We start from the raw sequence: 131,781 nt of genomic DNA on the forward strand, positions 1-131,781 counted from the left end.
TTATTACAGGTTCCCGGCCCATCACTGTTATTACAGGTTCCCGGCCCATCACTGTTATTACAGGTTCCCGGCCCATCACTGTTATTACAGGTTCCCGGCCCATCACTGTTACAAATGTATACATGTTCCCGGCCGATCACTGTTATTACAGGTTACCAGCCCATCACTGTACTAAAGGTTACCGGTCCAGTGATCACACTGATTATACATAACCTCCTCATTTGTTACGTTTCTTTTCGGTAAAGTAACGCGTCCGTTAATCTATGTCGGGACGCGTATTATTCACAGGGACCTGAGAATTTGTTCAGAGTAATTTTACATGTTTTAGGGGTTTAGATCGACTTTCGGTAAAATTGACACCCCCAATGATAAGTCGATCTAAACCCCTAAAACATGTAAAAAATACTCTGAACACCTTAGTTTAGGTCCATATATAGATATAACAAATTGTCATGTCCCGATGGTTCTATTGTGAATCGGTCAATACGTACGCGTCTTGTAGGCTATTTGCCGGGTTGTTCTGTAATGGCCGATTACCTGGGTCAATTTTACGTCAATATCAAGGTAGTTACAGTAATTAAGAAATTTTAATATATATATCTACAAAAAGCTCTCAAATCAGCTATAGTTAATGCATGTTATGATACATATATCCCTGTACAGCTCGCGAAGGTATCCAAAGTTAATACACGTAAGTGCATATCTTCATAATAAGAAAAGGCAAAGCCTTAAAAGAGCGTAGCTTTTATTGATCTCTGATATTTACTGATTCAGAATACTGCTTTCAGAATGAGATAAGATAAACTTTATTTAAAGTCGGCTGGTCAAGGAATAGCAATAAAATATAAGTTTTTATGAGATTAAGACCGACATTAACAATAGGGAGATCGGGGCAAGTTCGGTCAATTTTTATTTAAGTCCGTTCTGGGAAATATGGCAGCACGTCCGTTTTTCAACATTAATTAATTTTCCCTGTCGGAAGATCGGATGGCCGAACGAGCCCCGCCATGGGATAAGTTCGGACAGGCATTCGGTTAAGTTCAGCCTCCATTGGAATCAGCTTAATTATGACGTGATAAAGCATGCAACATCAGATTTTACCGCCAATAGACCATATTCTTAGTAGTTCAGGTCAGTCGGCTTTCTTCGGAAAACTTCGGCTATATCACGTGATAGTTTTGACCAATGACAAATACAGCTGCTGCAGCTTCTTAGCAGACGGTAAGTGAAGTGTTTTTCTGCCATTACTAGTAACTACACATTTTATGATAATAATGCCCAAAAAGCTGAATTGTGCATATGTACATATGTATTTACGTATTCTGCAAATATTCTCATTGATCAATGCATTTACATATCTTTATTATCTGCACATATCGATGCTCTACATAAACTCCCAGCTATTCTCTGTATACACGTGTTGATGAAGCAGTTATACTTTTAACAGCTAAACCAGTGTTCATTTTATCAACTGACATCATAAATGTATATTTATTAAATCAACCCATATTTGGCTAATAGACAATGTGATTTTTATGCTTTGTTTTGATGATGCTTCTGTTTGTTTGTAACCTGTGCAGTGACCTTCCCATATGTTCTGCCGAATGGGGTTGGCCGGCTGGTTTAACTTCGGCAATGCAAAAATAACATAATGAAATCCTGGGAAAATTTACCAAGCCTTCAAACAAGGGGCCATCTCAAAAATATCAGAGTAACAAACAATATAATGTGTATGTAGTCTATATACTCCGGCAACGTTAGAGGTTTTACACGACGAGAAATTTTTGACAGGCGACGTGTAACCTCTAATTGCCCATAGCTGATTTTTCCGATGCTGACGATCTAATTTTTAAAGTTCTGATTTAGAAAAAGTGTATCGTGTTTACATACATTTAAATGTTCAACAGGGTCCAATGAATATTCCTTTCCATAAATCAATGATTAAATGAGAAGAATTTCGTATCAAAGACATAAATAATTAGTTTTTCCTCTTTCGAAGTGAAGCAGACAACATCTAGCCGCGATTTTGCGGTTAATACAAAAATAGATTACATGTAATGTTCTACAAGTGGAATAAAAACAAACTCCGTATCATTTCGTTCCGTTTGAAATTCTCTCTGCTATTTTTAAAAGTAGGTCAGAGAAGTGCTACAACGACATGGACATGTATTTTGAGTGTTCTATTCCATAATATACTATATTGTCATGAACTGTTAACTACCTAAGTGAGTTTTTCAAGCCGATTTTGTTCGCCCGAATTTCGGGCGGAATCTGCATCAACGAATTAGGGCTTCTGAAATAAGAGGTCGCAGTCGGCAAAATCATATCCGATAGAAAAAAGGCCGACCAGCGGCCTCTTATTTTATAGGAGGAGTAGTAGTCTATATTGACAAACCTTCTATACTATATCCATACCAGTCCTCTGAGAATAAATTGGAGCAATGATATGTGGTTTATATATTTAATGTAATTAATGTTTACAGAAACATGGACTGGAAAACACTAAACGATCAATATCAGCTTGGATTGTTGGGAAAGGGTACATTGTATTTTTGACTTTGACATAGCAAGCATAATTATGTACCTCAAAGAAAATCTACAAGACTACAGGAGCATCAATGAATCATCATTTCAAATGTTTTGCAGGGGTTACGTTCAAGTAAATGAATTTCATATTAAAAACCTTGATAAAAAAGCGGCAACCATTGTGTTGAATTTGTATAAAAAATCGTAGCGGTTGAAAAATGAATGCATTAATTACAGAGGACCAGACTTCTTATCATCATCTTCCTGGACAGGAATTAACTCCATGTGGCCGTGTGGAAAGTGTTATTCCAGTGACATGCTGCAAGCATGCCAAAGCCACCAGTTAAAAACATTAATATTTTTGTAATTTTATATATAAGATGAAAAACCAGCAGCCCAGGACCTCGGGGCTTTTTTCAAGCAGATCCAGGTTGGTAATAAGGGACCTGGAGATCGAGTCCTTGATGTTGATAGGTAGACTATTCCATAAGGTAATAGATCTTGGTAGGAACTCTGTTGGTATAGATCAAGCTTTGCTGGACTCTGCCTATAGTTGGTGCTGGTACCTCTTGTTCTGGAGTTGGTAGGCTTGAGGTGTTGTCCGAGGTTCATGTCAACCTTTTTGTTGATGCTATTGTGGAACATGACTAGTCTCGCTCTCCTCTGCTCCAGTGTATCCCAGCCCAGTTTCTGTAGGATGGCGGACATGCTCCAAGGATCCCTTGATCTGTAGTCGCCGCTGACGAACCTCGCCGCGCGTCTTTGGACTCCCTCAATACTTTCGATGTTGTTCCTCTGGTGAGGGTCCCATACTAGTACTGTGGAGGCATATTCCAGAGTGTTGATAACGTTTCAAGTTCTTACAGATAGGTACGGGTTCTCGTGATCACAGACAACAACAACAAGCATGGACTACCATCTTAGCTGTTTATATCTCATAACGAGGTTCACAGTCGGTACATGTAATGTTAGGAATGATATAAACTAACGGAACGCAATCATCAACACAGAGTGGTATGTACAAGCGTTCGGGGCAAGAGCGGAGATTCCGTCGCAGGAAACCAACTAGACTGGCTACCAGCCCCAAAGTGTTTATGAAGGTTTTCCCAACTGCATTTTACTACTAGCTTATTTCCCCCTAGTTTAGAACCTAGGTAGAATCAGAATCAGACATCCAAGTGATCAAAAATGTTATTTATATTTTTCTTAATGGTTCAATAATCTAGGGACGGGGGAGGGGGGCAAGTCTAGAAACCAACTGACCTCGACGCTTTGGCGACACAGGTGTTGACGTGCTCACAAGCACGTCACACTCCATCGGCCTTCATCGGTTATTTCCGGAAGGAAGAAAAATAACCGGAAAATCTTGGAACTTTCGGTGCTTCATGACCTTTTTATATTTCAGTTTTTGACACAGGCACAAAAAGCAAAATATGATGATATTTTCTGAAGATCCTTTTTGTTATCAACCAGGTTCTGTTAATATTTCTACCGGGAGACCAATAGGTCAGCGTGTACATTCATTTTTCATCGTCTAAAATTTCATCAGCTTTTGACTTCCATTTGTTTTGAATACGAACGAAATAATCAACATTTTTGAAAGTCTGGTTATAGTCTTTACATAATTTATGTATGCATCACCACTCATAAAAGAAACAATGGATGATTTATTTATGTCGAAATCAACAATAATTGTCCAGACAACGAACCCGAGTTCAACGCCCTTTTTAAGCAACGTATTACTTTTTTTCACAACGCGTGCCGATTTATAACTAGTTACAGACATAAGCTGTTTAATTTTATTTGGCGTCATTACCTGTCAAACCTCGGTATCAGTACCACAACTTGAAATGCATGCATTCCGGTGTAAGCGTAGCTGAATCGAGTCATTTCGGTACATATATAACAACTATTTGTACATACACTTTCGGGCGTAGCCGAAATCGACATCGATTTTGGGGACAACTCGTACACATCACTGGTCATTTGTCTGATGAATGTGAGTGTACATATCATACAAGTCATCGACGCGTCACATAAAAAATCTTATTGGTTGTGTAAAAAGAAGTTTTCCTAATCCATACTTACCAACACGAAGAAATTGTTTGGAAACAAAATGTACATGTTACCATGTACATATCTCTATAGCTCGCGAAGTTACATATCGTTAACACAAAATATACATGTCACTATGTACATATCTCTATAGCTCGCAAAGTTACATATCGTTAACACAAAATGTACATGTCACTATGTACATATCTGTATAGCTCCCAAAGTTACATATCGTTAACACAAAATGTACATGTTACCATGTACATATCACTATAGCTCGCGAAGTTACATATCGTTAACACAAAATATACATGTCACTATGTACATATCTCTATAGCTCGCAAAGTTACATATCGTTAACACAAAATATACATGTTACCATGTACATATCTCTATAGCTCGCGAAGTTACATATCGTTAACACAAAATATACATGTCACTATGTACATATCTCTATAGCTCGCAAAGTTACATATCGTTAACACAAAATATACATGTTACCATGTACATATCTCTATAGCTCGCGAAGTTACATATCGTTAACACAAAATATACATGTCACTATGTACATATCTCTATAGCTCGCAAAGTTACATATCGTTAACACAAAATATACATGTTACCATGTACATATCTCTATAGCTCGCGAAGTTACATATCGTTAACACAAAATATACATGTCACTATGTACATATCTCTTTAGCTCGCAAAGTTACATATCGTTAACACAAAATATACATGTTACCATGTACATATCTCTATAGCTCGCGAAGTTATGTATCGTTAACACAAAATATACATGTTACAATGTACATATCTCTATAGCTCGCAAAGTTACATATCGTTAACACAAAATATACATGTTACCATGTACATATCTCTATAGCTCGCGAAGTTATGTATCGTTAACACAAAATATACATGTTACCATGTACATATCTCTATAGCTTGCAAAGTTATGTATCGTTAACACAAAATATACATGTTACCATGTACATATCTCTATAGCTTGCAAAGTTATGTATCGTTAACACAAAATATACATGTTACCATGTACATATCTCTATAGCTCGCGAAGTTATGTATCGTAAACACAAAATATGCATGTTACAATGTACATATATCTATAGCTCGCGAAGTTATGTATCTTTAACACAAAATATAAATGTTACAATGTACATATCTCTATAGCTCGCGAAGTTATGTATTGTTAGCACAAAATTTACATGTCACTATGTACATATCTGTATAGCTCGCGAAGTAATATATCGTTAACACAAAATATACATGTTATCATGTACATATCTCTATAGCACGCAAATTAAACCTATCCATCGTTTACACATCTCCATAGCTCGATAAGGTAATATATCGTAACACAAAACATACATGTAACAATGTACATATATCTATAGCTCGCGAAGTTATGTATCGTTAACACAAAATATACATGTTAAAATGTAAATTTCTGTATAGCTCGCAAAGTTATATATCGTTAACACAAAATATACATGTAACAATGTACATATCTCTATAGATCGCGAAGTTATCCATCGTTTACACATATTATACATGTTACAATGTACATATCTCCATAGCTCGCAAAGTTACATATCGTTAACACAAAATGTACATGTTACCATGTACATATCTCTATAGCTCGCGAAGCTATCCATCGTTAACAAAAAATATACATGTTGCAATGAACGTATCTCTTTGGCGCCCGAAGCTATTCCATCGTTTACACAAAATATACATGTTGCCATGTACGTATCTCTATAGCACGCAAACCTATCCATCGTTATCACAAAATATACATGTAACAATGTACATATCTCTATGGCGCCCGAAGTTATCCATCGTTAACACAAACTTTACATGTAACAATGTACATACATGGTGTGTGACCGCACAACGCACCAAAAATAGCGTGCGCACACCGTTCTTGGTGCGCACAACTGTGCGATTTAACAATCGCTCGCCTCATTGTGCGCTTCTCTCCGCACAACTGTGCGATTTGGTACAATTTGTAGATCAATATTACGGAATGACAAAAATACAGAAGTTTCGTATGCAATAATGTACACTGTGTATATATCTGTAATTTCTCATCACAATAATCAATATTATGTACAATTTTACAATGCGTGTTACATAGTAAAACAGCGGCCGTTAGGCCGTCAAGAATGGATTTGGCTCCAAGGTAACAGCACAGGTAAATAACAATTTGATGAGTGACCAGAGTTTTACCTGGCCTGTACCTGACACATAGAGCTGATATGCGATACCGTATGTATGAATAGTATTTGTTATTTGATTGATTGATTGATTGATTGATTGATAGGTTTTACGTCCGCTTCACTACCGAGTTCGGTTATCCAGCAGACGAAGAACAGAAAGGAAAATGAGTAGAAGGGATAAAGTATGGAGTAAAAGAGTATAGGAGGGGGATAGGTTAGAGAAGGGGCTGTCTATCCTATATATATTTAACTGTATAAGTCTAGTTTTTGTAAGACGGCTCTTATGCCTAATAATGCCTTACCCTAACACTCATCGTACAGCACCACCAAGTCAGGACCGGAAGTGAGGTACTGTGCCGCCTCCAGCCACACCAGCCCCTGCCTATTCTTTGAATTTGGCTTGTGTATAAAATTTGGAAGTCCATCTAAATGTCTTAATAAAGAGACCCTAGTTCTAACGGCCTAAAATTTTGGATACAATTTTCACTATCCTCTGTGTCGGCGTTTACGGGCCTACTCTTTTTCGAAAAACCAAGAGGGATTTTTTCCGTGCGTGATTGGACAGTTCTCACACGGGTCACCATTTATAGTCCCATCCGACGGACTGTAGTATTTGTTATTTGCATTTGTTTGCCTATATAGCTCCCCTTCGCCTGGGTTTTCACACCCCCGGCCTTACCGATGAGTTACATAAGTGTCTCAGGCGGGGATAAACTACGGTCCAGGTGGTTATGTTTACCTGTATACGGGATTGTTTGGTTATTTTACATGTGTCGATTAAGGTTGTTTGAAAACACCGAAAACACAATTTCTAAATATAAGAATGTATTGACCGAAACATAAGCTTATAGATGTAGCTAGAATATAGAAACATACGTAACAATCAAGTTTATATGTTTAAACACGAAACCTTATATATTGTTAAGGCATTCCTCAATTTACACCAACCACGATTATTATCGCACAACGTTCGTCCATCGTGCGCACACCGCACATCGTGTAACGTTGTGCGATCCCACGACTGTATCTCTATGGCTCGCGAAGGTATATAACGTTAACACAAAATATAAATGTAACAATGTACATATCTCTAAGGCTCGCGAATTTATTCATCGTTAACAAAAAACATACATGTTGCAATGAATGTATATATATAGCTCGCGAAGTCATGTATCGTTAACAAAAAATATACATGTTACAATGTACATATCTCTATAGCTCGCGAAGTTATTCATCGTTTACAAATATAATACATGTTACAATGTACATATCTCTATAGCTCGCGAAGTTATGTATCATTAACACAAAATATACATGTTACAATGTACATATCTCTATAGCTAGCGAAGTTATGTATCGTTAACACAAAATATAAAAGTTACAATGTACATATCTCTATGGCGCGCGAAGTTATCCATCGTTACACAAAATATACACGTTGCAATGAACGTATATCTATAGCTCGCAAAGTTATGTTTCGTTAACATAAAATATACATGTTACCATGTAAATATATCGTTATCACAAAATATACATGTTACCATGTACATGTATATATATCTAAAGTTCGCGAAATTATATATCGTTAACACAATACATACATGTAACAATGTACATATCTCTAAGGAGCGCAAAGTTATATATTGTTGAACAAAACTAACATGTTACAATGGACATCGCTCTATAGCTTGTGAGATTATCCATCGTTACACAAAATGAACATGTTACAATGTACATCGCGCTAAAGCTCGCGAAGTTATGTATCGTTAACACAAAACAAACATGTAACAATGTACACATCTCTATAGCTCGCGGAGTTATGTATCGTTAACACAAAATATACATGTTACAATGTACATATCTCTATGGCGCGCGAAGTTATCCATCGTTACACAAAATATACACGTTGCAATGAACGTATATCTATAGCTAGCAAAGTTATGTTTCGTTAACATAAAATATACATGTTACCATGTACATGTATATATATCTAAAGTTCGCGAAATTATATATCGTTAACACAATACATACATGTAACAATGTACATATCTCTAAGGAGCGCAAAGTTATATATTGTTGAACAAAACTAACATGTTACAATGTACATCGCTCTATAGCTTGTGAGATGATCCATCGTTTACACAAAATGAACATGTTACAATGTACATCGCTCTATAGCTTGTGAGATGATCCATCGTTTACACAAAATGAACATGTTACAATGTACATCGCTCTATAGCTTGTTAGATTATCCATCGTTTACACAAAATGAACATGTTACAATGTACATCGCTCTAAAGCTCGCGAAGTTATGTATCGTTAACACAAAACAAACATGTAACAATGTACACATCTCTATAGCTCGCGAAGTTATGTATCGTTAACACAAAATATACATGTTACAATGTACATATCTCTATGGCGCGCGAAGTTATCCATCGTTACACAAAATATACACGTTGCAATGAACGTATATCTATAGCTCGCGAAGTTATGTATCGTTAACATAAAATATACATGTTACCATGTAAATATATCGTTATCAAAAAATTTACATGTTACCATGTACATGTATATATATCTAAAGTTCGCGAAATTATATATCGTTAACACAATACATACATGTAACAATGTACATATCTCTAAGGCGCGCAAAGTTATATATTGTTGAACAAAACTAACATGTTACAATGTACATCGCTCTATAGCTTGTGAGATTATCCATCGTTTACACAAAATGAACATGTTACAATGTACATCGCTCTATAGCTTGTGAGATTATCCATCGTTTACACAAAATGAACATGTTACAATGTACATCGCTCTATAGCTTGTGAGATTATCCATCGTTTACACAAAATGAACATGTTACAATGTACATCGCTCTATAGCTTGTGAGATTATCCATCGTTTACACAAAATGAACATGTTACAATGTACATCGCTCTATAGCTTGTGAGATTATCCATCGTTTACACAAAATGAACATGTTACAATGTACATCGCTCTATAGCTTGTGAGATTATCCATCGTTTACACAAAATGAACATGTTACAATGTACATCGCTCTATAGCTTGTGAGATTATCCATCGTTTACACAAAATGAACATGTTACAATGTACATCGCTCTATAGCTTGTGAGATTATCCATCGTTTACACAAAATGAACATGTTACAATGTACATCGCTCTATAGCTTGTGAGATTATCCATCGTTTACACAAAATGAACATGTTACAATGTACATCGCTCTATAGCTTGTGAGATTATCCATCGTTTACACAAAATGAACATGTTACAATGTACATCGCTCTATAGCTTGTGAGATTATCCATCGTTTACACAAAATGAACATGTTACAATGTACATCGCTCTATAGCTTGTGAGATTATCCATCGTTTACACAAAATGAACATGTTACAATGTACATCGCTCTATAGCTTGTGAGATTATCCATCGTTTACACAAAATGAACATGTTACAATGTACATCGCTCTATAGCTTGTGAGATTATCCATCGTTTACACAAAATGAACATGTTACAATGTACATCGCTCTATAGCTTGTGAGATTATCCATCGTTTACACAAAATGAACATGTTACAATGTACATCGCTCTATAGCTTGTGAGATTATCCATCGTTTACACAAAATGAACATGTTACAATGTACATCGCTCTATAGCTTGTGAGATTATCCATCGTTTACACAAAATGAACATGTTACAATGTACATCGCTCTATAGCTTGTGAGATTATCCATCGTTTACACAAAATGAACATGTTACAATGTACATCGCTCTATAGCTTGTGAGATTATCCATCGTTTACACAAAATGAACATGTTACAATGTACATCGCTCTATAGCTTGTGAGATTATCCATCGTTTACACAAAATGAACATGTTACAATGTACATCGCTCTATAGCTTGTGAGATTATCCATCGTTTACACAAAATGAACATGTTACAATGTACATCGCTCTATAGCTTGTGAGATTATCCATCGTTTACACAAAATGAACATGTTACAATGTACATCGCTCTATAGCTTGTGAGATTATCCATCGTTTACACAAAATGAACATGTTACAATGTACATCGCTCTATAGCTTGTGAGATTATCCATCGTTTACACAAAATGAACATGTTACAATGTACATCGCTCTATAGCTTGTGAGATTATCCATCGTTTACACAAAATGAACATGTTACAATGTACATCGCTCTATAGCTTGTGAGATTATCCATCGTTTACACAAAATGAACATGTTACAATGTACATCGCTCTATAGCTTGTGAGATTATCCATCGTTTACACAAAATGAACATGTTACAATGTACATCGCTCTATAGCTTGTGAGATTATCCATCGTTTACACAAACTGAATATGTTACAATGTACATCGCTCTATAGCTTGTGAGATTATCCATCGTTTACACATAATTAACATGTTACAATGTTCACTGTTCATATCTCTATAGCTCGCGAAGTTTTCATCCTCAATCCAAAATGTACATGCTACAATATCCAGTTCATACATGTTTCTTTATATCTTGCGATGTGATCTATCGTAAATTATCTGTCTGTGTAATGTATATGAAGTATATAGTATAACAACTGATAAATATTACATACGACACCTTCAGTGGGGAAAACATTAATGAGTTGTCCTCATGAAGGTCTTCGTGGCGTTTTTTGACAGCACCGCTTGGGCTAGCTGTTATTGTTTGTAGAAGTGGCAGCCATGCGTGTGTGGTGGCAGCTTATGGGTTATTCAATTTTTCATATAATTTTCCATATATTATTGATGTTATACTAAAAGCCCTAGTGTGGCTCTATTGATATTAATAAATTCAAAGTCACCAATCTGCTGGCCATTTTCATTCATATTGTTGTCCCGAGTTTTTCTTGTTATGAGTGCAGAGGCATACAGATTCTTACTCATTAATACTACTTTACGAAATATAAAATACAGTTGTACAAATGTATAATTACAGAATAACTGATAAATATGACTTATTTTCATTCATGTTTGGTTTGTTTGAAGTTTCACATCATCACATTAGATAAGGTTTTACCAGAAGTCATGTGTGCTGAACTATTAATGACATCGAACCGAAATAAATGTTTCACATTTACAACAAAAAAACTTTGGTCGTATGCAGTGATTTTGTCAACACTAGAGATTTCCCATATCATGTAAAACCAACATGCATTTTCGATAACTTTATAAAATTTATCATGGTTCAAACATTTACAAGATATAAGGATCCAATCTATTTGATACAGTTGGCATGTTCCCACCCGTAACGAAACTCGGTCAATACTATTGTGGTTAACCCTTTCTCGCCCCTATACCTCCACGCACACACACATATAGTTTATACTGGACTCTTGGTTATTCATTTAACAGTCTCTAGAACTGAGGAGAGTGGGCTTGCTGACAGTATAAGGTATGGACTTTGCAGCTTAAATGTTTAAATCAAATTTTTTATTTGAAGATATGTTAATTTTGTTCATGTTAATGTATACTAGAAATATAAGCACTTTGCGACTTTTCTATGTTTGTATTTCACTGTGTTTTACTATTTTGCCTTCAAACTACTTTGTAGTTACAAATGTGCAAATAATTTTTTGAATTTGAATTTGAATTTATATTATACAGTTATATATGTAGAATGGGTTTTAGGGAAATAGTAAATTTATGGACTCCGGCATCCTCGATATCCAGGGTTTCGCTCACTTTCGTTCTCTGCACGAAAGTGAGCGTAACCCTGGATATCGAGGATGGGTCCCCCGAGGTGAAAAACTATTTCCAGAGGCGGCAAAGCCGTAAAGGGAAATAGTTTTTCACCAAGGGTGACTGTAAATTTGCTGTTTCCCGAATTACCCCATTAGTTTAAACATATTTTATTGTACAAATATACAAATGGATCGGACAACAAGTTATTACAAATAGTAAAAATAGTGTATATGTTTTTGGGGAAAGGGAAAAAGATAGGTTGAGGAAGGAAATGTGGGGTGGGAGGGGGTGGGGGTGATGGATGGGAGGGGTGTTACCTAGAAAAGTAAACGTGTAAACTGAGAAATCGATCCGCATTTGAATAAATTCTAAATTATACAGATTTCATGACATGCTTCCTTGTAGAGTAATTTCAAAATGAACAGAATCAATGTAACAAATAAATCAGGCAAAATAATGAAAAACAATTTCATAAACACATATAACATCTTACACATAAATAAAAATAGAACAGTAATCATAACTTTCAAAACCTATTGCTGGATTTGATGTAATGATGCACATGTCTAAAGATACTTATGTTTTTTTCAACCGAAAGTTGACTATTTCCAAACAAAAGTAGTTCTAAATTAAAATCAACATGCAAGGCATTCAAATTTTGGAGCAGGATTTGTCTTTCGTTGTTAAAAAGTAAGCACTCACAAAAAAAGTGAAAGGCATTTTCACAGGGATGGCCACAATAACAAACTGGACTATCAGCCAGATTTACTCTAAACAGATCATATTTAAGTGGCAACACTGATGTCTAAGTTTAGTATGCAAAATGTACAATGTTTCAGTTACCCCATCTTCGCTAGCCAAATGTTCGCTTCGTTTACAGTCCACTTACCCTAGTGGAGGGAATTATGAAAACACGGCTATATTCGCCAAGGGTACATGTAAGTGGAGTGTATCCGAAGCGAACACATGGCTAGGGAAGATGGAATTACACATTCTATAACTGTTTTATTATAACGAAACAAATTAAAGGGACGACATCACGTGAAAAGTCATATATTTTTTTAATGAACGTATGTGTTGTATGCACTTCCAATTATGCTACCTTGCTATCCCAATAGTCATAGTTCGTTCCAAATGTCCAGTTTGACCACTTGAATTATTCGATATAGCACCTGGCGGTTTTGAAACGAGGCGGTCTGAACGAGATCCAAAGGGCCGCCCAGAGAGGGGCCGTCGGGCAACTGCAACTTCTTACCGCACTATGAACAAGTAATATGATTTCTAAGTCCGTGTTGAAAATTATTGAATCAGTAATTATTCATCATCAGAAGTTAATTGCACACATGTCAATATTCAGAATATCAACGAAGAAATATTTGTTCGCAACTCAGCATTATTTATAGAAACCAGGAAATATATATTGCCGGAATGTGACCGGTACAAATGGATCGGGGCGAAACACCTTCTGTAAAAAGGAATATTCACGAGACGAATATCCCTATGCATTGACAAGTATAAAAAAGAAAAACGTTTGTGATTTTTTTTACATTGTACAATTCAGTGTTTTTGGCCACTTTTTTCCGTATCATGTATTTTATATATTCATGCATAATATCTTTTCAACTTTCACTGTCTTCATACTCTAACACTTAGTAAGTCATATTAGCCATCACAAACAATAAACATTTCTGGCAAAACCACTACGTGTACATCTAGAAAATGTGTCAGATATGGAACGTGTTGAGATACTTGATAATTATATGTATTCAATACTTTACATGGATTAAAGCATACAATGTAAATGGACCTTTTTATCATTTTTACAACGTAAACAAATGACTTTTTTTCCAGTTTTTCAATTCGTATTCCGATTCTATCTGAAGTCGAAAATAAATTATTAATAGAGAAAAAGTTGTTGCATGATTACATACATTGTAAGTCAACATCATGTGTAAACATGAACTGTTGAAACATAACGATGTAAACACTATTTTTGTTATGAGATCCTATTTACTATAAAAGTAGGTTCTTCTTCCTCAGTTATTCATCCTGAACCGATATTTTGACATATTTCAATCTTGCATGTAAATAAACATTTTTTTTTTTTACTTCAGCAATATAATTAAATCATATCATTTTACTGAACCTGGGAATATTATAAATTATGTAAATCCAATTGCGCACGTATCTCATTTGACCCCGAGTACCGACAGAGGACAGAACAGAATACGCCGTGGCTATCACAACAGTTATCCCTTGGAGGGCCTCACAGCAAAATCAAACTAACCAGTCACTTATCCCTTCCTTTCGCATAAACTACTGTACATAGAAACTCTCTCCGATACATGCCCATTAACATAACAAAATAAGTCCATCTGTGTTCCAACTCAGACAAAGATATGTTTAGTTATGTGTGTGTTATGCTTCTTCTTCGGATTTATTTTATTATTAAATGCGTTTTATATATAGTGCTGACAGTGGAAAATTGTAGTTCATAACGTGTGTTTTTATGTGTATGTGGTTTGCTTCAAAGTTTTATGCTAATATGTATTTTATGGTAAAAAATACTGTCCTGCTATATGTATGCATGTATATATATATAGCTTATAACTTTGCATGGAGACTTATGTTTTAACACTTTCTGTTAATGTTTCATAATGTTTTATATATGTAATTTCTTGAATTGATGCTTTTTACTTATGTTTGTCGGAATAATAGCTTTTAATAGCTGATGTTAAATGTTCTTAAATATCCGACGTTAAATAAAGTTTATTGTATTGTATTATTGTATTGTATTGTATACTAGCGAGGTTAATAGTTTTAGATATTTATTCATAAGATTAACAGCATTTCTGTTGATTCCAGAAATACCGATGAATATCTTAGATTTAATCTTTTTTATGAATCTATTTCAGTCAAACCCGATCGTTATTTTCCATAAGGAGACTTTCTTGATATGTTTATGTAGTATTTGAAAAAAAACAACAAACAAATAAGGCAATTTAAGAAATGAATTTATTAATTCATTATGATTTCTATAAACAAACTCTAAGAGAAAATAAAGTATTACAATTGGAAGTGCTCTATGCATCGTCGTTGATGGTATCATCATTATCTAGCATTCAAGAATAACATATTCCCGCGGTTCGGAGAATAGCGGTAATTATTTGTCTTATCGGTTCGATACGGATATTGCCGTGTGTGCTTAGCCAATCGGATTGGCTCTGTATGTAGCACGTGCGATACGTGTCAGCGTATCGGGTACGTGGGTCATTTTCTAGCCGCCTTTCCAGCGCGACGGTCATATTAAATTTTAATAATATAGCTTTTGGCAGAGTCAGCGGATTAGCGTAACGTGGATATGGTAGAGTAATCCCAGCAACTTGAAGTTTCGAGCCTTGAAGGGCTGGTGCACCTCCTGACTTTTCTGGTTTACCAGTTATTCAGGTTGGGTGGCTCGCTCGGCTTCCTATTCTCTACTATATCGCACTAGTGGGGAAAGATACACGTGAGAAAGATTAAAGTACGGATTGATATATATGTATAATAATAGCATTAGAATTGAACGTTTGTCAATGTGTGTTATTTTTGAAGCACATCGATTAAATGCTTGACCATAGCGCACGGCGGGCTAGGCGGGCAAACTGATATGTTTGTGTCGTGTTGTTGATCACGTAGTAGAGATTGGACGTGTTTTTGTAGAAGAAGATGTTTTCATTGGCTGAAATTTCATAAGCTCCGCCTTCAAATATTCACGAGGGAGTAGTACTAGCTCTTTCTGTCAGGGAGTAGTACTTCCTTGCATGGAGTAGTCCTATTTTGGGGAGGGAGTAGCCCTGAGATGGAGAGATTAAAGTGGTTTTAGGGAAATAGGACATTTTATCGTATTGTTTTTTATATAGGGAAAACTCAGTAGAGGTATAATACATATAGTTCCCTCCACACTCTGCACCTTGCTCGCCCCTAGCATTACACTACTACGCGATCCCCTCAGGTGGTGAAATATTATCCGCGATAACGGACTACTGTGTGAAACCTCTCGTATACCAAAACACTCACGGGACTTTCTTTTACAACAGTAGCGACTCTTCCGCAGTGAGCTGTAGAAACAGAATGGCTACAACAGGGAACAGCGTCCCGAAATCTATCTCCATTCTCGACCTCATCGTGAAGAAAAGGCAAGGGATGGCTCTTACTAAGGAGGAGATAGAGTATTTTGTACAGGGAGTGGTAGACGATGCCGTCGCTAAGGAACAGCTGGGTATGTGATCATTGTGTCCGTCCACATCCGTTTAGCTAGGTCAGGGAGAGGGAGGTAGGGATGTTGCACATGTGAACCATGTTTTCCACATTGATCAAGATAAGGAGTCTGTTTCAATTAAGCTCAAATTACGACGGTGTTGGTTTGTTTAAGACGGCAACTATAACTATATTTCCAAAGTTAAATTGATATGTACGCGGTATAATTATTAACTAGTGTTTTGTATCCTTATTGATATATGTATAAGGGGTCAAATACTGAGAAATTCTATGTTGGTTCTGATGCCTGGTCATAGTTAGATAGTTATAGAGTGGAACCACCTGGAAGATGACGTAGTATGTGCCTTTAATTTGGAGGCCTTTAAGAGTGCTATAACGCACCAAAAAATAATCTGAACTGCTCTCTCTCCCGTTGTATAAAAACCGGAACCGGGTACTACAACGTACAGATACAGATACGCCGGTGAAAAAGCGGTGGTGTACGCTAGTCTAGATCTGACATTGCATCCTATTATCATGAACATACTAAAAAATAGTACATATTTTAAGTCTGTTTAACAGAATTCATCTCATGTCATTATAATTCATGAACCACAGGTACTAGCCTCGTCTGTCGATACACCTATAATATAATTGCTAACTCTGTCCCCCTAGTATAATGACCCCGTTACAGAAAACATTCGATTTAGCACAAGTCAAGACCTATAGTTGCTGCATTCCTCTTTCATAAAGATTTGGAAATGGTGCGTGACAGTTGGCAAGGTACTAATTATTGTATCAATGAGCAGTTTCCGAAGTCGGTGGAAGACAGACGTAAAAATCTGTATCCAATCTACAAAGATTTCAAAAGGGCAGGCCACAAAGTTAAAATGGTGAGGGACAAGTTAATGTAGACGGAGAGCTTTATGAAGTACAAGTAAAAGTCACGAAGTCATCTGTGAGGAAATCATATAGTGATGTGGCTAATACACGGGTCCCCAATAACCCAGTACACAGTGGAAGAGGGTCTAAAAGAACACGTGCCCCATCCACACCCTAAGGCCAGGAAAAAAATGAAACCACACGTGCCCCTGCGCCGTCTAGACCCCGTTACGATATACCAAGAAAGGACCATGTGAATAGCGATCTCAATTTTCTGTCCCCCGTCAGATGACTAATGACTCTATGCATGTGAGCGATAAGCCAGACAGCTATCACAGAACCACAAAATGTCTCCCGCAGCTCACCACAAGTGGTACCGGATATGATCGGGGTATTGTCAGTTTCCGGTATTCACTGATTGTGGGCCCATTTCGAAATGGTTGAGCGTCCCTCCTAGTACTCCTGGCTGTGGTGGTGCGCCCACACCAGTTGAGGAACAGAGGCCCGCCGGGTTTAGCCCAGGACAGTTCGCTTCGAGCGTCCCTCCTAGTGCTCCTGGTTGTGGTGGTGCGTCCACGCCAGTTGAGGGACAGAGGACCGCCGGGTTTAGCCCAGGACAGTTTGCTTCAAGCGTCCCTCCTAGTACTCCTGGTTGTGGTGGTGCGTCCACGCCAGTTGAGGAACAGAGGAACGCCGAGTTTAGCCCAGAACAGTCTGTGTCAACTCACTTGACCAATGTTAGGGAGATGCTGGACATGGACGAGGTGGTGACCGAGGTCCCTACACCCGTTAACAAAATACCGGTAGAGTCACACAAATCCACCTAGGACAGGCAGGAGTGTGAGTCATACAAAATCTTATCATGGAATGTTTGTAGAAGCCTGAGTGACAAATTGAAGGATATTGATTTTGTGAAAATTTTAACGGCACATGATATACAAATGTAGTTTTCTTGTATGAATGTTGGGTTAATCATAATGATGAAATTTCATTGGATGAGTACTATACATATAGATTCCCTAGAGTAAATGGAAAGGGAGGCGGAATTGTAATATATTATTCTCTTTATTGCCTCCAAAGATGAAGATTACAAAGTAATGTGGAACATATATACAAAGTATTTGGTACATATATACACGAATACATAATATGCATTACATAAATATACACTTTATATATAGGGATGTGTATATAAGGTGTAAAATAATGAAATATTTTAGAGTAAACCTAAAAAGTTTCAATATACAGATTGCAAATTGATTTGCACAAGCCAAGTAAATTATAATAAATTGTATTGATACGTGGTACGTAATACTTATACATGACTATGTATAGACATCAATGTATCGTTGTATTTGTAAATACATGCAATAAAGGCATTTATTGTAACATACAAACTATAAACGCGGAGGATAATTTGTGGGTCTGGATCACACAAGGCTGGGGGATATCCCCACCTGCGAGGTGTTACGGACCCACACATGTATACTCCCATGCATCTTAATCTGTAGTATAGTTCATATAGTATCTCATGTGATATCTTTTGCTAAGTGCACATAACTTATAGAAAGTTCTACATTAGATATGTATGTATTTAACTTTTAATCATAACTATTATATACATTAAGTATAATATAGTTTACACATCTTGTACACATAAATGATGGATTTTATCCTGAAATCAATCAACTCTTCCTCACTAATTTTGTAGGTTATATTTCCTCCAATCATTATGTGTAATATCTCAAGATCTGGGAGAGAGTGTAAATAGACACTAAACAGTATATCCTTGATATTAATTATACAGCACCATAGTTGGTCCCTCAACTCGGAAGTATAAGTACACTGTAGGACTAGAGGTGTCATTGGGTCTTGTTATAAAAACCCACATTTATGACATTATTCCATGGTATTCAAGCTGCGGATGGTTACACCTATTGTCATTATATATAGTATATATTCTCTGTATTGAGGAAATCGAAGCGCTAGCTTCCATAAAGTATTAGGTTTGAGTTGGTTATGTATTTCTCGAAATCTTGTAAAATCATTATCAACTTTCATGCGTTCCTTTAGATTGTGTCCCTCATATTTCATTACAGAATTATATTCTGTGGTTTTCCAATCACTTTTCTTTCGAAAGATTCCAGTTTCAACAGAATTATCTAGATTTTGATGCAACGAATACATTTTTAATATTTTGACTATGTCGGGGATGAATCCGTTCTGGTACGGTCTACCTAGTCGAAACAAAAAGAGTCTTGTTATAAAAACTTTATAAACAAGAGACATTGGGTTCATTCTACACAATCTTCCCAAGAATAATAATTTTCTAATGTCTATATATGCCTCAATAGAGGTCCAACCAAGTAAGGATGTACACATGTCTGTTCTGGTTCTTTTTTCAAAACCTTCAATATACGTTTAACAGTAAAATGTTGTGCTCTTTCTAACATTATTATTTCGATTTATGTCAATTGCCAAAGCTCGCACCCGTATAAGGCGGATGGATAAACTTTAATTTTGATAAGCTTCGCTACTGATAAAGTGTTGAGAGCACAAGGATGTGCACCGGAACGAACAAGGGTAATCGTACCCGATCTTAACTTATTACATGCAAGTGTTGTTCTCTCAAAAGAGTTCTGTTTAGAGTTTAATAAAATACCAACATGTGTAATGCCGTCAGTCTGTGACATAATACAATTGTAGAGATAAAGATCTTTATACATAGTACAAGTTCTACTACATGTACTTTGGTTTGTGAAAGTTACAATTTTGCTTTTTACAGCAGATAATGAAAAACGCCATTTTTTACTATAATTCTCACATATTGATATCATTTTCTGAAGACTTTTGAGACTCGTACTCACCAGACAAATGTCATCTGCCTGTGTAGGAACATTAACATTTAAATCAACAATTACTGCACCAAAACCAGAATTCTCTATTTCATTTAATAAATCGTTAATAAAACCAAATACATTTTGGCAGACAACGCCCCTCCTTGTAATATTCCACGTTCCATTTTGAGCATGGATGACTTTAATCCATGAAATAAAACACAACTTTCAACATTTGTATACATGCATTTTAGTAAAATCCACGTCTTGGCGTTTAGACCCAATTAATAAATTTTGTACAATAATCCAGCGTGCCACACAATGTCAAGCGCTTTGTTACTATCTAAGAAAGCAACGTGGACGTTGGAACCGTATTCAATATTATGACTAATGCATTCTTGAAGACTGAATGATGTGCATAAACTACACAAATGCTTTTGATAAGCAGACTGTTGTATATTTGGAAATAAACGGGAATTTAAAACTCGTTGAATTCTTTGTGATAAAACCATTTCAGACATTTTAAATAATATAGGTAATAATGTAATTCCCCTGTAGCTATTGGGGTCTTCTTTCTTTTTACCTTGACCTTTATACAAAGTAATAATAATACCTTTTTTCCAGCCGTTTGGAATATATTCATTTTTTATAACATTATTAAATAAGGTGGCGATATATTCAGAAAGTTTTGTTCCACCGTGTTTAATATGTTCATATACTATACCGTCCCATCCTCCTGCTTTTTTAGATTTGAGACCTCTAGACACCAAGGCAATTTCCGAGGTGGTAATGCATTCATTCAGGTTTATGTCTTCCTCATTATGAACTTGTTTTTCAATTTCATTAACAAGGTTTATGATTTCTCTTTGGAACGTATTGTCAAATTCTTCATTCGGTTTATCTTGGAACAGATTTTCAAAATGTGACGCCCACGCTTCGACAATGTTTTTGGGGTCTCGTAAAATTTCATTGTTGTATTTCATTTCGGTTTGAGGTGTTTTACTTTTACATGCTTTTCCTTTGTATAACTGCCAGGATAAATTCTGATCAAGTTCACTGCATTTTTCTATTTCATTAAATTGTTCTGACATATACTTATTGAATGCATCACGTAGGTTTCTTCTGAAAGAAGTTTTGCTTTCTTTTTACTCTAGAAAACTATTAGATACATTTCTAGGTTTCCCTTCACTTATCCATATTTGTCTTTTAATTTGCACTTTATTGTGCATTTCTGACAACTCGTTAAACCAATAAGGTTTTAAATAACTTTTGTACTTTCTTATAGGTAAGGTAGTATTAGAGGATTGTAATATAGCAGAAACAATATCTGTGTTAAATTGATCTATACCTTCGTTAGACATTTGTCCGTGAGGTAATTCTATTGATTTTAGGTTATTTTCCAACTCCAGCTTATAATTATTAATATTACCGTGAAACATGGCTCTTTTCCAGTTGTATTTTACAAAGTAAGATGTATTACACTGGGATGACAGCGGTGAGACTTTTATAGAACATACAATAGGTCTGTGCTCAGACACATTTATAGCTTCGTCATCTAATACTTCACATGAATCCACAAGGTCAATCTTATTTGATTCGACAAGAACATGGTCAATACAAGTACAGTTACCGGTCTGGGCCAAAATGTTTAAACAGGTCCCTTGCAGTCTGATTGTACATTGGTAGGCAGTAGGTTCATTCTGTCTAAAAATAACTTGAAAATTGTGGATCTCTCGTCATCTTTAAATTGGTACCGAGGACCCTTCATCAAAAGTTTTTGACGGCTGTCAGTTTCCGGTATTCACTGATTGTGGGCCCATTTCGAAATGGTTGAGCGTCCCTTCTTAGTACTCCTGGCTGTGGTGGTGCGCCCACACCAGTTGAGGAACAGAGGACCGCCGGGTTTAGCCCAGGACAGTTNCTTAGTTTGAATCTCACTTCCAATAACTCTCGGGCTATCCACAGGGATTTCCTGAACAATTAGCGATTTGTCTTTGTACAAAATACCAACACCACCTCTAATACTACATCTATAACGGAGTGGGTCAATTTCATAGACTGGTTTTGCTATGCATGAATAACCACCACCTTTGAAAGTATCAAAANAATGTTAGGGGGATGCTGGACATGGACGAGGTGGTGACCGAGGTCCCTACACCCGTTAACAAAATACCGGTAGAGTCACACAAATCCACCTAGGACAGGCAGAAGTGTGAGTCATACAAAATCTTATCATGGAATGTTTGTGGAAGCCTGAGTGACAAATTGAAGGATATTGATTTTGTGAAACTTTTAACGGCACATGATATAGTTTTCTTGTATGAATGTTTGGTAAAACCTGATGATGAAATTTCATTGTATGAGTACTATACATACAGATTCCCTAGAGTAAATGGAAAGGAGGCGGAATTGTAATATATGTAAAACTTACTCAGTGATACTTGTACAGTTGTCGAAAATATATTAGATTGTATTGTTATATTAAAATTGAAGGGTTAAATTAATCCATCGGGGTATAATCATGATACATTTATATTTGCATGCTATTTTCAACCTGTAAACAGTACATTTTATGAAAAAAATGACATAGACCCATTTGTAAGTAAGAAGAATGTGTTTCCAAATACAAAACACATGGTAAAATTATAGTTACAGGTGATTTTAACAGCAGAACAGGTGAGGCAGAGGACTATATAACATGTGATGAATTAAGCGAAATTTCTGTACATGTGTTATCAAATATTTTTAATTATATACCAGACTCTGAAATGCCAAAAAGATACAATACAGATAAATATATAAATCAATTCGGGAGACGATTGCTAGAAGTGTGTAAGTCAACTGGCCTACGAATTGTTAATGGTAGACATCCTGGTGACGCTAAGGGAGAAATTTCATTTTATAATAGAATTGGAACTAGTTTAATTGATTATGTTTTGGTGAATGACACCGATGGTGATATTATCCGATCACTTAAGACGGGTGAATTTAACCCTTTTTCTGACCATGCACCTGTGTGTTTTTCATAATGTCGCGACTATAAGAGGGTTGTAGAGGATCACACACAGGGTAACACTAGTCATGATAGTAGCCATATACACAGAAAATGGAATGAGGAAAATAAAAATAAAGTTTGTGAGTTATTACAGGAAAATATTGATAGGTTATTGCAAACTTGTAATGTCACTCAGTATGATCAAGAAGGAATTAACATGTGTGTTAGGAATTTTACTTTTATGTTAAATGAGCTAATAGCACCATATTGTAGCGAAACAAAAAGTAATACGCATACATGTAAGAGGAAAAATTCCACAAAGGGAGACAAGCCTTGGTTCAACGATATTTGTAAACAGCGATATAGGGAATACAAGAGTGCATTAAATATTTTCAATATATGTAAATCAAATCATAACAGAGAATGTCTTGTCACTAAAAAGTCCGTTTATAAGAAGCTTGAATGCAAGTTGAAAAGAAGATATACATGTCAACAAGGAGAAATGATGAATTATGTAAGGAAGCACATCCTAGACTGTTTTATAAACATTTAGAAAGCGAAAACAAAATATGCATACTGAACTACATGCAGCTGATTTTTATCACCACTTTTCCTCATTATGTTCTGAGGAGCGTATTGTAGACAATGATATTTCATTTTTTATTTATATAATTATGATATCAATTTTGATTGTCCTTTATTTGAAGAACTTGATGTTGAAATAACTCAGAATGAAATAGATAAGGCCATTGGAAAACTTAATAACAATAAAGCTTGTGGACAAGATGGTATACATAATGAATATTTTATGAATTGTAGAGAATTTTTAATGCCATGTCTATTATTATTATTTAATAATATATTTAAGACAGGTTGTTTCCCATCTTCATGGTTGATAGGAAATATTGTACCTGTTTTTAAGAAAGGTGACATTAATAACACAGACAATTGTCGCGGTATTACATTATTGAGTTGTGTAGGTAAGCTTTTCACAGCCGTGATAAATAATAGGCTGGTAGCATTTGAAATGAAATATAATAAAGTAACCGATGCCCAATTTGGGTTTAGAAAAATCATTCCACTGTTGACGCTATTTTCGCTCTACAGACATTAATTAATCGTATGTTAAAAAATAAAAAACGCCTTTATTGTTGTTTTGTGGATTATACAAAGGCATTTGAATTTGTAAACAGACAAAACTTGTGGTACAAATTGATTAGAGAAGGAATTGGGGGTAAAATGCTTAAAGTTATAAGATCACTTTATTAGGATGTGAAATGTTGTGTAAAATATGGAGGTACATTGTCCAATTATTTCGATTGTGATAATGGATTATTTCAAGGTGAAATTTTATCACCTCTTTTATTTTCCCTATATGTAAATGACTGTGAGATGCATTTTTTAACTGATAATTGTCCATCGGTTGAAATACAAGAGATCAATATGTTTTTGTTGATGTACGCTGATGATATGGTGGTCATAGCAGAAACGCCGGAAAGTTTGCAAAAAATGCTAGATTCCTTGTCAAATTATACCTATAAATGGGATTTGACAGTTAAAACCCAAAAAAACAAAATTGTTGTATTCCGAAATGGGGGTAAGTTGAAAGAGAACGAAATTTGGTGGTATAAAGGCAAGAAATTAGAAGTAGTTGACACTTTTAACTATTTAGGAGTGCTACTTAATTTTAACGGGAAATTCAGAGTAACTCAAAAACAAATTGCTGACCAAGGGAGAAAAGCAATGTTTGCAATTGTCAACGTTTGTAAAAATAAATATTCTAATATAGAAACGCAGTTAGCTGTGTTTGACACATATGTAAATAGAGTATTTAGTTACGGGGCGGAAGTGTGGGGCTTCCATGTTGCACCAGATATAGAAAATTTACATGTACATTTTTGCAAACGTATATTGGGATTACATAGTAAGGCAAGTAATTATATGGTATATTATGAACTAGGACGGTATCCTGTGAATATAGTGCGTAAATTTCGTATTTTCAAATATTGGATAAAATTAAGAAAATCTGAAAACTGTATTTTAAAATCATGCTACTCTGAGATGCGATCTAACAACGATATATGGTTAAGTAAGGTGAGGCAAGAATTATACAGAATTGGTCTTGGTTATGTGTGGGAAGCCCCGAGTCTAAATAATGATATATTTTTTTATAATTAAGGAACGCATTTCTGATATATTCAAACAAGAATGTTTTGAAAAAATAACATCTTCGGCAAAAGGTGCACTTTACCAATATATTTGTAATCTTGGACTACAGTTTTATTTGTCCAACTCTATCAATATCAATTATGTAAAACATCTTTGTAAAACAAGACTATCAGCACACAAATTAAATATTGAATGTGGCAGGTATAACAATATCGAACGAGGAAACAGATTGTGTACATTATGTAATATGAATGAGGTAGAAGATGAATTTCATTTCATTTTGAAATGTCCTTGTTATGCTGACATACGAGCTAACTTCATCAAAAAAAATATTTAAACCGTACTAGCATGTTTAAATTTATCCAACTGCTAAACAGTAATAGTTTATCAGAAATTAGAAATTGGCATGCGAACAAGAAAAGGTCTCAACTTCTGTAATTAGTGGTTACTGTTCACTCTCCACTATATAATGTACAAATATAATACCTAGACATATTATGTTTGCATGGATGTAATTAAGCATTGAACTGTTTTTGTATGGTATTTATGATCTATTTGAATGACACAGCTTTGCAAGCAAACAACATAATGCGCGCTACATACAAAAACAGTTCAATACTATATCTACGTTTTCTCTGCCTCTAAGGTTCTTTTTTAACCTATAATTTATATTCAAAATTAAAAATGCCCGCCTTATCGACAGTCCACACATTTTCGTTCAATAGTTTGAACAGCGTATTGTCGCGTGCTGATTGGCAAACAAAGTAGTACTTTGAAATTTTAACAAACACTTCAATTTTATTCCACAATTCAGTATCAATACAATTGCGTATGATATGTCTATAGGGTGATTAAAGTTTATCAATAGAACTCTGAGCTGAAAGTTAGATTTTAAATTGTTTCGATTTTTCCCCGGAACAAATTTCGCGCATGGACAAATACAGTGAACACCGTAAATCCGACCTTGCCCTCCACGAGGGAGTTATTTTTGGAAGTTNCGTTATTTGACATGTCGTCAGAAACTGAAGAATAGTGGATGCGAGACGCGTGAAACTGATAGCGTTTGAAGTGAGTGATCTTGCGACGGAGCACAGGCTCGTTACAAATGTCTGAAATGTTTATGTGTGCTGTGACTCATAACAGTAGGTCTGTAACGTATGTGTCAGTAGGTCTATAGAATATGTGTATTTCAGACATTTGTAACGAACCCCTGTTGATCAGTGCAGTGTAACAGACGATATTTCTGATAAATTGCTTGAGCGTTAAAATTGTTTCCATTGCCGGCATTGGTGATTTCAACCGATGTGCATTTTGTACGATATTGCAGACATTGATATTGTTTTCGTTGTAATAAAAGTGTTTTTTATTTTATTTTTTATTTTGCACATAAATTTACAATGACATTGTCAAATGTCACAATGCCCAGCGATATATTGGATATTGACTAATTATTGTGGTTCCGGTCAGTGTTGTATTAATACGCTAAGAGTTGTGTCTCGTGATGCATGGTAATTAAAGTCCCATCAACGACACAGCTTACAAAGAGGCTATATAGTGACAATGCCATGCAAATGTAAATATATTGTATTGCACTGTATATATGTTGTAACTGATAAGTCGGATGACTTAAAGTAATAATAAACTAATCTTAATCAGTCAAAGCCGTTCATAATATGACGACGGGAGTAGTCTAGATCGGCAGGGAAATATTTGTTTCTTTAATTTGATGCATGATTTGCCATACATCATGTGGTTTAATTTTCGGTAAACTTCATGAAAAATCTAAAAATGGTCGAATTTCAGTTGGTCGGACACTGCTTTCCTCGGGATGACACGCTAAATCCCCAGTGGGTATAGCGCCTAACACACGGCATGTACGCTATTCAATGTCAGTAGTGTTTCTACGATAGGAAACAAACTTACTTGTATTATAGTTCATGCCCTTATATTATCATGACCGACACCCGAGTCCAGTTTTTAAGCTGGTCAGGCTGACGATCGGAAATCTGAATAGAGCCTGTCATTTTTTCTAACTTTTGTGACCTCGGCGCTGATTTGTCCGTTAAATTTGAAGCCAATCAGCACCAAGTTCACAAAAATGAGAGAAAACGGCTAGTAGTACCTGGAACAGAATGCTATAACATTCCCCCAAATAAATGACCTTGACCAACTTTCACGGGCACATGGGTCAAATATGTCAAATACCTTTAAACAACTTCTTCCGCAATACCAGAAGGCCCTGGGTGATGATAGTTGACCAGTATCATGCTAGGATGGAGAAGTTCAAAGTTATAGTTAGTCTGGAACATTCTTAAACCAAGGAGACTTAATATATGGAAATATTTGCAAAAATAATTTTATTAAGACTATTTTCCCATGATTGCTCAAATACCCAGGTGAGCGATAAGGCCCTCTGGGCCTCTTGTTACTTCAAAGTTGGTATGTGAAGTTTTACATACGGCGTCGAATCAAGTTTATGATTTTGAATTTGATCCGAATATATCTATGTCAACTTTACGAGATCTGTGTGCAAAAAGTAAAAGTAAATTTTGGCAGAGTTTGAACCAAAAGTAGAAATAAAGGTAGGCAGGATTACGCAGGGGAATAAATGTCACAGTAAAGATGGATACCACCTTACTGCCTTACAGCAAGTGTTGGCCATCTGGAACTGTTGTTAAACCTAAACTAGAAGTTGTTAAAGATCTCGAATGGAATGTATTTTAAAAAGTGTGCAACTTCATTTAGCTGATTTATACAAAAAGCGATTCCTGTTGTTTATTTACGCTAACATATTTGTGGATTTCTGGAATATATACAACATTTGGTATAACTTCCTATCTAGCTTCACGTAGAATAAGCCACTCTTAAGCACTTTGCAGTACATAGATATAAAATGTATACAGTCAATAAAATTACCATATACATTATATATAGGGGTTACACAACGAGTGGTTGTTGAATATGGTATTTATTTCACTCGAGATAGTTAATTTTCAAAAGTTACAAAAGACACGAGCTTTAGCGAGTGTCTTTCTGTAACTTTTGAAAATTAACTAACCAGAGTGAAATACATGCCATATTCAATACCATATATTTCCATATATTGAGTCTCTTAGTTTGAGAACTATAAATACAATAGTCAACAACCACGAGTCGTGTGATCTGTTTCTACCACAATCTCAGTCGGAAACAGCTGGAGTATTTCCTGATTTGAATAGCATACACCCATTTTGTTGACAAGGCTGGCGTAGTGATATGACCCATATGTAAAAAGTCACTCATTATTCATTAATATTCAAAAATGACTTTTTTTTACAAATAAAATAAAACAGATGAACTACTTTAAATATTGAGAGTATGCAATATTGCATTATTTAGTACAAATTAACCACGGACTATATGCGCGTAAGCATTTCGTACGAAGTCTGCCTCCCGCCAAGTGATGAAGACGAACTAATCACTGTCAATGTCCAAAACCCTAGGCCACGTTTCTTCGTGAGGTTCTATGATTGACGTTTATTGTGAGAGGTCCGCCATAGTCAGGCCCTCCAGATATTGATAACTGGACATGGGGAGAACGAAATATGTTCCGACACTGTTACAGATCTTGTTTGGGTTCCACAGAGACATATATATTACATCTCTGGGTTTCACAACATGGACACGCGACGGTATGGCGTCGAAACGATATCGAGCGTCTGTAGCAATTTTGCCTGAAACTAGCGATCAAATCTTTTAAGCATCATCTTCTTTTGGTATTGCCTTAATAACCTCCTTTTCCCATCGCATAACCTCACGAAAGTCAACAGCATTTGCCGGATGTTGACAGCAGACGACGTAAACAAAACAGCACGCGGCAAAAGCGCGTGAAAAAAATCGTCCGATCAAGGTTCATCTTCTCGACCAATCAAAACTACGGAAGGTCATATAACACGTGTTGTGTATAACTCATATTTATTCAACAGTCTGAATGATAAGCGTATTGGTAGAAAATACATTAATCAATACAATGTTGAGAAATGTGCAGGGGCTACCTTAACAGATGTTAACTACCAATCCTTTTCTACCTGGCGAATATCTCCCTATATGTGTACGCCTGTGTGTGTGCTGGAGATTAGACTGGCTACCAGCCCCTATTTTTTATAAAGGATTTCCTGGCTGCATTTCATTACTAGCTTATCTCCCCTAGTTTAGAACTAGGTTTACATATCTGATTGAAATAAATGTATACATAAGATTTCATACCACTTCTTACATATTTAGATAGACCCTTCCTTTTTCAGGTTCCATGTTAATGGCGACTGTTCTGAAAGGCCTAGATGACTTTGAGACCACGTGCCTGACACGCGCAATGATGAACTCTGGTGAGATTATGCGCTGGCCAGAGAGTTGGCGCGGTAAGATTGTGGACAAACACAGCACAGGAGGTGTTGGCGACAAAATCAGTCTCGTTCTGGCACCAATATTAGCGTCTTGTGGCATGAAGGTAACATCAATTCGGCAATTAAACCCATTTAATGAAGTTGTTTTAAAATTAAAATAAAACACTACCATAATGTACAATATAATGTCGAGTATATCATCGTGAATCCAGTGGCCGCTAATCTGGTTGTCCCACTTTTCAACCACCAGTACCACGTTTTGGGTTGTTCCACTTACAATCCTAAAACTCATCTAAATGTCCGACTACCAAGCCACAACTAATCTGGTTCATCCCGTTATCCAGCCACCACTGATCCTGTTGTCCCGCGGTGAACGTTTTAAAGCAGACATTCTCTATTATTATTCTCTCCTGGTACAGCTGCATCAGGCCTATTCGCGATTATAGCCGCTGTTTTAATAACTTTGAGTAATCTCCCTCATAAAAAGATGATGAACCAACGTAACGATTATTTTCCTTTCTTGGCGTAACTTCGACTATCATGTCATGTATCTTTGAACGTTTGTTTTTGATACAGGTACCCATGGTGTCCGGCCGGGGACTGGGGCACACTGGGGGAACCCTGGATAAGTTAGAGTCGATTCCAGGATTCAGTGTTGCAATCAACACGGCCGCTATGACCCGTATCCTAGAGGACGTCGGATGCTGTATTGTCGGTCAGACTGAAACATTGGTACCAGCCGATAAAAAGATCTACGCAATGCGTGACGTCACAGGCACAGTAGAAAGCGTAGGACTAATAGCGGGTAAGTTTGTGAAGAATCCGTACCTTAAAAATTAAAAACAAAAACAAATTTAAAATATTATCATAACGGTGACTGTATTAGACATCTGGCCCAGATTGCTCAAAGATTGGATTAACTTTAGTGGCGAGTGAAAAAGTAGGATGGTTGCCAATAATATACAAGTGCCTTTAACGCAAAAACAATCATAAACACACTCTACAAGATATTCATGGTTTTGCTGTATCATAAATTATTCCCGAACCACTAGTTAAATCTAAACCATTGAGCAACCGGGCCTGTCCAACAGAAAATAGGAACCATATCATTTGATGCATTCATCAAAAATGAATTTCAATCGAATTCAATTGGTAACATTGTTTGGTCTGACGTTTTATTGTTCTTACATTGTAGCGTCCATTATAAGCAAGAAAGCTGCAGAAAATTTAGATTTTCTCATTTTGGATGTGAAATGTGGAAAAGGATCAACCACGGGTTCGAAGGAAGATGCGTTAGTTTTAGGAACACGCATGGTAACTCAGTTATAACATTATTTTCTACAAACATAGTTATACTGTAGGCACTTTACTATCAATGCAATACGTAGATTAGAAGTAAAGCATCTGTTAATACCTGAGTTGTAAAAGCAGTAACCACATCATTTTTTATATGCATGTAAACAATGTACATGTACCAGTGATATATCGAAAATGATTTCAACAGGTTAAGCATGAATCAATTTCAATCAGTCGATCGCAGATGATTAATTCTAATAAAAACAAATGAGAAAAAAATGCGCAATGTATAACCAGCTCTATCGCTCCTTCCCCGAAAATAAAAATAAAACGATCGTCCTTTTTCGCTTGATATTGCTATGATATAAATAATATTTCCATCTTCATGAATATCCAGGTCAACATTGCGAATGGTCTTGGTATCAATACCATCGCCTTACTGACTGAAATGAACAACCCGATCGGTCAAGCGATTGGTAACGCTCTCGAGGTGGCGGAGTCCCTCAACTGTCTGCATAACAAAGGACCAAGTGACGTTATGAAACTCGTTTGCCAATTAGGTATATATAACATCAAGAGCGGAACTTATTTAATGTTATTGTTAAGGCACATATTTTCAAAGACGTTGTCTATCTTGATGCAGTGCAATACCCCGCCTGTAGTATAAGATTATTCACTATTCTTAGGGAGAAAAGTGGTGGATCTAATGAGCAATATAATTTTTAGTTTTCATCGAGTCAGTTGTTTTTATACAACTCATCAGTGTGTTTTGACTTTAGGTGGTCAATTATTGTATCGAGCTGGTCTGACTCAGACGATTGAGGAATCATATGATATGATGGAAGCTCGTGTTCGTGACGGAGCGGCAATTGACTGCTTCAGAAGGATGTTAGTCGCGCAGGGAGCTACAGAGGATACTGCTAAGCGTCTGTGTGATCCTGAAAATGACATTTGGACTATTTTACCACGTGCGAAACATATGACAGAATTGAAAAGCGAGAAAAAAGGTAATTTCTTTGTAAAGTTTTTCCACTCAGCATACATACTCGATTGCTCGAAATGAAATTCATCAGTTTGGTATGAGTAATAAATGCCATTTTTACATCCAATAAGGGGCAGAATGGGGAAAAAATATTACCTATCTCTCTAAAAGACGTAGTATAAAGTGCTTTTTGGCGAAATGGCTAGATATTTTCGTAATCTCGCAAAAATGAGTTTTCAATTACTGTTTGTGTTTAAACCAAACTAAGCATTTATATAGGGATTGAATGGCGTTTTTTAATTATCATGCCGTTATAAACGCAAATTGGTAACATTCATATTGCATGAAGCCCGCTTCATGTTCAATATGGATTTAACCGATTTGCGTTCATACCGGCATGAAATTTAAAAAAAAACCTGTTCAATCCATATATTTAAATTTTTGACACAAAACGAGAGTTTCAGTCCTTGTCATCACCTTTACTATGTAGCTGACAAATATACGATGCCACCTGGCGAGCAATAGCGGCGCTAATCCCATTGATGAATTTGGCAATTCTTTGCTTGGATTGGTCAAAATTTGTGAAGCCCAATTTATGAATGAAATTTCCTATCGGTCTCCTTACTCACGCTATATCACCAAAGAAAATAGTTCTCTGATTTACACCCACCTGAATAAGATTCGTTTCACAAAAAGATATGTTAATATGCTGAAGCAAGTGAACTTAACATGTTTTAGTAGTTTGAAATCATTTCGTTTCTCTGTATTGCTAAATAATCGGTCAAAACAAAAATGACAACCTTTTTGTCGCGCAAAGATATTTGACCTTTCGGCTTCTATGTGACCCAGAAGGAAACCTGCTGACAACGTCTAAATTGTAAGTGTAAGTATATATTTTAATTTATTCATTACTATTTGGTGACATAAAAATATACCGGGGTACATTATGTCTGATTTCTGTGTAGAATATTAGGCATTATTATTATCAGGGACAGTATATAGAGGGGATTGGCAACTCTGCCCAGTCAATATTCTATAGCACGTCGCTTTTGTGTTTGTTCACCGAACCGCGAAGTCATCGAGAGCCCCTCTCGACCAGCCCGCGCTTGCGCACTAGCGTTAAAATTAAGCACGCACCTGCTTTCGGTGTCATGTCAACAATCTCGCCGAGATCGAAGTGTTTTGATAACGGCCGTTAGCCCTAATTGGGACTGTGTATTAGGAGGTCTTCTTTTTATTCCAGGGATAGGGCTATCGNTAAAAAAATCGGTCAAATACTTTTGGAGTGAGGTGGTTCACATACATGTGGGATTTTTTTATCCCGCATTTTTGTCTGTCGACGCCCACCACAACACTCTGAACCACGCGTTACATCGCGTTTAGAAATAGAAAAATATACCCCAAAAACGAGACATCAATTACTATGATACCACAGATTTTATCAATTAAAAGTAATACAATCAGCTTATAACAATGGGATAAACAAAAGACGTAAGAACACTTATCTTGATTGGTTTGTTTTCACACCAACTTCTGCATCTAACGAAGCGGTATCGACGCCATCTTGCTTTGTCAAAATTGAGATAGGTGGCGCTCGCTATCTGCTCCGGAATCAGGGAGAGGTAAGTCTAGATTGACGTGCCATAAAATTGGTAAGGCAGAGAGGGAGTTGCTAATCCCCTTCACTATACATCCCTGTTATTATAGACTGTAAGTTTATGTGTTGTATAACTTGTGCCCAATCCTGTTGCTTTAAAGGCAATGAAATATGTTTCAATCAAAGCTTAGGACAAAAATCCTTGCCGACATGATCAACTCCTGTTTTGATCGATGCTTCATGTCCGTGAGCCAAGGCATTGTTGACGATAGGAACAACTTATGATAAAACGATGACATTGAAGAGTTTAATATGCAAGAAAATTATTCTGTGAAAAAAAGTTTGAATTTGTCCTAGAATCGGTAGCTGTACCAGCCATTTTGAGGAGTTTCCACATGGATATAAATAGTCTGTCTACTTTGATTGGCTCGCTAACATACTTTACACGCAGTAATTGGTTAACTGCTGTCTGTGATGTCACCATTCGTAGAGGTCCAAATGGGGAAATTAATTGCAAACAAAATATGATGGATAAAGTCAGAGAGATCCGAATGTTCATACAGGATTGTTGGACATTGTTCTGCTATTCCACGCACGGCGGCGGTGTTTTTGGTTATGGTCGGAAATTGATAAAATCAGAGATCTCCGAAATGGCATTTCAGGGTCATACTAATACCAGGACCAGACGGAAAACCAGGACCAAGTGCTTTAATGTGTTTCTTTCATGTTTTTTAATGCAACNGGCTTTAATGTGCTTCTTTCATGTTTTTTAATGCAACTACCTTAATGAATTGATATAACATAGTATGGTGTTCTTGTATTTCCTACATGAAATAAGCTTTAAAATTGAGTTATTAATACATGCTGGTCTGGACAATCCGGTTTTGGTATTAGTGTGACCTGCTATCTTACTTTTAAGTAGTACTAGCACGGAATTAGATTAGATTTGCTTTCTAAGTCCGTGGTAGTAGTCATTGGTTGCATGCTATTCATGTTATTTCTTTCTCATTGGATATTGATGCCCCTGCTAGGCATTTACACTAAATCACATATATATAAATTATGTAACAGGGTTTGTACAGGCATTGAAAAGGCCTGTCCCTCAACTGAGGAATAACACCACAGTACCACCTGACCAACTGGTTAACAGTTGTCCGCTCGTGGACGCACTGACTACCAAAGTATATATATTTCAAATAAATTCTCAGCATAACTACGCGAGCTTCTACATACCCATCTATCTCAAACTTTATTATAACTGCTTACTAATACATAATGCTGTAGGTAGCCATTTTAGCTTTTTGGATAATTTGATAATTACTTTCCTTCGCGGGCTAATGAGTTCAAAACAGTTCAAGGGATATCTTCGCGGGCTAGCGATTTGTCAACACTGTCCACGGGATGTAGCTCGTGTTTACGCTAAATAGACTTCGAACCTACTGATGTGTGGACAGTCAAACGTGCTTGAAAGGGAAAACAAAACAGAAGCAGTACAGTTATGCTGCACGGATGTCGTATATAATGATATAGCAGATCGTACTGAGGATGTCAGGTTTCTTCGTTCTTGATCAAACGCCTTCAAGAAAAAATACGAAACTAATATAACACATACTGAAATAGCTCCGCAACTGTCAATTATTATGCTACATGTGCTCCAGTATTTAAACTAGTTTGTGATCAAAATATGCAGACAACAGAGTAAGTAACGATGTAAACGGGTCTAATATACCTTGCTTTGTTTGATTACATAACTATTATTCATAGATTCTATTTATTTTCATTCATAACGAAAATCAAACAATAAATAGTTACTGGTCATTCGTTCGTGAATCGTTCGGCCTAGATTGATACTGTCAAAATTAGGAAACAGTCAGTTCCATTAACTTTTCTTTTAAAGCGGAAATACATGATATTATTAACAGTAGAAACAATTTTGTTAACTTTTCCAGCATTTGAATTATTGATCGATCACCCACGTATTGCTGTATAAATTTCTTTTTTGATTGCAAATATTGAGCTACATTTCTTAACATTGAACACCGGAGCCTGAAGTTCTGTTAAAAAAATATAATAATAGTAATACAAAGATACCTATGTCTATTTTGTAAGCATATTATTTTCTTTTATTGTATTACTGCTATCATTAATTTTTGACAGAACTTAACAGGCTCCTGTGCATTGAACAATTGAATAGGCACTCAGTGTTATAAAATCAGTACAGGCCTAGATTTATTCTTTTGCGGTAAACTTTTCTGTCAAAGGAAAAAATAACAATATTTTTTATTCTTCCAATATATCTTCATTGTTCAGTGTGTTGATATACTATTTTTTTTTCTTTCAGATATTAAGCTACATTTTCATAATGTTAAACAATTAAATAGAACCCTGTACCTATAGACTTCAATTTTATTTGAAGGGATAATATCCATTTTTTTTCAATTTTCAATTAAGTCTGTAGACAACTGTAGTGCAAAAGCTGACCTTTATCAAAAAACAAATATTTCCAATTTTAGGTGATCTACACACCAGTATCCGCTGGAAGTTTAAGGCTTGACAATCAAAAAGATTGGCAAGGTGGAATGGCGTTTGCAGTAAATGGCACAGAAAGGACTTGTTGGTCATCTCACCATTCCTGATGTAGAGACAAATCAAGTGGAAGTGAAGAATGAAGATATTCTGTGAATGGACAATTATAGAAGTTTACCCTTATATACACATTAAATGGACAACGATAGAAGTTTACCCTGATATACACATTAAATGGACAAGTTAGGTCATCATGAATGTTAAATGGTACTCAATGACAATTATAGAAGTTTACACTTATATACACATTAAATGGACAGTTATAGAAGTTAACCCTCATATACACATTAAATGGACAGTTATAGAAGTTTACCCTTATATACACATTAAATGGACAATTATAGAAGTTTACCCTTATATACACATTAAATGGACAATTATAGAAGTTTACCCTTATATACACATTAAATGGACAATTATAGCAGTTTACCCTTATAAACACATTAAATGGACAATTGTAGCAGTTTACCCTTATCTACACATTAAATGGACAATTATAGAAGTTTACCCTTATATACACATTAAATGCATACAACTAGAAGCTTTTGGATGATTTTTTTGTTAACACCAATTTCGTTTTGCATACGATTGAAAATTTTAATTTGATTGAAATTTGAAAGATTGAAAATAAGTAAACATCAATAAAGTTAGATCATCATGAATGTTAAATGGTACTCAAGCTTACTGCTATTTATGATATAAGTGTGATGATTGATAACAATTATATTCCTTTGTATTAATATCTTAACACAGAACAATTCAAATAATTGTAATATAACAATATTATAAATATCATACAAATCTATCTTGAAATATTATCCCAACATGAACATATTCTTTAAAATTAGACTTATTCAAGCAAGATAGATGCTTCAAGTGATAAACAAAAAAAATGTTCTTTTTAAAAAGGTTTAGCAAAAATTGATAATCAGTTTCACGTGATTTTCCTGCGCAATTTTACAGTCAAAATGAGGAATACAGACTGTTTCCCCTAGCTAAAGAGTGCCTTATTTTCCAAAAATAACCAAAATGAGAAATATATTCCCAATTTAAATATTAAGTATTTTAACATTTCATGTAGTTACATGCTGTTGTAAAACTTAGGTAAAAAACCCCACTAGTTTCCTGAATGATTTATTGGATCTTTTTAATGTGTAATGAGTGATTTAATATATGAATTCCAAAAATAGTGCAAACTGAACATACAGTTTGATACTATTCTAAACATGTATAAGCGTGAAATTTACACAATATTATATAACGAAAATGTACTTTCTATTTCTTCTTTCACTGATCACTTGGTTTACTGTGTAGCGCTTTAATATTTCGCGGTTTTGTATTAAGTACATATTCGCGGGGGTTAAATTTCGCTGCGCACCCGAAACCCATGCGTCGTGCAAAGTACTTTGAGCGTCGTTCTTTAAGGGTTAAACCTCGAAATACAGGTAAACCGTCTGAAAACTCTGATCCCGAGCGTTGTCATCCGCCAGTGACTTCACTCGAAAATATATCAAATTAAGCACTTACTGTGTACACATCAATAGATTGTGGCCACTTATATGTAAGTGTTATTTGTACACGGACTGCCCAGTTGTCCGGTGATAATCTGATTGGAGTTCATTTAAGCGTGCATAACAGCGTACTTTCAACATGTTGTGATAAGGTACGAAAATTTCGCTGGTCTTTAGAATTCGCGGATACTGGTCAAAGCGCGAATATAGAGAAATCAAAACCCCCGCGAAAAATCGCTTTACACTACTGTCTGTATCCCAAACATTTTCACTGATCGACAATGATATATCNCGATGGGAATTAATATCCATTTTTTTTCAATTTTCAATTTAGTCTGTAGACAACTGTAGTGCAAAAGCTGACCTTTATCAAAATACAAATATTTCCCATTTAAGGTGATCTACACACCAGTATCCGCTGGAATTTTAAGGCTTGACTACTAGCAAGATGGAATGGCGTTTGCAGTAAATGGCACAGAAAGGACTTGCAGGTCATCTCACCATTCCTGTTGTAGAGACATATCAAGTGGAAGTGAAGAATGAAGAGATTCTGTGAATGGACAATTATAGAAGTTTACCCTTATATAAACATTAAATGCATACAACTAGAAGCTTTTGTATGATTTTTTTATTAACACCAATTTCGTTTTGCATTTGATGGAAAATTTTAATTTGATTTAAATTTGAAAGATTGAAAATAAGTAAACATCAATAAAGTTAGGTCATCATGAATGTTAAATGGTACTCAAGCTTACTGCTATTTATGATATAAGTGTGATGATTGATAACAATTACTTTCCTTTGTATTAATATCTAAACACAGAACAATTCAAATAATTGTAATAAAACAATATTATAAATATCATACAAATCTATCTTGAAATTGTATCCCAACATGAACATATTCTTTGAAATTAGGCTTATTCAAGCAAGATAGACGCTTCAAGTGACTTTCTATTTCTTCTTTCATTGATCACTTGGTATACTGTGTAGCGCTTTAATTTCGCGGGGTCAATATTTCGCGGTTTTGTATTAAGTACATATTCGCGGGGGTTAAATTTCGCTGCGCACCCGAAACCCATGCGTCGTGCAAAGTACTTTGAGCGTCGTTCTTTAAGGGTTAAACCTCGAAATACAGGTAAACCGTCTGAAAACTCTGATCCCGAGCGTTGTCATCCGCCAGTGACTTCACTCGAAAATATATCAAATTAAGCACTTACTGTGTACACATAAATAGATTGTGGCCACTTATATGTAAGTGTTATTTGTACACGGACTGCCCAGTTGTCCGGTGATAATCTGATTGGAGTTCATTTAAGCTTGCATAACAGCGTATTTTCAACATGCTGTGTCCATAAAAGCGATTAACATTTTCGATAATATCGCTGGTCTTTAGAATTCGCGGATATTAGTCAAAGCGCGAAAATAGAGAAATCAAAACCCCCGCGAAAAATCGCTATACAGTACTGTCTGTATCCCAAACATTTTCACTGATCGACAATGATATATCTATGATTTTAAAGGATTATGGTTCATGTAATACTTATGCAATTGCTCCGATAAATAATTACACAATTTTAAACTGGTCTTTGTTCAATTTCTTTTATATGCCCCCTTTTCAAAGCAGTGTCCTTTTGACAAGCTTCTGTCACACAGTTAATTCATCATGTTGGATAATGATTGAAATTTATCATGGTACTGTACATGTAACTGCATACTGTATACATGGTCACGACTTTGTACCTTGTGACATTGGAGGGAGAGGTTTCAGTAAAGTATTGGCGAAATCAGAACGCGATACAAACATCTTCACGGAAATTTTGTTATTTTATTTTTCAGGATTTGTACAAGAAATCGACTCTAAGCTGTGTGCTGTTGCATCCGGCAAACTTGGTGCCGGAAGAAGCAAATGGGATGACGTTATCAAATTCGGGGTTGGCCTTATGCTACAAGTGTGTGTTGGCGATGCCGTTGAGAAAGGTAAACACGCGTGTTTATAACATCCCTTTCACATTAGGTTGACCTTGCCATTGATTTGATATGCATGTATTTATGTGCTGTAATTGTAGTTATAGGACTCATCTAGTTCAAACAAGTGATAAATCACCATGCAGGACTTTCCTCTGTATTGAATTATACTATGCTGTTCATAACTTGTCTCGAAATGATGCCTACACAAATAGGCTTTTTTGACATTTCCGCGTTTCTATCATTATGCATACATCTTTAACCTAACTGATTTGGTAATATTGTGATTACAGGAGATGTATGGGTTCAGATTCACCACGACTCGGACGATGTTCCCGCGGAGGTAGTGACAGTGTTAGAGCAAGCCCTAGTGGTCAAAGACCAGCCGCTGGCCGAAACAAACAAGTCACGCGTTATTGAGATAATCGCATAGTCCATTGACAGGGACTACCAATGTCTGACGTAACTCGTCATTGAACAGTTGTCATTGCCATTTACGAATATTTTAGATTTTGTTAGGGACAATTTGTTCAGATTATAATTGCGTCTGTATTTAAGACAGATTGTTGATTGGTACATGTTGTACATGATATAACAATGATTGATGAGAAATAGGTCATTTACGTTTATCAACTTAAGCTTCAGGTTTGGTACTTTCTTAGCTCAATTTTACGTCTTTACAGCATCAGTACTTATTTTGAAGTTGTGTCTTATCCGCATGCACCAGAAGGTATTGTGTTCATTTATTGTCACGATAGGCTCATTAACACGCCAATCTCTTGCTATTTTTAAGTCAGATCAAACTATTGTTTATGTCATTCTTATTCATTTAAAATGTCATATGGCACAGTCGTACAAATGTGATCAACCGCCCGCGAACTTGTTATTTCCATATGAAACTGGTATGACAATTGCTAATGGCGCCAACGACTCTAACGTCATGTAATTAACATCATGAACACAAATCTGACCCAGAACTGTCAGTGCATTTCCTCTTCATTTTGATTGTCGTCAATCCATAGCAGATTGGCTCGGATATCTGCAATACTAACAATCATTTTGTTTTTCTTTCGTTTGAAATTAAACTGATTTAGATTGAGGATAACTTTCTGGATACTTCTAATTGCACACTCCCAAACTGATAAAAGAATGAGTACAAGTCTTAAATAAGGAAGTACGTTTTATTATAAGGGAGTGTGCTATATCTACAATTAACACTAGTGTATTACTCTACATGTAAACAATGAATGCTCCCTCTCTGTGATATATATATATATAGATCAAACTCTGTGATATATATATATATATAGATCAAGCTCTGTGATATATATATATATAGATCAAATTCTGTGATATATATATATATATATAGATCAAACTTTGTGATATATATATATATAGATCAAGCTCTGTGATAGATATATATATCGATCAAGCTCTGTGATATATATATATATAGATCAAACTCTGTGATATATATATATATATAGATCAAGCTCTGTGATATATATATATATATAGATCAAGTTCTGTGATACATATATATATAGATCAAACTCTGTGATATACATATATATAGAGATCAAACTCTGTGATATATATATATATATAGATCATACTCTGTGATATATATATATCGATCAAACTCTGTGATATATATATATATATAGATCAAACTCTGTGATATATATATAGATAGATCAAAGAAGTAATATTAATGGTAGCTTCTCGAATATCACTGGGTCCTTACAAACGTATGTTTGTCGGACACGAATTGAGAATTACCTAGAATTTTATATGGGGCAAGGAAGTCATCCTTTGATATATGATATATATATCATTAAATTGAGTGTTCATATGGCAAATCTTTATTTTCTATATTTAGAGTAAGTATTGATCTACTTCATACCAATGTTAAAATCCAGTTTAAAATCCGCAAATAATATCCGTTTTTATTCAAGTAGTCTAACGCTTGACTTGCTGGTTTTATTTTCTTGGTTTCAAAACAAAACTAGAAATAGGTCATTACGTAAAAGATATTACTAGACAAAAAGTAATACAAGAATTTTGTAATTCATTATTTTGTTAAATTGAATGTGGGTGGAGTTTAATTATGTTGTCACACGTTAAACATACAAGTGGAGTAGCCATGGAATGATAGCTTCTGATTGAGTGATTGATTTCCGTAAGGAGTTGCAGGTTTGCGATTGTATCTTGTAGTTGGTGTTAAAACTGTTAATGACTTAGTTTCAGTGTAGCCTGGTAGTGTGCTTGAGATATGAGCAAGCAGATCAAAGTCTAATGTATCATGTCATTTTGTATACTTTAAGCAGTGAGAGTGGAGTGTGGTTTAAGTTTCGAAATATACCTTATTAACTTTGATCTTCCGCTTATTTGTAAAGACCTTGGTTTAAACAAACTTGGATCTTCCACTTATAAAGACACTGGTTTTAACAGTGTTGGTTTGCTTGTGAAATTATTATCATTTAATGTATTTTGTTAACATTTAATAATCTGGCTTAAACGGAAACGGAAACACTGCGTTTCCTAAGCATATTGCTGATATCAAACGTACGATGCAATGATAATTAGTGGAAACTTTTGTTTTTAATTTTATTTGTCAAACAAGGGTCAGTTGTATAAATCAAAACGTTTTAGACAAAAGAAGTATACAATTGATTTTGAAAGCAGAAATGCCAAACAGGTAGAAGATTATTTGACAAGTAGAAAAAGAGATGAATATTTTCGACTGTTCAAACCAAATCCAAGGTGATACGCCATGGCGTTCTTACCCTTTGCTCAAAAACTTTAAAGCACGTGCCCATTTTAGCATTAACACAACGATATCACGAAAAGGGAGTTTAAGTCCTGAGAATTTCAGCTTGGCACGTTATTCTGTGTTAATATTAATGTCCGTTTGAGACTAGAGAAGCTAAGTCAAGTTAGTAATCAACTGGTGTTAAATTGTCCTAGTATATTACGTAATATGTTATGTGATTCATACATGTAGTTATATATCCATATATGTACGTATAATACAGGAACGATGATATGTAAATGTAAAATTGATGAACTCCTATGAACTTTGTCATCGTTTTTGTATTTGTTGGTTGTTTTTAATATATTTTTTATAAAACATTGTAATTGTTTTCTCTTCATAGGTACCATTTAAATTATTTATTAGAGACTAAATGGTGAAGATTTTTTCATGAAAGTTGTGCCTTACGTAGCATTCAAACTAATAAGTGACTTCCTTTTTGTATATTTGGAATAAAGAACTGTTCATGATTGGTCCGGGTATGATCATATCCAAGAATGAGTTTAAAAGAATATTGAAAACAGCATTTTCCTTTTTACCGTCATTTATTTCATGGGAATACATTGTGAGTAAATTGTTTCCCGATCTGCTCTTTCTTCGGTCAGTTCTTGATCATTTTAATCCTCCAAGGTCAAATGATTTCCACATTGTGTGCCTAGTTTGTGTTTCGCGGTCTTTTTTTGTCTTGTCTCTCTAAGTTACATGTAGTAACCAGTATTTTTGAAGAGTTTCTAGTCCCAATCTAATAAATGTTGGCAGCTGCATGCTAAATACGTGCACATAATGGCGAAGAATTTCAGTTTCTAGAGATTATTAATATTGTTTTTAGTCACTTTACAAGTGCTCATTTTATTATTAAGGTTTCTGCCAAAATAATGCAGCTGTTTTGCTTTACAATGCCATTAATGTTTTTAGTTTGACTGCACTCTCTAAATGTATATTTAATAAAACATTTTTTTATAATTTTTGGATCAAATACTTTCCTTGGCACGACATCATTACTATGCATGCACTCCCCCGACTGTGACGTCAGTATTGCCGATATGACCACGTGATATGGACGTCACGTTTAAAGATAGCACAGTGACGTAGGCAACCGTCTGTTCTATTGATTTTATTGACATATTAAAACTAAAACTAAAAACTAAAACTAAACATACTGACCAAATGAAAATATTGGTGATATAACGTTTAATACATTCAACAAGACATTTTAGAATTCCATTTGGTATTCGCATTGATTGTGAATGCCGGGAATTGTTTTAAAGAGTAACTGTAGTGCTGCAATATTTTTCAAGTAAAGAAAGATTGATAAATAAAACACTCCAAAAAATCACAAAAAAATATTTTTTTGCAAAAATACCGAAGTTGTAACCTTTTTACTAAATTTCACACCTGAGCGCAAATCGGAAAATCTCCGATTTTGACCTACGACCGGAAATGACGTAGCAGCGGTGACCCAAACTCAGGTAAGCTCGGGTAGCCTTTACGAAACACTATCAAAACATCTTCGTCATGTCCGTGATTTACAAAGAAAACACGCCGGTATCTGGCTGTGGTCGACGTTGTGTTGCAGGAGAATGCTCCAATACTACTATCAATGGAGTTTCCATGCATACTTTTCTTGCAAAGAGACGTGATATTCACCGACAATGGGTTGCTTTTGTGAGAAGAAAACGCAAAGATTGGGAGCCGACTCGTCACACAGTGTTGTGCAGTGCCCACTTCGAGGAAGATTGTTTTCCACTGAAATTCTTGTTAGGACTGTTGGAATCAAGTGGGAAGACTGAAGAGGACACTAGAAGAAGAACCGTCCCTATTATTTTCAATACTGCAACGACACCGACTATGCCGACACCTGGTCATTAGTTTACTATGATACACTAATAGTCCAGTGACAAATGCCGGTATTTCGTTCGCGTTAGATAAGCGTTTTTACTAAATGGCATATCTAGCTGTCTGCAAGGGTAGACATTTTACACGTAATTAAGATGTCAACAATCGCATGTATTGGGTGTTATTGCAAATATTTAGGCGAGCTTTAAAAAATGTCGTTATGAGGACGAATTTGTCATCAGCAGAATGACAGCACACAACATACTACGCGTAGTATTTTTTTGGAGAGCGTCAGATTTCTGCAAAGTGCATTTTTTATATACCGTATAACTCTAATATTATATCGATTTATTGGGTTATATCTTGCATATTCAGAATATATGCAAGTAATATACAGACCTTATAAAGGAAGCGTAAAAAATAATCCATACAGGTTATATACAGAATCTATTTATAAGTAGTAACCATGACAATGTACAGCCCATACATTGTAAACTTTATAATACATTGCAGTATTCGTAGTTGATTTACCATGCATATTATTTGTTTTACAGGTCGATTCTGTTGTTTGTTAACCAAGTACGAAGGTGTATCATAAGTGTAACAATAATAGCGAATGTTATATCGACGAAATCATTTCACACTCTTAGCACCAACACCTGAAGAACCCTGAACTTTACGACATAATTGTTTTCTGAGGTAGTGTTTTCTATAGCAACAAACTGTCATTGGTCACTCAGATTGAAACATGTCCAGCATAGTGCATTACCTGTCACCGCTTCAGTAATCCAGACGTTGTCATGATCAATGACACCAGATGTAGTCTAGTCATTCTAGCTGAAATATGGCATAACCTCAAACAAATTGCAACAGAAAAGTTTTGGTATTTTTCTGAATTAATAACATATGGACATCACCAGATTTCTTTTTAGAAAATTATGATGTGGGGAAAATTGTTTACTTCCGGTTTAATTATCACCCCTTGCCAATTTTCTTTCGTTTTGTCTGACACTAGCTTTAAGCTTAGACGATCAAAATAGACATAAAATCAAACTATTTTATGACTTGAGGGTTTATATTTTGTTCACAAAAGCGTATTATTGCATAAATAATTATATGCCCATAACAATATGGAATTAAAATGGCTGATCTTGTCCGACTTGTTTAAGTTTTACACAATGTTGATGGTAAGATTGACATCCAGGTTTCACTTTGAAAAGTAAAAATTATTTCAAAAGTCATCCAAACCCAGCAATGGCACTAGTTGCTTAAAATATGTCTTGAAACTATAAGCACTCATTGCCAATATGACAATCAGTGTCAAGGACTGCTTCTGCGTTGGAACAACTCAATCCTTTGCACTCTTCACATGCCTGTGAACATTCCAAACTATGCTTTCTGCACGTACATCGTTTCGAGTCACAGTTAGTTTTGCAGTGCAAATTCCCAATCAAAACAATTCACAATAAAGAAAGATGCATGACCCTAAGGTTTTTAACACACACACTTGAGCAGCAAAAACATCATTGTTTTTTACTTTCATAAAACATACATTACATTTACTCCCATAACATGAGAGGCCGCTGGTCGGCCTTTTTTTTCTATCGGATATGATTTTGCCGACTGCGACCTCTCATTTCCGAAGCACTTATTCTTTGATGCAGTTTCCGCCCGAAATCCGGGCGGAACAAAATCGGCTTGAAAAACTCACTTAAGTGGTTAACAGTTCATGACAACGATATCTACTCACGGTTTATATAATATAGATCTCATATGTATGTCACAGACACAAATATGTAGTATATTACGGAATAGAACACTCAAAATACATGTCCATGTCGTTGTAGCACATCTCTGACCTACACTTAAAACATGACTTCCTGGATTAATACAAAATAGCAGGGGGGATTTCAAACGGAACGAAATGATCCGAAGTTTGTATTCCGCTTGTGAAACATTACATGTAATCCATTTTTGTATTAACCGGAAAAATCATGGCAAATGCTGTCTGCTTCGCTTCGAATGATGAAAAACTCATTATTTATGTCTTTGACACGAAATTTTTCTCATATAATCATGGATTTATGGAAAGGAATATTTATTGGACCCTTTTGACCATTTAAATGTATGTAAACACGATGTACTCTTTCTTAATCCGAACTTTGAAAATGTGATCGTCAGCATCGGGAAAATCAGCTATGGGCAGTAAGAGGTTACGCGGCGCCTGACAAAGGTTTTTCGCCGTGTAAAACCTCTAACATTGTACATTGTTGGAGAAACATTACATTGTACCTTGCACAGAAAAATATAGATAAGTATTAAGAGACACAGTAAACTGTGGATGGTCAAAATAATGGACAGTTCGTTATACTTAAAAGATGGTTCACAAAACCTCTTCTATCTGATTATCACACAGGTACAGTTATAGGATTCTTTTTCTCTCAACTATTCCACTATAACTGAACTGGATAAAGCAGTACTAGATCATCACCTGTAATCTGACGAGGCTTATTTGATTGTTTACAGGTACTACACTACATGGTTATAGGAAATCATGCTTCGTACTTAACAAATATTTTATCATTACACTGGTGTTCAGAACAGAGTAATTTGCGTTTTGGCTGTGAAACATTTTAACAATTCAAGCAGTGTTTCTCTACTTGATAATACACATATTGAACAAATCCCCTCAAATTCTGCAAAATGGCATTGGGAGTTGGAAAATACGCTGTTAATGTTGCATCGAGGGCAGAACTGGGTCAGTATACCATGGACTGTTTTGTGAATACTCAAGCATTGTGCCATTTGGCAAGGATTACACAAAATGTACTAAAAAGTCGTTAAAAGTAAATAAACAACTTCACGAAAATGGGATATATACATGGTTTACATATGTTTCCCAAATAAAAAAATAAAAAAATATTAACTGTGACTTTCATCACGACCCATTCTTTGCAAAAAAGAAAAGGAAAAGGAAACTTTTGTTTAAAAAGTCGATACATGCGAAATTTGAATCTTACTTTTTTGAAAAAATGCATAGTTTGGACGAAAATAGTAAGTTATTTCTATACAGTAAAATTAAAAACAAGGTATGCAGAGGAACACTACCTATCGTTACCCAACTTTGAACATAGAAAATTGATGGCAAAGCTGAGACTAAGCAACCACAATTTAGAAATTGAAGCTGGTAGATCTAAATAGATTCCTCGACAATCCCGACTATGTAAATTCTGCAATACTGTAGAAGATGAAGTACATTTTATATTTAAATGCAAAATAAATTTAAACATCAGGACTATGTTTTTCCAAAAATTAAAATTAACCCATCATTGCCTGATCTACAAAATTTAATATTAATATTGTCATCTAATGACCCACAGCTGTTGCAGGAAATAAGCCTCTTTATTAAAAAGTCATTTGAACTGAGGCAGGCAGGCTTGCAGAATGCATAAGTATGTAGTTTTTGCTGTCCATTATATAGTATCAATGTTTGTTTGATGTTTGCAGCTCGATCCTTGTAAATGGGATGTAAAAATGCAATAAAATTGATTGATTGTTAATGAAGCTTTGGTTACTTGAGGTAAAACTGCCACTAACTTTGACCTGTGACCTTAGAACTAAACCAAGCAGAACTCACCCTGTACGAAAACATAAGTTGCCAAATACATATAGCCTTTCCCGGCGTAACCTATTTACAAGCAATCCACGTAAATGAAAACATGTGTGTGGAAGCGTTATGCAGGTTACGCAATCAACTGTACTGTTTACATTTGATCTATGCCCTGTTTCATAAATGTCCTTTGGGGTATATGTATCTATATGTGTACATTGGATATGACACCGGACTGACACGTGTCTACATGACATGGACATAGCACTCCGATTTCAGGTCTCCAACTGTACTCTATAGTACACATGTGGACGGTATTTTGTTCATCCCAGCTATGGCAAAGGTAGGCTGACAGTATTCTTAGTACTACTAGAATATTTCATGTCACCTCTCCACTCTATGAACTGTGGTTACAATGTACCTTAGGTCACCTCCCCATTTATTTGCTGGTGCTACTTCATGTAACTTCTCCACTGTATGCACCTTAGCTGCCTTAGGTCACCTCTCCCCTCTATGTATCATGGCTATCATAGATACCCTCTCCCCTCTATGCACTGTGGCTGACTTAGGTCACCCCTCCCCTCTATGCACTGTGACTGCCTTAGGTCACCCCTCCCCTCTATGCATTGTGGCTATCATACAATGTAGATAACCTCTCCCCTCTATGTACTATGGCTACCTCAGATCACCTCTTTATTTCTTGTTCTGGTGGAAAATAAAAACATCTTTGTCAATGGTTTGGAAAGAGTTTGGAGAGACAAAGAACTGTTTTTAATGTTTAAACATGATTTGAGTTACAAGAAAGCACATAATTCAAGTATGAGCATGAAAATGGTTTCGGGAATAGAAGTCATGAGCATCAACTGATAACATCCACTTCTTGATCAAACTTCCTGTTTTAGATAACTGTCGAACCCCTAACGCTATTCCCGGATCAGACTTACAACAATAACTTTCATTCATTGCTCAGATTTTCATCATAATAACTCATTTCTGGATAAAACTCCCACCTGTAACGCATGTGTCCAAGTCAAACTTCTATCAGTAACACCCGTTAATGGATAAGGCCTACCGAACCCATTCTCGATATCCAGGGGTTACGCTCACTTTCGCTCTCTTCACCCCTGGAATGTGTTATAGCAAAATCGAATGCTCAGTGTGCAGCATTAATTGTGGATGAGATGAGAAAACTAGTTTGGCCTTATAATGTATATCAAAAGAATATCGCGGTCGCATAACGGTAAAAATTGACAGGCTTTGAAGTCGGGCGTCGCTCCTTTGTAATCTTCAAAGGATAAGTATCAGCCTAGTGATTGGTCAGGGTTTTTTTTTACCTGACACCAATCAAATAGCTAGCCGCGTGCCTTCGATTTTGCTATGACATATTCCAGGGGTGTAGAGAGCGAAAGTGAGCATAACTCCTGGATATCGAGGATGTCACGGCCCCCATGGCTCAGACTCCCGCCATGAAATGCAATCCCCCGGTCAGAAAACCCACTGCCACGTCTTACTACGGGGCAAACCCGTCCTCCCTCCCCACACCGTAGCTAGAATACAACTATTAACTTTACCCTCTTGTTTATCCTATATTTACAGTTGGTCTCTACCTTGGAAATATAAAGCTGTAGTCTGAATACTGTGACCCCGCAAAGTTTTATTCAATCATGACCAGGAATTATCGTTTCTACAGTTACATCGGGGTTTATATAAATAGTGACAATTAATATGTGACCTCGAATCCTTCATCTGTCACTTCAAATCACTGGGTCAAAATGTCCAAGCATAGCGTGCCGCCTGGAGCCTCCTCCTTACCACACCTTCATAGATTTAAAAGGTCAAACAGTTATAACTGTGAACTTGAAACCGAATAATTATGTTGGTCTCAGTGTGCACATAATATAATTATATACCAATTTCCAGTCGTTACTTCCGTGTTATAAGATATTGCGTTAATTACATTGTTTATGCCAAATGTGATTTTTCTTATAACTTAGTAAAGAAAAATAATTTCAATGTATTCGGTAGATGGGGTCAAGATTGAGAGACGCGATAGCTCGTCGTCTACGGAAGCCCGATGCACTCTCGTCGGACGATTGGTGAAGGTAGGTCAAGAATTAACATAGCAATGATTCATAAAAAAGTGAATAGTGATAGCCTCTTCGGACAAGGATTCTAAACATCCATCCACCAATCAACCTAAACGATACCATTGTCGATTCTTCACAATGGTTATCATGTTTATCTTTTAAAATATTATATTGTTATATTTTCGCAAATCTCGTTTGAACAACCCTGGTGATTAATCTTCCTGTTACATCCGGCGATTATTTTCCAGTTCACGTCTTTAGATAGGTTTTCCAACAATATGTTTGAATTTATCTATTTTTGCAAAATGTTTTTTTTTCGGGCATTCTGGAAGTAACAAGTAACTGCAAAACATTTATTGTTGTTAATTTCAGATTTTTTTGGTGAAGAGTGTGCCAATTTAGACAGAGAAGCGGTACAACTGTGTAAAATACAACTGGACCATCAAGTGTTAGAGCTCGGGTTTGGTCCAGGTATCGGAATTGAAGCCGCTTGCCAACTTGTCAAAGGTACGCTGATATTCCCTCCATCACTCCTTGTTTAGTATTTCAAACACAGACGCAGGAGAGCTTTGCATTTCATTTTTCCGAGACTTTGCTTGCCTACACGTTCACGTCCGCTCCATAATTGGAAAACTAAAGTTTGGTTCTAATAAGTCCATTTGCCAAAGTCAAACTCCTTAAGCTTTGCCGTGAACCTGAAGCTGGAATTTACTCCGAAAGAAAGCCTATCTCTTGACTCATATTTAACCATAAATAGATATAAGCAATGACTGCACATATAAGCAGTCAGTACTATCAACAAGGGGCGAAGAAAACCTTCTCATACAACACCAGAATTACAAGATTCCCTAACAAATTGACGCATAAATGTTACAAGAATTATTTACAAAACTACATACGAAGGTCTTATTGTGTATGAAATATAAATTTTGTATCAATTAGATTCCAATCAATAAAGTAGCTCAATCAACCCCATATATTAAAGTTGAGATAGAAATTATTTCGAAATCAGTATAGAAATAATAAAAAATCAAAGTACTGAGAGTACTGAAAGTACTGAAAGGCTAAACATATTACGTTGTCAATTTACATCATCTTTAAGCTTTAAGGGCACCATCAAGCTAAGTCTGATCATACAAGTCATTATCATAAAATATTGAAGTGGGGGATTTCAAATGAAATTTACGAACAATAGAACAACATTTTACAACCTTGATCGCACCCTTAGTTATTCTTTGCTCGGTTAAGACTTAATATAAAGAACAAGTTAACAAAAGAAAGTGCAACAAATTAAACAATATAGGTGATTCAGATATTTTATTTTTACATTTATGATTATATTATAAACATCATGTGTTACCTCTGTCTATGAAAAAGTTTTCCAATGGTACTGTGAATGTAGCTGAATAGCATGCCATTGTGAAGACTTAAGATTTATATTAGTAAATAAAATATATAAAAGAATATCTGTAAATAACATTGGATTGTTTGGAAATATAAATACAAAATCTACACAAAACAGGATTTTACATGTACTTAAACCAAAAGTTTGTAAAATAATATTTTTTTTTAGTTGAGTGATCTTTTATAATCTTCCTGAAAACATTGACCCTTATGAAAAATCTGCTATAAGAAGTTGCATCTGTGTAATTACATTGTATTTTAACTACCAAATCAATTAAATGATGCAAATAAATCCAGTACCGAGATATCGAACCCCGAAGTGCGCAATTTGCACCTGTCGATCTACTGCTAATCAGCGTACTGGTCACTTACGCTGAATAAGAGCTTTTCAAGTCTGGCTGTGACGTCACAAGTTCAACCAGCGGCAGCCAGTAGAGAGTGATAGCTGTACGGAGCCAGATTGCAAATTGAAAACAGATTTTGAGGAATTGGATTATGGCGAAGATGATCAAAATGAAAGAAATAAAAAGTTCTACAATTGAAGCTTAAATTTATATAGAATGCCATGCATAATTTACATTAGATTTACAACAGAAGCGTTTCAAATACGCGTGTCAGTCACGGTTCGCCTTATACGGGTTTGGGTTTATCTGTTAAGTTAATCGTATATCAATAAAAACAACATCATAGTGTTACTGATAAATAATTATTGGTTTTGAGTGCCGTTATCTATCACTGTTAGTTGCACGTCAGCCATGTTTAATCTGTTAATTAGTGTTATATTTATATTTATATTTATATGTCACGTAAACGATTAAAAAAAAACGAAGTCAAGACACTGAATAACACATACATGTATAGATATGAATCAATTTCCCTTTGTAAATGTTTTTGTTGACAAGTATGAGCATCCCCCTTCCCCGAGTACGAGATTTCAAAGGCGTTTGCTTAAAAAAATTACTTTTCGTACTTCCACGAACATATATATTAGATATATACAAGTCCGTGGTATTTCATGGCTCTCAGCTAATATTACATAAAGGTCCTTAAAAAAATGAAAGGCGTAGTTTATTTGTATTACATCAGAAATATATTCAAATTATATATGTTCCAGTAGATCTATGTATGTCGTTGAAGAAAACAGCCATTACATTGTTTAGGGGCCGGGTGAACGAGTAGGATGTTGGACCGGGAGAAGCCGGAACGACTTGATTCGTTTTTATAGAATGAACACAATAGGAACATTTCGTAGGTCTTTCCCACTTTCAACAAACTGTACGCATTGTTTCTCAACACTAACGAGTTCAAGGGAATTGCGTGGAAATGAGACACTATTTGCATGCGTGTTCCGACATCCATACACAACACGTGTTGTATTCCTCCTCGATACGAGCTCCTTCCACAACACCTCAGCGTTAAAATAAATGTCTATGGGTGTGTAATCACAATAAAAAGAAGATGAAAACTTTGCTAATCACATGACAGACACGTATATCACGGTACATATCGCTCTTCTTTGGTAAAATCTAATAGGGTTGAGTTGACCGCGTTGCACTTGTGACGTCACAGGTCTGGGACACCGAAACGGGGTCATTGCTGTGGGGCCACAGGTGAGATTTTAAGAAATATCGTGATTTCTCTGAAACGAAAGTCGCTATGTTTCTGTTTTATGACGTGGTGTATTTTCAAACTTAATATTGCAAATCATTCCGGGTACACTTTAAAGGGTGCATAAAATACTATCCATGTTGTGGTATTAAGTGTTCTATATCAGCTGTATTAACTATTGATTTCTTTTCAATATGTTATTTAATGAAGAACTAAGTGCAAATAAACAGAATGGGTTGTTTTTTCTTCGAAAAGTGTCATGGCGACTGTTTCGGGCGTGGGTCCAATATGCATGCATAGCCGACGTGCCAATTACTGAATGTACAAGGTACACTAAAATGTTATCATTCAACACATTGAAATAAATACCTGCTGAATCAAAATTCTTTATAAGTATAGGGCATATATTCCTTGCTCCGTAAAGTTGATGAAAAGAATTATTTTCTGTGTGATCAATGTAAATAGTGTCATGGTGGCCATGCGTGCATAGTGCTCGTGAAACGTCTAAATCCTCACTTCTCCATCGTTTTGAAAAATATTTGCTATTTAAAAATGTATTCTCACAGTATTCAATTGCAGACATCACATACGGTTGTGCTTACTTACGGTCTGAAAAGATCTTTTCTTAGGCGTAAAATGCGAGCAGTTGATAGTCGATGCACAGGGGCTTGTATAAACTTATATATGATAAAATAGCTTGAAATACCTATATAGAAAGTCTTCATATACTGTTTTTTCAAGCTAATTTTACATACAAGTCTATACAAGCCCCTGTGGTCGATGTCAGCTCTCTTCAGCTGCAGCAGAAAAAGTGAATCTCCGAAGAAAACCGAAGAAGTCCGAAGAAATTTTACGATTATTTTGGAAGCTCTGGTTTTTTTTCTAATATCAGAAGATTTTTTAAAATTTAATTATGCATCAATATTGACATGTTTCAAATCCACAATGACAATGTTGGTTTGATAATACGTTTCTAGTTTGACCGACTTGCGACACAACAGTGCAAAGTCAGTCATCCCATAATCCAGTTCGCCCCGCCATATTGTCAACGTATCAGAAAATTAATATAAACTAGAACAATGTCAGTTTATGTTTGACGTGTGTGTCAATCAGAAAAGTGTCAGAAATGCGTGACTTTTTTTATAGGGTAAGCTTCTTGTTTATTTATTGTTTGTCTCGCAGCAATTGTATGTATGCAGAAAACCATTTCGAGTAAAGGCGGCAGACCGTTTACACATTTCAACACTAGATGGTGTTAGTAACTTGTTGGAAGATTTAGACCAATCAGAATGCTAGGATTGTAGTTGTACACAGGCTTCAGAGGCGTTGACAATAGGCTGCAACGTAACTGCGTTACGTTTATTCTAAAAACCACCTAAGGTGGACTTAATCTTTTTGATAGAGACATTTTAAGGTGAAACTTTTATAATTCTTCAAAAACACGCTATGTATATTGTTTAAATAGCAGAAAGTTTTCTGAAAAACGGTTAAGTATTTTGGAGCTTGTTGAATGCAGATTGACATAATTCACTTAAAGCGAACAATACCCATTCATTTTTATTTTCATTTATTTGTTTTGTTTTATCTATTAATCTACATTGTGATACGATACTATGTCAATGCAAATACTGTTAATTTGCATGAAATATTGAAGTATGTGTTCCTATCTTTATCCCCTCTCACTTCTCCATATGTACATTGTATTAACATGTAAATATGTTGATATATATACAAAAATCATTTGTCACCAAAGGGTATCCTTGTCTCATTCACCTTGCGAAATGTACTTGTAAAATATCAGGTAAAAAGGATAATGTCTATTCCATTTAGGAACCACTTGACTATGGTACCGATATTCATAAAAGTATTTAAGTGTTGTTCGAATTTTTCATTAACACTACAATTTAACAATAACAAGGACGAGTGTAGATCATTTGTACAGGGCAAGATAAAAAGATTTACTATTTGCCAACATTGTGAGATATGTTATGTTGTCTCGATTAAACAGAAAGAAGTGTTATATAGGTAGATCATTGCCACCGGAATGAGGTAAAACTGTTTGCTTAAGCCTTGGAGATCCCGATAAAACCTTCTTTTTTTGCAATTGTGATCAATTAGCCGACATTTCTGCTGAGAATCTTTAAAGTATTGTTGTTTTTTCTTCAAAATAATGTGCACCATGCCGCGACGTATAAGAAATATCGTCCGTTGTATGCATCTTCGCAATCCAAGGGAAACGCTCTCGATATCAATTTGTTCTATGTACCCTCGAAAATGTAATTACATAATTGAAGGTTCATAATCAGCTATTTAATTTGGAACAGACCTCAGACACTCAGTAACTGCAATGTTGTAAGACAGTCGTACATGTGCTTTAAAGAAGCTCGTTAATGTTATCGTTACGCCGCCGCTTGATTTGCTTTTATCTTTTAATCAATGCATTATTCTGAAAGTATTCAGAGGGTATCATCTCGTATAGTAAGTAAGTTGGTGTGTAGCAGGACTCCAGTTCTGTGAGGAATGTAAACAGTGCAGTATAGATACAGACAGACAGACATGCAGGTGCTTTCCTCATTACAGACATTTTATAAAAGCATTTGAACAACACTAACTCACTCCTTGGGTATACGTACTTTGGACTGAAGAACACTTCATATTACATGATGAAGAAACAAGATACACCTTGACAAGAGAAATAGTAATAGTTGAGAGCCTACAACGGCGGTCAACTATTTCGTAGGTTGGGCATATCACTTGTGATATATTATTAACACTTATTGTGTTGCAATAATAACGCTAAATAAACAAAGATGTGCTTCAAAAAACATCTTTGATCTATGTTACCAATTTCATTCACGACATACATTGTAGACTACTTGGCTAAATACATGTATACATGTTTATTGTGAGTTTTTGCAATAAACTATAGTATTTCTTGCATCATAATTGCATCATTCCTGGACACACATCATATGCTCCAAAATTGCTCTATGTTTGTGTAATTGTTTGTCTTTTTATGAACTGTTTGTGTCAGTCTAGAATGTGAATGCTTCCTACTTGTACGTTTCGACATTGTTTACATTGTACAACAACGTTTAGCCGAAGACAAACGTCCAGCTTAATTGGACCTAGTTTAAGGTTTCGAGCAAGATTTACGTTAAAGATTTTGAACAAGACGTTTTGTCAACATTCAATAGGATGTTGATTATCATAGCATTGAGGCATTTATATGGAGGGTAAGCAATAGACTGAACCTTACTTTTATACGTATTGCCTAATGCAGCTTATTTGGACTTTTTTAAATTTTATGACAAGGTTTTGTGCAGTGTTTAATATAACAAGGTCGAGGTCTTGTTATAGAGAATAAACAATATGCTGAACAATTACTAGAGGCTAAAACAGCTTACATTAATTTCAACTAGATGTGGAGAAGTTTATATAGCTTTGCTCCTTTTATATATTTGATTTAATTTGTATTAAATTCAAAGCTTATTTATTGCATTTCAATAATAAATCGTAATTTTCGGATATACATGTATATATAATATTTTGTATAATTACCAACATTGTAAAACAGAAAAATGGATGCTCAAAACAACCATAACAGTTCAGCAACCTACATCATATCATGATACATGCATTTCTATTGATATTTACTAACTTAAAAAGTATCACAAAAAGTCGAGCTTTGCTGATCTCTAACAGCTCTTGTCAAAAATGCAGATCTAGCGCTAGTCGGTTTGTATCCGTCTCTGTCATAATGAAACGGACAAAAAATTGTAGCAAAAGTAAATCCAAATGACGTACTGTAAATCGAACTCCCAAGTAAATACGAAGCTCCATGGTCATAAGTAATAATCGGTTTGGTAACCATCTTAAATCTATTTATATACAATCATAATCAACGTTGTACACTTCAGTTCGTCCCCGCCAATTGTCTTTATTGCAATATATTGGTTTTATTGAAAATATGATTATTTACTTAACTATCAACATAACTGAAATTCTTTTCTTGGCTTTTTGATTGTTGATACATGTATCATGTACGATCAATATATTATTCAAATTATTTTATTGGATACTTTGCAGGTAAAAGGTAAAGTTTATGGAGTTGACTTCTCGGACGAAATGGTTATCGCCGCGACAAAACGTGTGAAAAAAGACATCGACGATGGAAAGGTGGAACTGATCAACGGTGATGTAACAGACCTATCATGTTTCGCGTCCAACACATTTGACCGAGTTTTCCATTGCAACTGTTACTACTTCTGGCCAGACATGGATACGATTACAAGTGAACTTCATCGTGTGGAGAAATTAAATTCACGTACGAACAAAGCGCTTGAAGGACCTAGGCCTTTTTCGATATGGTAATCCTGATCAAACGCGCTACATTTATTCTTTATTAACTTTAAGCTTTCCAGCTCATCAGTGTACATGTTACAATATAAATACATTGGCAGACACTGCAAAACGCAGTGGAGAATGGACAAAAGATTTGAACACATTTAAATGTCATTATATCATAGTCTTCCTCAATTTAGTGGCATCATATATATATTTGCTAAACCTGGTTAGTTCTTTTACATTTGTTGAGCACAGTAATTCATGAAAGCAATGGAGTCATGTGGATTTCGCGATGTCCAGTTTGAAGCATTAAAAGACGACGATTCTGGTGCAATTTATGATGCCATCATTGCGAAAAAAATGTGAAAACTGAAAATCACAAGGCTTATATTTGTTACAAAGTTGAACGTTTACTTTATGATACTATTGCACATAGCTTCACACTTAATACATGTAGCATAATCAACGATCTTGTGTTCTGTCTGACTGTTCCAAATGGTTCCAATTAAATTCGTAATTTATTGTACGCATTTCTTCGTCATTAAGACGGAAAATAGTTTTTAACATTTGTTACTCACATTAACATGTAATATATACATATTGTAATTATTCATCTTTAAAGACCTGCTGGCGCCGTCTTAGAACGTTTTGGATCTACGTACATGTACCTGCGATGTTATTTAAGGAGATACCATTACTGGTGCTAAAGCATTACACGTGCAATATCATTACTGCGGCCAAATCATAATTGGTGCAACATCTAATTTTTGGCGTTTCATTTGTGGGACGCCACCATTAGTAATATCACATCTGTATTAGTGCTACATCTTAAGCGGCGTCTTATTATAACTGAAGCCACATTATTATCAATGCCTCATCATAGCATGGTGCCACATCGTCATTATTGTGACACATCATTATGGAGCCAAAGCTTGCCACATCATTATTGTAGTCACATCTTAAGCAATTACACATTTTAACAAATCTGGTTTTTTTGGTGACTTTTTTCAAATTTTGTCATTTGTTCATGTAAATAAGTGGTAACGTTCCATTTAACAACAACAAAACCCCACCAAACTCATGCATGGTTGAATTATATAAAACTTAACAGTTTGGAGGTATAGAATCCTACTTACGGATGATGTTTAGAAATAACGTATACTAGTACTATTGGTTATACTTACAGCGTTTGGCATCGGAGGCAATTTTTGTCAGACCACCAAACCACTAAAACTGTATGTAAATAAATAGAAAGAGAGGAATGAAGAGGGGGAAGAAAGAGAAAGGAGAAGGAGGAAGGGGGTAACTTATTGTTGCTCGGTAAATGACATGCGTATTACAGTACCTGTATAATATAAATCGACGGGGGTCAAAGTCAGTTAAGAGGAAAAGGTGATTAAAACCGATTGAATAGCTTGGTTCTTGTTTTTTAAATTGTTGGATTCACATAGCAAATATGTGACCTTTTTATTTTTTAATTGCACAAACCAATGTGAATAGGATCCTTATTTGACTGGTGGCAGAGTGATTCAGTCATCTGATCGTCTTCGATCACTTACCATTATCCTCCGAGTCGTGGGTGTGAAATTCACGAGGGGCAGTCATCAGGTAATGACCGCAATTCGCTGGGGGGGGGGGGGGGGGGGGGGGCCGTGCACCTCCGTTTCTTCCATCACCAAAACCTGGCGCACGTTCTTAAATTACCATACATGTGTAGCTGTTTATTGGACGTAACATAAAAGTTCACGTTTTTAAGTTACAATATTTTCACTTATTCATTTAATGAGGAGGATTCATTAACGCATGGAGGAGGTTGACAGTCATTCTAAACGTGTGTAAAATTATAACGTTACAGATGGTTTATAGATACCTTTACCATTGTGTACAATTGTAACGTTACAGATGGTCTATCTCTGCATATATAACACTTTACACGGGGATTTTTTACCTTCAGTATTACAAACGAGTCTTTAATGGACAAATCGATCATATGGTGCAGTAAAATTGCTTGCTTTGTTTGGCTTTCTGTAAATACATACAAAAATTATAAATAAGCGTTTCATTCGTATTCCTAGTTATTGTTCTAGAGCAGCAGCCGACAACGGATAAGGTAAATATGTATTACAGAAAAATGGGACGAAATCAGTTGAATTATTTGCTAAATTGAAAAGATTAAACTATTATTATAAGCTAATGTGCAAAACTATCAGTGACATGTTAAGTATACACAGTAATATAAAGTACAAACACGTATACAGTGTATGAGATATACCCCGGATAAGTGATGCACTGACGGACTGACCGACGAACGGATAACTAACATGTAGTCCCTTCCAGTAGTTCAGTATCAATGGGGATTAATAAATCACAAAAACTTTTTTGCATCACTACACCACATCCGTCTTTTCAGCATTTAAGTGCTGCAATTAATCATGAACATTTATAAAAAGGATAATTTCAAACTTTCTGAGAAATGTATATGGAACAATATTTTACACGTTTTAGAAAACTGAACAAAATATTTATTGAATTGTGAAAAGAAATAACAAACCCTATGAAATAATCATTTTAAGAGAAGTTTTTATGTGACAAAAGACCAAATAAAGTAATTAGTGAGTAAACTCAGAAAAAGGGAAAATATAACAACCAAACATCATTCAATTTCCTCTAACGTGGTCAACTAAAGTTAAAAACAAATGAATTCCTCTCCCCTTTGTTATCTATGATCATCCTATACAATGGTACCCCGAGTTAATCCTAATACAGGGCTTACAAGGAATAACAGTTATAACACACAAAGGCACTGTAGTCTAGTGGTAGGACGCTGGGGTCGTGACCGAAGGGTTGCGAGTTCGAGTCACGGCACGACAATGTGTATTATCTTTGAGCAATATACTTTACTCTGCTTGTTCCAGTCTACCCAGCTGTAATTGAGTACGTGGTTGGGCAGTGCTAGAAATGTAGAATGCTAGCTGTGAGCGCCGAAATGGCAGCACCGGCTGTATGCTTCACAGGGAGTTGAGAAAGATAATGGCTGGTTGCAAAGGCCCTACATTTATAACCAAGGATAATCATTTGTGAACCGCTTTGAGACGACCTACGAACTAGGTTATCATAGAGCAGTTTATAAGAACCTCGAATGATTATTGTTATTTTAATCTCCAAACAATATTATATGGTAATAAAGTATAATATTCCTATAACCACTGTAGGTTTCTTCCTCACTCACGACGTATCGGATACTAAAAGCGGAGTATGTAATATTACATCTGTATCTTCTGCATCACATCTGTCATAGGGCTTAAAGCCTATATTAAAGTTTTCTCCATATTACAATACAATTTATTCAAATTATATCCGGTAATTGATAGAAATAGAAATTATGTAATATACAGTAGGATAAAGTTTATCATTTATTTTAACATTTTACTTAATACATTTTTTTGTAGTTAAATTGTAATACATGCTGCTTTATACAAATACAACTGAGGGATAAGTGCCGAATCAACCACCGAGTTTCTGACTGTAAAGCCCATGGGTTCTTCACCGATAGTCTTAGCTCCCAGCCACACATGTAAAAGTGCATGCTATATTTGTATTTCTTTAATGTTTACGAAAGATGAAATCAAAACAATAGGTATATCAATTAACTATAATTTTCACAAGTCATCAGTGTTTATCAAGGTACGCAGCTCCTCAAGATTTTTCATCATATTTAATACCAATTCGCATCTACAATTATTGAAATATGACTTCAAAAATATAATCATTCATCATCTATGTATGTATCGCTCGCTGTATGTAGTTTATAAAAGTGTCTGAGATAGGGGAACATCAATGAACACAATGTATTACCATGTATATATTCAATTTTCTGCCTGTAAATACTATTTCAGAATGTAAATAATTCGCACTCGTAGTACATAGAACATATGTGGATTCGAAGGCTTGTTTAAATATAAAATATAGATAAAACATACTGTGAGCATGTACTGTTAAACAATTTATACACAGTACATTTATTAACATCACAGGCAAAAAAACTCGACAAGCATTCTACTTTTCTAATGTGTAGCACATGGAATCGAGACACAATTGGTGCGCGTTACGTGTCCAATACAAAACAACAAGCATGGCAACAAATCAAAGTTTTTCTTCTTTACATCTAAAATATTTTTTCGCAAAGATTGCATCATAATTTGCACCAGATTGATCGCTTTTTAATGTTTCTAACCGAACATCACAAAACCCACCTGACTTTAAAGCGTTCAGATAGCGTGCTTGATCAGGATTACCATACTGTAGAAAACCCTTGTCCTTTAAACGCTTCACTCGCTCGCTACTCATCGTGGTTACAATGACTGCATCTGATTTCATCACACGATGGAGTTCACGTGCTACTTTATCAATATCTGGCCAGAAATAGTAACAGTTACAATGGAAAACACGGTCAAATGTGTTGGAGTCAAAACATGATAGGTCTGCTACATCACCGTTGATCAGTTCAACCTTTCCATCGTCGATGTCTTTTTTCACACGTTTCGTCGCGGCGATAACCATTTTATCCGAGAAGTCAACTCCATAAATTTTACCTTTCCCACCTGCAAAATATTTGATAAAATAACTTAACATATATATCGCATTAATAATCAAAACGCTAAAGCATTCATACATCACCTGGATGTATATGGTACACTACTGTACATCAGTATACTTGTTTTGAGTAAAATATAAGGATTACAGCAAAGGCGTGTACATTGTTCCAAACTGTGAACCACTTCAAAGTTGCTGTGATGTGTTAAACTTGTTCCAGGTTGATTATCATTATAGTTTTTTGTACGCCGATGGGAATCAAAACCATACGAAACGTCCTTTGATTTAGAGATTGGAAACGTAGCTCATTTTTAGTCAGAAATAGGCAGAATGATATCGTGCATCTGTGTTTAAATACCATTTAATACTTCCCCACAGGTGATGGAAGAAACCTCAGCGTACCTTTGAGAAGTTGGCACGCGGCTTCAATCCCGAGACCTGGACCAAACCCGAGCTCTAACACTTAATGGTCCGGTTGTATTTTACACAGTCTTACTGCTTCTCTTTCCAAATTGGCATTTCGCTTCACTAACAAATACTAAAATATACAAAATTAATGTTTTATTTTGTTGATGTTTATTTTTTCAAATGCATGGAAACAACCAATTAGTAAAATAAAATCTGAACACTTTAGCGTATTGTAATATACTTCCAGACAACAAGCCAGCACAAACTTGGACATCAGAATATGATGTGCAACACATACATGATTTTACATGGAGTAATAAGATATCAAACGAAATTTAAAAAAAAATGTCGTTCTAAGCGATCGGCGCGGGTTGATTGACAAATGTATAAGTACAATTTGGCACTGTCTAGTGAAAATAGGAACAATTGGCTCCAATAACGGAAGGCGAACACGGTGAATGCAACACTGTAACATGTAACATTTTGAGAGGGCGTTTCTAAGTTGAGATAACTTGTGCCTAATCCTTTTTGTTGAATGACAAATAAAATATATTTAAATCAAATGTAACACTGTAGTTACAATTTTCTTTGACATTTTCGGAAATGATTTATCTATTTTGGTTCTTGGCTTACCTTTACCAATCGTCCAACTAAAGTTGCGTCAGGCTTTCGTAGGTTACGGGCGATAGCGTCTTTCAATATGGACACCATCTACCAATACATTTCAAGTAAAGTATTTGGTGTTCAAAGTTTTAAAATGTTTTACCTCTTTAATTAATGAAAGTGCGGAAAGAGGGGAGAATTTTGACCCAGGGAAGGCAACTTTTGAAATAAAGGAAGCGTGTTCGATTAACATGACTTACTAAGGTCATCGTACTGACTACGGTCATTTGACGTACTAAGATCATCGTACTTACTTCGGTCACCTGACTAATGTAGCACAGCCAGTGCTACGACGTTATGTAATAGATTACGTGCATCGAGAATACCTCGATTAATCCAGGTTAAGTAGATATAATCTTAAAGTCTCAAATGACCTTCTATTCTGTGGGGCTTATGGACCCTTGAATATTGGCTAGCTTTATTTGCTAGCTTTGATTAGGAGTATCGGGAATAGCTCGGACAACGTTGTGTAATTGATTACGTATATCGGGAATATTAATCCAGGTTTCATAGATATGATCTTCAAGTCTCAACTGACTATCGATGCACGTGGCAATAGGTTACAATCGAGTATAAATATAACCTAGAAAGGGGAGAGCAGAGCAGAACAAGGGACAGCTAGAGAAGAGGCCAGAAGGGCTAGGGACAGCTAGAGATGGGCTAGAACTAGTACTAAGGTCATCGTACTTATTAAGGTCATCGTACTTGCTAAGGTCACCGGAATTACTAAGGTCATCGTACTTACCAAGGTCACCAGACTTACAACGTACTTCTTTCACAGCACTTACTTTGGTAACCGGGCTTACCTAGGTCATCGGACCAAACGTGCTTAGATTGTTTTGGGTCACAAGACTTTATAATGTGACTGTGCTACTTTCCGTCACCAGGTTTCCTTAGGTCATTATGTGTAACATTTGCAATAAGATGTTGCTGCTATAAAATGTTGACATACCTGAGGCAATCAGGAATCGTAAGTCTTTCTCTGTGTGGATGCTATATACACCCTATCATTCGTAAATTAATACGCGAATGATGGTTTATAATAAAAGCGTAACAGTTGTTATCTCACCCTAATATTACAGTTAAATCTTACTTTACATATGCCTGTGTACCACAAAACAGGAATGAAAACCATTTTCGTTGAAGAGATCCCTAACTGGAAGATATACTTCATTCGCTAATTGTTTACATATGTAGATATATACATGTATATTAAAAACTTACCATAAAACCTGTTTTCAGGAATTGGAGTGTCACAGTCAGGTACAATTTAGGTATTTCCTCTCTATCTTATCTGTTATGTAATGTAATGTATAAAGCACTTCAAGTGATCTGAACAAATCCGTTATACAATCTACCCTTGTACTATCTAGCTAGGTAACTGGCTTACTTTCAACAAACCTTCTGAAAGAGGCTATAGTCGTACGAATTTTCAATCCCCTAAGAAGTCATATTTAGAGACCGCAAGGTTGAGATCGGTATTCAGATGAGTAATATGAATGTATTGAACTCGTATATTAGCTATCGGAATGGTCAATAGCGTGGTTAACGAAGTCAATAATACGGCATTAAAACTAAGAATTTCATTTAAATATAATTGTAGTTCAAATGACTAACAGTTGTTATCTCACGCTAATATTACAGTTAAATCTTACTTTACATATGCCTGTGTACCACTAAACAGAAATGAAAACCATTTTCGTTGAAGATATCCCTAACTGGAAGATATACTTCATTCGCTAATTGTTTACATATGTAGATATATATATGTATATTAAAAACTTACCATAAAACCTGTTTTTAGGACTTGGAGTGTCACAGTCAGGTACAATTTAGGTACAATAGTCTGTATTTCCTCTCTATCTTATCTGTTATATAATGTAATGTATAAAGCACTTCAAGTGCTCTGAACAAATCCGTTATACAATCTATCCTTGTATTATCTAGCTAGGTAACTGGTCTACATTCGGTCGTCGGGCTATCATAGGTCGCTAAGGGGGACGTTTGCACTTTAACTGATATTTAAAGTAATTTGTCATTTTTTAATGTAAGTAGAAAATAACATGTCTATCTCTTTTGAGAGGTTAAAGGTCACGTCAGGTAGCCATATTAAAAAGAAGGGAAAGGTGACATGATGAAGCAAAAATGTATCATGTAGGGGTGTTGTGATATAATGCACCCACAGTACATAGAGGGGTGATGTGACATGATGTACCCACAGTACATAGAGGGGTGATGTGACATGACGTACCCATAGTACATAGAGGAGTGATGTGATGTGACATGATGTACCCACAGTACATAGAGGGGAGATGTGATGTGACATGATGTACCCACAGAACATAGAGAGGTGATGTGACATGATGTACCCACAGTACATAGAGGGGTGATGTGATGTGACATGATGTACCCACAGTACATAGAGGGGTGATGTGGCATGATGTACCCACAGTACACAGAGGGGTGATTTGACATGATGTACCCACAGTACATAGAGGGGTGATGTGACATGATGTACCCACAGTACACAGAGGGGTGAGTTGACATGATGTACCCACAGTACACAGAGGCGTGATGTGACATCATGTACCCACAGTTCATAGAGGGGTGATGTGACATGATGAACCCACAGTACATAGAGAGGAGATGTGATGTGACATGATGTACCCATAGTACATAGAGGGGTGATGTGACATGATGTACCCACAGTATATAGAGGGGTGTTGTGACATGATGTACCCACAGTACATAGAGGTGAGATGTGATGTCACATGATGTACCCACAGTACATAGAGGGGAGATGTGATGTAACATGATGTACCCACAGTATATAGAGGGGAGATGTGATGTGACATGATGTATCCACAGCATATAGAGAGATGTTGTGATATGATGTACCCACAGTATATAGAGAGGTGTTGTGACTTGATGAACCCACAGTACATAAAGGGGAGATGTGATGTGACATGATGTACCCACATTACATAGAGGGGAGATGTGATGTGACATGATGTACCCACATTACACAGAGGGGAGATGTGATGTGACATGATGTACTCACAGTACATAGAGGGGAGATGTGATGTGACATGAAGTACCCACAGTATATAGAGAGGTGTTGTGACATGATGAACCCACAGTACATAGAGGGGAGATGTGATGTGACATGATGTCCCCACAGTACCTAGAGGGGAGATGTGATGTGACATGATGTACCCACAGTACATAGAGGGGAGTTGTGATGTGACATGATGTACTCACAGTACATAGAGGGGAAATGTGATGTGACATGATGTACCCACAGTACATAGAGGGGAGATGTGATGTGACATGATGTACCCACAGTATATAGAGGGATGTTGTGACATGATGTATCCACAGTACATAGAGGGGAGATGTGACATGATATACCCACAGTATATAGAGAGGTGTTGTGACATGATGAAACCACAGTACATAGATGGTAGATGTGATGTGACTTGATGTACCCACAGTACATAGAGAGGTGATGTGACATGATGTATTCACAGTATATAGAGAGGTGTTGTGACATGATGTACCGACAGTACATAGAGGGATGATCTGACATGATGTACCCACAGTACACAGAGGGATGATGTGATGTGACATGATGTACCCACAGTACATAGAGGGGTAATGTGACAGGATGTACCCATAGTACATACAGAGGTGATGTGAAATCATGTACACACAGTACATGTACATAGAGGGGTGATGTGACATGATGCAGCCACTTAACAAAGAGTGGGTATGTGACATAATGTAACTACAGTACATAGAGGGGTGATATGACATCATGTACCCACAGTACATAGAGGCGTGATGTGACATCATGTACCCACAGTTCATAGAGGGGAGATGTGACATGATGTTCACACAGTACATAGAGGGATGATGTGGAATGATATATCAATAGTACATTGAGGAGAGATTTGACATGATGTACCCACAGTACATAGAGGGGGTGATATGACATGATGTACCAACAGAGGGGATAAGTGATCTGAGGTAGCCACCGTACATAGAGCGGAGAAGTGAAATGAGGTAGCCATAATATTGAGGTAACAGGTGACATGCGGTAGCCATAGTGTATAGAGGTGATAGGTGATATGAGGTAGCCATAGTATACAGAGGGGACAGGCGATATGAGGTAGACCCAGTACATAGATGGGAGATGGGACAGGTAATATGAGGTAGCCAGAGTATAAAGAGGGGGCAAGTGATATGAGGTTGCCATAGTGTATAGAGGTGACAGGTGATATGAGGTAGCCGTAGTATATAGAGGGGACAGGTGATATGAGGTAGCCGTAGTGTATAGAGGGGACAGGATATATGAGGTAGCCATAGTGTATAGAGGTGACAGGTGATATGAGGTAGCCGTAGTGTATAGAGGAGACTGGTGATATGAGGTAGCCGTAGTATATAGAGGAGACAGGTGATATATGAAGTTGACACAGTATATAGAGGGGACAGAATATATGAAGTTGACACAGTATATAGAGGGGACAGGATATATGAGGTAGCCACAGTATATAGAGGGGACAGGATATATAATGTAGACACAGTTTATAGCGGGGTCAGGTGACATGAGGTAAATAGAGGAGGAATGTGACAGGTAGTCACAATATATAAAAGGGAGAATTGACATGAGGTAGCCATAATAACTCGAGACCGACAGATCGAAAGTTTAAACCAAATTTCATGTTCTTATCGTCAGTATAAACACGAAAAACAACGCACTTTCCCCATTTTTACACACCTCAAGAAACATATTACGCTTAAAATTTTTAGAAACATTGGTTTTCGTTTCTACAAGTAAGTAGTAAAGTACTCCATGACCTGTGCTGGCGACGTGTCATTCTGCAGCGGACTGACCAATCAGAAAAAGACCTTCAAAAGTCAGTTATTTGGAGCGCTCGATTTGTATGTTCACGATATTCCTATTACCATAGTTTACACGACACATTTGGATTAATATTGACCAAATTCTTACATGTTAGTTTGCAATTCATGCAACACATGTGAAATGTTTCATTTATTTTCGGATCTAACTAGATGCCTACACACAGATGGAACGAACGCAAATGTCGTTTACTCTCAGAGTAAATATTACAGTAGTCACATGTAGTGCATTTTTAAGTCGTGCTGTAGGTTACGTAAAAGCTTAGATGACGGAACGGACTTTTAGATAGCACATGCAGTTCTTTGTACAGTAAATAACAGATAAGAAGAGTGTACAGGCCTTAACAGGTTTTATGGTAAGTCTTTACAATATGTTTGTTTAGCCTTTGAAGTGTCTATTTCGGTAGGTGATCTTCCGTAATATTGATTTTTATTATGTACTGCGATCTCTGTAAACATCTGCTCTATATACTGTGGCTACCCCTTGTCAAATGTACACTCTACTTACTGTGTATATTTAATTATCTTACTACACATGAAATTATTACTATGCACCAATCTGGATTTATGCCTAAGGACTCTCCTATAAATCAACTTCTTTCAGTATAGCATACTATTGTACAATGTCTTGACCAGTATAAAGAATTAAGATTTGTGTTTTGTGACATAAGCAAGGCGTTCGATAGAGTATGGCATGATGGACTGGAACATAAACTCAAATTATATGGCATCAAAGGGAAATTATTTTGTTAATTTAGATTTTGTTTAGATAACAGAAAACAAAGAGTGTTAACTGAGGGATATATATCTACATCCAGGCCTGTAAATGCAGGGGTAGCACAGGGCTCGGTTCTAGGTCCACTTTTGTTTTTAATTTATATTAATGATAGTGTTGACTGTGTTTCTCATGAAATTAAACTGTTTGCTGATGACACTTCTCTGTACGCTGTACCAGACGATGATCCAATCGAATTAGCACAAAACGTACGTTGTAACAGATGATCTTGGTAATATAAACTTCTGGGCTAATAACTGGGATATTAAATTTAATCCAAATGAAACAGAATCTGTTATATTCTCTAAAACACTGAATACTCATCACCCAAATGTATGTTTTTATGATGAACCTGTTACTGTCAGCCGAACACATAAACATCTTGGCTTGAAATTCAGTGATGATGCTAAGTGGAATGACCACATTTATGATATTTACCAAAAAACCATACAAAAGAATTAATATTTTAAGGATGGTGAAACATAAACTAGACAGACAGTCATTAACCACAATGTATACATCATATATTAGACCTTTACTAGAATATACAGATGTTGTTTGGGATAATTGTTCACAAAATCTAAACAATCTTTTAGAGTCAGTCCAGCTAGAGGCTGCAAGAATAATTACAGGACTACGTAGAGGCACCCCCCGCAATATCTTGTACAAAGAATTAGCTGGGTTCCTCTTGAAAGTAGGAGAAAACACCATAAACTGATGCTGATGTACAAGATTATGAAGAATGAAACTCCATATTATCTGAAAGAAATCACTGAGTCACATTTCATGATCTCACACTAGCTAGATATCCACTTAGATCAGTTAGAATATTTGACCCTCCTCTTTGTCGAACTGTTAACTATTCTAATAGCTTATTTCCATCCATGTTTAATGAAATAAATAATATCACTTCAGACCTTCAAAATATTCGTTCCTCCTATCGGTTCAAAAAGTTAATAACGCCTATTCCAAATTCAAACACAAGAACAACTGATGTCTTTAAGTTTTTATGAAATAGGGAAACTAATATTATTCTCTGTCAGTTGAGAAATGAGGCCAGTAACCTAAATAATGACCGCCAGAAAGATTAACTTCCAGAGTCTTCTGCATGTTCTTGTGGTTCTAGATTTGAAACAGCATCTCATTACTTCCATGATTGTATCAAATACACCGAAGATCGTATTGTACTTTTTCAACATATATTCCATGAAACTCACAACCATTTATCATTAGATGTCATGCTAAATGGTTGTGAGAGATGTGATGAAAATGAAAACAAACATATTCTCCTATCTATATCCAATTACATTTTAAGTTCTAGAAGATTCAGGACATTTAACTTCAATTTTGAATGAAATTTCACATTTATTTATGTACACTTTAATTCGTCTGATTTCCAAAATGGTACATGAATATTAATATTAATATCTCCTATTTGTTTTCATTGTTTATTTTTAAATATTGTTAATGAGGGGGGCTGGAGTTCAGAAGACCAGTTATACTATTTTATTAAAAAATATTGGGAAACGACTACATAATAAGAATATAAAGCTTTACAACATGTTAATTATATATCTATCCTGTGTTTAATATGCATAAATTAAACTATTTGGTGGGATTGAATTTCCAAACTCATCAGTGGATGGCCTTGTGTGATACAATGGACTTTTTGGCCTGTATCTACATGCAGCTCCATCAACAAACTATTTTTCTTTTCTCTTCAAAGTATGTATATACAGTATATATATTGCATATGTCTTTTCGGTATCAAAATAAAAGGTTAGAATTTAAACCATTAGATTCAATTATAATAAAAATGAGTATTAGTAGTTGTATCCCCTAACTTGATTATTAATTTGAAAATACCAACTTGTTTATATGTGTTTGTATGTGTTCTAATATCTGTCTATGCTTGTACCACTGTCTGTTACTATGTTTGGAAAGGGCTTAAATAGGCTATGCCTGCTGCCCAATCAATTTGTCCTTTGACAATAAAATGTATTGAAATTGATACTGTGGCTATCTCAATTCACCTTACCCAACTTTGTACTGTGGCTACCCCTTGTCAAATGTACACTCTACTTACGGTGGATATCTCAATTCACCTCGCCCCACGTTGTACTGTGGCTACCCCATGTCAAATGTACACTCTACTTACTGTTGATATCTCAATTCACCTTACCCCACGTTGTACTGTGGCTACCCCGTGTCAAATGTACACCTTACTTGCTGTGGATATCTTAATTCACCTTACCCCACTTTGTACAGTGACTACCCCATGTTAAATGTACACTCTACTTACGGTGGATATCTCAATTCCCCTCGCCCCACGTTGTACTGTGGCTACCCCGTGTCAAATGTACACTCTACATACGGTGGATATCTCAATTCACCTTACCCCACTTTGTACTGTGGCTACCCCTTGTCAAATATACACTCTACTTACTGTGGATATCTCAATTCATCTTACCCCACTTTGCACTGTGGCTACCCCATGTCAAATGTACACTCTACTTACTGTGGATAGCTCAATTCGTCTTACCCCACTTTGCACTGTGGATACCCCATGTCAAATGTACACGCTACTTACTGTGGATATCTCAATTCACATTACCCCCACTTTGTACTGTGGCTACCCCCTGTCAAATGTACACTCTACTGACTGTAGATATCTCAATTCTCCTTACCCCACTTTGTACTTTGGCTACTCCGTGTCAAATGTACACCTTACTTGCTGTGGATATCTTAATTCACCGTACCCCACTTTGTACTGTGGCTCCCCCTTGTCAAATGTACACTCTACTTACTGTGGATATCTCAATTCACCTTACCCCCACTTTGTACTGTGGCTACCCCATGTCACACTGATTACCCAAGTCACATTTCCCATCTATTTATTATGGCTACTTAATTTCAATCCACCCCGTTATTTAGAAGGCAATCCACTGATCGGGACCTAAAGCCTATGGTTTGCAGTGTACTGGGCATTGTTCCTTCATGGATATTTCCAATGTATCCTCTATAATAGTATTATTGTCCGTGAAGCTCTCAATGTCTAGGTCAAAGAATATGTCTAGTTGTAATCGATATTTTAAAGCTTGTTATATGTATGTTTTCTTGAAATTCTTCAAAGTGGTAGAGTGATCCATCCTGTTTAATAACGTTATATACAAATTGTACTCCCTTTTTAAACCATGAATTTTTTAATGTAAATTTACTGTCAATTTTAATTTCACTATTGAACTACAGAGGGTTTTCACTTATATTTGTATTGTATATAATGCTAGAGATAATAGTATTGTACCATGCTTCTAAGACATTTTTCCAAAAGAGGTTACTACAACGTTTAGATTCTTCTTTCAATTTTTCAAGCCCACAGTTAGCTAATGTTTCTTTAATCAAAATAAGTTTCTAAAATAAGAGCCCAATTTCCTTCTTCTTTATATACCCGTCTTATCCATGTTGTTAAGAGCTGTTATAAAAGATTTTAAATGTATCCTTTTCAGACCACCTTCTTCATAACTTTTAATTATCACATCTCTCTTTATTTTATCTGGTTTACCATTCCACAAAAATTCATACAGTACACTTTTAATCTTTCTTATATATGTTTCATCAGGATTTGGTAGTGCTATAAATAAATGGTTAAACTGTGATATAAGAAGTGTTTTAATAACTGATATTTTACCTATTGGTGTAAGTACTCGTCTATTCCATGATGATATAAGAGATTTTAGTTTTATAAGTGTTTTTTTTTTATCAAAATTCAGTTTTGTAATTCTGTGTAAGTCTACATCATAGTCTATCCCTAGCAAATTGAACGTTGTACTTCCCCATTGTAAATTGCAATCTGTTGTGTAAGTGTTTCCACTATATTTTTTGCTGCCAATCCACACTACATGGGTCTTGGAGAAATTCATTTTTAATCCTGATATTTTTGCATAATAAGAGAGATCTTTTAAAGTTTCATCCAGAGATCTTTTAGAGCCATCAAAAATAACAGATGTATCATCCTTAAATTGTGATAAAAGAATTTCATTATCCCGTACAAATATCCCCTTAATGTTATTGTTATTTCTTATAAGTATCGATAAAATTTCTGCACATAAAAATAGAAATATAAGAAGATACAGGATCTCCTTGACGACAGCCATGTTCTATGCTGAAAAAATGTGATAAGTTTCCACCTTTGTTTACTGCTGAGTGAATATTTTGTTGAAACAGTTTTATCCAAATAATTATAGCTGGGCCAAATTTGAAATCTTTTAGGGGTTTTGCTATAAAGTTCCAAGAAACAGAATCGAAGGCTATTTCAAAATCAATGAGAAGTATAAGTCCAGGAATATCATAGTCTTCTGTATATTGCATAACATCATATATTAAACGAGTATGTTCCGCTATGTATCTACCAGGAATAAAGCCAGTTTGTTTATTTCTTATCAATTTGGTTATTATTGTTTTTAATCGTTCAGCTATTGCACCAGATGCCATTTTATAAATATTATTTAGAAGGGTAATTGGTCTCCAGTTTTTTAATTTGTTACGAGGTTTATATCCTTTTGGGATGCAAGACTTAATTCCTTGTTTCTGTGTTTCTGATAGTTCAGATATAGTATAACCATAATTTATTGATCTAAGAATAAATTGCCCTAACTGTTTCCAAAATATTTAAAAAAATTCAACAGTGAAACCATCTGAACCAGGACTTTTATTATTTTTCATTTTTTTAAGGGTTTTTGCTAATTCATTAATAGTAATTGGACCTTCTAAACTTACTGACTCAATGGGGGATAACTTTGGCACAATATATGTTCTTAAAGGTCATTGAGATCAACATCCTGAAGTAACTGATTTTTCTTATATAGGTGTCATAGTAGTTTTTAGTTTCCTTTAAGATTTGTTTCTAAAATTACAGTCCCATCTTCTTTAGTTATACATGTATTAGGAATTATCTTAATAGTAAAGTTACATGATTCTAGCCCACAGAAGTATTTTGTAGGTTTTTCACCTTCACTTATCCACTTGGCCCTTGACCGTATCATATTACCTGCTATTTTATGTCTTCTAATTTCTTCTAATTCTTTTTTCTTTTCCTCTATGTTATTTAAATATGTTTTATTAGGAACTGTTTCTAAGTTTTTAATTTGATTTATGAGATCCTTTTCTCTTTCATTGGATTTTTTTTCACATAGCTAGAGTATGAAATGGTTTTACCCCTTATTTCCATCATGAGAGTTTCCAAGAATAATTGATCATTTTCAGTAAAGGTTATTTCATTTAAAGGAATTGCATTTAAATTATTTATGTTGTATACTGGTAAAGAGTATTGTTGTTTTATAGTGTCTATAGTAGATTTGATGAGAGTAACATATTCTAAATCAAACAATAAAGAGTTATTAAATTTCCATAATCCCCTACCTGATCTTAGTGCGAGAGATTCCACCTTCCCAAGATACATAAATATGGTAAGTTTGGTCAGCGTAGGTGAAATACATTGTAACATGGAAATAATGCTCCAGACAAACTTCGGTATTAAAAATAAACAAAGGGCCATAACTCTGTTTATAGTGGGGCACAAAACCTAATATTGGTGCGAGAGATTCCACCTTCCCAAGATATATAAATATGGTAAGTATGGTCAGCGTAGGTGAAATAACATGGAACTTATGCTCCAGACAAACTTCGGTATTAAAAATAAACAAAGGGCCATAACTCTGTATATAGTGGGGCACAAAACCTGATCTTAGTGCGAGAGATTCCAGCTTCCCAAGATACATAGATATGGTAAGTTTGGTCAGCGTAGGTGAAATACATTGTAACATGGAAATTATGCTCCAGACAAACTTCGGTATTAAAAATAAACAAAGGGTCCTAAATCTGTATACAATTGGGCACGAGATCTAGTTCCAGTGGACTGCACACCTTCCGTGTGTGATGCAGGTATAACTGAAGTTTGAGTAAGATACCTTTACTGTTTTAGAAGTTATGCCGTGAACAAACTTCGGTATTACAAATAAACAAAGGGCTATAACTCCGTATAAGTGGGGCACAAGACCTAATTCAAGTGCACTGCACACCTTCTGTGTGTGATGCAGGTATTCTTCAAGTTAGATCAAGATACCTTTAATGGTTTAAATTTACGGGCCAGACAAGAATTTACTGAAAATGTTGCACTTATTTGACTGTTGACCTTGAGATGAAGGTCACAGTGACATAATTCTAGTGCACTGCACACCTTCTGTGGGTGAAGCATGCATACCTAAAGTTTCATCAAGAGATCTTTAACGGTTTAAAAATTATGCCCCGGACAAGTTGCGTTAAGAAGAACTAGAAGAAAAACCAGAACTAATACAATATGTCTCCCTTCATTCGAAGGGGAGTTATAATAAACGCAGTTATTTTTTACTTTTTTTTTCTTTTTTTTTTCTTTTTTTTCATGTGCTTTTTTTGTAAAAATGGGAAATGGGAAATGGGAAACAGAGCAGTTGGATTACCTGAATGCTACATTTGGCACCTAGATAAATCGAATGCAAAATGTAGGCCGGTAGAGTTGTGGGTAAAAAGCTCTTAAACTAGGACAACTATTATACAATCTTAAGCACGAACAACTTTAGCAGTGTAAAAAGGATAGACGATAGCGAGGTTAGGGCGAGTGTAGCGTATCAATATAGTACGAGTACAGATACTTCTATATGTTGAGGTTCTGCATCGTCAGCCAACTAAACTATCACCATAATCCCATAAAAAATCTTTTTTAAAACTCTGGGGTAGCGTATCAACAATTGTCTGTATTAAGCTTGCCATCCATTCACAACTACAACAATTCAACATAGATATCCAACGGGTTTTGTTACTACTGCAATACATAGTATACATTCTTATCTCATTAATAATGATTATATAGCAGCAATACTAGGCAGTTAGCTTTTGCACCTTCGACTGTTTAAATAAACACACAAACTCACTTCAGTTTTAGGCTAGTCTGCAGCGGTACATTGGAAAATCAACATGGCCGCTCGAACTAATATCATGTCTTCATGAGTTTATTCACAAGTATAATAAATATCTACGGTACATGATATCGCGACCACAATAGTTTAAAAAATATTGACACTAAAATGACAATTGATTTATCAACATGAAATCTGAAATAATTTTGAAATGCAAGTGATAAACAGATTTAAAAAAAAAAAGTTACTTTTGATTACATTGCTTTAGAAAATGTAAAAATCAAGTAAATCCTGAACCTTGGAACCACTTACCCAATTCAAGAGACGATGCTCTGAGTGTCAACATAGCAAGAGCGTTTTACGTGTTTTACATCCTGTCGCTTGTATCACATCAACTATGGGTGCAAATGCACTTACTAGTGTCAAAGAGTTACAATAATGGTTAACATATATTTCAGCAAACTTCATACGAAGGTTTGATAACTGCCGTTCGGATAACTGTCGTTGTGGGATTTTGGTTCCGTTACAGCAACTGATCTCACCTTTGTCACAGACATGAAGTTTTCCCAAACGTTCTCAAAGCGCGGACCGTGGTAGTGCTAACGAAACAAACAAGGCCAATTAGTGATCATTATCTAAAAACGCCTTTAATCATACTCGAAATGAAATACTTGTAGGATAACTCCTAATAAGATTATTAAATTTGTCAGTCTATAATCATTTTAATATTATGATTTGGCTGCAGTGGCGCTCCATACTTTTGTTTTGCCTTGTTCAAGACGTATACTCCATTAAATACTGCATCATAATAAATGCCAGATTATTTCAAATAATTCATTGATGGTGTATTTCATGAACATTATTTACTTTGATTTACATCATGAACCTTATTCTATCTTATTGCAAAATCTGCGGAATAGCTCGCTGGCGGTTTAAGGCTAAAATAGATGGAAAAGGTGGACATCTGACGTGTCCTTAAATACAGTCACAGAACAGGTGATTCTCCACCCTGTATGCGGGATATGCCATGGACAAAGTTTTTTTTATAATGAACAAAGGGCAGTTTACCGTAGTAATGTCAGCATGTTGAAATGAACCGAGGTCAAACGACCATCTTAACAATATGAACCGCGTATCATTTCACAATTAGGGAAATCTGACGGTCCCATGTAGGCGAAATTAAATTTTAAACATAAATTCTTATAATCAGTTTTGTTTGCCATTTCCCCTTAAATATCTATAGATGTTGAAAAAGTATGGGGGGTGAGGAATATAGGGCGAGGCAGTAGTGATCCATTTACAGTGGCTATGGTCTCTTGGTAATCCGTTTTAATTACACAGTAGAAATAACAGTCCGAACAATGCAATTTAAGAAACCACAATTATTTTACAATACTGTTTCTAACTCTGAGAGTTAGGACCCAATTCAGAAGCGACACTCTACCATTGCAAGATGAGGTATGTTTTCATAGTTTACGGACTTGAAGTGAATTTGTTAAAATAATGTTCCAAACAAAGCAAGTAATGAAATGACCAATCTGCCTTGGCAATAATTCGCCATGCAAAGCTGCATATATACCCAAAAGTATCATGGCCTTAAGCCAATATTCCTGTGGATAAGTTGCGCAAGGCACAAACGGTGGTCTTTCTTAATTCTGAATATTCATGGTTGATAGGCATTTTGAGAAAAACAGCGGATGTAAAGTCAAAACATATATTTTCAGCTTACAGAATCTTGTTTTATACAAAGGCAAGAGAAACTCCATTCCTATCTACCCTTACATATAATCCGTATATTCTAGTGTCCATAACTCACAGTGTTTTCTAACAAATCAATTAAGTTGCCTCGCATATGCGCATGCAAACTATAAGAAAAGTTCGTTTCTCTCTTTTTTTTTCTGGAAAAGCACTAACGTAGAAATGTAGCATATTTTCATCCATAAATCCTCCTTATGTAATCTGTTCAAGCTAGCAATTACATACATGGTTTTAGAGTGAAAATCCTTACTATTTCCAATTATGACTCAAGATATGAACGGACCAAAGGCAAATGCTGGTCTCATGAATGCATTTGTCTAATAATGTCTAGTAAGGCGGGGATCTTAACTGTTTCCAAGTTAGAAGCAAATTTTCACAGTTTGCACCTAAGGATGTGGTTTAAATCCCTTGGACCATATGAAAAGAGAACGATTTAAAAATAAATAAATCTTAATGTCTATTTGGCCTCTCTCATTGACCCTAGGGGGTCTAACCCTCTTTTCATACAACACTGAATCCCATTGACTTTCACATCAAAAGAATTGGTAGGGTCATTCATCCGAAACAGTTCTAGGAATATCTATTAAAAAATAAATGTATACAAGTTAATAAAAATTACAAACGGAATATCCGTTGCCATGGTAACCAGGTAGGAGGCACCATTTAGGGAATTGGTGACCAAATTTGCCGTTAGATAAAGCGTTACTTACAGAAAACCTCAAAGTATCTTCACACATACCGATCATCAGTTTTGTAGTCGATAAACCAGTTTATTAGCTTAACTGACCAAAGTCAACAACGTCAATTTACCGGAACACCACTAGCATTGAGTTCATTGAGGTCAAAGGATGCTCCAGAACAATATCTGACTAAATCCTATTATTCCTTTACCTTCATTTTCTTTTGTTGCCCCATGAGTATATGCCCCCAGTGTGTTAAAATAATTGTACTTTAAGAAAGAAAGCCGGTCACCCCGGTGGTTGAAAGTCTACAGTTGCTATATCTACCGTAGTAGTGTAAAACAACTAATTTAATATGAGTGGTCGTGGTTTGTTGTAATACAGCCTAATTAAATTCGTAAGCCACATATGTGATGATTACAACTACAACTCACATACTCAAGCAAGAGAGGTCAACATGAACCGTCTTTTTAGCAGGCGGCCCAATATCTCGAGCAATCGGGTACTTGCAATTCGGAGCGAGCTCGACACAGTTCAATTTTACAAAGCAGCATAGACCAACAGCTTACGTTAAACCAGAGACGTAGGATTTACACCATACGCTGATTTTTCCCGCGATAAAAAATATCAATGACTGTGCATGTCGTAACCAGATAATGAGATGAGAACCAATTAAAAGATGATGACCCAGCAATATAGCTAGGTTGGCCCAATATTGAAATATTGTTCTGCAAAATGTACAAATGAGCTATGCCCGATGACAATAGGAAAATAAAAGAACTATATTTCTAAAATAAAAATCGTGAAATTGGGATATATTCCTTAAAAATGTAAAAGAAAAAACCAAAAACGGCTGGCCCACAAAAATATTTTTGGCGAGTACAAAAATTATTTCACGGGCCCAAAATGAATATTGGTAGTCCAATTATTTTACTAAGATTTTTTCAGTGTTGAGCAATAAAAATGCCATAAAGCAATATAAATAGATGTTCTTTATTCTTCAATCAAACCCTCCCGACACATAACCCTAAAAACCCTCCCCTCATTCCCATAGTCTTCATTGTAACTGAATTCACCTGGTAGGAATTTACAACTGCAGACGACTTTGTTATATTTAGATAAAAATAGCCACGTGACCCCCTTGACGATCAGCTGGCGATTTTTGGGCGACTTTGGGTTCATTACCTGATATCTCCGGCGTACAGGACAGCTAAGTCTTAAACTCTTGCTTATATGGTTAAAAATACAGCTTCTTTGGATTGTGTGTGAAAAAACACGGTAATTCGCGTGACATCGCACAATACACGCGCTTTGGCGAGAATTGGTACTTGGCGAGAATTGGTCGGCAACCAGTACTGGTGATACGGCAGACCAAACAACATAAAAGAGTAACTTACAGAGAAGAAAACTTACGACTAATAAAAATACACTAGTTAACTTACTTAAATCCCCAGCCCTTGTTTGTATCGGCCATGTTGACTGTCTGTGTCAATTATGATGCACTTGCACGTTTTAACGGCGTGACCCAGAGTACAGGATTTCCGAAAATGGGTGTTCCGAAGTTCGGGTGGTTAATTTATGGGAGTAAACTACGATTTTAAGAATAATAATGTACTCGCCCAATGATTTATTTTTGGGTCAGTAACTATCCATCTTTTGACAATTTCTAGTCGCCCAATCACGGTTTTGGTCGCCTTAGACGACCAGGCGACCGGCTGTGTCCTACGCTGAGGATACGATTTTAATCAGATTGTCTTCTCTTAAAACACAAATATTAAACGATGATATAAACTACTTTTGTGACCAACTTCCGGTTTAACTGACTTGCTCAGTGCACGTGTTGACCGGTAATTGACTAGTAAGAATTTGAAAAGCAGACAGTACACGAGAAGGTGTGTCCCTAAAACACAAATGTTCACCACACACACGCCATACAAAACCTGGTACATCACAGCAGATCTAAGTGATTTTTCACACAATAACTAGTTAAATCAACGTTACTAGCATAATATGCATGTTGGGGAAAGGTTTTATTTCAACTAATACATTGATACTATGAAGATTAAAAAAAATGTAAACAATAACAAACAGACAAGAGGCCATAGTTTTCGACTTGAAAAGAAAGTAATCCTTTAAATACATCCATTCAGCCATTGCAGTTCCCTGTCAAATCACGGCGTCACAACACAAACAAAACATCTGATTGAAGACCCGCTAGATAAGCGTTGAGGACAACCAGAAATTGTCTCACAATCATGAACTTGACAATAATGTACGTATCCGTGCGTCAGCATAGAGACTGACGAGACATGTGATCTGAATATATATTCAGTATTATCACATTATACAGGTGTATAACAAATGAACTTTGTACTAAAATCGGTCGACATCGTGACATTACTTAAAGCTGAAAGCGAGAATGTGCCATAAGTAACAAACAGCTTGGAAGTGTTTCAAAATCTTCAGGTGATGAGTGTGTTTGATTTTTGATATCGTTTGCCGATCAGGGTGTGTGGTGCATTGAATCGCAAGGCTGTCAGTTGTAGAATGATAACCGGTTTGATTATTGATTGATTAATAGGTTTTACGTCCGCTTCACTACCGAGTAGTTCGGTTGTCCAGCAGACGAATTTATACCCAGCGAGACCCATACTCATTACTAAGCAAGGACGAACTAAAATGTCGGCGCTTCTTTCGAAACTATAGTCGGAAGATACGAGGAAGATCTCAAAACCAGAAAAAAACTGATGATATTCCTTCTACTGTCAACTCTACCATTCAATGAAGTGTTGATATCTATATATTATTTGTAGGCAACATGTACTCCCTGCACTATATTGATTTATTACATGTGTACTAACAGGGACGTATAGTGAACAGCATACAGTGATCAGCTAATTAAAACTAACCGCCTGAAATTAGCATAAAAATCAAGATTTAAATTTTCTACTGTTATTAGATGATGACATCAGATTCAATCAAGTATGCCTCAATCGAGGAAAATGTGCATAACCCTGGCCTGCCCATATGCATTTGTTGCAGATGTCATATTAAAACTTGTCTCATATAGGAGATGATAAATCTATAGCTATAGTTCATGGGAACAGTGGTTATTGAGTGATATTGGATGTCAATATTGTTGACCAATTATCAAACATATCTTTGATTTAAGTTAATTTGAAATACTTGTTTTAAGTCGTTATCATTTTTTTTCATGTGCATTATGTACAACATTTAGCAAATATTACTGAAATCTCAATGACATAATTGTTGTAGGTCTGGTTCGGTAAGCATGAAGTGTTATGAAGTGCCAGTTTGCCAACCTGATCACTGGTTTTTGACAGCAGACCGTCTACTTCCTTGATACTCTGAATAACTCCTACAGTGAAGAGGCATTTCCTGAACAATGGAGGTAGTGCATATAAAAATGTATCATGTTTCACAATGTTTGAAACTGTTTATATGCTGGTATACATGTAAATTATTATTAGGTCACCACCCGTCTGTAAACTTTTAGATATTTTCTTAAGAACCGGGGAATGAATCTTTTTAAACTTGGTAAGCTTCATCCTTGGTGTCCACTTGTCCTGAAGTCGAACAGCTCAGTGGGTTTTGACTACATTTGGCCTTGAGTTCGAGTATCCTTGGTCAAAAGGGACCCAATTTTGTATAAACAGAGGGTGTGACCCTCCTGGGGGCAGAGGAGCGGGGTCCAATAGGGGGGAAATATTGATAAGTGTTTAAATTATTCTCTTTCAATATGCTGAGAGACAGAGCCTATAGTTGCAGTACATGATGTATTTAATCACAATATGTTCCCGTGGTTGTTTCAATATCCAGTTGAGGGATTCAGGCCCTCTAGGCCTCTTGTTTGTCTTTTTTTTTTTTTTACATCTAATGGTAACTAGTGATGGGCCAATACTTGATAATATGACTCAAAATTGATAAGCTTGCCTTTTCAATTATTGATTACGGGTACAAATTCCATAATTTGATCTGTCCATTACTGAACTCAAGTGTCAAATGTAGATTGTAAGTCTGAGCTATTTATTTTGTTAAAGGCTTAACAAAAATAAATCAGGTTGGCTTCCTGTTACATGTTAAGTGATTCCTTGAAATTTTACCAAAATAATAGGTAGGCATAAAAAAATAGGATGGTTTCCTGTTACATGTCTGAACAAAAATAGGAATTAGGGTTGGGTACATGTACATGTAGTTAATGTTTTTTCCTTTTTCACAACGCTTATGTAGGAAGTGATCCTGACTTTAACAGTGCTTCCTTGAAATTTGACAAAAAATAGAGGAGGCACAAATCATTAGGGAGGGTAACTGGAAACAAACAACATTTCTTGTTTGGCTCAATATTTATTATATGATTGATGTTATAGTTAATTATGTAAAATACTGAAGCAGGAAACCTAATGTATAGTTAACAACTCTGTCTATTGATTCAGTAATTAAGCACCATAAAATTATAGACTTCATAATTATGCAATCATTCATCCATCAGTTTACTACTTCCAGTAAACTGACCATCGGATATGCTTTTGAAACCAGATGCCTGTCACTTAGGTGACATTTAATGCAAAGACATATTAAACACACTACAATTAAACTTCATGCTGATCAATAAAAGAATTTAATATTTTGTTAAGTTACCTAAATGGAATGTCAAGATTTATATGGATAACCCGTCATAGTTTTAACTTGTTATTTGAATTGTCCTCTTTATTCAGCGACATCCTCGAGACACAATAACAGAAGCTTTCTAAAGACATGCAAACCATGAGATGGAAACTTGCTTTGTAATTCACTACCAGTGACTGGCAGTCCTGAAACAGGTGGTTAGCTTAAGTATATTCAAAATGAGGTGTTATTATAATAAATTAGTCCTATTATCATAAACACAGTTTCGAAGTTCCATAGTGGGATCTGTATATATACTTAAAATATATGTTTCTTCTATGAAATGATGCTGATGTATTCAAGGTATATTATGTTTTATTGTAGGTTTAGTATGAACCAACTTTTAGTCAAATTTCAAAAATTGAATGGGTGACCTCGCAGAGTATATATTGCTATTCTCCCACAAAAGCATATCATACAGTTACAACTATCATATCTACAGTGTCTATGTCTGATTCATGACAATATTTTATTTTTATTTTTTCTCCAGAATGTCCAACTTTTCTTGGCAAATCCAGACCTACCATCAGGATGCAGTGTCATGTAAGACACTGCAAGAGCTTTGTCTTTCTGGGATTCCTAAGCCTTTGAATGGAGAAAACAAGACATTGCTGCATATATGACGATGAAAATACCATATTGTTGGACATTAATTAAAAAGAGCATTGACCAATGACATGTATACCGTGGCTAGTGATTGATAATTGTTGTGATTTTTCTGATTTGGCCATACAGTCAGAATGAAGGAAAGACAAATATCATGGTTCATGAACTTCAGATACACTTTTAAGCTCCTCTGGTACAAACTGTCATAATCTTATGGTATAGTGAAGTGTCTGTCATAAGTCTGTCTGTCAACTTTTTCTTTAAATTACTTTTTTAAATTGAAAATCACAGGGCCCTTATATTTGGTCAGCAAGTACCTGGGATAAATACTTTAAAGTTTCATCATGTAGATTACCTTGACCTTCTTTCAAGGTCACAGGTGTCCAAAACAGGCATCAGTTTCTTAAAAACTGGTCTTGAGTCATGATATTTCATGATGATTATATTTTATTCAGTATTCCTTTGCATTGCTTTGTTTTAAAAAAAAATGTTTTAAATTGTTCCATCAAATATATGTACATGTATGTAGATATATGTAATGACAGCATACTTGTTGATAACTTTGTTGTAGTGATTGTTTTGTTAACTTTTATGCATATTGATATTTTTTTATGAAATTAAATCATTGACTGATGTAAATATGTATGTTGTTATTTATCTTCATCTTTGTATGTTTGCCTCACAACAGAAACGTATACGTCTCTGCTCACAAGTTACATTTTTTATTCCCAGCCCCTACTCAACGAAGTTTGCAGAGGATGAATAAATGGATTCGTTCTCGCCCTCCATTCCCATTAAGAAAAAGTGTTGGGTCCATTTCTGGGTACATCTAGGTAATACATGCATAATGATGGCATCAATGACACAGCTATAGGGACACTGATTAATGTGTGTAGATGCTGAATTTGACTTACATTTTAGACTCCAGTGACTTCCTTCTACATTGTACATCAGTGCACATTAAGAAAAGTTGTGTAAGTCCATATCTCAGTAACAAAAACTATTATATGGTTAATACTTAAATTAATGATGCAGGTAGGGTTGCTCTACTGAATGCATACATGCATGATGAGGATGCTTAAGCTGACCTTTCATTAAACACTTCAGTACCTTTCTTTTATTTTAAATATAAATGTAACAGGAAAGAGAATAGTGTGCTTCCACCGGGGATCGAACCCTTGATCTCCAGGTTCCTAGTTGGACGCTCTACCACTGAGCTAAAGGGAAATTCCCTCTAGCTCTAAGCTAGGAGGCGACCTTAATCCTAATGTACAATTGAACCCTGCCACACTACTCCAACCTTTTAAAATGTGTTCGCCCTCGGACACCACAACCCATGTTCTAACTCCCTGTCACTACAGGAAGGGCCACAGACACCATTTGTAACAAGAAAGAGAATAGTGTGCTTCCACCGGGGATCGAACCCTCGATCTCCAGGTTCCTAGTCGGACGCTCTACCACTGAGCTAAAGGAAAATTCGCTCTAGCTCAAAGCTAGAAGGCGACCTTAATCCTATGTACAATTGAACCCTGCCACATAAATAAACTTTAACCTTAAAAGGGAATTGCATATCTTGGTAATTGTAAACGCTGCATAGATATTAACTTTAAAAAAATGTTCAGTGTTGCAAACTAAATATATTTGTCATTATATTAGAGCAATTAAAGGTTATTTATTTGATTTGAATTATTCTGTTAGAAATATATAACCATTCACAATTGTATAATTTACCACAGAATTAAGTCTGTGAATTTACTAAATTTTGACATGGACATCTGCTATGGACTTGTCTATGAAGCAGTGGATATTGATGACAGCACGTTTTTGTTGGGTTTGAAAGTTTGTATGATTTTGTTTCAATTTAACATTCTTATCAAAAACTCCTGTTTCATTGGTATGGACAAAAACAGATAATGGTTTACTCTGATTGACTCTAAAAATAACTTGTTAGGTGGAGGAAGTTGGTTCATATTCTTCTATCTTTGACCTATGGTAATCTTGCCTCAAAAGCCACTTAAAACTCTTCTCCAAACTTCAGCTAAAATGTATATAAGAATATGACATGCACAGTACAGGTGATAAAGAATTAATTGTAATTGGGGTGGTGGTGGGGTGAGATTGTCATAGGGGGTAAGAGATTGTTAATTAAGTTACTGCAACATTTAACCTACATACTTTTGCCTTTTTTTTTTTCACTTTTGTTTTAAATGTGTGTATTGGAGTGGGGAAGAAAAGCTCTACGCTCTGTCAATATTAGACTCGCATTTAGTTTATGTGATTATTTTCTGGACTTGAGCAAGTCTAATTGTTCTTCTTGTGCAGGCCCTTAAAATGTTTCTCGCACTGTCCGAGTCTACATCAATATTGACGGCGTCATTAATATGTTCTTGAACATATATTTAATTTATGCAGTAATGAATATAAGAACCTTAAAAATACAATAGTCAAAACGTAAACAAATAACGACATTGCGTCCGTACGGTGATCCGGATGCGGTTGGGGAGCGGTCCGTGTATATTTAAGACGATCGCAGCGCAGCTTGTCGTCATAATGAGGAAACCTAACGTATTTCAACTGCTGGCTTACTCGTTTACTAGTTGACTAGCTAGCTATTTCTGAATTAAAACTTTGTTTCGAATTTCTGTTTTTACAAAAATGACGAAAGCTTCAGATCAACCGATAGAATGTACTGAGTATATAACATCACGTAAGTCTGGAATGGATTGAATACTACAAGCTAACACGAAATCGCGATCGGTAAAACTAGCATAGCATGGAATGAACACGCAATAGATTTGTAAACGAGTGCAACAACACCAATGTACATAGTATGGAAAAAGACACTTATCAACTAGGGAATTAATACAAATGAACATAGAATTAATACAAATGAACATAGAATTAGATTCAAAACCAGAAGTAACTAATTCTATAACTTATCAACTAGGGAAATAATACAAATGTACATAGAATAAGATTCCAAACCAGAAGTAACTAATTCTATAAAAAATAATTATGGCGGTGATCCCCTTCCATACGCAATATGGCTTATTATGAAATATACTGATACAAGGGAAATCACTCTTCTAGTCTTATAGATATCTCAATTCCTACATTCGCTGATTTAGCATATTGTTCAGGTTAGATACGTTGATCTCTTGGCGTTAATCATTTGTGTTATGTCTCCGTAATTTGAACGCTTAGAAGACAGATAGTTTTCGAGGTACAATTAAAACGTACCGGTGATACACCGCTAGGTGTCGCTACGATAGCAAGAGGGTATAGATAGGCAGAATCCAGCGACAATCGGGCCAGTTCTGTTCTGATCTCGGCGTGTGTACAGTAGTGACAGATCGTAAGTACTTAATATAAGTGAGACTGGCTTTGTGTTGGAAATATAGAAGTGACTGAATAAGTCTTGCCTTGATCCGCACACTGCCTGGAAGATATATTAAATAAACGATTGAGTGCTGTAGCGAGATACTGTTAGACAGAAGGCATAGGCTGTGCAGGACCCCGGAACGTTAAAATTACCCCGTGATTAACAAGATTGAAATCATTGGTCTTTGTCAGATGCCAGTGTTGTCTCTGTTCATCCCTCTTTCTCTTAAATTTATTCAAAATGACTGAATAACAATAGAAATGACAATTAGTACGATTTTTAGGTCACCTGAGCTTTAGCTCAAGTGACCTATTGCTATCCGTTTTCGTCCGTCGTCGTCCGTCGTCCGTCGTCCATCGTCCGTCGTCCGTCGTCCGTTAACATTTTACATTTCAAACTTAAAGTCAAGTTCTGCTGGGCCGATTGAACTGAAAGTTGGTAGGAATGATCGCCTCATGGTCCTGACAAAGTGTTGTTATTTTTCGGGTCGATCAGAAATCCAATATGGCCGCCACGGCCGCCATTTTGAAAACCTATTTCAAACTTAAAGTCAAGTTCTGCTGGACCGATTGAACTGAAAGTTGGTAGGAATGATCGCCTCATGGTCCTGACAAAGTGTTGTTATTTTTCGGGTCGATCAGAAATCCAATATGGCCGCCACGGCCGCCATTTTGAAAACCTATTTCAAACTTAAAGTCAAGTTCTGCTGGACCGATTGAACTGAAAGTTGGTAGGAATGATCGCCTCATGGTCCTGACAAAGTGTTGTTATTTTTTGGGTCGATCAGAAATCCAATATGGCCACCACGGCCGCCATTTTGAAAACCTATTTCAAACTTAAAGTCAAGTTCTGCTGGACCGATTGAACTTAAAGTTTGTAGGAATGATCGACTCATGGTCCTGACAAAGTGTTGTTATTTTTCAGGTCAATCATAAATCCAATATGGCCGCCACGGCCACCATTTTGAAAACATATTTCAAACTTAAAGTCAAGTTCTGCTAGGCCGATTGAACTGAAACTTTGTAGGAATGATTGACTCATGGTCCTGACAAAGTGTTGTTATTTTTCAGGTCGATCAGAAATCCAATATGGCCACCACAGCTGCCATTTTGGTAAACTATTTCAAACTTAAAGTAAAGATCTACTTGGCCGATTGAACTGAAACTTTGTAGGAATGATCGAATCATGGTCCTGACAAAGTGTTGTTATTTTTCGGGTCAATCAGAAATACAATTTGGCTGCCATGGCCGCTATTTTGCTACTAAGTTCTAATAGGCCGATCTCACTTAAAATTGGTCTAGGAATGATCAGCTCATGGTCCTGACAAAGTTAAGTTAACATTATACTATTTTTTACTCAAATTGGTACATATTTCAACAACAAAAATAAATACTATAGACTCAGGTGACCGTTAAGGCCCATGGGCCTCTTGTTTTGTTAAATATCCAATATACAGTATGCAGTGTTGTAAGAATTGAAATATCCGGAATAATACAGTATCTGGTTTAGTTTGAATAAAGCATTAATTCGGAAGCCTCAGTTTCGTATTTCTTAACCGGAAATGAACCATGTGAAAGTGAAAGTAAGAGCTTAATGCCACCAAATATACGTCTGATTATAGCGGTATTAACATTATTTTAAAAGGTTAAGCATTATAAAGTAGATGGGGGTAAGTGGTGGAGAAATTGATGTTCCTATGTATTTCCTAACTGAAGGAAAACGATCCTACTGCATGTATAACTTACAATTTAGTCATTAAAATGTTTTATCTTGATTTTCTTCACGGATTTCCTCTAAATGTTTTAAAAGTAATTTGATAAAATTGTATTATTACCCGTACAAATTCACAGACAGGTACATGGACATTTATTAATTGTTTCAGACTGGTTATAAACTTTAATTATTTATGTAAAAGTGGCTGGATATATTGAGGAGGATGAAGGCATTGATAATGACGACATCATTTCCAATATCAAAGACCACTCCAGTGTTCAAGAAATTTTGTTTTTAAGCCTTTTCCCCCCAAATTATATATGTAAAAATATCAAATCACTCAGTTCTAAGAAGGCAACAGGTTTTGATGGCATCTCAGCTAAACTTTTGAAGTCCTGTAGTAAAAGCATCAGCTATCCTCTAAGTAATGTGATAAATTTTAGTTTTAACGTAAATACTTTCCCTAGTCAACTTAAAGTAGCACAGGTTGTACCTATCTTTAAGAAGAAGGATGCCTTGGACAAGCCAAACTACAGGCCTGTTAGTATTTTACCATGTATCTCCAAACTCTTTGAAAGAGTTATGAGTGATCAGCTCAGAGAATATTTTAATGGTATATTTCATTCCTTCTTAGCAGCCTTCAGACCAGGATATGGATGCCAAACTACCCTGTTAAGATTAGTTGAGGACTGGCGCAGGTCCTTGGACAACCGTGAGTGTGTCGCTGCCATCCTCATGGATCTGTCCAAGGCTTTTGACTGCCTTCCTCATGATCTGTTGCTCAGAAAGTTGGATGCGTATGGTCTCCGCTCGGGCTCAGTGGACCTGGTATCTAGCTATCTGGGTAACAGATTACAACAGGTCAAGTTGAGCTCCAAATGCGGCGACTGGTTGGAAGTGCTCAAGGGAGTCCCTCAGGGCTCAATTATGGGGCCCCTACTTTTTAACATCTTTATTAATGATATGTTCTAATATGTCAAATCATCCAAACTCTATAATTATGCGGATGACAACACGGTGAGCTCATCCAATAAGGACCCTCTTGTTCTTAAGCAGTCCATTGAAACAGACTGTTCAAACTTGGTTAACTGGTTTAACAAAAACTACATGAGGGCAAATCCTGATAAATTTCAGGCCATATGTCTAGGTAGGAAAACTATTGAGACTTTTAATTCTTTCAAAATAGAAAATGTAACCATTAAGCCTGAAAAACTGTGAAGTTACTTGGTGTCAATTTTGACTCATTTTTAAATTTTGATATACATGTTTTAGAAATTTGTTCAAAGGCTTCTAGACAGCTAAATGTTCTTAAAAGAATTGGAGTTTTTTTAACAAAACAAGGTAGGAGAGTCATATACAATTCTTCTATTATATCTAGTTTTCATTTCTGCCCACTGGTTTGGCATTTTACTAGCTTGAAAAGTGTGAGAAAGATGGAAAAAATTAAGGAGCGTGCACTGAGATTCGTGGAGAGTGATTATGTCTCAACTTTTAGTCAGCTTTTAAAATCTACTAATAGTACTCTTTTACATGTTAAGAGGCTAAAAGATATGGGCTGTGAAGTTTTTAAAATACTACACAACATTTCTCCTAATTATATACGTGATTTAGTAAAACTAAGGGAATCTGCTTATGATCTCAGAAGGGACTTCACAGTCAGCATCCCATCTGTAAAAACTACAAGGTACGGGCAGAAATCCTTCTCGTTTGAGGCGGCCCGGGTGTGGAACAGTCTTCCAAATGAATTGCGGAAATGTGAATACTTCCCAGAATCCCGGAGGCTGGTCCACACCTGGGATGGTCCCATCTGTACATGTTCCATCTGTACAAAGATGAAGGATTGATTTTTGGTTCTAGGTTTTGCATTTTTATTGCTCCAGAAATAGTTGTCATGCACAAGTTTTAGTTCTTATAGTGATGCTTTACTTTCTTTTGTGTAATTCTTTTTTTATNCCATGTGAAAGTGAAAGTAAGAGCTTAATGCCACCAAATATACGTCTGATTATAGCGGTATTAACATTATTTTAAAAGGTTAAGCATTATAAAGTAGATGGGGGTAAGTGGTGGAGAAATTGATGTTCCTATGTATTTCCTAACTGAAGGAAAACGATCCTACTGCATGTATAACTTACAATTTAGTCATTAAAATGTTTTATCTTGATTTTCTTCACGGATTTCCTCTAAATGTTTTAAAAGTAATTTGATAAAATTGTATTATTACCCGTACAAATTCACAGACAGGTACATGGACATTTATTAATTGTTTCAGACTGGTTATAAACTTTAATTATTTATGTAAAAGTGGCTGGATATATTGAGGAGGATGAAGGCATTGATAATGACGACATCATTTCCAATATCAAAGACCACTCCAGTGTTCAAGAAATTTTGTTTTTAAGCCTTTTCCCCCCAAATTATATATGTAAAAATATCAAATCACTCAGTTCTAAGAAGGCAACAGGTTTTGATGGCATCTCAGCTAAACTTTTGAAGGCCTGTAGTAAAAGCATCAGCTATCCTCTAAATAATGTGATAAATTTTAGTTTTAACGTAAATACTTTCCCTAGTCAACTTAAAGTAGCACAGGTTGTACCTATCTTTAAGAAGAAGGATGCCTTGGACAAGCCAAACTACAGGCCTGTTAGTATTTTACCATGTATCTCCAAACTCTTTGAAAGAGTTATGAGTGATCAGCTCAGAGAATATTTTAATGGTATATTTCATTCCTTCTTAGCAGCCTTCAGACCAGGATATGGATGCCAAACTACCCTGTTAAGATTAGTTGAGGACTGGCGCAGGTCCTTGGACAACCGTGAGTGTGTCGCTGCCATCCTCATGGATCTGTCCAAGGCTTTTGACTGCCTTCCTCATGATCTGTTGCTCAGAAAGTTGGATGCGTATGGTCTCAGCTCGGGCTCAGTGGACCGGGTATCTAGCTATCTGGGTAACAGATTACAACAGGTCAAGTTGAGCTCCAAATGCGGCGACTGGTTGGAAGTGCTCAAGGGAGTCCCTCAGGGCTCAATTATGGGGCCCCTACTTTTTAACATCTTTATTAATGATATGTTCTAATATGTCAAATCATCCAAACTCTATAATTATGCGGATGACAACACGGTGAGCTCATCCAATAAGGACCCTCTTGTTCTTAAGCAGTCCATTGAAACAGACTGTTCAAGCTTGGTTAACTGGTTTAACAAAAACTACATGAGGGCAAATCCTGATAAATTTCAGGCCATATGTCTAGGTAGGAAAACTATTGAGACTTTTAATTCTTTCAAAATAGAAAATGTAACCATTAAGCCTGAAAAACTGTGAAGTTACTTGGTGTCAATTTTGACTCATTTTTAAATTTTGATACACAGAAATTTGTTCAAAGGCTTCTAGACAGCTTAATGTTCTTAAAAGAATTGGAGGTTTTTTAACAAAACAAGGTAGGAGAGTCATATACAATTCTTTTATTATATCTAGTTTTCATTTCTGCCCACTGGTTTGGCATTTTACTAGCTTGAAAAGTGTGAGAAAGATGGAAAAGATTCAGGAGCGTGCACTGACATTCGTGGAGAGTGATTATGTCTCACTTGTATGTATTTACTTGTACTATCATAGACAAGAAGTAATATTTCATTTGTTAATACATATATACAGTAAGTGATATTTCATATTCAGGTGCATGTTCTTTAAAGTCTTTGAGATATTGATCACTAGCGATACAATTGTATTTTGTGACCTAAAAGCATTTCACACAAGCAAGATACATGGTAACAGCATGCCCTTTATTACCATTCAAATATAAGATATCATGGTAAAACATATATTTATATAATGAGAAAATAAATAAATAAATGATACTATTTTCCATTCAACCTCCTCCCCCCAATTTAACAACAATAGCAATATATATAGGAACCTCTCTGTAGTAAGTAATTGCATGTGTTATATCAACTGTCTGTGATAGTAAATACAGGTGTAATACATGTCTGTGATAGTAAATACATATGTAATATCTGTCTGTGATAGTAAATACATGTGTAATACCTGTCTGTGATAGTAAATACATGTGGAATACCTGTCTATGATAGTATATACATGTGTAATACCTGTCAGTAATAGTAATTACATGTGCAATACCTGTATATGATAGTATATACATGTGTAATTCCTGTCTGTAGTAGTATTTATATGTGTAATACCTATCTGTGATAGTATATGCATGTGTAATACCTATCTGTGATACTATAAACATGTGCAATACCTGTCTATAGTAGTAATTACATGTGTAATACCTGCCTGTAGTAGTTTATATATTGCTGAGCATCAAAATTTGGATACAATTTTGTTAAGATTTTCCCAGGAGACTGGTCCTAACTCGGTGCCTCTTGTTTATTATAAAATAAAAACCAAGATGTCTTTACAAAGAAATATTGAGAAGGTTATATATATACTGATTTGTATACAGATTATAAAAACTAGTTAACAGGGTATATAAGAAGTGGTTTACAGAGTATATAAAGAGTGATATGCATAGTATACATAGAGTGGTATACAGAGTATATAAAGAATGGTATATAGAGAGTGGTATATAGTGTACATAAAAAGTGGTTTACAGAGTACACAGGGTGGTATACAGAGTATATAAAGAGTGATGTGCATGGTTGGTATACATAGCGTGGTTTACAGGGTATATTATAATTTGTCTAGATAATACATAAAGAGTGGTATACAGTATATGTAAAAAGTGGTAAACAAGCATATAGAGTGGTATACACAGAATATAAGGAGTGGTATACATGTATATATGGAGTGGTACACACAGTATATAAAGAATGGTATACAGTATATGAGAAGAGTTGTATAGAGAGTATGTAAGGAGTGGTAAACACATCATATAGAGTGGTATACACTGATCTTCCCCCNGGAGTGCTATATCTTTACTTCATACCATTTATTTTAAACATATTCATGTGATTTATATGACAAATTTACCGGTTGTCAATTTTTTTGAAATTCCTGATGTTGAAAGATACTATTAGTAGCCAACTTTTAAGCAAGTATGAAATAAAGACTCGTTTTAGAACTATGTAAATTAAATAAAATTTCACATAGTTTTCGTCTTAAATCTTCAATAAAAAGAACAGTTCTTTCTTGAAATATTGTAATATTCGGTATCAAAATAACAATTGGAATATGTTGCACACGATGATGATATAATTTTATAGTAATTGTGTCATGTAAATGCTTTAGAAGGAATTGTATTATCGCACCTTTAACACCCACACAGGTGTAGGTCAATGAGGTCCCATTTATCATAAAATGTTTTCTGAAACTGACTGTTCCTGATTTAAGTTTCATTTACCCATACGTTTTTGCATTTATCTCCACAAATCTCCATAGGCGTTGACCCTACCTTTGAATGTTTGAAAAAATGAATTAAAAAAAACCACTAAGGGGGGTCGAACTCAGGATCGCAACCTTTATATTGCAAAGATTACATTTACCGAAGCTGCAAACAATGAGTTATTATTTCAAAGCATCATAGTGAATGTCCAATTTATAGGACGCATATCTAAGAACAATTTAAAGGAGAAATAACTCTAAACCTAACCACAAACGTCCTTTTTAGTACATGTAGCTACGGCTTATACTGTTAATAAAAAGGGAGCGAGTCTGAGTGGCTCTGCTGTAACGGATCCAGTGGTACCCGTTACTGGGATCCTGCGAGTTGTCGTACTACTGTGTCCATGTAATGACATTTCTGTACATGATGGTACTTTATAAACCTATGATGTTACAAAGAGGAAAACTCCAAAGATATAATCGTCCAATGACCTTTGATGTTCAGAGACGAAAACTCCCAAGATACAACCGTCCAATGACCTTTGATGTTACAGAGACGAAAACTAACAAGCAACAACCGTCCCGTGACCTTTGATGCTGCAGAGACGAAAACTAACAAGATACAACCGTCCTATGACATTTTATGTTACAGAGACGAAAACTCCCAAAATACAACCGTCCCATGACCTTTGTTGAGAAAAATATCCTCACACCACATTTTCATGGACTTGAAATGTATCAAGTTTAAATTATGAGAACAACACCTCAATACTATGTTAAAAATAACTTACACATACAAAATTCCTACCAATTTTACTAAAAACTCCTAAAGAATGTCATAAAATATAACACTTAAAGACATCTCCTTGTAATGTGTTCGTAGATGGGGTCCATGTTGAGAGACGCGATTGCTCGTAACCTACGGAAGCCTGGCGCAACTTTAGTCGGACGAATAGTAACGGTAAGCTAGGGACAAATAATGATACATAGTTCCGTAAATCTCAAACAGAAAACCCCAAGATAAAAGTAAAGTGAATACCGGGAAATGCTTGCTACAATGTAAAGTTCACAGTGTTCTCCTTCCGTTGTGGGATCAATTAATTCTTTTTCCACTGGACAATACTTTGACATATGTCAATCAACCAGCAATAATCGACGTAGCGAAGTCAACGTGCATATACCATAATCACGTTTTTCTTTGTTCACAATGTTTTATATTTAACAAAAAAATAAAGTATATGTAGTATTTTTACATCTATGTTTTGATAAAGATTCATTATTTCGTTTAGTTTTTAACTATTTGAAATACGTGTTCCATACATAGTGCATTAACAATGGCTATCTATCAGAATACCCGTCCCAATGTGTCATTTTTTACTACATATATCTTTTTCGAAATCTAAGAAAATAATCAAATTAACAAAGCAGGCATTGCTGTATATTTCAGGGTCTTTTGGTGAAGAGGAATGGCACATTAGAAAGAGAAGCAGTACGACTTTGTAAAATACAACCGGACCGTCAAGTGTTAGAGCTGGGGTTTGGTCCAGGTCTCGGGATTGAAGCCGCGTGCCAACTTGTCAGGTATACTGAGGTTTCTTCATTGAAGAAAGTATGGTTATTTTGAATGGCGTTGTCTTCGCTTTAAAGATTACGTAAGAGTGTGTTATCTACCCGAATACATACTGTACATGTAAGTATATACAAGTATACGTTTTATAGAACGCAGCCATCTACCTTATGGTGTGATCGTAAATGAAACCCTCATTTATATATCAAAGGTTTATCTATGCGTCATTATTGCACATTACAAGTGTATACTTGCACATCAGTGACAATGATGTTAAAAACACACATTCATCTCGATATTGATACTTCGTGATGCCTCCTTTGGAACAATCCCGCCTTTATCTATTTCGTCTTTGAGTATTGCAGAGTTATCTTCCCTTGGGAGCAGGTATTGATTGTTACGTCACTTGTTTGTGAGAGTAACGTCATCTTTTTTTGAGAAAACGACGTAATTTTCTCGCACAAACCAATGACGTAACAATCAATACCTGCTCCCAAGAGAAGATAACTCTGCAATACGCAAAGACGGAATAGTGCAGAACGTTCGCGTATGTGACGAAGGCAATAGATTCTGTCCCATGCTCGGGAGTCAAAGGCGGATCCTTAATTTTTCATGGGGGTTGCAACATTCCTTCCAAAACTCTTATAAAACTGGTAGGTGTTATCCCCTGCTAACGCACAGGGACATCATACTGATATATATCTTTAGTAATACACTTGGCATGTCCCTAGGGCGGAATGATCAGCACTTAGAGTGAGCGCAACGACTGATTCTTGCATGATTAAGAAATGATGATAGAGCGGGTTTCCCCCGAGTTGCATAATTAAAAATGGTGGCACAATGGACATTTCCGGATAGAGGTATTCTCTGCAAGTTGATAAAACGAATTGGAATTTTCTCGTATTTTACCCTAGTCAACCTGCTTTAGAAAATGTCATTAAGCTGACATGTTGTTGTGAAGGACTCAATGTCACAATTAACCTTTCTACTTACTTGTAATTAATTACACTTCTCTTTTTCTTATACCGTTTCCAGTACAACGGTAATGATGCACCTTAATTATCTTGTTGAGTAAAGTTGACGTTCTTCGTATACTGTTTTTTCAAAAAAAATTGCAGGTGGTAAAGGGAAAGTTTATGGAGTTGACTTCTCGGAAGAAATGGTTATCGCCGCGACAAAACGTGTGAAAAAAGACATCGACGATGGAAAGGTGGAACTGATCAACGGTGATGTAGCAGACTTATCATGTTTCCAGTCCAACACATTTGACTGTGTTTTCCATTGTAACTGCTACTATTTCTGGCCAGATATTGATAAAGTAGCACGGGAACTCCATCGTGTGATGAAACCAGATTCACTTATGGTAACCACAATGAGTATCGAGAGAGTAAAGCGAATCCAGGCTTTAGGGTTTTTACGCTATGCGAATCCTGATCAAACACGATATATGAAAGCGTTGGAGTCATCTGGATTTTGTGATGTGCGTTCAGAAAAAGAAAAAAGTGAAAAATCTGGTAAAGTTTACGATGCAATCTTTGCGAAAAAGTCTTCGAGCTGAAAAGAATTTGCCAAACGTTAATTTGTTCCCGTGTTATTGTTAGCTGTATTATCATAGAACACAATTCCACACAAAAAAAACATGTGATCTAGAGCATTGTGATGTTTTAACTGTTACAAATAATATACGCATCCCTGCCGATACTATGCCGGAGAATTATAATTAACAAAAACTCATAGTATGCATGTCATGTGTATTTTCGTGTAATGTAAATAAATGCACATATTTAAGCATTGAACTGTTACCAGATGCAGTATACAGTCAATATGAATGCAATTTGGGTGACAGATAAATAGAATGTCGTCATATCGACTGTATACTGCATCTGGTAACAGTTCAATGCTTATATTTACATTTACATGTATATAGTTTGTTTTGTATAGTAACTGAAGCAAATTAAAAATACGTTTGAATTTCCCGCTTGTCATATCCGTGACGTCAGTAAGTTCAAATCCCAGAACAGCCGACATTTCCAGAAGAAATAATATAGTCCCTCGTGTCATTGAAAACCACACGCACATAAAATGGTTTGAACACAAATTTAACTTTATTACTTATTTCACATGAGTGTGTATATGTTGATTTTTTTTAATAATTGGATAACTTCTGCTTGTTTAAAATTAAAGCTTTTTTTCGCGCATTGATAGATTACATGTATTTTGAAGTGATGCGGTGCTGAACGGACTTGTTTGTTTCCTCGGAAACGCTTATGTTTCCTTCGACTTGAATATTACGTTATTTTCAGAAGCATATATACTCGGAAATGTTTAATTGAAGTGGACCTTTCAGTAGGTGATAACGATTCCAAGGACATTTCGTTTGAAATAGATTCCATGTCTAATCGGTCAGATTAGCATCGCTAGCAGACGACGTTCACAGGGGCTCGGTTTCGTAATTTTGAGTAATGGATATCATCACTGAAAAACGCCAACACTTAAAAGGGTATTTATACACATTCTAAAACCTTATCGATACCTTCGACTTTTACAAGGTTTTAGAAATGCTGAATTTTAGTGTTGTGGTTATTCACTGATGTTATGCATAACTCAAAATCTCGAAACCGATCCCCTGTGTGATGATGTTGACAAACTTGGTAAATTCGTATCTAGAATGACGCTTACAAAAATTTTGTGGTACCTACACCCTTTTTTTGCGATGACCTACATAATGTATAATGCTAAATGCTAACGAACCCAGAATGTTTTCCGACTATAGGCCTATTGATAACGAAAGCATCGGGCGGCCATTTTTGTTTACCTTGTACCAGCTGTATTCCTACACTGTCCGTATCACAGTAAATTGTAGTATACAGACTCATATACTAACGACATATAGGCAAATGCAACACAGAATGTAAATATATATTTTTCACACTCAATTTATAGCTAAAAAGGTGTCTCTTTAGGGAAAAGTTTACCCTTTGTTAGTAACGAAAAAATGATTGATTTCGTATTGATAACAAAAAGGTATTCAACAACTAACAATGCTTAATTGATTGATGGCACTGAACCATTAACAATAGATGACAAAAAAATATTTAAAAACAAATCAAAAGAAAAAGGACAAACACTTAAACACAAATGTTATGACTACTGTACCAGCAGAGAAGACTGGAAAAGGACCAGATCGAAAGTCAAAGTAGATACTGTATTAAAAACAAATCAACATCACATTATTGTAAGATTTTATAATAACAGACATTTTATATACCTGGAAGCTCTTGTCATCGTTGATATATGCACACAGATTAACAACACAATATGTATTTGACTGAGCACGAGATACGCTCGTCATTCTAAAGCTCTTAGGTGTGGCCAGGTTTATTCAGCATAAATGTCCTGTTTTTCTCATGCAGATTTAATTTATCGACTGATTAGCTTCTAAAACATGGTTACTGATAAACAGAGGGGTGGTCCTGTGATAGCCTGATGTTTTTACCCACAATATGTGTGCTATAAAATCACCAGTATTTTAGATTCCGAAAAAAATATAAAGGTGAAAGTCAAGAATTAGTCTCAGTGACCTACATGTACAAGTAAAAGCGGTCTTCTCAACGAGCATCAACGTATTTGGTTTGATGTATCTAGGCTTTTAGTGAGGAAGGTTATACTTCAGACAAGGCCTTGGAAGGCAGACAACAGACTTTCTAGTGTTGCAATATAGATATAGACGAGGCCTTGGAACACGAACACCAGACTTCCTTGTGTGATGATTAAGATGTTGTTAAAATGCTAAAAAATAATTGAGTTGTAATTTCCTTACTGTCAAACAGTAGACTGAGTGTTTTCAGTATTATGTCATCATCAAATGATTTTGCGTGGTAACTCAGGGCTCTGATGATTCACTGAACGTAGTGTCACACGTATAGTTGCCTCAGTTTTCCCTGGTTCGTGGTTGAACTTCGGGTGTACAGGTATGGTGATCAGAATATGTCCATGTTATAAACCAGGTATGCGTATATATAAACATAGCTGCGATATATGGGGTTCGGTATTTCTACATGTGAGCCTCTAACCAGAAAATGTCTGGAGCGATATCAATCCCTCACCAGCGTTGCCACGTTTTACACATTTCTCTAATTCTACTCCCTTATAGTACTTCGGTAAATGTTGTGGAAATAGTACAAAGCCTTATCTATAAACCAAACAAAATAGTTTGATATGGTTTTAAAATAAATGTGTGTAAGGCGATAAGACTGATAAAACATTTACTTAGTCATTACTCAACATTTAAAAGAATTCGTCCTTTCTTCCTGATTTTGCGAATTGTTGATACACGTAACAACAATGCGATGACATCATCAGCGACCATGTTACAATATAAACTACACGAGACTCCGATATTACTAAAAATAGATATCTGATTCACTATTACATCATACATTATGTGTCACTTGCTGTAACGTAACTCACGCACAAAAATGCATACGGGAATGTATCAGGCTCTGTAATGTAACAGATGAGACGTGGCAGATGTATCGACTTTATACAACTGTATATCAACACAAGAATGGATGCAATGAAATTATGTTTTCCTTAACATATTACACAAATATAGTAATCAGGGAATATACGGCTGCTGTCTTTCTGACGTTTCAGCGTGATAATCTACATTTTATTTCGAATACATTAATTCTTGCAAACAAACATTTTAACGATAAAATATGTACATGCCGGCTCGATATCTAGTCAGTTTTTCACACAAAGTTGCATTTCTTTCTTGATTATTTGTCATTTATTTCAAAACATGATTCTTTTCTATTTTTAAAGATAATAGAAATAAATTATAGATTCTAAATATTGATATCGCAGAGAATAACTCAAAACTCTGCGATATCAATATTTAGAATCTATAATTTATTTCTATTATCTTTAAAAACAGAAAAGAATCATGTTTTGAAATAAATGACAAATAATCAAGACAGAAATGCAACTTTAGTTCTCTATTTTCATTCCTCAACCAAATCGCGGTAGAGGGTGATCGAACTTCATATGAATAAACACCTCCTGTAAAATTGATTTTGAAATATTTCCTTAAAGAAAATTAAATACTCATTTTGGCAGATTGCTATGACAGTTTTTATAACTTATAAACATTTACAGCTATTATAAGTCCCGTGTCTGGAATGAAAAAAAATGAATTCATCGGGAGACTAAAAACAAGTACACATTTATTGTGTACTAATACAGTTCAAAGTAATTGTTTTTGTACGGCAGCTATTGGCTATCGTTATTTCACTGAGTATGACTTCGTCAGCCAAGTTTTGATAGTGCCCTGTATAATAACCCCACACACAGGGCAGCGCCTCACAGCTTGGGCGCAAACATGACAACACACAAGATGGGCGCAAGGGAGAAATGTAATAGAAGCGTCCTCTTCCTCACATATCCTACACATTTTCTGCCTCCTCAGCCGGCGGTTCTCCTCTACAAGTCCTTGTATCTCACGTTCTGTAAAGATAATCAATCACATTATAAAAATTGTCAGTGGAATGGAGTTTTCAAAACCCAATCAATCTATCTGAAAATATAACCACATATCATATTTAAACTGCTTGCCTTCATTCGACCTATTTTATTTATTGATTTATATATAAACACATTTTAATGCAAACTAGATACTTTGTGATTTGCACACATCATTTGCAACATATATGCAGCTTTTCCCCAACTCATATCAAAAAACTGAGTTAGGGAGAAAGTGAAAGCATTCATTGGACACAGTTGAACGCCTTTATTTCGCTACAATTATTTATATTATTTGATAATCAAATTAATTTCGCGTTTTCTTTATTTCGCCAGTTATATGTCTGTTACTACATATTTGCTAAAACTTGAGCTCGCGATTAAGAGGATACTATTTTAGTAATGCTAATAACCTGTCTATCAAAATTCGCAAAATTTTAATTTTCGAATTAGTTGCATTTCGAATAAACGGAAAAATTAATTTCTGAAGAAAATAAACTGATGAACATTTATCATCGTTGAGAAGAACATGACAATAGTGTTACAATCAAGATGGGAGCACGTGTCCTACCTTCTGATTCTGTACTACTTGTGTTAGATGTATCTCCGCTATGCGTGCATCCCAGCCTATTGTCATCTGTGTTACCTTCCCCATTGACCCTGAGTATTTCCTCTAGTACATCTTGTATGTCTTTACTGTTGATATGTTTGATACCAGCTGCAATCACAACACATAATTAGACAAACAGGACATGGTTAATATCCAAGTCATCAGGGTTGTTCCAGTACAAATATTGATAGTATTATAATACTAGAGAACGATGTTAATATTTTTTTCAACTGATAAACACTAACATCGTTATAAACAAACGAAATCTGATTATATAATAGATTACGTTATGATCCCTATTATATTAGATATTTCCTATTATTTTGCATCTTATTAATCGACATGGCAATATAATAATATATCTATAATTCTTAATTTTATACCGGGGACATATAATGAGAATTTGTATAATACAAATATCTACCTTTACCCCTCAATTTGCCGACGACTTGTCTGGCAAGTTCTGTGGAAAAACCTTGCTGTAAGACGCTCTTGAACGCTGGTAAGTTCTCCACGTCCTTCTCAGCCAGGAACTCTGTCGCTGGACTTTCGCAGAAGTTCCCCCCTGGTCTGTCACTGGTACTGACGTTATCTTTATTCTTTGTAAAAGTAAGAAGTATCAGAATTCGTAGCCAAATTTCTGATAATGATGATTTCCATCTGTTAGTATTGTTCTTGATTAAAATCAAAAGTACCACTTTGCCTGTTATAATGTGACCATTCGAATTGAAAATCAACACCAAGTTCAAATTTCGCGTTGCAGAAAATAGATACTTTCAAATTTCATACGGGTAACATAAAATCATAAAATATATATAATTAAAGTGTTAAATATAATAGGGTTGGACAGCATTGATCTATACCTTGGAGAAGACGTATAGTTAATTTACAGAGCAGAGATAGCCCTCTTCCTAAATAAACTGTCATCAAGTATGTATATATATTTATAATAATGAAACGAAGTATATTCTGAAATTCGATCGTAATGTATGATCAGCCGAGATTACATTCAATGGCATTTTACTGTCAAACAACTAAAGTCTTATCAACATTATTATATATGATGACTATACACACCTGCTCTTGAGCATTAAGTCTTTCGTGTACCAGTTGTATAAAATCAATTCCCTTGTTTTGTCGCAAATATGCGCATTTGGGAAACCATCGCGCATGCTCAATCCATGGGTCATCCCCTTCCTCCCAGTTTTTCAGTCCTCCTCCACAGAAAAAGCACCTAGTGTAATCTGCGCAACCGGCGTACACGAACCCAGCCTCGGCCATCAGATTTGGTGTCTGTGAGCCAGACCAACCACTGTAGGAGCTCATTCTCACTGTCAACACAGCATATGCGGGGTACTTCGGCTTATCGAAGTTAACACCAAGCGGGGCTAATTTCTGCACTACTGAGGCACTGACAGAACCGGAAGTGACCCTGTTGGTTTGAGTTGATGTTCTTCGATTTGAATGATTTATCGGAGGAGGAATACATGCGTTTAGTTGCGAATTGTTATTGGCATTTTCATCTACACGGTTGTCGTTGTCAGGACGTCTTTGTTCATATGAATGGCCATTTTGATTTCTAGTTTGAGTATTGTTATTTGCACTCTGATAGCATTGATCATGCGGCATCTTTTTTCTCGGATTTCCATGAGTCGCTGAAGAGTTAGCAGTGAAGACATTTGCCACAAGACGAGGTCTATTGGAGCAACATGCCTCGTGAATATTTGGCTGAAATGAGTGAGAGGTATCTTTTGGAACAGCCTTCACCTCGATCATATTGTGTTCGATCGAGGGGTGCTCTTGATTTGTATCTATATTACGAACTGGCATGTTGGACTGATGATTAATTTCCTCACTCTGCAGAAACATGTCGTCCATATTTGAAGGACCTGAGTTGTTATCAGCAAATGAACAAGCTGGGAGATCATGCCTTTCACCTGGAGTATGAAAATGACTATCACGTACCGGACGTGTTGCTTCAACTGTTTCTTGACAGGCCCTTTGATCCCCTGAAGATGACTGTATTGTTCCGGTATCGCGAGGAATTGCAACGTTTGTATAGTCTGTACCACTTATATGTCTACAATTGGGTGAAATACGTCTGTGAATTTCGGCCGGGTCATCTCCAACTGACCAGTTGGATCGCCGTCTGCCACACGAGTAGCACCTAACCTCGTCTGAGGTACCCGTATGATAAAATCCAGCTCTTGCCAAACGGATTGGTCGAGCGTTAATAACACGCACATTTGCGAAGGACTGCAAACGTAGCCACTCAATATTCATAGGTGTTGTTGTATCTCCGTTTGGGGCGTCTTGAAAGTACATGTTTAGGCTGGACGGAAAAACATCCAGAAAAACTTTACGAGTTGGAACTTGCCACAACCAGGACACTTCTTCTATAGAGCGTTTTTCACATCCTTTTTCTTGGTTAACATTCTTAGTTTCCTTATTTTCATGCAAACACAGTTTTAAATTATCTGACATAAAAATCTTCAGTTTAACACTTTTGAAAATACCACTTAAGACACACAAATGCAGGAAGATGTAACATAGACTACTGTTGTACAGAACGGATGTGGCGAATACAATACAAAGTAAATATCGAAGACTATTTTTTGCCCACACTTGACAGTTATCTGTTATAAAACATAAGTTTTCATTGTAAACGAGGGATGTAATATGTTTTATGAAGCACATACAACCAGCACAGGCCTGCGTTTCCAGCATTCTTACTCTCTCTACCGCTCTAGACAAAATGACACTAACCAGAAATTGCAGATCACATTCTGTGATCATTTTGGTTGTATCCTTTTGTTTTGCCGGGAATAAGCAATTATCTGTACTCGTGTTAGTAATGCGTCCATGTGACACATATGCCATATCACAGATAACACGTGGAAAGACAATATCTAAACAAGTCAGGTTGTCCATAGATTTAGCGTTGTTGTTCTTCGTTATCTTATTCACGCACGCCGTTGTCTGGTCGTATGTGAAACGGTTTAAGTAAAGCAAACACCCGTCGGACTTGGACCGTCTTAGTGTTCTTATGGTGTCTGATGACTTCATTATTAGTACTTTCGATGTCGATTCCATGTAATCACCTGCAAACAACAGAAAGGCTACCTGATTACGGGCATGGTAATAAGGTACATGTACACATTTTATCATGTAAAATCTGTATCCCTTGTCCTAGTGTATATTTAGGTAACGGAACAACTTTCACTCACCCGATTTCTTTTATTGTTTTTGTTATGCTACAAAAAATAACCAACCTGGATAGGGATTAATAAAATCTAGTACTTGTAACTGAGCAAGATTGAGTTATCTCAGTCGGGGGTTAAGATTCTATAACAAAATCCCAACCGAGGCGTTAGTTCGAATTATTCTGACGTTTTATCGACTTTTTTCATATCGGTCTGTCGTCGATTAACGTCAGAACTCCGGCCCTCTATAATATGCGGGAAATATGCGACCCGCACCCGGAGCGCAATTCAAACTGATATTTTAGAAACAAATATTTTACAGACATATATCAAGTATATAATTTACCTGCCATGGTTGAAATTGGTAACATAAGGTAAGTTGATAAATGAGTCAGTAATACCTACAAAATGTGTAAATATATTATACACGTGAATGTCGCTGCTAGCTCAGACTGTTGATACTTTGTAGTATTGATTAGCCTGTGAAATACAATCCACGTACACGTAGGTATCAGTACATGTAGGTATCAGTACATGATCAGGCATGATGTGCGTCCAATGGTAAAACATATATCCTCGCGCTAGGTCAGCCAAATAAACTGTATTTATTCTCGGATTAATACTCCAAAATGATACATGCACAAAGAACTAACTGTTTCACCTATTTCTGAAGGGAAAAAATCAAAATGAACATATCGCGTCATCAGGTAAATGAAGCAGATACAGCTGTGTAGTAGTGAAGAGATGAGCGTCATGTGTACGATGTAGGTATGACCTGTAATGTGGATAACACGCTCGTTCACATACATACATGTATATATTATATACTGTTCAACTTTGCTTGAAAACAATTCAAACGAATGCACAATCTAGTGGGCGCAAAAATTGCTGCAATATAGTACTTAGTTTAAACAGTATTTGTATTCAATATATGGCAGTGACAAAATAATACAAAAATGAACAAAGAGGATTCAAAAACAAGTACATAAGTACTTATATCAATTCGTCTCCTTATTAATAAACCTGGCAGTAGGACGGCACTGTTACATATATTTTGATCATATAACAGACAAAAAGAAGAAGAAGAAATCAGGGAGGGGAGGGCGGAAGTGAAAGAAAGAACTTAACAAGAAGAAATGCATTACTTGATTGAATCTGGTTGGAATGTGATTCATGAAAAGGTAACCCTAATGAGCTCTATATAAGGATGCATTAAATACATAGGACATCTCTAAATTGCCTTACGTTGATTCCAATCAAAAAGTATACTGATATCCTATAAAATACAAGTGTTGTAGTCTATATTACTACTATAGTACTTACTTTCGACTGTATTTACCTACCTTTTTCAAAGCAATGAACAAAGTAAATCCTGCAATAGACTACTATTTACGCACTTAAGTTAACGTCCGTTCCAGCCAATGAAAATCTATCTGGCGATATAAACGTTAACAATTCCCATTTTTCTTATTTATCTCTCGAGTTACTTCCCTTCGCCTTACATTAGATACATGTGCAACGGGAAAATAACGCAAACATGAAGTCGCACATTGTATGAACAGAAACATGCCGACAGTCATCCACTACTTACTATCGTTTTTTGATATAAAGGTATTCGCCGTCTTTTTGCATCGATTTTGATCGTTATTTAGCTGCATTATTTCAGTAAATTGTCAAGGAACATACCAAACAGCATGTCCGTGAGGATATATCTTTTAATATACGCATGTCAACTCGAAGATGAAATCACAGGTTAACGTGGGGAATGGACAGAGATTTTCGTTCGTTAGTAGCAATAAAATAATGATATACTCTTCAAAATAATAATCAGTCTTTAAATCGTTTGTTCTAGCAGCAGCAGCTCCATGTTAATAAGTAAGGTAGATAAAATCGCTCATTTGTCTATGAAAAGATGTCGTCTAGACATGCAGTATATAATTTTGTGAAACATAATTTGGTAAAAAAATAATAATATTCCAATGAATTTCAATATTTGAACACTGGAAATCATTATTGTGAACAGAAAATATACGTGAAAGTGTTCAAAATGTTGAGACGAATTCTTGTGAAAGTAAACGTTAACTTGAAAGACTTAATGATAATATGGTGCTCTTTTTAAAACCAAATGTGGAAATAGATTTTTCAGAAAGTGATTGAAATCCGTTGTTGATACTTTTATAGGAACTGTCCCATTTTCCATGTTCTGATGAATTTAAGACTTAAGAAATTGACGTATCAGTACTTAAGTCTGTACATAGCATACAGTAATGTACGTAAGCTCTAACGAATTATCCCTATTACACATGGAATGAGCGAACATATGTACAGTATAGTAAGTTAACCTCCATATGTATAGAGGATAATAAGCATGCTCATGACATGTAGGATTCTGCGAGTCCGTTTAACAAATACAACATCGGTAATATTTGACTACTTAATTACGTGACTTACCTATTTTTAATATGTTTGCATTCGGATTTGTGTAATGCTGTAACGACGAGAATGTCCTCATTAAACCAGTCAATGTTTATATAGGAATGTTAAGTAAAGACAATATTTCCCTGTTCCTGTTTCAATATGATCACACTTTGTGAAAATAACATTTAAAGAAATGTGTTCAAAAAAATAAAGAACTTGATGTAAAACAAGAACTTCCGAACGTGTTACTAAAAATAACACCGCATGAAATCATCAATCTAAAAATAGCAATTATACAAGTTGTGAATCATAATAATACTTAAATGGGTTGATTTTTCGATTCATATAAATGTATAACTATTAACTATGTATATGAAGTTAACTTGTATACACACATTAACGATCAACATAACTGACTCCTAGGCTAAAAAAACGAGTCTTGAACCAGGAACCATATTAACTAACACAATGTTGACCCATGTGCTATAAATAGAAAAAGACGGGAAACCCCCCTAGTCTGTGGCTAACCGAAATAATCGGTTTAGACAGTTTCTTTTCATTAAAGATTGAGCAATATTATTCGATTCAGTTATTTGAAAATAAAATAAGGTTTTACCATGGGAAATCAATTTGAATGGTTTCTGTTTATTTGGACCTAAACTAATGTGTTCGGAGTAATTTTACATGTTTTAGGGGTTTAGATCGACTTTCGGTAACCATGATGACACCCCATTAATCAGGTAAAATGATCATGTCCCTCTGGTTCCTCATATAAATATTTGACTGTGCATGGGGATAACGACACACACAGTGACTACACCGGTTATACAATGTACCCTTACTACACACAGATAGCACACGTTAGCATAACAATAGAATAAAGAAGGTAAGGTTCACATCTGTAAGATCCCGTGGAGCACAACCAAGTAAGTATCACGCATGTATAAATTATTAGTGAATCAGTTTATACTCAGCTAGAAGTATAAATACAAACAAATTGTTCAAAGTAATAATACAAACACGTATGGTATAAACACAAAGACAATATTGTGTGTTTTTTTATATTTTACGAGTGGGGTGAATATTTTTATATTTTGCACATGAACAATATTCACCCCACGAATGATAGCCATTTATCACTGTCCTTCATCAAGAAGACTGTTTAAACATACGTTTTCTGTATAACTCGCTAATTATGTGGAAACAGGGAGTGTAACGTTACGATGCCAAAATCAGAAGACCTTCCTCTCTGATTAATTGTTCAATTATTGGTATAACGAAGATTTACATTGAGAAAATAAACAAAATAAATTTGGAAATCGACTATAAAACCCAAAACAATCTTTTCTATGCAAATGATCTTGCTCAATAAAATAAACAATTTATCTTTCAAAATATATACACATTACAACACTTTTAGTAGATGATACTAACATGATCTCTAACATATAGATGAGTCCTGCCTCGAATAGGCGTCACATATACATGTATTTCAATATCTCTGTAACCTTCTAACGTCACACACAGTGATCGTTGATTAATTTGTTATATTTCTATACTAAATAATAGAAGCATACTATATAAGTCAGAGGAATTTATATTTTTGTTTATTTTTTTTTTATATAGGACACGTATCGCTCACAGGGCACTGAACATTTATTATACAGCTATTTTTGCTGTGGCATTTTTACCGAAAGTCGATCTTCACACCTAAAACATGTAAAAAGTACTCTGAACACCTTAGTTTAGGTCCAAATATATATCTGTAACAAATCCTCAGGTCCCGGTGGTGTTGCTGTGTGGTGAGAAATCCGGGGAAAAGGCTAGGCGGGAACTTTTTTTTGTTTCCAACACAAAAAGCTGGCGCAATCGTGTTCAGTCAAACGACTATGATAGGAGGAATACATAACTATATTGATAAAGAAAATTTAAACAGGCAAAGTTTACAAACCTGTGTGTATTGCGAAATATATCCAAGTATAAGTCCTGTTGTGTTATTAACTACACTTTACATCCAAGCGGGCAAGATAACGCCATGCACTGTGTAATGGAGTTGTGCGATTGATACTAGTATTGATCGACCGGCCGCATCATGGATCAGATCACATGGAGAAAAGAGGACGATAAAACGTGTATTTTTGTCCTATCTTTAACGTTTTATAACGTTGCTAAACGTTTTGGCACGTTTCTTAGACTAACACACTATGTATTTAAGCAAAGCAGCACAGACATTCCCGTAATGTCCAATGACGTCTTGTATTCTAGTTTCGGAATGAAAATACATACAATGTACATGTATATATGTAAAAGATATGGTATTCAGTTCCTTTGACGTGGTCGTTATAACAGGTATGTACAGTAACTGAAGCTGTGCTCACATCACTCGTACGTATGGCATGTCCTCGTCTCATCAATAATGTATGCTAATGAGATACTCTATATTGATACAGTCAGCTACACATCACTTTTGTAAGCATATTGGTATGTAAGGCGATAATTACGGAAGCCTATTGAGCTTATTTTTGTAGGAGAAACCCTTATTATTTCGTGAAATACATTTTTTTGTGAAAGTTTCGTAAGTTATAACGCATTTTTTTGGTTGAATAGGCCCAAAATATCCAACCCCTTTGGGATCGTTTTCGTGTCTCGATTTGTTTAGCACAACCTCAAAAAACCGTGTTAATGCGCTACGAGATTGCAAATACAATACGAAGTTAAACTCGGCTGAACGTTATTAGGCGATCGAATACTTTATAATAAAGTACTTAACAAGTATCTTTCACAAACAACATGGATAAAGAAGATATTTTCTAACTTATTCTGTTTTAGTGCTCTTTTAAAATCGTCTGCTAGCTTGGTGATAAGGCCACACCACTATTCCCCTCCCCGTTATACTACCTGGGACTGTGTCCTTACACCTGCGCCATCAACCCCTCAACCTCCCCGCTCCTCCGCTTTCTTAGACAAATTACAGGTCACTTCAAGTTCAAGTTCAAGTTCTTTATTAACTTTGAGTCTTGCGACTCATCAGTGTAACACATATACATGATATATATATATATATATATATATACTTTCTCATAACTTTATATCGAAAATACTAATAAATACACAGACGAGACAAAACACTCGGAGAGCATAATTACTTATGTTAATAAAGCTCTTCTTGAATTTGCAGCTTTAATGTATTTGGCCAATTTTGCTAATTCATTTGTGTTTTGTCCGTTAAATAACTGAATTAATTTAAACATGCTCGGTTTTTTACAATAGTACTTTTTTAAAAAATTCTCACGTAAATCAGAATAACAGGGGCATTTAAGAATAAAATGAAATTCATCTTCGACATCATCTATATCACAAGCGGTACAGATTCTTAAAAGTCGCGGAATATTTTGATAACGACCTTTCTCTACATTTAAATTATGGGCTGAAAGCCGAATTTTTGTTATTTCTTTTAAGTAACCTTTCATAAACGATTTTCTTAAATAACCCTGTATACCAACTTCTTTGTTAAGACATGTATAAAAAAATCCTTTTGATGATGTTCTAATTTGTTCTATACAATCTTGTCTATAAATATCTAAAAGTCTTTCTTTAATTATAATCAAACAGCTATTATCAATGTTATCTGTTTGCCATATGTAACCTAGACCTATTCTATATAATTCATTCTTGATATTAATTACCCATTTGTCGTTACGCACTAACATGTCTTCATAACATGATTTTAAAATGCAATTATCAGTATTTATAATCTTTATCCAATACTTAAAAATTCTGAATTTCCTCAGCAGTGATAATGGATATCTACCAAGCTCTAAATAGACCATAGCATTACAAGTATTTTTACTTGATGATAAGAGTGAGATTATTACCAGGTGAATGCAGGCCCTTTACTCTTTCTTTGTAATTATTTACATGAAATCTTGCTGACTAATAATCTGAAATTTGATACTGAAGACTTTGAAAATCTATTTTAAAATAAAAATGAATTATTTCTGCTAATTATAATACTTGATCTTGATGACAAAACATGATCCAGATAAAACATTACTGGAAAGCGAGTGGACATTGCCTTCAAATATTTACTGGTTCTTCCTATCCAATTTTCAGTACTTTGATTTTCTTCTACGGAAATGGGCTGAATAGGTTTTCGTAGATACTCACATGCCCTCCAAGGAGGAATTACAAAAATGTAATAGTTCATTTCCTATACACATTACAGCATAACTTAGGAATCACATATCGTACGGTAATTGAAGCTGTATCATGCATCTTAATATTGAACTTGTTTCAGATTTCTAAATCTTTAACCGGATAAATGTTCTCTCTATTAAAATCCCATTATTTATCTGAATAATTAGTTTCGGGAATATACGATAGACAATGCTACATACGTATTAGTAAAAGTATTCAAACACAAAATGAACATTTACTATACGCAGCCAATGTGTGTTGTTCTTTATGTATATAAATACTGATGTCCATGGAGGTAAACATGAATAGCGTAAAGTAAATATTTAGAATGTAATATCAACATCACTATACATGAATTACGTGATGTGTCATTCGGATCTGATATCAAATCACACTATGTGAAACACAGTCAAGGACAAATCTGATACATAGAAAATAGAGCGAATCATTTGCATAAGCTGCAGGTATATTCAGGTGTGTGAAACACGTGAGAATAAGGTATATAGAACGTTTATCAGGTCTGTAGGAGCTCGGCACACGTATCATTAGAATCATGTATCTAGGTCATACGTGAGTAATGTGATCAGGTCATTCGAGAAAAAGATATCTAGAACACGTGTGCATCATGAGAGTGGGACTACGTGAATAAAGTATGTAGAACACACGTGAATCGTGTGCTTAGAACATACGTGAATCATGTGCCTAGAGCACACGTGCATCGTGTGCTTAGAACACGCGTGAATCATGTGCTTAGAACACACGTGAATCATGTGCTTAGAACACACGTGAATCATGTATGTTTCACGCATATGGATCATATATATACGGCACACACGGATCAGATGTACACACGTGTAGGGAACATTTAAGTATGTGTTTATTACATAATGGAAATTTATATACTCAATATGCGGTTATTTCATTGTTCATTTCAATGCACTTTATAACCTAGAATTTAAAAATGCTTTTAATTTTGAATGCGTTAACGTAACTTTGTTTGTGTCTGCATGACTCACTTAGACTTGACAAATAACCCCTATGTGATCACCTCTGTATTTGACTTGCATTGGCTGTGTGACAAACTCCATTTTTACCGTGGGAACAACGCATTATTTATACAAACCACTGTACAGCGGGTTATTCATCAAACAATATGACAAATCGGTGATACATAGAGGATCTTACATGAGAGTCCATGTCATAATGAATTTATTAATCGAGGTAAATATTTTGATATGACAGGAGCCTCTAGGCGAGTGCCATAATTATTAAATTATCTATTTGCTATACTCCACAGAGACCAAAATGGCTTTAATTTATTGATCGAGTTTGATAAATTCGATGTGATATGAACACGAATGTAGGATTCTTTTTATCGCATAACATTCATTACTTAAGGAAATCATAGCTGAGTCCATTGAAGTGAAAACCAGAGTACTCCGATCATCGATGATATTGTCGTTCTGCGCAGAGCAAAGTAGTTCCATTTTTTTTATTGATAACGAACAGTTTTAAATGCTATGCAAATAATGATATAGACAAAACAACATGTATCAAATTCATCTTAAATAACAGTAAATGTGCCGGGAACATTAACACACAGTGTGTAGTTATATATATAAGCTTGTTCTTAGAAGTAAGTACCTGATGATAAAGTGTATTGCCTAGTAAAGGACACTTTCTTCCGGATTTTGATGTTTTACAACGAAACCTGATAGTAATATTTGACTGATGTCATTTCCACATTAGGAATGATCCATGAATATAGAACTATAGAATGGGTACGAAGAAAAGGTCAAATGTATGTGCATGTATGTTCCCAGAATAACTTTAAAATTCGGGTTTTCTTTTTTATGTTTCTCACGAATGTGTTCAGCATTAGTCACCGAAATAATCGTGATGTTGTGCGTGATATTTAGGATCTTGAAACCTGACTGTGAAAGGGTCTCCTGTTCAAAGAGTGAGAATCATTAAAAGGTCTATAATGCTCTTGATGAACGAAAATACGGGCGTGATAAAGGATTGATTACGCACGTGGAAGATATGCAAGACTTATAAACTTACACCGCCCCGGTACGTCTGCATACACAGCACATTGTTTAACACCCATGAAAAAGACCTTCCGGTAAAGGGTAAGGGACGTGTTAAATATAGTTATCATTCTAATTATAAATGGATCTAAACTCTATACATACAATTACGAATATTAATAATAAAAAAAACATAATGGAAACATATACGAAGTAAGGACTACTAATAAACATTGAGCATCATACTTTTACCAAAAAGACAGGAACAGTTATTGTCTAATCCGTTCAATAATGTCCGGTCTATAGGTTCGAAGGAGTAACCTCCCTTCAGGCTTCCCTATTTCCTCTGCATGTTAACAAGGCCGGTTGACATCAAATACATTGAACATTCCATGTAGTTACCATCAAGGTATAAAATAAAAAGCATTCTTCTCATCTTCAATTAGTGAACTTGCTTGCTGTATTTTCTTCTTTGAGTTTTATATATATTTTGGTAATTCAAATGTCACAGCCAACGGTTACTTCTGTGTGGATAAATGTACTACCAAAGAGAGGCTTTGGAGCCTGGATAACTCATTGTTATATTGTACAGTTTTTCTTCTTTTATTTACTTTCCATTTATATTTTAGAAACAGGCATATGAATATTTTGTGAAAGGTGTATATAATTCATTTGTATTAATATCAAAATATTCAATGGAGAATTGGAGCAAAGGATCAGTTTATTTATAATTTATATAGTAAAAATATATCCTTTCCATTTCATTAGGTATTTTCAGTTGAAAATGGGCCAGCTTTGTTGCTTATTGGTGTTGTATGACATCACGATAAAGCTGTATCTAAGATTCCATGTTTCACTCGTAAAAAGTTATTGATTACTGATTGTTTTGAAAGATCTGTGTTTTGTTTTTTTGAATGTGGTCCTAGTTTTGTCGATAGCATATCGACTACCGCATTATTTTTGGAATATTGCAATCAAAATGCAAATCATATCATATACTTGCGCTCTTTGGTAAAGTATTGGCAGTAATAGTAATTTGAAAAGAAGTCAATAACTTAATCACAATTTATTCAGATATGATGGTTGAAATGCGCTAGGTTATCTGAGCAGATGTTATATTATCACAATGTCGTATGTCGGAAACGTAGCTGATGATGAAGGTGTATGGCATTCCACTGATAACGTGATTCTGACCACTGTACTGAACACTGTAATTGGGTAACAACACCTTATGACTACTTAAACGCACTACATTGTAGTCACAAAAATCTCTCGAACAAAACGTGCATCTTCATGCATTTATCGGATGCGTTATGTAATTTCATATTAAACCTTTATATGTTTTTACCCGTGTCCTGATGATTAACAAACATCAAAGACTTACTCACGGTGACCAGGACGACATCATAAATGACATCATCAGAAAAGTCAGTTACAAAATAAAAACGGCAAAACAAAACAAAAGGAGAAACTAAGTAAAAAACAATCGGAAAGTCAAAAGAGTCCTACACAAATATGATAAAAACAATACTTGGCCCAGAGTCATACACCGATTGATTATTAACTATAAAAAAAATCAGAGAATTGTAATATATGCAATACGTACAAGGAATGAAGAAAAAATGAACATCATCATAACAAGTGAAATATAGACATTCATAAAGAAACACGTACATTTGTACAATCTGTAATATTTCCTATAAGCAGACATATATTGAAGTATTGCTAATCGCGTGTCGATCGACATTGTGCCCTATCATTCTTACAAAAATGTATTATATCATATCGCAACCAATTCAGCTTTTGCAAAATTTTAATTTTGATGTCAAAGTCGATAAAACCGAATTGTTTTGTATGTACATTTACCTCTGTTCTAATATTTGTCAGCTTGCTGTAAAAACGAATAAAAAGTGTTATTTTTCATAAGAAATTTAGTCAACATCAAAGATCTGACGGAGTAGTCACAGGTACAGGGAGAAGAACATATTTATATTGCCTATCTAATACTGACACAATGCCATAATATACATTGCACTACTGATCGAATTCATTATGTACAAATCATTGTGGGTATTGCATGGGAGTTAAAAATAGCAACCACTGACGTTTCTATCTGGGATTTTCAGTAAAATGAAAATAAAGTTTCCGGACCGGGGTTTTAAATACCCAATCTCTATATTAAGAATGATAACGCATGAGTGAGTAATAATCATTCTATATTTAGACACCGTAATATCGTCTTTAAACTTGTATATTGTGCTTGTCTAAACAATTACCGGTGTATAGTTAATAGCAGTCTCCATTTAGGTAAGATACTACCATCACTAAATTTGTATTGTGGGGGTTTCCACAATTACTCTATTTTTAGCTACATGTAGTACATATTACTGCTAATAACAGTCCTTACTTTCGTAGTATTTTTTTATTGCATTGAATCGTTTTAAACCTATTATTTGTATTACATACAATGACATTTCTATAAACGTATGGCAGAATTATAAAAAGATCGTAGCCATGATGTAATCTTAAATGTAACAAACAGTGGTAGCGATTGTTACAAAACATTGATAAAAGGATATTTGCAAGCTCAAACACAACAGACGATTGACCTGTTCAGTATTTACTTGTGTGACAAATTGTCTTGTTTTGAGCATAACAAGGTACATGTATCACATTTTAATTCATTACTACGTTAAGCTACGAAAAACGATGATTAGCTAACGAGGCTTCACTGTATATTAAAAAATGTCATTCATTATGTAATCTCATGAAGACTCTTAACATACAGTCTCTCCTCTCAGATTCGTATACAAAGAAACAAATAGAGAACGATCATGTAGTAGTTGGCCTCCTCTTTCATATTTGTGACTGATTATCTATACTACATAGGAAACACACAGCGAGATGCCTGTCCACATGGTTTAATGTGGTAACACTAGCTACTGCAAATACTTTCAGTGGTGTCATTTTCAGGACAGGTTTTGACATCATTCTTGAATAGAATAATCAATAAGTATCTGGTTTGCATGTAATGCGCTAGGCTATTTCTTTATTTTGTCTTTCGGTCTTTTCAAGGAGCATATCTGCACATACACTGGTTGTTGTTATTCGTCTGAAAAAGAAAACACGAAAAGAAGCTAGCTTTTTGAACAATATTAACCTATTTAAAAATGCTTTATGATATTGCTATATTATTTGACGACTAGTTAAAACACATTTAAAAAAAAGTGAAATCGATGTCAAACGTTCACAAGATTATTGACTGTTATCATTCGAAATTACTCGTAGACGTTTTACGAGTAGAAAAATAGAATAAAGTTACAAATTAGAATTTCTAAGGAATTAGAAAATGTTTCCTTTATACTTGTACGAAGAATTGAAAACACTTTTGATAGTAACGGAATATGTATTGTTCACCGCCTTGTCCCATTTATACATTTTATCGCTTTCTGCCTATTTGGATTACTTAGAAGGACGAAACAGATGTATGATGCACTGTAATTAATATTTGGCATATTGTATCTATTACTAAATTTTAAAGCTGCAATCATATATATTTTTTCTTACGCTCATTTTTCAAGATACAAGGTGGTAAACTTTGCTGGTGGATTTCTAGGTGCCCAAACTTTACCGTAACCTTGATGGCCACAGTGATCCCTATGGCGACAGAGTTACAATATACTAGGATTAAAGTGCCCAATCTCTACCGTAACCTTGATGGCCACAGTGACCCCTATGGCGACAAAGTTACAATATACTAGGAATAAAGTGCCCAAACTCTACCGTAACCTTGATGGCCACAGTGATCCCTATGGCGACAAAGTTACAATATACTAGGTATAAAGTGCCCAAACTCTACCGTAACCTTGATGGCCACAGTGATCCATATGGCGACAGAGTTACAATATACTAGGATTAAAGTGCCCAAGCTCTACCGTAACCTTGATGGCCACAGTGATCCCTATGGCGACAGATTTACAATATACTAGGTATAAAGTGCCCAAGCTCTACCGTAACCTTGACGACAGAGTTACAATATACTAGGTATATCATTGTATTCATTATTAATTTTAAATTAACCAGTACTCCTTAAATATTTGATTTTCGTGTAATTAAGGGGTTCAATACACCTCCCCTTCTGCCTCGACATAGGTTTAGACCTCTTTGGATTGTCACCTTTTCGCCCCTAGCATCCCTGTTACGTTCTTCTCTCTGACTGTCATACATTAAAAAATGTTATAGTGCAGCCAAGACCACCACTTAAAGGTTTGGAAATCCGTCTGTTTTGTCCTACAGATCGTGAACTGTTAAATGAAGACAACAGCATGACATCTATGCCAGGGCGATGTAACTATAACGTCTTTTTATGTTTACAAGTATGCTTATGGAGGTTATGGAAAATCTTTTAAATACTGTATACGTTAGCAGGTAGCAGTCCAGACTATCTACCTATCTTCTCCCATAGCCACTGTAGGTTTCCTCACTCACGACTCATTGAACAAACCTTGTAGGAGTTGGTAAACACTTTGGTTACTTACTAGTTCTCGTAGGTAAGACACTGGACGTGATTTCATTTATCAATTTGAGAATTATGACGTCACGTAACAATGCTTTGCGACGTCATCTTTCTATGTGATATATTTATGTAAGTGCCCTTCGAAAATTTAACATGTGCTTGTATTGTGCCTTGATTAATGCATTGTCATTTTTGACTTAGGTTAAAACTTTGCAAATGTATGGCTAAAAACAAATAATTAGATGCAAAAAGGTATGAATTTAACCTTGATGCAGTGTCCGACATTAACAGGATATCGTCTAAAAACAGCCTGAAATATTTTGTAACATGTTCCGCGCTTACTGGGCATCTTTACTAGCCTGTAAATAATACATAATACATACTTTTCTTTCACAATCATGCAATTACCCTGGTTAAAGAAATAACCGTCCTTTCCTTAAAAGAAAATTAAAGGTTGAAAAGGATAACAAATACCGATTACTTACTTCCCGAACGTAATCCCATCTTCTATGGTCTCTGGTAACGCCATGTTTAATGTTTCCGGTAAGTACAAGGACGACAACCCCGCTGAGATTGACATCACTCCAAACAAACCTAACGGAAACACCTTCCCGAAAGTGCCACCTATAAACGTTGACTGTAGATAAAAAGCATTGATACGTAACAGACCATAAGTCTACGGTTCTTACAAATATATAAATAGAGAAATAAGTATCTGACTAATTATAGTGGTCTCTGAATGCATATACATTATAAGATTCGTCGTTGAGACTTTTTCTTTTGTGTGCGTATGTGTAACATATAATGCATGTGATTCTTTACGATAGTAGATGTATTTTGGGGGTCTTCAACCTCACCATCCTCACGGTGATTGAGGAAGGCTTAGGATAGTGAGAATAGTGAGACAGGATAGTGATGATAGATTAAGGACGATAAGGATGGTGAGGATAGTGAGGCGGGATAGTGATGATAGATCAAGGATGGGGAGGATAGTGAGGAAGGATAGTGATGATAGATTAAGGATGGTGAGGATAGTGAGGCAGGATAGTGATGATATATTAAGGATGGTGAAGATAGTGAGGAAGGATAGTGATGATAGATTAAGGATGATGAGGTTACTGAGGATAGTGAGGCGGGATAGTGCTGATAGATTAAGGATGGTGAGGATAGTGAGGAAGGATAGTGATGATAGTTTAAGGATGGCGAGGGTAGTGAGGCAGGATACTGAGGACAGTGAGGATAGTGAGGAAGGATAGTGATGATAGATTAAGGATGGTGAGGATAGTGATGCAGGATACTGAGGATAGTGAGGATAGTGCGGAAGGATACTGAGGACAGTGAGGATAGTGAGGCGGGATAGTGAGGACAGTAAGGCTAGATTGTCAAGGTTAAAGGGTCAAAGGTCATACTTGACCAATTGTGGAAAACAAAAAGTTTGTATACAAGAAACTATTCACATAGTTCACCATAGTTTCAAAATATCAAAATAATGTACAGTTGTTGTAACATTTGGACCGTATAGTAATTCAATATCTATGTGTCATAGGGTCAATTACAGTCATGTTTGTTTATGCGTGTTACTACATGTAGTTACATGGAGTGTTCTCTGAATACTTGTGTGTCTATTTATTAATCAGATATGTCAGAATGTGAAGTGCATGCACACGAATTTGTATGTGAAAAGGTGCGCGTTGGTGAAATTTAGCCATGTTTGTTTATACGTGTTACCAGTTACAGGGAAGGGAGTGTTCTCTGTCTCGTATTTTATTCAAAAATAAACTCATTCTTTGTGTCGAGGAGAGATACGACAGGAGAAAGTTAGATGACAATGCCACGAAAGTACAGAAAAATAGTAGAGGGATTAGCCCATTGAAAACAAACATCTGGTATCTCTTGTAGACATATATTAATTAGAATCACAATCATGCATTTGGGTATTACCTAGACAACCGATCATTTTGTTTACATTATATACTGTGTGTGTAAATCCCATCACTCTTTATATCGTTTTTTATATTGATCATGGAAAACACGGCAGAGACTAACTTCGCAACTGAAGAATTATGTTACTATAACAAAACTCATGGAGGCAATTCCTGCACGATGAGTTAAGGTGCATAATAATCTTCATTTGTTTTCAAAAATGAATCCTCATAATTTAAATATGAGACCCTTCCCGTATAAGGGAGATACAAGCCATAATTAAAATAACAAGAAATGCTACTTCCTGTCAGGATAACATCAAAAGAATCACAAGTAGGAGGCAGCCTTTGTTCAAGATGTGAAGCACATATGTATGTTTTTGAATCAGAACTGCTTTCCTTATATCTTAGTGAAATGCGCTTCAACAAAAGTATAGAAAAGTGTAATACCTACCGAGTCGGCTATGTATGGAGCCATGATTCCTCCTATTCTTGATGCACAGCAACTCGCACCCATCCCTGCATTCCTGACCACTGTAGGGAACAGCTCCGCGGAAAACAGGTAGATCGTATTGAACGCTGCCGATAAACCAAATTTACCAATCATGGCAAGTGTAACGATTACGGTCTGGTTCTCTGAAATAATACACATTTAAATATAACAAGACATTCCTGTGTAGTAAACAAGAAATAATAATAGAATCAGCTGAAACAAACACATAGTAATCACAACATTTCAATATCTCATTGATATAATCGTGCGATAACCTACCTATTTCACCATAAAGAATGGGAAATATCGTTGCCACACATGAGCACCCTCCTAATATCATGCCGAGACAATAAATTGGTTTCCTGCCGACTCGATCCACTAGGAGCCAGATCATGGCGTTAGCTGGAAATTCTACTAGACCGGATAGGAACATGTTGAGATGGAAATTCCCTCCGAGGTTACCTGCATTGAGATACAGGCCATAGTAAGTCATGCTTACTACACACCTGTATACAAGAGAAACCAAACGCAATTCAAAATATATGTAAACTGAAACTAAATTGATCATTTTACGAGCGAAGATCTTCCTGATTGATTTCGAAAAAAGACAATAAGAGCTTAGAATTCATGTCAGAGTGACTTATAAGAAATAGAACTAAAAACCATTTTCTTGACAACCAAATACGGTTTATTTTTAAATAGTATAAGCATTAACAATCTCCTGATTTAAATTGCATTGCCTGATTTGAGAATATCTAATAACAGAATAGGCTTTTTTCTCTTTAGTGTTTAGGACGGATGCAACATGTTGCAAAAATAGTAAAGTATTTATGCCACGTTTAATGCTAAGTATCAAAACTGTCAACTATTTGGATATTTAAGCATATGATGTATGTACAATATTGTTCAGTCGCAAATGAGATTTTCTACTCAAATACTGCCGGCATAAGATAAATGTTTGATAACGATCGAGAATTAATTTTCTTGATGCGATATGAACAATACATTTTTGTTTGTATTTTATTGCAACACACTGTACTTCATTCCATTTTTTTGCACTAACCAAAAAATTAAATCAACATCCGACAGATCAAATGAAGAAATATATATGGTAATATTGGCGTGCTAATTATACAAGCTGGTGATTAGTTCCCGTTCTTTTATATTTCTGTAACATTACTTGCCAGTTGAAGAGGATGATGAGTGTGTGCACTAGCATGACCTTTGAGGAAAACAACTGCCACACCCTTCCAGTCGGTTTAATCTCCTCACTCTCCATCTCCTCGAACAAGTTCCTTTTTATTGTCACTTTGTTGACCTTAGCTACCTTCTGAAGTATTTTGTTCGCCTCTTCATACCGTTGGTTGGTTATCAGCCAACGAGGGGATTCAGGAAGAAGCCTTGTTTAACATACGTCATACATGTAGCTTAATTGTGGTACTTGAAATGAACTGTGAACTAATATTATACTAAAGATGCAAACCAACATACGTAAATATTTCAAGAAGCGTATTTACCTTTCTCACTGTTATCGACACCTGAATGCTTACTCTTTCTGATCTGATAGACATGGACATTTGCAGCAAGCACGATAATGTGACTTGTTTTCTGAGAAAGATATCACCGTACACAACAACATTCCGTTAATTATAACTCTGATGTTGTATTACTTTGTTCTATTCATCTTTTAAGGTAAAATGTGTCAGTGCATCAATACTACTCGTGAAGAGGAGTTCCCCTCAGATTTCGATTTAACTTGGAGCATTATTATTTCGATACAGGAGATGAGGAAACCAAAATCACTTTTTTCTGACTGAAAGTAACTGCTCCTGTCTAGGTTTCCAGCGGCTTTGCTATCCCGAAATAGGATACTTATGCCGCCCATGTATAAAGCATTCATCCATAGCAACATTGATAAAGTGCATGCTTTACAATAGTAAGGCCAAGATTTCGATACTTGCATTTGTTCAAACATTCAAATCTTCAACCCACCATAATTCTGTTAAATGCATCATAACATGTGATTTTTATTGAATACTACTTTTTAATGGGCTTTAACAAATATTTCATAATAGTGACAATAGAAATAAAACGTTTTAACTTGTTGATACCTTGATCAACTCAAGCAAGGTTCGTATTTAAACAAAACCCATGCGGCGCAACATAAACGTTACTACATGTGTAAAAATATGTATCAATATAAAACCGCTTTAGCGTACATTTGAGTGATCCGAGTCGAGACAGTATGATCAAGATTCTGACAGGGTGGAGACATTTGTGCAAATATGCACAATGAAGAAGATAGATTATGTGAAACTTACCACCAATAAACAATGAAAATTGCAGCCGGTGCCGAACAGATCAAATTGATGTAGTACCAATGTCTGGCAAAGTAACTCACTGCAGGTAAGATTATCAATCCGAAGCCGAAGAAAAAGTGCACAATCATACCAGCTGATTTCCTCTTCGATGGACCAACGAACTCAATACCTGAAAATATAACACGAAGTAGTAGTGACCCTAAGGGGAACTTATGAAAGTTATACATTGCTCTTCAAAGGTTTGCTTCGTAAAGTTCAATGTAGAAATGGATATGTAAAGAAATATTTAACAATGTTTCATTGATAACAATGCCAACAAATAGTTTGTCATCGTGTATGTATAATACAGTTCTTCTTCCATATGTGCTGTCTACTCTTAAATTACTGAACAAAAAAAGAAACGCACAATTAAATTATGCAATCAATAGCCTATGATATTTTGGGAAATTTGTACAAAATTGTATATTAATATGAAGGGACAAGTCTACTCTTTACAATACTGTAGAAGAAAAGTCTGTGTGACGTCACTCGTGTCATCAGTAGTTAATCAAAGTGGGATACCCGCGAAAGACAAAATGACACTTCAGTACCTGGTGTGGTCACCTTTTGCACGAATCCCTGCATGGATTCTCCTATGCATTTAATTCATGAGAACATTTATTCGCCTTAAGGGAATGTTGTTCCATTCTTGTGTTATTGCTGCGATCAACTGGGCGCGGTAAGTTGGGGTTTTTTGACGTTTCCTAATACGCCTGTCCAGCTCAATGGGAGACATATCGGGGCTATATGGGGGCCATTCCAGAAGCTGATCGTTGTTTACCGTGGGAAATTCACGACAGACTCTGGCAACATTCGGGCGAGCATTGTCTTGCTGGAAAATTAGGTTATGACGTCTGAGAAGTGGAAGGACATGTGGTTGTAGGATCTGGTCTCTGTATCGAACGGCATTGAGGTTTTGATCCAGGACTACTAAGGGGGATTTTACTTCATGGGAGATGCCTCCCAAACCATTACAGGAGCCCCACCGAATCTATCGCGTTCAACCACGCATGCATCGGCGAAACACTCACCGCGTCTGCGATATACCCCTTTTCTTTCGTCTGAGCGATACCGACAGAATCTAGACTCGTTGGTGAACATCACACGCCTACATCGACGCATCCCAAACCTATTCGGGCCATATCTGCGCATCCAGTCAAGACGCACTTGCCGCCTCCGTGGTGTAAGAGTTGGCCCGACATAAGGTCGGCGCGCAATGATTCTCTCGACACGCAAGCGGTTCCTGCCAGTTTGAGGACTAATGGGTCTGCCATGAGTGCCTAAAGTATGCGACACAGTCTCTACAGCAGTCTTGAATCTGTTGCGCAAGTGCGACAATCGATTCGTCCTGTCTTGTCGTGCGGTCGTTACACGCGGACGACCGCTCCTGGGACGATCGGAAACTAACCCAGTAGCACGGAAACGCGTACAGAGACGGTTAATTGTACACGGGCCAAAACCAAACTGCCGTGCGTAAGCAGTTTGGCTATGACCATCCATCAACATCGCAATTGTATACCCCTCTGAATTTGCGTTTAGCGTGGCATCTCAGTCAATGGCGAAATCAAAATGCCAACGTGGAAAATTAATGTGGCTGAAGTTAGAGTATCCGTTGAGATTATCTGTTTGAAAAACTCCGGCTTGGTTTGATTACGCCGCGTGATTTGGACTAAAGAAGCTCACAAAGTCACACAATGACATCGTCATGCTTGGCTGATTTTAGGGTAGATTGTTGAGAAGGGAGATCGTTCTTGATGTAATATCTGACCAAATATTCCATTATTTCCTTACAGCTAAGGTGTACTGCAGGAGGGAACTTTATGCGTTTCTTTTTTTTGTTCAGTATACATTCGGTATATATCAGTTACATAACAACTTAACGTTCAAAAACTTATCAGTTTTAATGATAAATTATTATATACATATCAATTCATGATCACATAAATTAGTACCTTGAATAAGCAGCTTAATTGACTGTGTCCTTTAATTAAGTGACACTAAAAGGACACAATTTTGTATTCTCCCCCTAAAACAATCCGATCTTTTCACAAAAAAGTCTAAATTTAACAATCTGATACTTAAGCGAATAGACAGGCATTCAGTCTATATATTTATTTTGGCTTAAATGGGTATACTTTGTGTTGACCATGGTCAGAATCCTGTAGACATCCTGTAGACATGCTCAAGTCAATTAAGTTACGATTGTGGCTGAAACCACTCTACGACAAGTACATGTATACATGCTTAAAACAAATAGGTTACGATTGAGGCTGATAGCAAGTCTACGACAATTTCCAGTATACATGCTCAACCCAATTAAGTTACGATAGAGGCTGATAACATGCTCAAGTTAATTAAGTTACAATTTAAGCTGATAGCCAGTCTACGACAAGTACCTTTATACATGCTTAAGTCAATGAAGTTACCACTGAGGCTTATAGCAAGTCTAGGACAAGATCATGCAAACTAATAACATGTATAAAAACCGAGGACAAAACCGGAGATAAATGCACAAACCGTGTACTGTATACTTTACCGAGGACAAATCCCACAATGAAGACGCCCTGTGTCGTAGCACCAGTTGCAACAGATAAGACAGCATACACAGTTGAAGAGGAAGACCAAGAGGAACCGAAAGTTATTCCGAAATGCATCACTAGTGTTAAATAAAATGTCTTTTTGCGGCCGAATCTGAAATAGCAAGTACCTTCAATGTGTTGATTTAAACTCTTGTATGGTATTTCTGTGACTTAAATGCAAATAACATAATCGTTTTCGTGAGCTAGCGTTCTTCATTTTGCTTACATAAGATTAATATGCTATTGACACCGTTTTATCTCACGATTTTTGGTTGTCTTTCATACAAATGAAACAAAGGGGATAATTACGTGTCTGAGAGAGTACCAAATACAAGTGCACCGACAAATTTGCCAACAAAGAAGAGAGACTTGATCAACGACGTGATATGGGCGTCGTCACATACGATGTTATACTGTAATATAAAGAAAACATACATCTGTTTAGAAACATGCTAACCAAAATGCTGATTTATATAAGTAGATCTATGTACTTAAAGAGTCCCACGTTTTGATTCTCCGAAAGTAAACTAGCATCCTTGAAAAAACATTTCTATACCCCAGCACAAATTATATATCAAAGATGATGAGAAACAACAACAACAGGAATAGAGGAAAACCAAATATCATGGATCTATACAAATTAATCAGATGAAATTATATGTTCCAGGACGGTTAATGTTCCCTGTGAAAATTCGAATAGTGTCTCTTTTCAAAAACTGCAGGAAAGTGTGTCAGTCATCAAACAGTATTGATCACACTGGACAATGCCAGTCTATCGTTAGAAATAATTTATGACGGTCGTTATCCACGAGAGTGAAGATAAACACATTGAACCCTTTAAAATCGATATGTGTGATACTTGAGATAACTATTGGAGTTTTTCCAGGAAGTTACAGAATTATAACGTTACTCACTATAATATACAATGTCACATGTTGATATCTTCATCGAAACTGATAAGGAATGTAGAATTGCAATAAAGAATATCGTACCTTTGAGGTAAACGTCTCCTTAAACGCGGACTCACTGTATACCCACTCATTGCATTTTACGAGTGAAGCATTAATTGGTCTGCTGGAGTTGTCGAACTTGACATTGTTGTAATCAAAGGAGTACATGTGGCACCGGTCATAGTCGAGAGTAACATGGTCTGATGAGGGAGGTATGTAGTTGTTGACAAGGTTCTGCTGATATGCACTGTGTATAGCGTATGTATCATTTTCCAGTTCAGGAATTTTGCACCTGTGAAACCAGAAATAACATATATTGCAATATGAATCAAGGTCAGTTTTAAATCACCGCGCCATCTTACATAGAGGTTTTAATCCCGCACTTATGTGTTTACCGTGGTGCAGATACGAGAACGAAACCAGTCTGCAAAGGACTTTGGGCGTTATGGGTCATGTTCGGTCGTATAAATAATAAAAAATATTAGTTTGAATTTATGTAACAATTTCTTTTACAAAGATAACAAATGTTATATTTACTAGTGCATAGTGTTGTCCATTGATACAACACTGCGTAGCTGTGCAGAGATATAAAAAATATGGCGCTTTGGGCAGTTAGCATTCAAAAATGAAAGCCTCTGAATTTGACAACAAAACATTCCGTTCTAGGAATGAACACTGGTATGACAATGTATAAGCATGCCGAATATATATTTGTTTTGGTGTATGGTGAGGCTTTCAAAATTGAAGATTTTAAAGAATTTGAAAGAGTGTTAAGTTAATTTATTTCAAAAGGTCAATATCAACGCAATTTATTATGAAACATGCGGATTTATACCTCTCTCCTTTATGTACACAAGTTGTCGACGAACGGTTGAAATGTCCGACATCGACTCAAAGCTACAAACCTTTAAAAGTTTTGGTGTACATTATCAAACAAAACAAAATCGATGTTTGGTTCAGACGAACCCTTGATGCTCCCTAATGTCCAGATCCTTTATAATCAGAATGAATTTACAGATTCATATTAATAAGTGAATAAAAAATATTTATTCATTGCAACAGTAACCTATGTTGGGACCTGTTGCTTTAGAAGGATCAGCGTTTCATGCACCAGACATTATGTTCCCGTAAACTCACAATTGCGTTATTTTATTAAAGGTCAAAATGAGTGTGTGATGATTCGAACATGCACATGTAGGGACATTTGTTCAAGAGATTCTTCCAGTAACAATACCATTAAAACATAGGATATGTAATTAACAAAAAGTCAAATATTTTATTTAAAACGTTAATATGTTTGTTGATAACTCGTTTAAAACTCTTCCAAATCATTCATTTGAATAAATGCTACTTGATAATTCAAACTATTTCCACATTTGTAAACAGTACATAAGCTATATCATTTGACTTCATAACAAGGCAACCAGTGCGAAAAGAAACACAGCTAATAATAATTTCCGAAAAATGGATGTTCAATTAGTGAACATATCATATTGCTACTCGAATTGATAAGCTGAATAGAACGGCCCATGTTTTTGGTTATCAAATTGTCATATTTATGATTGATATATTCATATAATTATGATTTCAGGTTTGTAAACAATCTACCACAGGAGGTAATAATGATTATGAGATTAAGAGATTAATGTATCATAAAGCATAACTTGAATAGTAATGAGCTTTTCCATATAACGTCTATTAGATGCATTTTATAAAACAATTGTACAGTGTAGGCCCTGACCAGTTTTCAGAGATTGAGAGTAATCATTAAGAAATAATATTTATATACATGTATATTTCAGGGTTTTCATTGTATTTTCATGTCCTATATGCACCTTATAATGTAATGAGGCACACAAACATTTGTTCCTTATATCTGTATATGAAAAAGTAAATGTTGTCAAATAATGGAAAAAGTACGGAGCCCGTTAACTGACATGCTACACACTTATTTTATTTCGTTTTATCGAATTGTTATTTCGTTTTTTCGAATTATTATTTCGTTAAAACGAATTATTATTTCGTTTTATCGAATTATTATTTCGTTTTATCGAATTATTATTTCGTTTTAACGAATTATTATTTCGTTTTAACGAATTATTATTTCGTTTTAACGAAATACTATTTCGTTTTTTCGAAATACTATTTCGTTTTTTCGAAATGTTATTTCGGTATAACGAATTTTTATTTCGTTTTTTCGAATTATTATTTCGTTATATCGAATTATTATTTCGTTAAAACGAATTATTATTTCGTTTTTTCGAAATATTATTTCGTTTTAACGAATTATTATTTCGTTTTAACGAATTATTATTTCGTTTTTTCGAAATACTATTTCGTTTTTTCGAAATGTTTTTTCGGTATAACGAATTTTTATTTCGTTTTTTCGAAATATTATTTCATTATAACGAATTATTATTTCGTTTTTTCGAAATATCATTTCGTTTTATCGAAATATTATTTCGTTTAAACGAATAAATGTCAGCCTCTCTTTCACTTATATAATGGCTGATTATCGTGGCGAGCTGTTGAAGAACTATTTCTTATTAGGTTTAAAGCATGATGACATTTGTTGGATTTTAAACCATAGACACGGATATTCTCTCAGTAGCAGACAATTGATAAGGCTTTTGCACAAAGCATCATTGTACAGATATAAACATGAGGCTGACATTATGACAGTTGCTGATTTTATACAGTCTGAACAACGAGGATCAGGAGTAATGCATGGATATCGATGGATGTATCAAAAAATGAAATGTCAAGGTATTAACGCAAGGAAGGAGGAAGTTCGACTTTTAATGAGTATTTTAGACTCAGCAGGAACAGAACTTCGCCGAAGACATAAACTAAGGAGACGCCTTTATTGTTCGAAAGGTCCCAATTACATCTGGCATTTTGATTCTTATGACAAGTTGCGTCCATACGGAATTTGTATCAACGGTTGCCTGGATGGGTTTTCGCGTAAAGTCATATGGCTTAACGCGTACCACACAATTAGTGATCCTAGAGTCATTGGTGGATACTATTTGAGCGCACTGGAGAAACTCGGCGGTTGTCCACTCATTGTTCGTAGTGATAAGGGTACATAAAATGGACATGTGTGCCAATTTCAACGTTTTCTTCGCCGCAATGATAATGATCCATTTCGTGGTGAGCGTAGTTTTATGTATGGGCGTAGTACAGTACTTATAGCAATTATATATTATGCACGTGCGAAAATATCGCAATACATAAAACGAACGTCATATTTCAAGGGACAAATCTTTTATTGTATCCATTCGTTTGAGTAAGATAAATTAATGTGTTTAACCTGGTTAGATGGTTGAAGTAAGTTTAATGTTAGTAACATTAAAAGACACTAGGCAGAAACAACATTTAAGCGGAATTATTTGTCGAACATTTCTGGTATTACTCCCAAATATGGTCTAAAAATGCTACCGGCAAAAGATCAGTATGTATGACCATAAGTCATTCAACTGAACCAGTTAAAAGATTTAAAAACATTTGACCCCTGTGACCTTGAAAGTCGAACAACGTCATTACGTTGAACAAACTTTATAGCCCTTCTTAGCAGCATGCAACTTGCCAAATATCACCACCCTAGACCTTTTGTTTATTGAGATTAGGTCATTTGAAGGTAACCAAATGTGAGTGGTTTTCCAGAATAAGTTGTTTAAAGAGTTTTAACAAATTTGACCCCTGTGACCTTGATTATAGGTCAAGGTCATTAAATTGAACAAACTTGGTAGCCCTTTTTTATGCCTACTGTCATTTTGGTTATTCAAAAGAAGTTGTTTAAAGGTATTTTTAAGACAATTGACCTTGAATTTGAGTGAAGGTCATTCATTTGAACAAATTTTGTAGCCCTTCATCCAAGCATGCTACTGGCCACATATCATCCTGGGTAATTTGGTTATTCAGAAGTTGTTAAACGTTAAATCTTGACGCCGGACGATGGACGTGTGAGCTAAAGATTAACAGGTTAACGTGGTTTGTGCGACTCCTTCGCTTTTTGTTGGCATTAAAGCTGCTCCAGTCATAGACAACGTCTATGTTCATGTAGCTTTTAATGGTAATCAACGTCATCCAAATGATAGGAGTGTACGAACCAAACGTTATTATTATTTTGATGGCACACCTTTGGTATTCCTATTGACTAAATGAAACAAATAACAATTGGTTGGTTGTGGAAACATGTGTGAGGCACAGCAAGGAAACTAATTTCCCTTTTATGAACACGGGACTGGGACGACAGCAAAATGTCAATAATTTTACAAGGTTGATGCTATATCTCCTTTCTCTTTCTATTGATGGTGTCGACACGCCAGAACATGACGATGAAGAAATCAGATGTTAGTTTAATCTTTCAGTTTTTCAGTCTGCTAGATTATAATCAAAGAGATTATTGAGTGATCTAAAAAGCTCATGTGGAATTTGATTCTTATTTCTCGATTACGGTACAGTAAATATGTAAAGAATGCAATAAATGTGGTTGTCAAGACACTGACCTTTCATGAGATGGCCACGGTTCGATCACTGAATCCATTGCTGTATGGAGTATTCAGAGGAAAGGTTTTCCCTGTCCACACATGTATAACTCCAACAAACCAAGCTGAGCATAAAATGGTCTGGGGTGGGTGCTACAGTGTCTGCTCTGTCGCATTCAAGGAGATGGCACCATGCCATTTGAAACACGGTCCCATCGAATAACAGTAAATAAATACCCAGTGCACAAGCACACGTTTACCAAGTGCTTATAATCAGCGCCTATAATGCAGCTCCTGCAAAATCCTAACTATAATATGTTTTGATCAATAGATTGTGTTGATTGTATAAATTGTATCAATTACTGTAAAGAGCTTTAGAGTAATCAGGTCCCCTTTCCTCATCTCCCACATCCTCCATTTAAAGCTTTATTATTGTGTTCATTATATGCAACATTGCATGTTTGGTTGAAATATGATAAGTTCTTTTGGGGGAGTATAGTTCAATAAGAAACTCTTGACAAACGAAGGACGCTGTGCTTTGGCATGAGCTCATGCTTTAAGGATTTACTGGTAAGTAATAGAAATGGGATCCTGAGGTTTAATGAACATTGCATGAACTCATTATTCTCTAGTTATGAGATTATCTTGTTCGTGTAACGTAGTTTGACCCTCTGGTCGCGAGATTAACTTGTTAACAATTTAACAACAAATGTTGCCTATTACATGTG

At 35.7% G+C, this 131,781-nt stretch overlaps 4 protein-coding genes and 3 long non-coding RNA genes across 12 annotated transcripts; 4 read left to right on the forward strand and 3 right to left on the reverse strand.

Moving 5' to 3' along the window:
- Window positions 1-16,583: 16,583 nt before the first annotated feature.
- On the forward strand, window positions 16,584-41,158 carry LOC110457575 (thymidine phosphorylase-like). The gene is made up of 8 exons (XM_021508908.1): window positions 16,584-16,828; window positions 29,973-30,175; window positions 30,648-30,876; window positions 31,267-31,385; window positions 31,765-31,927; window positions 32,147-32,374; window positions 39,883-40,023; window positions 40,305-41,158. Exons 1-8 carry the CDS (start codon window positions 16,681-16,683, stop codon window positions 40,442-40,444), a joined length of 1,371 nt encoding a protein of 456 aa, XP_021364583.1. The 5' UTR covers window positions 16,584-16,680; the 3' UTR covers window positions 40,445-41,158.
- A 9,191-nt stretch (window positions 41,159-50,349) lies between these two features.
- LOC110457587 lies at window positions 50,350-57,748 on the forward strand. The gene is made up of 4 exons (XM_021508921.1): window positions 50,350-50,377; window positions 50,735-50,869; window positions 53,336-53,376; window positions 57,464-57,748. Exons 1-4 carry the CDS (start codon window positions 50,350-50,352, stop codon window positions 57,746-57,748), a joined length of 489 nt encoding a protein of 162 aa, XP_021364596.1.
- Window positions 57,749-61,683: 3,935 nt separating this feature from the next.
- On the reverse strand, window positions 61,684-65,243 carry LOC110457579. Of its 2 annotated transcripts, none has more exons than XR_002463700.1 (4): window positions 65,172-65,243; window positions 63,356-63,433; window positions 62,717-62,852; window positions 61,684-62,322 (listed from the first exon to the last, which is right to left on the reverse strand). It is a non-coding gene; the product is annotated as an uncharacterized LOC110457579 (long non-coding RNA). The 2 variants fall into 2 exon arrangements; XR_002463701.1 differs by lacking the exon at window positions 65,172-65,243 and adding an exon at window positions 64,610-64,742.
- A 3,366-nt stretch (window positions 65,244-68,609) lies between these two features.
- LOC110457576 (demethylmenaquinone methyltransferase-like) lies at window positions 68,610-97,596 on the forward strand. Of its 3 annotated transcripts, none has more exons than XM_021508909.1 (4): window positions 68,610-68,664; window positions 95,079-95,156; window positions 95,643-95,776; window positions 96,879-97,596. In XM_021508909.1, the coding sequence occupies exons 1-4, from the start codon at window positions 68,662-68,664 to the stop codon at window positions 97,318-97,320; spliced, it is 657 nt and encodes a 218-aa protein (XP_021364584.1). In that variant the 5' UTR covers window positions 68,610-68,661; the 3' UTR covers window positions 97,321-97,596. The 3 variants fall into 3 exon arrangements, with proteins under 3 accessions (XP_021364584.1, XP_021364585.1, XP_021364586.1); XM_021508910.1 differs by lacking the exon at window positions 68,610-68,664 and adding an exon at window positions 87,046-87,118; XM_021508911.1 differs by lacking the exon at window positions 68,610-68,664 and adding an exon at window positions 92,217-92,292.
- LOC110457577 lies at window positions 81,453-84,241 on the forward strand. The gene is made up of 3 exons (XR_002463698.1): window positions 81,453-81,883; window positions 83,208-83,312; window positions 83,648-84,241. It is a non-coding gene; the product is annotated as an uncharacterized LOC110457577 (long non-coding RNA).
- On the reverse strand, window positions 83,887-84,904 carry LOC110457578. Its single transcript, XR_002463699.1, has 2 exons — window positions 84,081-84,904; window positions 83,887-84,008 (listed from the first exon to the last, which is right to left on the reverse strand). It is a non-coding gene; the product is annotated as an uncharacterized LOC110457578 (long non-coding RNA).
- A 3,119-nt stretch (window positions 97,597-100,715) lies between the features above and the next one.
- Window positions 100,716-109,552, reverse strand: LOC110457608. Of its 3 annotated transcripts, none has more exons than XM_021508953.1 (5): window positions 109,468-109,552; window positions 102,973-104,996; window positions 102,320-102,494; window positions 101,857-102,003; window positions 100,716-101,270 (listed from the first exon to the last, which is right to left on the reverse strand). In XM_021508953.1, exons 2-5 carry the CDS (start codon window positions 104,986-104,988, stop codon window positions 101,050-101,052), a joined length of 2,559 nt encoding a protein of 852 aa, XP_021364628.1. In that variant the 5' UTR covers window positions 104,989-104,996; window positions 109,468-109,552; the 3' UTR covers window positions 100,716-101,049. The 3 variants fall into 3 exon arrangements, with proteins under 3 accessions (XP_021364628.1, XP_021364626.1, XP_021364627.1); XM_021508951.1 differs by lacking the exon at window positions 109,468-109,552 and adding an exon at window positions 107,550-107,674; XM_021508952.1 differs by lacking the exon at window positions 109,468-109,552 and adding an exon at window positions 106,442-106,526.
- Between the last annotated feature and the right edge of the window lie 22,229 nt (window positions 109,553-131,781).

The sequence above is a fragment of the Mizuhopecten yessoensis genome, unplaced genomic scaffold, assembly GCF_002113885.1.
Source record: "Mizuhopecten yessoensis strain PY_sf001 unplaced genomic scaffold, ASM211388v2 scaffold9253, whole genome shotgun sequence".
NCBI lineage: Eukaryota > Metazoa > Mollusca > Bivalvia > Pectinida > Pectinidae > Mizuhopecten > Mizuhopecten yessoensis.

Coding starts and splice junctions, on each gene's coding strand:
- LOC110457575 (XM_021508908.1), top strand. CDS start 16,681: ATGGCTACAACAGGGAACAGCGTCCCGAAATCTATCTCCATTCTCGAC. Junction 16,829..29,972: donor CGTCGCTAAGGAACAGCTGG/GTATGTGATCAT, acceptor TTCCTTTTTCAG/GTTCCATGTTAATGGCGACT. Junction 31,928..32,146: donor GAAACTCGTTTGCCAATTAG/GTATATATAACA, acceptor TTTTGACTTTAG/GTGGTCAATTATTGTATCGA.
- LOC110457587 (XM_021508921.1), top strand. CDS start 50,350: ATGCACTCTCGTCGGACGATTGGTGAAG. Junction 50,378..50,734: donor TCGTCGGACGATTGGTGAAG/GTAGGTCAAGAA, acceptor TGTTAATTTCAG/ATTTTTTTGGTGAAGAGTGT. Junction 50,870..53,335: donor CGCTTGCCAACTTGTCAAAG/GTACGCTGATAT, acceptor GTGACGTCACAG/GTCTGGGACACCGAAACGGG.
- LOC110457576 (XM_021508909.1), top strand. Junction 95,157..95,642: donor TAGTCGGACGAATAGTAACG/GTAAGCTAGGGA, acceptor TGTATATTTCAG/GGTCTTTTGGTGAAGAGGAA. Junction 95,777..96,878: donor GCCGCGTGCCAACTTGTCAG/GTATACTGAGGT, acceptor AAAAAAAATTGC/AGGTGGTAAAGGGAAAGTTT.
- LOC110457608 (XM_021508951.1), bottom strand. CDS start 107,610: ATGAGGACATTCTCGTCGTTACAGCATTACACAAATCCGAATGCAAAC. Junction 102,495..102,972: donor GACTTAATGCTCAAGAGCAG/GTGTGTATAGTC, acceptor ACTTTTACAAAG/AATAAAGATAACGTCAGTAC. Junction 102,004..102,319: donor CGGCAAATTGAGGGGTAAAG/GTAGATATTTGT, acceptor TTGTGATTGCAG/CTGGTATCAAACATATCAAC.